The sequence below is a fragment of the Eleutherodactylus coqui genome, chromosome 3 (assembly GCF_035609145.1).
Source record: "Eleutherodactylus coqui strain aEleCoq1 chromosome 3, aEleCoq1.hap1, whole genome shotgun sequence".
Taxonomy (NCBI): domain Eukaryota; kingdom Metazoa; phylum Chordata; class Amphibia; order Anura; family Eleutherodactylidae; genus Eleutherodactylus; species Eleutherodactylus coqui.
Genome location: NC_089839.1, coordinates 69,079,306 through 69,223,484, shown reverse-complemented (window position 1 = coordinate 69,223,484; position 144,179 = coordinate 69,079,306). Strand labels below are relative to the sequence as shown.

The 144,179-nt window shown below is 43.8% G+C and overlaps 1 protein-coding gene across 1 annotated transcript; it reads left to right on the top strand.

The window, feature by feature from the left end:
- Positions 1-41,085: 41,085 nt before the first annotated feature.
- Positions 41,086-142,825, top strand: LOC136620754 (myosin-6-like). Its single transcript, XM_066595723.1, has 11 exons — positions 41,086-41,250; positions 96,692-96,816; positions 99,690-99,776; positions 121,744-122,277; positions 123,221-123,346; positions 126,321-126,512; positions 128,166-128,261; positions 134,223-134,270; positions 137,173-137,341; positions 141,231-141,348; positions 142,526-142,825. Exons 2-11 carry the CDS (start codon positions 96,796-96,798, stop codon positions 142,656-142,658), a joined length of 1,524 nt encoding a protein of 507 aa, XP_066451820.1. The 5' UTR covers positions 41,086-41,250; positions 96,692-96,795; the 3' UTR covers positions 142,659-142,825.
- Positions 142,826-144,179: the final 1,354 nt, after the last annotated feature.

The following is a 144,179-nucleotide window of genomic DNA, read 5'->3' as shown; positions in this document are numbered from 1 at the left end:
GTGTCAACCTCTCTAGGGCATATCAGTATTTACGGTTTTACAGCAGTGATGTAGCATTAAGCCTTTAAGCTTCATGCCAAGGACTCTATATGTACTCTTCATTCATATTTACATCACTAATTTTTTCCTTTAAAAACTGGAAGCTGGCCAACCCATGAGGAATACAATAAAGTTTGCCAAGTAAGGCAATGCTAAATGAATACTGGGAGTTGTTACAAAAATCTGCACCTGCTCTTCTAGGTCATGATTAATAGAACATATGTCAAGGCAAAGCGTAAGTTTGCCCGTACACAGTACGTCCAGGCTGCAAGTAGTGCATGCCTTCACACTGGCGAGAAAATCGTGTGGGATTTGTGTGTTGTGATACACACAATTCTCGCATAACTATGAACCCCATTCACATGAGCGATGCTTTTCTTCATGGCCCAACAGGAAACAAATTGCGGCATGTCCTATCTTTATGCGTGCTCTCGCTTCGCAGCGTCCATCATCTTCAAAGGGGCCAGCGGCAGCATCGCAACACGTGCTAGGTGCATGCGGTACAAGTTCTCAAATTGAAAACAATGAGATAAACTCCATGATCCTCCCTACATCCCCAAAGTGATGAGAGGCTATTTGACATACAAACGACTCACATCCGCGGGGAATTCAAATGGTGGGGAGCATTATAAGGGCCGTGATTCAAGGCACCATATTGCACTCGCCTGTGTGAAGTTAGCCTTATACAGCCATATTGAAGTGTTCTTCTCATCATAACTAAAGTTATAAAAGCTTTCAATTACTTTTAACTTGCCTCTGGTAGCAAATACAATCACCGACAAAAGCAAAATGCAGCAAGCAGTTGTAATCGCATTAAACTTTATATGTGTGAATGTAATGATGGGATATGTAACTAATTACAATATTAGAGGGAAAGGGTAAGTTTAATGAGGAAAACTGTATGATTTAAAGGAGGCTGTAGTACCCTGTTGAGCTGCCTCCAGCCTTAACCCCTTAGTGACCAAGCCTGTTTGTACCTTAGTGACGGAGCCAAATTTTGGAAATCTGACATGTGTCACTTAACATATCATAACTTCGTAAAGGCTTTGCATATCCAAGTGATTCTGACATTGTTTTTCACCACATATTGTACTTCATTTAGGTGGTAAAAATAGGCTGATAGCATTTGTGTATATTTATTAAAAGTGCCAATATTGGGAAAATTTTGAAAAAAATTGTCATTTTTTTCACATTTTCAACTGTAATATCTCAAATATGTGCAAACACACTGTACACATTTTTGCTTAGATATATATTTCCATCTGTTCACTTTATTCTGAATGCACGTTTGAAAAATGTTCGTTTTAAAAAAAAAACTATTTAGGTGACATACAAATTTAACATTAATTATCAACATTTTGAGGAGCACTTTGTTTTCCGGCACCAAGCCAAGATTGCAAAGGCTCATAGGTGTCAGAATTATAGATAACCCCACAAATGACCCTATTTTAAAAACTACACCCCTTAGTGTATTCACTGAGCGGGGTCAGGAGTATTTTGACCCCGCAGTTTCTTTTCAGGAATTAATGCAATTTAGAGTAGCGAAAAATAAAATTTCATATTTTTGCAAATACGGAATTTTAAACACAGGATGTTTTTCTATAGTGGACATGAAAATGAGGATTTACACCTCAAAATGCATATCCCTCTTTACCTTGTGTTCAGAAACATACCCATTGTGGCCCTAATCTTCTCTCCGTATGCACAACGGGGCCAAAACCGAAAGGAGCAGCCGGTGGCTTTCAGATCAGACATCCTGCTTGAAGGCGTTTTAGGCCCCATTGCTCACTTGTAGACCCCTTGAGCGGCCAAAATGCAGAGGACCCCCCACAAATGACCTCATTTTGGAAACTAGACCTCTTTCATTCCTAGAGGAGGCATGTTTTTACGTCCCCTAGGAATTAAGCTCAGCAGGCCAGGACGTAAAAAGGCAATATATATGCACCCCTAGAAGCTGTAAGTTACTGAAGCTGGCATCCAGCTGGTCCCATAAATGCTTGATCGTTGATAAATCTGCCGACCAGACAGGCCAAAGATTTGTGGCAACCTGGTGGAGGCATTTCTGTGACCCCCTTGTGTGTGCGGCTGAGCAGTATTCCGCTGAAAAATACCTGTTGGAAGGCACCATGAGAGGAACACACGTGGCTGCAGGATGTCCTGAACATATCGCTGAGCTGTTAGTGTCCCTCGTATCACTACCAGAGGTGACCGACTGTCATATGCGATGGCTGCCTAGATCATCATACCGACAATTGGGGCAGTGGTGGACAAAGAAACTGTTGGATCTGCTTGTGCTTGTTAAACAATCCTCTCTACTGGTGGTCCGCTAGACCAGTAATGGTGAACCTTTTAGAGACCTAGTGCCCAAAAGCAAAAATGTAACCCAAAACCCACTCATTTACTGCAAAGTGCCAACATGTCAGGGGGCGGGGCTTATCACAACATACTATTTTACCCCTTTCGTTCTAAAAAGGACAGAGCCGCTTCAGAATAGACAGAGTGCAGACTTTGACTGCTTTTTGGAAGTGGAAATACTGCAGAATGTCTGCATCCAAAAAGCAGTCAAAATCCGCACGCTGTCTATTTTGAAATAGCCCTGCCCATTTCTTCCATAAACCCCAGCGATAAGTGACCCCCCCCCAATGGCCCCAGCGATAATAGTGGACCCCCTCCCCCCCCCCAGTGGTCCCAGCGATAATAGTGACCCTCCCAGCGGCCCCAGCAATAATAGTGACACCCCCCAGCAGTCCCAGTGATAATAGTGACCCTCCCCAGCGGCCCCAGCGATAATAGTGACCCCCCCAGCGACCCCAGCAATAAAAGGGACACCCCAATAGCAATGATAGCACCACCCCCACACCCCCTGAAGCGGCCCCTAGTATCACAGTGACCCCCTCCCACAGTGGCCCCCAGTATCACAATGGCCCCTCACAGTGGCCCTCAGTATCACAGTGACGCCTCACAGCGGCCCCCATTAATATTAGTGACAGCCCACAGCAGCCCCCTGTAGCAATAGTGACACTCCACAGCAGCCCCCTGTAGCAATATTGACACCCCACAGCGGCCCCCTGTAGCAATAGTGACACCCCACAGTGGCCCCCAGTAGCAATAGTGACATCCCACAGCGGCCCTCCATCCCCCCCCCCCCCCGAGACCCACATACTTATCCCCTCCTCTGCTCAGTGCGCCCTCCAGCAGTGCTGATCGTAGGTGCACATTGACGTCAGTGTACTGCTGGACACCTCCTCCCCTGCTCTTGCGGAACCAAGTAGGAGACGTCGGAGGAAAGGGGAGGAGGATCCCAGCTGCACACTGACGTCACAGCATTCACTCAGCGCAGATAGCAGTGCTGCTGAGTGAATGCTGGCAGGGGAGCTGCGGCCCCTGCCGGTATTCACTATCGTAGTGAGCGGCCGACGGCGACGTGTGCCAGCATGGAGGGCTCTGCGTGCCACCTCTGTCACTCGTGCCGTTGGTTCGCCACCATTGGTTTAGACCATCCACAATGTGTTTGCCATGTATACGTGCCATCAAGTAACCAATGCTACCAACACCTCTGACCAGTTTGGTCAAAACAGCATAGATGGTGGGCAATTTGTTCAAACGACCATCCTGCTTTTCTCATTCCAATGATTTGCTGTTCTCAATGTCTATTAACTGGGCAAAATATATTGGAGTGCGTCTTAGAGGCATATCTAGTGGTCAACAATCTCTAAACAAGAGGCACACTAAACTAAAACAGTGTTACGGCACTCTGACCCCCCAAGCACCAGGTGGGGTGCCCTGAACTTTCTGCACCCCACTGTCCATGCCTACTTGCCTCGACCCTGGCTAACCCCAGGCGGACAACTGGACGGCGGTCCCTACTCTGGCTAGGGACCTGGCGACTGCACAAAAGAATCTAACTAACTGGGGGACAGAGTGTCGACAGAAAAGGCAGATGAAGTGACCAACAGAAAATACTGAGCAACAGGCAAGCTGGAATAGAAGCTGACGAGCAACCTAGGGACTGACTGAGACTAGCTGCAGACAGAACTGACTAGACGCTGACAGAACCAATAACTGGCAGTGAGCTCAGGTCACTGCCAGCCTTATAACTACAAGACTCCGCCTGGTGGCAGAGAGTGGGAGGAGCCAACTCCCCCACTGCTGCATAAGAAAGGTGGAGGAGTGCGGGCGGCACCCTACGGGCGGACACGCCCACGCCGCCGCACACCGGCCGCCCCACGTCGCCGGGAGAGCCCCGACCCTGGAGCTCCAGGACGCCGGAGCCGACGCCGGAGCGGCGCGCGCAGACCGCGGGACCCAGCGCCGCCCTGCATGGTAACAAACAGCCTCTGAGAGCCTTTTTTTAGAGCAACAGAGGAAGCACTCTTACAGCCTCTGGTGGTAACCAGTGTATATTCATAACACAAGTGATATATATATATATATATAATACATGCAAAAGCCCTCACTGACTGACTGAATCACTGACTCACTTACTCCCTGACTCGCCACTAATTCTCTAACTTCCCGGTGTCATGCAAACTTAAAATTTGGCACAACCATTCTTTAGGTAATAAATAGGAAAAGTAAAGGGGTTAAAACTTGATTTTTCAAGTCTAAACATGAAAGTAAGTGATCCCCTATTTTATGTACCTAATCTAATTCACTAAGTTCCGGGTGTCATACAAACTTGAAATTTGGCACAACCATTCTTAAATAAGAATAGTAAAGAGGTCACAACTTGAATATTCAATTCTAAGCGCCAAAGTAAGTGTCCCCATATGTAATGTAACTAAAAACACATCTGTACCACACAAAATTGAAATTTGGCACAACCATTCTTTAGCTTGTAAATAGGAAACGTAAAGGGGCCCAACTTCATTATTCAATTCTAAGCGCGGAAATAAGTGACCCCCTATGTAATGTGCCTAATTTAATTCTCTAACTTCCAGGTGTCGTACAAACTTCAAATTTGGCACGACCATTCCTTAGGTCCTAAATAGGAATAATTAAGGGGTTGCAACTTAATTATTGAATTCTAAGCCCAAAGGTAAGTGACCCCATATGTAATGTAACTAATAACACAAATCTGTATCACACAAACTTGAAATTTGGCACAACCATTGTTTATATCCTAAATAGAAAAAGTAAAGGGTTCGCAACATCAATACTCAATTCTATGCATAAAAAACTGCGATACATGAGATAGTTCTTTTCTCAGAAACCACAAAGCCTAGGGAAATGATTTGTATAAAGAGGAGAATCTACCTCACCTCCATGTGTTAATACTGAGGAGAATATACCTTACCTCTATGTGTATATACTGAGGACAATCTAACTGAGCTCTGTGTATATACTGCGGAGAATCTACCTCACCTCTATGTGTGTATATACTGTGGAGAATCTAACGCTTCTCTATGTGCATATACTGAAGAGAATCTATCTCACCTCTATATGTATATGCTGAGGAGAATCTATCTCACCTCTATGTTTATATACTGAGGAGAATCTGTCTCACCTCTGTGTGTATATACTGCGGAGAATCTATCTCACCTCTGTGTGTATATACTGCGGAGAATCTATCTCACCTCTGTGTGTATATACTGCGGAGAATCTATCTCACCTCTGTGTGTATACTGCGGAGAATCTATCTCACCTCTGTGTATATACTGCGGAGAATCTATCTCACCTCTGTGTGTATATACTTCGGAGAATCTATCTCACCTCTGTGTGTATATTCTGCAGAGAATCTATCTCACCTCTGTGTGTATATACTGAGGAGAATCTATCTCACATCTGTGTGTATATACTGCAGAGAATCTATCTCACCTCTGTGTATATACTGCAGAGAATCTATCTCACCTCTGTGTGTATATACTTCGGAGAATAAAAAGGTTTGTTACCTTTAAGCATAAAAAGTGAGGAGAGTAGGAGGGGTGGCACATTCCTAGAGGGACATCGGTACATGCAGTCTGAGGAGAATCTAATGCTCCTCTATGTGTATACATATTTTATTCATCGGTTCCTCTGAAGTAACCGTGACTTCATAAAATTTTCAGTGCGAACAACATGTAAACACCTGTATCTAATTAACTTGGGCGAAGCCGGCTATATCAACTAGTCATTTATATATCTGCAGGCTGAGTTTTGCAACAACTTAACATTTCTATCTGGGTGGATTGTTTTTTTATTAATGAGTATATGTCATGTAATTCAATAGTCTTTGGTGCCTTTCCTAGGTGCAGCTAGCGGATCCTCCTAGTTGCCCGTTGCAAGCTGCATAAAGCTCTGACAAACGTCTGCCTCCTTATTTCAGTATTCGGTACAAGACTTCGACATGGACAATACCTCCTGACGTCAATGGCTTGCCTCTTGCAAGTTGCTATGTACTGAATACAGAAATAATTAGCCTGCTACTAAAACAATCTCTTGCAACTATGATTATTTCGGTAGACTTTTATTTAAAACTAGCTTACCCGTCGCGCGTTGCTGCGAAGACAGACATACATAAATACATTTGTTTTTATATATCTAGATAACAACCAATCACAGCGCAGCTTTCATGTTACCTCAGTGGTACAATATATAACAACCAATCGCAGCGCAGCTTACATGTTACCTCAGCTTTATAATATACTAGCTTACCCGTCGCTCGTTGCTGCGAAGACAGACAGACATTCGTTTTTATATATCTAGATAACAACCAATCACAGCACAGCTTTCATGTTACCTCAGTGGTATAATATATAACAACCAATCACAGCGCAGCTTTCATGTTACCTCAGTGGTATAATATATAACAACCAATCGCAGCGCAACTTACATGTTACCTCAGCTTTATAATATATAACACCCAATCACAGCGCAGCTTTCATGTTACCTCAGCAGTATAATATATAACAACTAGAGATGAGCGAACGTACTCGTAATGAGTACTTACGCACCCGAGTACCGCCATTTTCGAGTACTTCAGTACTCGCGCGTAAAGATTCGGGGGGCGCCAGGGGGGCGGGGAGAGGCGCGGCGGTGCGGGGGGTAGCAGCGGGGAACAGGGGGGAGCCCTCTCTCTCTCCCTCTCCCCCCCACTCCCCGCCGCAACCCCCCGCGCCGCCACGGTGCCCCCCGAATTTTTTCGCCCGAGTACGGAAGTACTCGAAAATCGCGGTACTCGGGCGGAAAAGGGGCGGGGCCGAGCACGTTCGCTCATCTCTAATAACAACCAATCACAGTGCAGCTTTCATGTTATCCAGCAGTAAGAGAAATAACAACCAATCACAGCGCAACTTTGTTTCTGCCTCAGCAATATAAAAAATAGCAACCAATCAAAGCGCAGCTTTCATGTAGCCTCAGTAGTATAAGAAGTAGCAACCAATCACAGCACAGCTTTTATGTTGCCTCAGCAGTATAATATATAGCAACCAATCACAGCACAGCTTTCATGTTACCTCAGCAGTATAAGAACTAGCAACCAATCACAGCACAGCTTTTATTTTACCTCAGCATTCTCAATATCCAGCAATTGTCTTGCGAAACGTTCGGCAGATGCATCATTTTGTAGTTAAACACGCATCCCGTTGCTCGTAATGCCTTCTGCTTTTTTATATATATATAGATGACATCAGGAAGTGAAAGGAATTAGATTCCGTCCGTAAAATTTGGACGCTAATTCTTTTGTGCTTAGAATTGAATAATCGAGTTGGGACCCATTAGCTTTTCCTATTTATGACATAATCAATGCTCGTGCCAAATTTCAAGTTTCTATGACATCGGGAAGTGAGAAAATTGCATTCCGTACTTAAAATTTGCACGCTAATTCTTTTGCGCTTAGAATTGAATAATCGAGTTGGGACCCATTAGCTTTTCCTATTTATGACATAATCAATGCGCGTGCCAAATTTCATGTTTCTATGACATCGGGAAGTGAGAGAATTAGTGGCAATGATGGAAATCGAATGCTCTACGTGGGGGGGGGGGGCATAACTGTCGACGACGCTCGCACGCACGCCATTTATCATAGCATAAATGTACTATGCCTATAATCTTCCCAGGAGTGTACTCAACAACTTCGCAAAGTTTCATGGCGATCGGATGAATGGTGTAGTAGCGCATAAAGGACAAACAGACGGACAGACAGACACACACACAGACAGACATACATTCAATTTTATATATATAGATAGATGAGTCCACTCTCACCCTGATCAGCAATCCCATTAAGTTTCTGCAACCCCCCTTCCCCGACAAGACAGCATTTTGCTCTCACCTCCTGCAGTCAGGGGCGAATCAAGAAATCTGACATGACAAGGCAAACTTGGTACTATACAAGACAGACAAGAAATGCAGCACAGCAAAATTTACAGATTTACTGAGCCTACAGAATTAATAGACAACTCCTCTATACCTACTTAGCTATGGTTGAGGGTGACCTTGTGGTTCATACTAAATGTCTCTAGAGGTTTTAGACTTAGGGCGAGCACCCACTGGCGTTTGCGTTTTCCGCGGGAAAAAAACGCAGCGTTTTCGCCGCGTTTCCCGCGATTTTTCCATAAATTACCATTGACTTTCATGGGTGCATTAGGAGAAAAATAAGGACACATATGCAACTGACAGTTCCTATGTTAAAAACGCAAACGCAACGCAAAAAAAACGCCAGTGGACAGGAACACATGTTATCTCTATGCCTGTGCAGGAAAAACGCAAAACGCAAAACGCAGGTAAAAAAACGCCAGTGGGTGCTCGCCCTTAAAATGGAACCTGTCACCAAGATTATGCTACACTAACAGCAGGCATCATGAATCAGTGACAGATCTATCACGTTTTAGAGAAAATATAGTTTAAACACTGTGTTGTTGCCAGTGATCCATGCCCCTTCAAGGAGAAGTGTATAGCACCTGGCTTCTGGCTTCCGACGCCTAACTCAGTATAAGTAGAAAGTAGTCACGGCAGCAGGTTATGGTGCAGATTCACACATCCATAAGGATGCTTCTTTATTCCACGCATATCGCATAAGGTACGCAACGTTTCGACCCCTAACATGGGTCTTTGTCAAGCTGAGTATGATTGACATAAATATAAAGGGTGAAATTAGCTGCAGATTCACACCCAAATTCGCATCAAAATCCGCAGCAATGGTGTGGAATTTGCTGTCGTTTTTGATGCAGAAATGTGGATTTTGCAGCAGATTTTCTAAACATACCCTAAAAGAGCTCAAGAGATGAGAAATTGTGTGGCTCTGGAGCACAATGTACATTAGTAGGATCACTGTGAAGAATGTAAAGGAAAACTGTAATGCTGTCCGACTGGTCAGATCCATTATAATTATCATGACTTTCTTAACCCCTTAGTGACGAAGCCTGTTTGCGCCTTAGTGACGGAGCCAAATTTTGGAAATCTGACATGCGTCGTTCAACGTAGCATAACTCCGTAAAGGCTTTACATATCCAAGTGATTCTGACATTGTTTTTTCGCCACATGTTGTACTTCATTTTGGTTGTAAAAAGAGACCGATATAATTTGTGTATATTTATTAAATGCACCAAAATTGGGAAAATTTTGAAAAAATTATCATTTTTTCACATTTTCAACTGTAATATCTCAAATATGTCCAAACATACTGTACAAATTTTTGATAGGATATATATTTCCATCTGTTTACTTTATTCTGAATACACATTTGAAAAACGTTTGTGTTTTTTTAACCATTTAGATGACTTACAAATTTAACATTACTTTTCAGCATTTTGAGGAACACTTTGTTTTCCTGCACCAAGCCAAGTTTGCAAAGGCTCATGAGTGTCAGAATAATAAATACCTCTCCAAATGACCCCATTTTAAAAACTAAACCCCTTAATGTATCCACTGAGGGGTGTCATGAGTATTTTGACCCCACCGTTTTTTTTCAGGAATTAATTAAATTTAGAGGAGAAAAAATAAAATTTCATATTTTTGCAAATATGTAATTTTAAAGATATATTTTTTCCTATAGTGCCCATGAAAATGAGGATTTACACCCCAAAATGGATACCCCCATTTCTCCCGTGTTCAGAAACATACCCATTGTGGCCCTAATCTTATGTCTGGATGCACAACGGGGCCCAAAATGAAAGGAGTAGTTGGTGTCTTTCAGAACTGAAATTTTGCTTGAAGGCGTTTTAGGCCCCATGGCACTTTTGTAGAGCTCTTGAGCGGCCAAAACCATAGAGAACCCCCACAAATGACCCCATTTTGAAAACTAGACCCCTTAACGAATTTATCTAGGGGTGTACTACCTATTTTGACCCCACAGTTTTTGAATGAATTCTAGCAAAGCAAAAGGAAAAAATTGTGATTTTCGTTTGTTTGTCAATTTTGTCATTTTAAAAACTGCTTTTTTTGTACAGCACACACATGAATGAAGCCTTTTACCCCAAAATGGATACCCCTGTTTCTCCTGTGTTTAGAGACATACCCATTGTGGCCCTAATCTTATGTCTGGATGCACAACGGGGCCCAAAATGAAAGGAGTAGTCGGTGGTTTTCAGAACATAAATTTTCCTTGAAGGCGTTTTAGGCCCCATGGCACTTTTGTAGAGCTCTTGAGCAGCCAAAACCAAAGAGAACCCCCACAAGTGACCCCATTTTGAAAACTAGACCCCTTAACGAATTTATCTAGGGGTGCACTGACCATTTCGACCCCACAGTTTTTGAATGAATTCAAGCAAAGCAAAGGGGGATAAATGTGATTTTGCCAATTCAATCATTTTAAAAAATGCTTTTTTTGTACAGCACACACATGAATGAAGACTTGCACCCCAAAATGGATCCCCCTGTTTCTCCCGTGTTCAGAGACATACCCATTGTGGCCCTAATCTTTTGTCTGGATGCACAACAGGGCCCAAAATGTAAGGAGTAGTCGGTGGCTTTCAGAACTGAAATTTTCCTTGAAGGTGTTTTAGGCCCCATAGCACATTTGTAGACCTCTTGAGCGGCCAAAACCAAAGAGAACCCCCAGAAGTGACCCCATTTTGAAAAGTAGACCCCTTAACGAATTTTTTCTAGGGGTGTACTGTGTATTTTTACCCTACAGTTTTTGAATAAATCTAAGCAAGGCAGTAGGAAAAAAATTACAATTTTCATTTTTTTGGCAGTTGTATCAATTTAAAAACTGTTTTTTTTGTACAGCACACATAGGAATGAAGACTTTCACCCCAAAATGGATACGCTGTTTGTCCCGTGTTCAGAAATATACCCCTTGTGGCCCTAATCTACTTAAAGGACACATGGCTAGGCCTATAATGGAAGGAGCACCCGTTGGATTTCATGGTACAACGGAATAAATTCCAGGCCCCATCTCCCACTTGTAAAGCCATTTAGCGTCTAAAACGATAAAGAACCCCCTCAAATGACCTCATTTTAAAAACTAGACCCCTTAACGAATTCATCTAGGGCTGTGCTGCGTATTTTGACCCCACAGTATTTGAATGAATCTAAGCAAAGCAGAAGGAAAAAATTTCAATTTTCAATTGTTTGGCAATTTTGTCAATTTAAAAACAGGTTTTTTTGTACAGTGTACATAGGAATGAAGACGTTCACCCCAAAATGGATACCCCCGTTTGTCCCGTGTTCAAAAACATACCCATTGTGGCCCTAATCTACTTACAGGACACATGGCTAATGTGAGTGGAATTGTGTGATCCAATGCAATTGATCTGCGTAATACCGCGGATCAGACGCATGCGGAATCTGTAATTCCTATCCGGTCATGTGAGACTGACCTAAGGTAGATCACTACCTTTTTATCACATGACCGGGGACCGCTCAACGAGGCCACCCGTCACTGCTCCAGGCTCTCGGCGACTGTTGGTCACTGGGAGCAAGGAGATTTTAAATTTCCTGTGCTCCCCGACTCCTGCGCATGTGTCCGGTATTTTGCCGGCGGTTGCATGCGCAGAATCCGGGAAAGTTCACGGATGAGGATTGCGTCGGGGTGCAAATACGGAGGCCTCCGTTAAAGTTTCATCTCCCCTCACCGATCGCATCAGTGAGGGGAGATGAAGCTTCACCTTTTTTTTACTTTTACGTGATCGCCATTATCCATTGGATAACGGCGAACACGTGACCAGGAACCGCTCACCGTGGCTCTCCATGAAATCTCCAGGCTCTCGGCTAAGTTTTGTAGCCAGGAGCAGGGAGATTTTAAATTATGCTGGCAATCCACAGCTTTTGCGCATGCGTCCGCCACTTTGGCGACGGGCTCGTGCGCAGAAGCTGGGGTAAGGTCCGTGGATAAATCCGCGGGCCTTAGGTATGTCATTTCATCCTCCATCACGGATATGATCCGTGGGGGGTGATGAGACGTAAGATTTTTTTACTTTTTTTAAACTTTTTTAAACTTTTTTTTTTTACTTTTTACACTTTTTAAAAAAACTTTTTTACACTTTTTTTTAACTTTACATGATCGCTGTCATCCATTGGATGACAGTGATCATGTCCCTGGTGACATCCCTCTGCTCCGGGCTACACATGGCAGCGAGGAGCAGAGGGATTTTAAATTTCCCGGGGCTCGACCCCCTCTGTGCACGCGCCCGATGTCAATCATCGGGCGCACATGCGCAGAGGGGGACTTCGATCCATGAGGGGAGGTGAAACAGCCACTTTTTAAAAACTTTTTTTAACTTTTTCGCGATCGCTCACCGCGGTCCCCGGTAACACCTCCTGGCTCCCGCCTACCTTCAGGAGCCGGGAGCCAGGAGATTTTAAATTTGCCGGGGGCTCCCGGGCTTCTGCGCATGCGCGTGACGTCATCGTCTGGCGCATGCGCAGAAGACCGCCGGCGGGTCCGGGATGACCAGATTCATCGGGGGCAGCGATGAGAAGGCAGGTGAGCATTTTCAGCTGCCCTGATGGATCCGATCCATCAGGGCAGCTGAATCTTTACTTTTTTTCACTGTTTTATTTACTTTTTTGCGATCGGCGCTATCCATTGGATAGTGCCGATCGCAATGCCGGGGGGGACTGCCCGCATCCTGGGATGACAGCTCCATGCTGTTGGCTACCTGCGGGCACCGACAGCATGAAGCTGTCACGTCCTCAGGCAAGTGAGCATTAATCCAAAGAGGATGCATAAAACTACGTCCTCTAGGATTAAAGCCCACTTTCTGAGGACGTAGTTTCCCGATGGGGAAGTCGTTAAGGGGTTAAGGTAAAGCAAACAATGTCTCATAAAAAAAGCTTATATGAGTTAGACTAGGGCTATGTGGTGACATGAAGATCATATGTAATAACTAGCTGATATACCCGGCTTCGCCCGAGTTAATTTGGTACTGGTGTTTATTTGGTGTTCACACGGAAAATCTTATGAAGTCGTGGTTACTTTAGAGATACCGAGGAAAAAAATATGTTCACCATTTTGCATGGTTCTTTGCGTTACCCAGGAAACACCACGTGGAGGTAACCATGCGACGTATATAAAATAAAAAATACAATTAAAACGATTTGTAAAAAACAAATAAGAAAACAATTGAATTTTAAAAGCAAATAATTCCTCGTTAAAACTAAAGGTAGTTTTTTGAAAATGTCGCCCCAACAGCATGTGCCACCTCACACACGCTGCTCATAACACACAGCTCAGATAGATTCCTCTCAGTGTATAGGCAGATAGGAGAGAGATTTATCTCAGACTGTATGTGAAAATGCCACTATACAGAATGTCCACCTCACACACTCTCCTCATTTTTACCCTAAAAGATAACGCCCCTTTTTATTCAAATTTTCTACCCAGACTGAAGGTTGCAGCCCCTTGTCATATTTAAAGGCATACTCCATCCCAGCCATCCATGTCAACTTCCTTTTGTACTTTACAGCCTTTCAATACCTACAACAGTCAGTTTTATTCCTGTCAGTATATACTCTTATTTCTAAATGCGTTTTGTTGTGCTGAGAAGATAACTGTCTCATATATTGCGGGGTACAGATATGTTATTAGTTACATAACATAGGAATGGTCATGGCAAATTTCACATTTGTGCGGTAAAAATTTGTGTAATTATTTGTTGCAGCGGGAAGTGAGAGAATTAGATAACGTACTTAAAATTTGGACGCTATTTCTTTTGTGCTTAGAATTAAATAATCGAGTTGGGACCCATTAGCTTTTCCTATTTATGACATAATCAATGTTCGTACCAAATTTCAAGTTTCTATGACATCAGGAAGTGAGAGAATTAGATTACGTGCATAAAATTTGGACGCTAATTCTTTTGCGCCTAGAATTGAATAACCGAGTTGGGACCCATTAGCTTTTCCTATTTATGACATAATCAATGTTCGTGCCAAATTTCATGTTTCTACGACATTGGGAAGTTGGAGAATTAGTGGCGAGTGAGTCAGGCAGTGAGTCAGGCAGTGAGTTAGGCAGTGAGTCAGGCAGTGAGTCGGGCAGTGAGTCAGATAGTGAGTCAGGCAGTGAGTCAGACAGTGAGTGAGTCAGTGAGAGCTTTCGTCTTATATATATATAGATTGTCAATGGGGTTGCGTTGCTATTTCACAAAAAACTGCTTAAATCACAGGTATAAAACAATCACATGACAGCAAGTTGTTCAAATTTTTGGGTCTTGAGACTTTTCTGATACTTGATATCATGTGACCATGTTCACCATTTATCTCTTACCCATATTTTATATCATTTTATCTGTTATAAATTTTCCATCATTATAACATGGAGAATAAATTTACCAATTTATTTTTGATAATTGGTGAGCAGCCAAATAAGATTTGTGAAAAATATTGTTGGAGTCAAAACTATCTTTACTTATTCTTACCAATATTTCTCACAAAGTCTTTCATTCTGTGTTTTCCCACAGTTCCTCAATGTTCAAAATTTCTGCCTAATAAAAAAACATAGTTTCAAATTTCTTGCACTAAAATTTATTTTTTCTGTAAAAAGACTAAATCAATTTACAGCTGTATAGACTAAAAAATATAAATATCATGAGCCCTGAATATAAAATGAAAAAAAAAAAATCTTATCCAGAGGTCCAAATTAACTTTCTTATCATGGTCATTAAAGCATACCTAACTTCTCAGACAATTTATACTCATCTAACAGCCTGTGTATGCCTCACCAATCTAGGTGCTCTCCCTAAGGAGAAACTGTACTCTTCCCGACACTCATCAATCTTGTAATATATTTTCATATTAAAAAAAAAAGTTTGGGGGGGCGTGGCCAGCTTATGGAGGAGTGAGACGCACCGCTGCTCTGCTCCTGCACCCGACCCGATTTACCCTCAAAGCGGATGACCCAGACCCGCCTCTTATCAACCATGGCAAGGGGAAACAGGAAAGAAGCCCCACAGACCCCCCTGGATAGCTCCAGAAGAAATATTTTGGCTTACATGAGGAGAACTGCGGGAGCGGAGTCTCCCACGACTGCATCCAAGATGGCGCCCGGAGCACCCTCAGCGCGGCAATCCAGCCCTGAGAGGGACACAGACCGGCAGCGCAAAGAGAGAGCACAGGAAGGAGCGGACGACAGCGGCAGCCCAAAGGCAGACGCAAGATCCACCAGCTGTCATCCCAGTGAGGTGAGCAGAGAAGAGCTAGAGAGGGGAGACTTGGAAAAATAAGAATGGGTTCACGGATGCTCCAGTGGATCATGGCCTTATACCAAGACCCAATGGCTAGAATCAGAATAAATGGTACCCTATTGGACCCACTCAAAGTAAGCAACGGGACGAGACAGGGGTGTCCTCTTTCCCCCTTCTTATACATTTTAACCATGGAGACCCTGGCCAATGCCATCCGAAGCAATGACTCGATTAGAGGTATCAGGGTGGGCCCCTTGGAACATAAAATGGCATTATTTGCCGATGACTTATTACTATACTTATCCAACCCCCGAATCGGAATGCCCGTGCTCCTAAAAGAATTCGAAAGGTTTGGAAGGGTCAATAATCACAAAATCAATGCGCAGAAATCAGAGGCCCTAAACATCACCCTCCCGCAGGCCGAGGTCTCCCACCTGGAATCGGTGCTACCCTTCCGCTGGGTAAACTCCCACCTAAAGTACCTGGGAGTCAATATCCCGCCAGAGCTACAATTAACTTTTAAATTAAACTTAATCCCCTTTGCTGAGAAACTTGAGAGAGACCTCTGCAAATGGAGTCCCCTATATCTTTCATGGAATGGGTGAGTTAACGCTATCAAAATGGACGTACTGCCTTGATTTTTATATCTTTGTCAAACAATCCCGATCGGACTCCCAAGAACATTCCTGAAAAAAATCAGAGCCCTAATTTCCACCTTTATATGGACAGGACGCAAACCGCGGCTGCGATACTCGCTGCTAGAAAGGAGAAAAGAAAAGGGGGGCCTGGGACTCCCAGACTTTTCCCTATACCATAAGGCCAATATTGCAAACTGCATCCTAGACATTCTTAAAAGCAGAAGCACTAGGCTTTGGGTAGATATAGAACATTCAGGTGAAATAGACGGCCTATATGGAGCCCCCTGGATCCCGGCCAATCAGACCAAATTGATTCCCAACATCTCCCCCTTTGGGCTACAACTATTCAGGACACGGGCGAGTGTCGCCCCTCAACACGGTCTGGTCACAGTCCCAGGCCCCCTAACCCGGCTCATAGCAAACCCCCTATTTGAAGCCATGAAAAGTCAGAAGGGACTGCTGTCTATCCCAGCGGAGACAACCCTGAGAGTGAGAGACGTGGTTACGCCGACGGGCCTGAAACCCATGACTAAGATCTTAGATCAGTCTCCACCCCAACCAGGGTCTTGGCTTCAGTATCTGCAGCTGAGAGGCTTTGTGAGCACGCTGACCCCGAAAGAGAACCTGACGGCGCCCCTGACTGAGTTTGAACAACTTTGCGTATCAAGCTCGAGTCAGAGGCACATGATCTCCACGTTATATAAAATTCTGCTGTATCGGGAGACGGGGGAGGAGACCCCGAACTATAAGGAGGCATGGGAACGGGAACTGGGGGAAAACATCACGGAGGAGGATTGGTGTAAAATTTGAGATCTAACCCACAAGCTATCCACAGCTGGCAAAATACAAGACCTCAATTATAAAATAGTCTCAAGGTGGTATAGGACCCCCGACCAACTACAGAGGACCTTTCACCAGTCCTCCCCCGTGTGCTGGAGATGCAACGGGAGCCGAGGCACAATGACCCACATTTGGTGGGGATGTCGCCCAGTGGCCGACCTGTGGGACGAGGTAACTACCCTGTATAACCACATCAATCACCCAAGAGTGTTGATGACACCGAAACTTGCCTTGCTCTCATTGTTTCCGGGCAGGAAAAAAGCCGCAAAATCGAGTCTACTGAAGCATTTTGTCTTAGCAGTGAGAAGACTCATCCCAAGGTTTTGGCGCACCGCGATCGTCCCAACCAGGGGTATGTGGGTAGAAGAGCTCCATACTCTTATGAGATTTGATGAACTGGGAGCCGAGGACCCTAAATCCTGGGAAGCCTATTATAAGACATGGCAGCCATGGGTGGCATTCAGAGGGTCGGACGACGGTTAAACGATGGTTAGACCAAGGCTCACTGGACTAAACCAACACAAGCGCTGGTGCCCAGAAGAAGCTCTACCCAGAGGCTTGCACCTATACATATCTCTCCCCCCTCCCCCCCACTCTTCCCTATCTCCTTCCCCTGCCCTACTTGTCCATGTGTGAGTTTTAGTTAAGACAAAGTTACACAAAGAGGAAGGTGGAACTTCTTATACACCCCTAATCCAGTTCGAGATAAGTTCCCCTGTCCCAAACAGTTTGGGAAAACAGAGGAGTGAAGATGAGGACACGCGTAAAAAATACCCCGTTGGACAGCCACTACCAGACCAAGACGGCTGGCTCAGGCATACTCCTCATCACAGCAAGTAGAGTGGCAGCATCCCAGGCGTATTAGCAAAGTGAAAATTTATTCCTCCATATAACTGCTACGTTTCGACCCTCTTGGGGTCTTTGTCAAGCATCAGGCATACTCCTCATCCAGAACCTTCCCCTCATTCATTACTCATCATTCAGTTTCCATCTTCCCTTTTTCCATATTCACTTTATCTTCCTTCCTTTGCTCTGTTGCAGTTTTTTTGTAAAAGAATCTATAGTATTGATGCAAAGAATGAAGCAATATCTTTATTTGTTTGAGATGCAATTAATGATAAAATCTATTTGAACCTATTTTGGGTGGTGATTTTAGTCTTATAGTTAATCCTTCTTTGGACACATTGATAGAACGGTCTTCAGTCTCTCATTCAGCAATTCGGAAATTAAAGAGGGTTCTAGTGAATTTAAAACTCATTGATTTATGGTGGGTATTACACCCAAACTTCACACATTTTAGTTTTTTAATTCTTTAGCTCACAATCTATACAGTAGGATAGATCACCTGTTATACCTCTTAGATGGAAATGTAAGGTGTTTCATGGACACCTTTTTATCGGCCGACCATGCTACGGTTTATAATTTCTTGGAGACTGGGGGGTGAGATCAGATGTCCTACATGGCGTTTAAACAATAATTTGCTAAATGACATGGTATGCCCTATGGATATTAAGTGAGCCATTAGTAACTTAATGACTGACCACTAGTAAGATCCCACACCGGCTCCCCTGCAGTGGGAAACTTTAAAATCCACAGTTAGACGCATATTTATTTTCCTTGGTACCCAACTGAAAGAGAACATAATTAATAAGATGACTTCTTTTCTCCACACCTTAGGGAAGCTTATAATAAGGCACAGTCATCTGACACATTATGGGTGACAATATCCTCTGTGGAATAAATTGTGCGCCAGTTATTATAAATATATGGGAACCAGTGTGGGAGGTGGCTGGCCAGGGCACTTCACCCTTGCCTACCACAATCTCATATTATCTCTATCAATTCTCTCACTAAGACATTCCTACATTCTCTTCAGGAGATCCTACAGGAAGTTTGTTCCTACTATTCTAATCTCTATAACATTCCCAAATTCTTCTGTGGTTTTGTGACTTGAAACCACCCTTCAATATCAAAACTCTCATATCTCCTATGTCATGTCCGTGGTTAGAAAAGTGCTCGGCCACAGTTAATTCTCCTTTCTTGCTTTCAGTTTCTGTCCTGTTTCTCCAACATAAAGGTCCCAAACAAACAGGAAACAGGACAGAAACTGAAAGCAAAGTTTGTTTGCTGTTGCAGAATTCTTTTTAAGTGCGAACCAATCACATCCATATCTGTGCCTTGTCATAAGTATGTATGTTATAAGTGTGTATAAATATCCATGCCTCTTCAGATCCAATCCATTTAAGCCTGAAGAAGAACCCTGCGTTGGTTCGGAAGCTCGCTATTACATCATGTATTTTTGTTAGCCATTAAAAGGTATCATATCTACAAGATTACGTGGTTTCTCTTGCTGGGAACAATCACATTTTGCTCTACTGGCTTACACGGTACCAAACCTTTGTTTTCATTGTTTCTGTCTGGAATATGTCCTTACCCATATACAAGCTGGCGTCACGACAAATCACCATCTTGCCCTATCCGACTTCGCAGATAGCAGGTTGTGACAACTAACTATTTTTATTTCACTTTCAGTATTTTAGTTATCATTTTTACCACTGGCTGTAGCTTGGCCCAACAGACCACCATTTTTGCCATCTGCCAGGAGGAGCAGTAGAGCCACCGTGACTACCATCTAATTTCTGCCCTGCTGCTTCAATGTCTGGGTCACTGCACGTGTCGCTACAAAGTGTTCTTTGAGTTTACTACTGATTTACAACTTCTTCTGTGGATACTAATGAGTAGAGCTGAGCGATTATTAACATAATCGGGTTGGAATGAGTATTACAAGATCCTGCTAACAGAGATGGTTCCCACAGTAACCAAACTATTTAACGATATATACACTCAGAATATACAGGTTGACTTGATTTTAGACTTCAGGACCATACTCATTCTTAAACCCAATAAAGACCTCACACTAACATAGTACCATAGTATGTAAGGCCGAATGAAGACAATGTCCATCTAGTTCAGGCTGTTATCCTCCTATGTTGTTGATCCAGTGGAAGGCAAAAACCCCCAAGAGGCAGGAGCCAATTAGCCCTTTTGGGGGAAAAAATCCTTCCCGACTCCCTAATGGCAATTAATCCCTGGATCAACCTCTAATAGTTCCTACCTGCCCGGATTAACAATTAACCTAAGATTTATATCCTGTAATATCCAGTCCTATCGCCCAATTTCCCTATTAAATAGTGATTATAAATTTCTGACAATGGCACTGGCCAACTGCCTCCAAAGCCTACTCACCACTCTTATACATCCCTCCCAATGAGGATTCACAATACACAGACATTTCACCAAAAATATACGAATGGCCATCGCTGCAACGATAGATGCTGGTAAACCGCACGCCCCTCAGATGTTACTACTGGCCCTAGACGTGGAAAAGGTGTTTGACAAAGTATCTTGGCCTTTTTTAAATTCCACCCTACAATATAGGAAATTTGGAGCAAATTTTTGCAATTTCATACAGTATATCCAATCAGAAATAAACACCACTTTTATAGTAAATGGTCATATAACCCAACCTATAGATATCTTTAGGGGAACTAGACAGGGGTGCCCCCTCTCGCCCCTACTATTTAATCTTTCACTGGACCCCCTACTATATCATTTTCAGCCAGTGCCTTTAGTACAGACGACCCGAGCAAGTCACCCTGATATTTCGGTAGCAGCGTTCGCGGACGACGTACTTCTAATTATTAACAACCCATCTAAGTCTCTCTCACTGATCCTCCGGGACCTATGGGAACTGGGCTCTCTGGGGATATTTTCTTAGTCTGGAGAAATCGGAGGCTCTATTGCTGAACGGCCCATCGCGACCGAGTTGGACTCATAGATACCTCTTTTGATGGCGAGAGACCTCCATCTCATATCTTGGTGTACAGATACTCAAATCTTACCACAGAATATATGCACTTAATATCAAATTGTACATCGCAACCCTAGAACAGACTTTAGTAAAATGGCGCAAATTCCCACTGTCATACATAGGTAGAGTCCACTTAATAAAAATGGTAGAATTCCCCCGCCTACTATACCTACTCCATACATTCCCAGTCTCCCTCACCTTCAAAAATGAAAAAAAAAATCAACTACTTGATGCGCACATTTATTTGGAAGGGAGGGAGAAATAGAATACCGTTTGACATCTTGAGGCAGCCAAAACTCAACGGTGGACTTAACTTTCCCAATATAAGACTATACAAAGTAGCGACACTAACGCATATAATTATTGACTGGGTACAATATACTTCCCTATTTGTAGATACGGACATGGAACAGAAATTCCTCCATGGGATTGCACTTCCTAATTTTCTACATCTTACATATCAGAACATCCCGATAGACTGCAGAGATAACCCCCTATTGTTATCAACATGGCAGGTATGGCAAAAATTACGAAAACTGACCTCTTCACATCCAAACTCTTCTGCGTTCTTAACTTTACTAAATAATCCCAGTTTCCAAAGCAATGCACCTTGGAGAGAATTCCTACGATGGAGGGCATGAGGTATACCTAACATAGGCTGCTTATTACAAAAAAAAGCGCAAAAGCTGTTAACCCTTCCAGAATTACAAGACAAATACCCACAAATTAACGTAAATCTTTGTTCATACCTACAAGCCAAAAGTTACATTGAAAAAGTGCTCGCTAATGTTTGACCACGGGAGGGATTGTTGTCTGATAACATTTGTCTGACCCATCCCCCACACATGAGGAGACACACAACAAAAATATACAGTCTCCTCCATATGCCCATAGATCACACTACTTCTCCAACGGCCATTAATAAATGGACCACAGATATTCCGGATTTAACAACATCCCAGTTATTGAAGGCCTTGAAATATAGCTTGCGGGTTCTCCCCTCAAGCCAATACATAGAGATGACCTTACAGGTTTACCACAGGGCATACATCACCCCCCTCAGGGCATTTAAGATGGGAGTATTCACAATCAATAATTGCTTTAGCTACCGGGAGGCGGGGGTAGGTCTCCACCATTGTTTGTGGGACTGCCCGGTAGTTCAGACCTTTGGGATCAGAGTACATAGATTCATTTACCACACATCTAACATCAGCCTGTCCGTTTAACTCAACATGGGCAATTTTTGGACACATTAACCAGGACGAAATCAGATGTACATCAGGCAGTTGAAAACTATTACACATAGTGGCCATGGCAGGGGTTAAAGCAGTCCTGCAGACGTGTGTTGACGCACACCCCCACCCCCCCCTCCGTTATGGCTCTTTATGGAAAAACTATCTCCTCAGGCGCATGGATTGGGCAGAGGCAACATTAGCAAAAGAAGCACAGGTCCAAAATTTCTTTCAAACATGGGAAAGCTTCACTGAGATTTTGCCTTGACAGGTAAAAGAAGCTATTAAGGAGTCCTTTAAACTAACTTGGTGGTACTTGGAGAGAGTGATAGTGGGAGACCCACCATTAAACACCACATAGGAGTGTTCTGTGACATGGGTTGGGAGACCTTGGCACCACGTTATGGAAACAGGTCCTGGGACCTCCTCTATACCAAACATTTGAAAGACATCTAAGAATCATCTTGGTTATTGGTTTTTAGAGGCCTGGTTGAGGGCCTTTATTGTTACTCCCTTCCCCTTCCCCAGTGTTCCAACCCCCCCAGCAACACCACCCCAATAAAGTAAGAAACATCTCTTTTCCCTTCTTTCCATGCCCCCTTTTCCCAATAGCCTCTATGATGAATCTTACATGGGGAGAAGTTTAGTATGTATGTATCTAAACTGGATTAGATGAGCTATATGGAATAATTGTCAGGAAAATTCTCTTTTATTGAACATTCATACTCATGATGTCCTTGTAATACAACAAATATATTTCCAGGGACTTCCGCCCAGGACACAGAGGGAGCAGGACGTGTATACAGAGCTCCTGCAAGACACACTCCCAAAGATAACGGGACCCTCTGGAGATACAAGTAAAGCAGCTGCGGGGGACGGACATCTCCCCCGCTTGCTTGGCAGAAGTCCCCCACGCCGAAAAGGAGCCTAGAGGACCCCCGGCGGACCCCCTCGGCGCAAACCGCGGGAATCGGAGGGCGGAGGCGCCATAACAGGGGAAGCAAACCCCGCGACCAAACCCCACAGCCAGCAGGGGCCCTACCTTCCCTGGAGATCCCGGTAAGACCGGCTGGTCCGGACGCGCACCCGGGACACACGGAGGGCTCCAGAGCGCCGGGACCCGGGCCACACACAGAGCCGCGGCCCGAACTTCCGGTCGCGGGGCCGTGACTGACTCCGGTCGGGACTGCAGGAAGAGAGAGGACCGTGGGGCACCGCGGAGGGGAGCGGGAGACCCGCTGAGGGTGACAGATCCACCGGAGGGCTGCCGGAGCTCCCGGGCCGAACGGCGGCGGGAGCCGCGCCACGATCCCCCAGACGCGACAGGCCTTACCTGGGACTGCGGGAGGTGAGAATCCTGTGGGGGCGCCCAGACAACCCGAGGGACCCCCCGAACCGGCGATAGCCCCTGGGAGCCGACCGGGACATTGCGGCCTAGCAGCGCCATAAGCCGCGGCCTAAATTTTCGGCCGAGAGATCCGCGGCAAACCCCGCCCACGACAAGCCCCGCCCATAACAAACCCCACCCACCGCAACAGGCAGGGGAAAGAACGGAGAGGCACCCACAGAGGGAGGCGACATTTTAAAGCCACAAGGGCGCAACAGTGACAGAACAAGGCCACGAGAGGCCCAGAAACCTCGCACAAAAGGCCCCAAACAACGTAAAACTGTGTGAGACCACCATCCCACGAGCATCACCCCCAACTACAACAAAACAACAAAAACTAAGGCCACAGGAGAAAGAGGGGAAAAGAATACCCAGACAACGAAAACACAAACCGCAAACCGAACAAAAAATTCCAGACAAACAGAAATGAAAACATAGACTCCAGATGAAAAGCCACATCCACACCAAAAACAAACCGCAACAAAACTAGAACAGCCTGAGAAACAGAGAAAGATCTTTTAAAACAAACAACCCGCTTAACCACTTGATTTTGAAAAGTCAAAATATGGACAAATATCTAAACGAAAGAAACGCGGGCACCTCAACGCGAGCAACACGTCAGCCAGATACAGACAAAACAACCACAGGAGGGAAACAAAAGGGTAAACCCCCCAAAAACACCAAAGAAAAAGAGAGCAAGACCACGCACAAACCCGCATCCCCCTTGAAGAACACCCCACCGCGCACTACGGCCTCACCAAACTCCGATCAAGAGGCAATGGACGCCTCCTCCACGCAAAAGAACGAGCAATCAAGGAATAACGACGCGGACATGACACAGGCGACATTAGTGGCACAAGAGGTCTCAAAACTGCTTCTCCCCCTATTTGATAATAGACTGGAAACACTACATAAATCTATAAATTCAGCGCTGTCTCAAATTACGGACAACACCCAAAGATTGACAGAACTAGAAACAAAAACCCAGAACACGGAACAAATCATAGCAACCTTAGAAGCCTCAATACAAAGAAGCCAGTCAGAAACCGAAATGCTGCGGGAAAAAATCGATGACCTAGAGAACAGACATCGCCGCAATAACCTCCGTTTTGTGGGAATACCCGAGACAGTAACCAACAACCAGCTCCTAACCTACCTAACCACCGAGCTACCGCAGGCACTTCAACTGGACATGCCCAGAGACCCCCTAATAATAGAAAGAGCCCACAGAATCGGCCCACCAGGGGATGGACGTAACAACAGAAATAGACCCCGCCCAGTGATAGCTAAATACATGCACTGGGCAACAAAAGAAACAATCCTGCAAGCCTACAGACGACAAGGAGAACTAATAATACAAGGATCGAAAATCCTGCTATTCCAAGACTTCTCGGTGGCAGTATCACAAAAACGCAAACTATTTACCCCAATCTGCCAAGCTCTACACGAACGAAACACACGCTTCCAACTGCTCTACCCAGCAAAATTAAAGCTCCAAGACGGCAACAAATCCTTAATATTCAATACCCCAGAGGAAGCAAGAAGACACCTACAGATGGCAGAGAACGGAGAACAAGGCTGAAAAAGAATGGAAAAAGGAACTGTACTGTTGCTCTTTATTACAACCCTGTTCCAAATACAGTGGATGTGGCGCACGCCACGCAAAAAGAAAAGGCGAAATAGATGTTTAAAGTTTACATGTTCATTACTACTATCTTTCTCACATTTTTTATGTTGTTTTTTTCTTTTCTTCCGACCCAATTGACCACCAAAAAACGGACCACTAGGAGGATCAGGAGGCCCTGCGGGCACGGCACGATCAACACCCAGTTGCATCCGCGGCTCGCTGGGACCGAGGGATGCGACAAAAAAAAAGAGGCAAAAGCTACGGTAATTATAACCAAACCACACCAACCAACATGCCTAGAGACCTAGAAACAACAGAATACCAAACACCCACCACAATACAAACACTATCTTGGAACGTAGACGGACTTAACACACCCATTAAATGGAAAAAAGTACTGACACACCTAAAACGATACAAGCCAGACATAATATTCTTGCAGGAAACACACTGGAAGAAAGAGGGGAAGGGAGAACTGAGAGCACCATGGATAGACGCATGTTACACGGCCTCACACACATCAGCATCACGAGGGGTAGCGATTTTGACTAGGAAAAACATGCCACACACAATACTGCAAAATATAGCGGACCCAGAGGGAAGATACCTAATAGTGAGAATCAAAATGGAGGAACAGACGTACGCCTTGGTGAACATCTATGCCCCCAACACAGATCAACCAACATTCTACACCACACTAATAGAAAAACTACAACCATATCTAGGTGACAGAATAATTCTGGGAGGCGATTTTAACAGCATACAAGACGAAACACTAGACAGAACGGGACCATCTACCCAAGCATCCTCAATCACACATGCATTACTAACACTTAAAGAACAACTTAACGTATGCGACCCATGGCGACTCCTGAACCCCACCAGCAAAGAATTCACATGTTGCTCCAACGCCTACCACTCATTCTCACGCATAGACTTTTTCTTAATATCAAACAGCATTTTCGAGCACCACCACCAATCGGAAATCCACCCAATATCCCTTAGCGACCACGCACCGATAGTAATGAGATTACAATTGAGAACCCCGCAAAGGCTAACCAAAATATGGCGCTTCCCCTCATTCCTATGGGAATCAGAGGACTTTAGAGCATACCTGAAAATCCACTGGAACAACTATGCAGACGATAATAGTGCGCACATTGACAACATAAACCTATTCTGGCAGGCTTCAAAGGCAGTGATGAGGGGCCACATCATAAGCTACCTGTCCCATAGGAGAAAAAAATTTCAAATGGAATTTGAGGCATTACACCACTCCCTCCTAGAAGCACAAAAAGAACATACGAACGCCCACAACGACAACTCATACCAAACCCTTCTCACAGCAAAGCACTTACTAAACACGTTTGTACACACCCACGCACACTGGCAAAACCAACTAACAAAAAATAAATTTTACAGGTGGGGTAACAAAACGGGACGATTGCTAGCCAACTTGACCAAACAAAGACAACCACACAAACCAATACTGACCTTAAGACATATCAATGGGGATAATCTCACAACAAAACAAGAAGAGGTGGCCCAAATACTACACGAATATTTCAAAAATCTATATAGGGCGGAACCAACAAATGTACAAGACATAAACAACTTCTTAGAATCCGTGAACCTACCAAAACTAACAGAAGAGCAAAAATCCCTATTAGAAGCCGACATACAAGAGGAGGAGGTACGAGAGGTGATCACAATAGCACAAGGGGGAAAAACACCGGGCCCCGACGGATTTTCGACAGAATACTATAAAATATTGATAGCCGACATTGTGCCAGTCCTGACCCAACTCTATAACACAATATATACAAACAATACACAGACAGAAGACTTTGGAACGTCGAGAACGATATTGCTCCCCAAACCAGACAAGGACCCGACAGACCCAAGATCCTACAGACCAATAGCACTGCTAAACTGTGATTACAAATTTCTGTCCAAGATACTAGCCAACAGACTCCAGCTAATCCTCCCATCCCTATTAGACCCAGCACAAAAAGGTTTTACACAGGGGAGGAGTGCTCTAAAGCAGAGGTCCCCAACTCCAGTCCTCAGGGACCACCAACAGGTCATGTTTTCAGGATATCCTATAGTAAGAACACCTGAGGCAATGTCTGAGGTACTGACAATAATTACATCACCTGTGTAAAACTGAGGAAATCCTGAAAACATGACCTGTTGGCGGTCCTTGAGGACTGGAGTTGGGGACCTCTGCTCTAAAGAACATCAGAGCCGCCATAGCGGCGACGGTCGCAGCACAAAACCCCGAGGGCCAGACTACGATGTTATTGAGTCTGGACGCAGAAAAAGCCTTCGATAAGATGGCCTGGCCATTCTTAAATATAATACTGGAAAAAAGAGGCTTTGGACAGATCTTTGCGAATTACATAGACACGACGCAAACGAACGCCACTACGACCCTCACAGTCAACGGCCTTAACACCCCCAATATAGATCTATTTAGAGGAGCCAGACAAGGGTGCCCCCTCTCACCACTGTTATTTAATCTATCAATAGACCCATTACTCAGATATTTGACACAAACGACACTCTTTACAGGGGCGAATTGCGGGGGCACCAAGGTAAAAGTCGAAGCATTTGCAGACGACCTTTTATTGGTAATAAACAACCCAAGAGAAACACTAACACCTATATTACAAGACGTCGAGAAAATCGGTAAACTCTCAGGCTACACTTTAAACCTAGACAAGACAGAGGCCTTGCTTCTCAGAGGACCGGCTAAACCCCCGTGGACAACACAATACCCATTTAAGTGGGAAAAACACGCAATACAATACTTGGGAGTACAAATCACAAGAAACCCACTCAAGCTATATAACACAAACATAGAACCCCACATCAAAAAACTAGAAACTACCCTAAACACATGGAAAAATTTTACGATCTCTTTCTTGGGAAGGATAAGCCTAATAAAAATGATAGAATTTCCTCGCTTATTATATATCCTACACTCGGTACCTATATTTTTAAAACTAAAAGATATAAAAAGAATAAACTACCTATATAGGAACTTCATATGGGGGGGAAAAAGACCGCGTATTGCACTTAAAACGCTGCACAAATATAGAGAGAATGGAGGAACCAATCTACCAAATATCAGAGACTACAATCTAGCAGCCCAGGCGCGAATCATCCACGACTGGATTCACGATAAGTCATACTTCACAAACAGACCACTCGAACAGGAAATGGTCGGCGCAACACGACTCCAGAACATCCTTCATCACACATATGCGGAACTCACAGAAAAAACTAAAAAAAATCCTTTGATACTGGTGGCTTGGAAAACATGGAATAAATTGCGCAAAGATAGCCAAACATCGCCACACACATCACCGTATTTGTCACTAATGAGCAACCCCAACTTCCAGGACGGTAACCCCCACAACATATTTGTGGAATGGGAGGCCCAAGGCATACACACCATAGATAAACTATTACACACAAGAGAACGACGAGTCCTAACACACGACGAAATGAAACAAAAATACCCCGAACTCCGAATCCCACTATTCTCATACCTGCAAGTCAGACATTACATCACAGAACTCATACCACGACTACAAGAACCTGATTGGGTACAAACAGGCGACACATGGATGACCAGGAAAACGGGTCCGCGGGGCATGATCTCAAAGCTGTACAGGGCAATAAGAAATATGAGAGAGCAGGAGGATATTGATCCGGGGGTGGGCAAATGGGCCACAGACAACCCCGACTTCACACCGACACTGATAATGAAATCTTTAACCTCGGCACATAGGTACCTACCATCGGCTAGGTTCCTGGAGATGAGATTACAAATTGCCCACAGGTCATATCTAACTCCAAGCAGAGGATACCACATAGGAATCTATGATACCCCAAACTGCTTCAAATGTCAAACACCACACGCAAACCTATACCACAGTTTGTGGACATGCCCCTCAATACAGGATTTCTGGACACGAATAGGCGACTACACAAAAACACACCTGACAAATTTTTGCCCACAAGAGCCAACATGGGCAATACTTGGCTACTTAGACCCCGAAATCTATCACTGCTCAAGGGGTGTCAGAAAATTACTACACTTCATAGCAGCAGCAGGACTAAAGGCCATTTTACAGACATGGATACAACCAACAGGGCCCCCATTCAGACTGTTCCTGGACAAGCTAGCGTTTCTGTTTCAAATGGATTGGGCAGAAACATCGCTTTTTAAAGAAAAGAAGGTACAAGCCTTCTTCGAAACCTGGGGAAGTTTAATCCAACTATTACCACAAAGGGTAAAGGATAGATTGAGAAACTGCTTCCACTACACTTGCTGGTTCCAGGAACAGGTGGCAATAGGAGAAACGCCTATCTAGGGTGGACACACCTATCTAGGGTGAGACACAGACCGTGCCGTAGCCATGCGGGGCCTCCATAAATTTTGCAGATCCTCAACATACAGGTCAGTAGACCAAAAAACAAAAATCTGTGGTCAAAATGGGTCAAAGTTTTGATTTAATGTAGGTAATTTTGTTTGATTTAATGTTTTACTTTATGTTTTATAAAATTAACACAAAAAATGCAGGTTGATACAAGCTATACCTACACAAAAAACCCTGCAAAACTGTGATAACACTGAAGGTATGCTTTAACCTGTTTAATAAAGACAAAGTTAAAAAAAAATATATATATATTTCCAGTTTATTCTTGTAATGTGGAAAAGAGTTTAATAAAAACATTTAAATATAAAATAATCGGGTCGGGGGTGACTGACGCGGTTTTAAAAAACAATTTGGGAATCGAGACTCCCTATTTCGACTTCTATTAATATCTAATTTGGCCTCCAACAGTGGAGGTCGTGGCAGCAGCCCAGTGGTCAGTCCCAGGCTAAAATCCCCATCAAGGTCTGATTCAAACCCAGAATTTTGGCACCAAGCCAACACACTGATATTTTTTGGGCGATTTTTATGAAAATCTGTTTGGATTTACCCAATCTGATTTAGCAAAAATCGGGAAGATTTTACTGCCTAGCCGATCAAGACGAGTAACACGACTAATGAGCCCAGCAAAACTTGCTATAGTAACATGAGCTGCAATACCTCTTTTTAAAGCCATCTCAAATAACACCTTTCTGATAATACCTACAAAAAAAGAGAATTTCATCTTACCACATACAGATACTGAATACTTTTTCCGTAAAGCAAAAGTTTCAAATTCATCATAAAAATTTGCAGCACATATTGGAATAATTTATTTGATGTTTTAAGCTTGCTCTGTATGTTTTTGCTTTAGTAGAGTATTTTCACATCTTTGTGGTAAAATGGAACAATTTGTCTCAGACTAAACACAAAATCCCTTTAGACAATTGTACCAGGCAGCAAAACTGGTAATCTTACTCCATAACAAACAAGCACAGCCGAGATGTAACAGGTGAAATCTGGGCACATGTTTGTTTGTCCAGTGAAACGATCTTCAATTTCTTTTTCCATAAAATATGCAATATAGGAAATATTTTCTGCAGATTTTAAAAGCTACATGTTTGATATACTATTATATCACTGGTCATAATCTATATATATATATAAAATAGGATGTATGTATGTGTGTATGTGCTACCATAACTCATAAACGCCTGGAACGATTTCAACTTAGTACATATATGACTCATCCCATGGGGACAAATTTGGGGGGAGGGGGATAAGACAGCCCCACTATACCTGTGGGGGAGGGGGAATGCACTTGAGCAGATGGTTTTTATTTCACAGTCTTATCTAACACAGACGACCTCCTCCTCATCATACACTAATCTATTACACAGACGACCTCCTCCTTCTCAAATACTAATATATTACACAGACCTCCTGCTCCTTGGAAAATAATATCTTACACAGACAACCTCCTCCTCTGCTCCAACTACCACACAGCTTCCCACCAGCACTGAGCCACTATGTACCACACAGAAATGAGCCCAGCACCCACTCTTATGAAAGCGGTCCAAAAGGAAATCTGTGTTGCCCATAGCAACCAATCACAGCACAGCTTTCATTTTACCTCAGCAATATAACAAGTGAAAGCTGAGCAGTTGGCAACAGAAATTACAGGGGAAGTCGTGAGTTTTTGATTTTTAATTACGCCACTATTACACAGATCTTCTACTCCTCAGATAATAATAGCTTACACAGACAACTTCCTCCTCCTCAAATACTAATATTTCACAGACGACCTCCTCCTCATATACCAATATATTACACAGACGACCTCCTTCTCATGCCGGAAGATATTACACAGACGACCTCCTCCTCATGCAGGAAGATATTACACAGACAACCTCCTCCTCATGCAGGAAGATATTACACAGACGACCTCCTCCTCATGCAGGAAGATATTACACAGACGACCTCCTCCTCATGCAGGAAGATATTACACAGACGACCTCCTCCTCATGCAGGAAGATATTACACAGACGACCTCCTCCTCCTCATATACCAAAATATTACACAGACGACCTCCTCCTCATGGAGTAAGAAATTACACAGACGACCTCCTCCTATACCAATATATTACACAGACGACCTCCTTCTCATGCAGGAAGATATTACACAGACGACCTCCTCCTCATGCAGGAAGATATTACACAGACGACCTCCTCCTCATGCAGGAAGATATTACACAGACGACCTCCTCCTCATGCAGGAAGATATTACACAGACGACCTCCTCCTCATGCAGGAAGATATTACACAGATGACCTCCTCCTCCTCATATACCAAAATATTACACAGACGACCTCCTCCTCATGGAGTAAGAAATTACACAGACGACCTCCTCCTATACCAATATATTACACAGACGACGTCCTCCTCATGCAGTAAGATATTACAGAGATGACCTCCTCCTATACCAATATATTACACAGACGACCTCCTCCTCATGCAGTAAGATATTACAGAGATGACCTCCTCCTCATATACTAATATATTACCCAGATGATCTTCTCCTCATATACTAATATATTAAATCAGTACATATATATATATATATACACACACATACACACATTAAAATTCTTTTTGTGCCTAAAAATAAAATACACGGGCAACACCAGGTAATCAGCTAGTACAAGATAAATCTAGGCAGTGGTATAGGCTGAAATAATCTAGTGCACTGGCCTACGGTTGCTTGGGACCCTGCTTTACTTTAAGCAAAGCAGCAATGCATATGTCTTTCATTTTACAATATGGGCCCCTATAAAATTCTATGGAAGATGCGTGAAAAAAAGTCCAATACGTTGCGCAATTCTGTTAAAAAAAGAACATATCTGGAACTCATTAAGCTAAATAGCCATTAAAATATGAGCGTGCTCATCTGCTGTTCGAGGAGCAGAAAAGGGGAATCCCCTGACTGAATGGTTCCATCTTATGATGGAACTGAACAGCGCCAAACCGACCCCATTGATTATAATGAGGCCCATTTGGTTTACGCTCAGCTGTCAGGTGTTCTACCAGATGAAAAAACGCTGCATGCCGGACTATTTCTTCCAGTATTTTGTGACAGAACCTCCGACGGATGTGTGACGGAACCTCCGACGGATGTGTGACAGAACCTCCGACGGATGTGTGACGGAACCTCCGACGGATGTGTGACGGAACCTCCGACGGATATGGGATGGAACCTATGCCTTCTAAAGAATAAGAATAACAAAATAAACAGTTCTAACACAACCAATGCAGTTCTGGCATCCTGTATATTAGTTTTCACAGTCCATTGTAGCTTTCCTGTGTCTTCCACTTTAAAAAGACCATAAGCTTCATCATGTACACAAAAGGACCCAAAAATGCATATCAGAAGACCAATCAAAATATGCAATGTATAATTTCTGCCAGCCATTCGCCACAGGAGTCCCAGGTCTTTAGTGGGAAAAGAGATCTCCATCGATAAGCAGTAATAAACCGTTCTTTTCCAATAACCATAAACCCAAGTCCAAATACACACATCCATACACGAGCACATCGACCCCCCCCCCCCCCCCTTCTCCTGTCCCAACTTCTGGTGCGTTACTATCCAGGTGATTATCCCCACTTGGAACAAAAAATGGAGGAATACCCCCCCCCCCCCAAACAATACGAGCACTAATTTATTTGAAATGGACACTTTTTAGGGATTTTACTAGAGTTGAGCAAACGTACTCTGCCGTTACTCGAACGAGCATCAAACTGTGTTCATCCCCACCCCAGTTTTTGGCTCCTCCCCGCTGTGACGTGCCTGTTTTAGCCCCGCCATAGCACGCGTCAATGGCAAGTTTTTTGTCTGGCAGGCAGGGTAGAGAGAGAGCGAGAGAGAGGGAAAGAGAGACGAACCTAGAAAAAAAAAAAAAAAAACCTCGGCACCCGGCGTCCCACATACAAAAATGCTCGAGTCTCCCATTGTAGTCAATGGGGTTTGTTACTTGAGTAGAGCTCTCTAATTTTACGATAAGCTCGACTCGAATAACGCGGACTCGAGCATTTGGGTGCTCGCTCATCTCTAGATTTTACCCATGTGGTTTAACTGCCCTATTTCTTTTCCTTCAGCTATCCAAATTATTTTTGCTGCGTTTTTTTTTCGCGACATATAGGGCTATTTTTTAAATATCTTTTTCACTGACTTTTTTCTGTCTTTTAGTTTTATTGGGGGTAAAAAGCTACAAAAATCTATATTTTTTTAACATTTATAGTTATTTATTTTTTAATTTGTATATTTAGGCTAAAATAAAGTATGAGAACGGGTTTCTCATTTTGTTTTGGAAGTTTTGATGTATAATATGTATGGTTTTGGATCACAGGGCGCAGTCGGCGACTGTTTTGGTTGGAGTCGGCTTTGGGTTATCTTCTTTTTTATGTATATATTTTTATTTTTTTCAGTAATTTTGTTTTACTTATTTATGTAATTATATTTTTACCATCTATGTTCCCCATGATGTCATATAAAACCTCTGGGGGACATTCACATGTTTTTAGTTTTTTTTTTATTTGACACTTTTCCTCTGTAGCTGGGGCATCGATAGGAGCCCCAGTTACAGGCGAAAGCAACCCCTGTAGTGACATTAGTCACTGGCAGAGCTGATCAGGGTCTAGTACGATCCTGCAGCTCTGCTGTAACAGCTGATCCCGGGGGGGTCACATGACTGCAGGCTCGTGTAGTGGAAGTTATACTTCCACTTTCACTTTTTAGTACATAGCGCTCATAGAGCACTGTGTACTGGGGAAAGGAGAAGGCAGAAAAGGTTAAAAGCCCCTCCTCCTGCCTTCTCCTCTGGGTTATTAGCTGTGACTAACAGCTGATAACCCAACATGCTTCTGATTTTTAGTATCGGCTGGGTTTAAAGCCCAGGACCAAGCAACGTAAATTTACTGTCCTTGGTCCTTAATAGGTTAAGGCCAGCTTCACACAAGTGTAAGCATTATGCATGCATGAGTGCCGTGTATTTGCAGAATGAACAATGATTTTTTCGGGTGCATCAGAGTATATTTTGCAGTTTCTTCTGCACGCAAGGCATGTGCATTTGCGTATGCCAAAAAAGCATTGATGCTCCCAGCCATTAAAATGGTTAATTCGTCTAATGAGAGTAAGATGTTTTTTTTCTTTTCTCCTGCGCAATTGACTTCTAGTGGAACTTTTTGTGCAGGAAAATAGAGCATGTTGCAGGGTTTTTTTGCGCAACCGAAATGCGCAAGAAATATGTGCAATTGAAAGAACCCATTAACCCCTTCATGACATGGCCTATTTTGGGCTTAAGGACGCAACAATTTGCGAACTGTAGTTTTTATCGGTGCCACTTTTGGGTACATAGACTATATTGTAAATTTTTATTATTTTTTTTTATGATAGCAGGGAGAGAAAACGCATCAATTCTGCCATAGATTTTTTTATTTTTTTTTTACAACGTTAATCATGCAGCATAAATGAGACATTCAATTTTTTCTGCGTGTCAGTACGGTTACAACGATACCAAAATTCTTACATTTTCTTCAGGTTTTCCCACTTTTCTGCAATAAAAACCCTTTTTTTTGGAAATCTTTTTTCTATTCTAAATCGCTGCATTCAAAGTCTTGTAACTTTTTTATTTTTCGATGTACGGTGCTCTATGAGGGCTTACTTTTTGCGAGACGAGCTGTAGTTTTTACTGGTACCATTTTGGGGTACATACGGCTTTTTTGATCACTTTTAGTTAGGCAAAATGCTAAAAATTAGCATTTTGCCTCAGTTTTTAAGCGTTTTTTTTAGCGTTTTTTTTCCGTGCACAGTCAAAAGCATGTGCAACTTATTGTACATGTCGTTACGGATGCGACAATACCAAATATGTGGGGTTTTATTTTTTTACCTTTTTTTATGCTAATCTGAGAAAAAGCATAAAAAAATGGTTTTTTTACTCTTTTTTTTCATTTTTTTAAATTCATTTTTTTAGTCTTTGTTTTTTTTACACTGTTTGTGTCCCTCTGAGGGACTTACATCACTGTACCGACGATCGCTGTCATAAGGCATGGCAGAGCTACTGCTCTGCCATGCCTTATCGCTTGTACAGCGATTATAGGCATAGGCAATACAGGACGTCAGTGTCTGGCGTCCTGTTGCCATGGTGACAGGCCGGGCTCTCGCGATGACATCGCGAGTTCCGGCCGGAGACACAGAAGGAGCCGCGCTCCCTCTGTGAAGTCTCTCTCTGCCGCGATCTACTTAGATCCGCTGTTGCAGCAGGACGCCGGCTGTGACTGACAGACGGCTCCCGCTGCGGGATAGCGCGGGATTATATGTGCTCCCGCGCTATCTCCAGGACATAAGTTTACGCCCTGTTGCGGGAAGTACCAGGCTGCCAGGACGTAAACTTACGCCCTGCAGCGGGAAGGGGTTAAAATCAATGGGTTCTATTCACTGCGCATTGCGTGCTTAAGTATGTGCGCAAATACGCCCGTATGAAGCTGGTCTAAAGGTCCAGGTTTGATGTTTACATTCACTTTCCTATGAATATTCAAGTAACCCATCGGTCCCAGGAATAAGTTTGCCAACAGACTAGAGGGGTAAAGTTATATTACCTGCTGCTCTCCTCTCTCGCTAATCTGTTTCTTTCTGGGGCCCCTTTTCGTTCTTCCAACCTGGTGACAGGTTACTACACGATACACGGTGTATGCTGCACTTGGCTTAGCCAGCAGCACTGGCCAATTAGAATGACCGACTCTATAATACTGTAGACTACCAATGCATGACCATGGCTCAGTGTGGATCTGGTAGTCTAAAAATTGCTGTGAACATGTTGAAAGAATGAAGAGAGGCCCCATAAAGAAGATGAGTGGTGGCAAAATGAGGAGAAATGATCACAGCTGGTAATATGACCCTACCCTTCCAGTTTTGGAAGAATTTTGTCTTGGGATTGGAGGGCTACTTTAAGTATCACAGTGTTATGCTAAGATAACATTTGCCTCAGCACTGTTATTAAGTGCAGAGGTGTAGCTAAGTCAAAGGTATAGCTTGAGTTTCTGCACAGACGGGTGAAACTTCCTCCCTTCAACCCAGGTAATGAATGTTTACAACTGCAGAGGCACATCGTAATCATAGTGATTATACAGAGACAAATATTACCACTAAAGTTGAGCGAACATACTCTGCCGAGCTTGATGCTCGTTCGAGTATTAGCATACTCGATGGTGCTCGTTACTCGAACGAGCATCAAGCCGTGTTCAACCCCGCCCCAGTTTTTGGCTCCTCCCCACTTTGACGAGCCTGTTTTGGCCCCTCCCTGCCGCGACGCAGCACGCGTCATTGGGAAATTTTTTGTCTGGCAGGCAGGAGAGAGAGAGAGAAACAAACTTAGGAAAAAAAAAAAAGCTTGGCACCCGGCGTCCCACTTACAAAAATGCTTAAGTCTCCCATTGTACTCAATGGGGTTTGTTACTCAAGTAGAGCTCTCGAATTTTACGAAAAGCTCGACTCGCATAACGCAAACTGGAGCATTTGGGTGCTCACTCATCTCTAATTACCTCCATACAGTGACCATATAAAGGTAGATACCAGTTCTACACAGACCATATAAGTGATTACAGTACAGTAGAATCTAGGGACTCACAGATGACATCCTCTGTGATTAGAGTTGTTTACTTTTCCTGTCTTTTCCATCTAGAGCAGACCACCATGATGACTTCTCCAGCCACAACTTGTTTTTGCAAAATTTGCAACACACATCTTTGGCTCATCGCCTTTCCAACATCTTGCTGCTACCCCAAATTCTGTGCCTGTTGCAGACCCTTCTGCCCTTATTACTGTATCTTCTGTATAGCACAGTGTCCCCAAATACTATGATTCAGAAATAGTGGTGAAAGGGCCATGATTATCATTGAAAAAATAGTGCCACACAGACAGCAACCTTGATAACAATAGTATTAAGTAGATATTGCGCCTAAAAATAATAGTGCACCACATAATAAAACTGTTATCTTTTGTACCACACAGAGTAATGTTGAGCTTCTCAACAAAATAGTAGTGTTCCTCTGAGTTCCCCACATAGCATACTGCATAGTGCATGACCTGACAGGTTCACTTTCAGGGGTTAGATATTGGCTTATGGAGTAGCTAGCTATAGGTAGACGGTCATCTCATTGCTACTGCCCCGTTACCTGAACTGAAGTGTTAACTGATCTGTCTTCTTGTTGCTATGATGTGGACTGCTGAGGTCCTAGTAACCATAAAAAGGAGCGTCAGGTTTTGCATTTCCATTTTGTTGTTGTACTGTTTGGCCATGTTATATGCTAATCATATTTCTTTGTAGGTCATATGGAATCCAAACAGTTAACTGCCTGATATGTAATAATGTATATGACTGTTCCTGGGTCATGGGAGTGGATGCTCCGTGCAGTGCCACATTGGCTCCATCAAGGGCAGAGTCCAAGAGTATAATTGGACTTCTATAGTGGCATAGAGTACAGAAAAGTCAGTGAGCCTAACTGACTGGAGTATAAGGGTCATATGCAATTCACTGTGAAATTGGAGTTGGGGCCAGAAAATACACAGATAAGCCAAAGACCATGAGATCCCTTGGGTGGGGATCTGCTCTATTGGCCTCTCGGACTGTGTACTGTACACTTTTGTAGCACTTTGGCCTAAAGTGCACAATGGGCACACATTTAGACCTATCGATTATTGCTCAAAAGATGGCTTTTGATCAAATTTTGAGAGATCGTTGTTTCTAAATCGGCCTTTAGTCCAATTGAGTGCCCTGTTAAAAGAATAGAGAATATAACTGATAAGCTAAGTGTCCTGCAAAGAGACCATAACCATGACGCTGTATACTCTCAGTGAGAGTTTCTTGCTATTTACGACAGCCAAGTTAGGTGCTCTCTTTACACCACAGCACCTACAGTTATATCATGGGGGTTTGCATGGAGCTGGATTGAGATCCGATTCTGCTCCTTACATTTTGGGTGCCAGCTGTCTTTGACAGCTTGAATTTGCAGGCTCAACCGCAATTAGGGTGAACACTGGTCGTGGCAGTTAACCCTATAAATACGACTGTCAATTCTGACACGAGTTTAAAAAAAACAAGAAGTATTAAAAATTTAACACCCCCCCCTGCTACTTTTTACTATATTTAGCATTAAAAAACATGAAAACAAAAACGGTGTGTATGCCATAAAAATAAGAACCCGAAAGATGGCAAAATAGTTTTTTGCCATTTTACTCCACTCACACATTTTTGAAAGTTTTTCAGCACATTATATGGTACATTATATAGCACCATTGAAAACATACAACTTGTCCTGCAATAAACAAGCCCTCCGACAGCTATGTCGATGGATAAATAAAAGAGATGATTTATTGAAAGTGGGGAGGAAAAACTAAAATTGAAAAAAAAAGGACTGCATCATAAGGCTAACTTCATACTGGCGACTGCGATATGGGGCTGTGAATCACAGCCCAATACCGCGCTCACCACCATGTGAATTACCCATGGGTGCGAGGCATTTTTATATCAAAACAGCCTCGCATCACTTCGGGGATGGAGTGATCCTCCATCGCAGCTGCCGCGGAGGTTCCCTGTGTTTCCCCCATTGTTTTCAATGGGAGGCCTCGCATTGCATGCATCTAGCTGTTGCTGGACCCATTGAAAACAATGCGCACTGCGATGTGAGAGCGCACACAAGATAGAACATGCCGCGATTTGTTTCCTGCACCGCATCACGATGCAATGCGGGAAAACATCGCTCATGTGTATGACAGCATTCAAAAGAATGGGCTTCATATTTTTGTGATATTTGTGCGTCCCACAGCGCACAAATCTTGTGCGATTTTCTTACCCATGTGAAGGCAGCCTACGGGGTTAAAGAGACTGTGTGAATCAAAGCTTGTACCATTATTGTAATAACCAGAGCTGTCCCTTATAAAGACCTTGTAACCTACAGTCTTGTACCTGTTGTGACTGTAACCACTATGATTTATACATCCTCGGAATAAAATATTCCTGAACTACCACTGGTGTCCGCCTCAGTTACTGCGCCATGCTCGAGTGGCGCCACACAAATAGGTCATGGCCAAACATAAGTATTGACTCTTTTAAATAGCCTTTCAAGTTCTGGATGATCTGACATAGTTATGCAGTGAAATTGGAGTGTGGGATGGATCATTGTATAACTTGGCAGATTTGCCATTCAAGAGTCTGGGAAAACTGAGTGACATTCAATGTGAAAGCTACTTTCATGTCACCCAGCCTTCCAAAACACAGATAGATAACATGATGAGAGATAGAGAAAACGGAGTGGAGCCATCCCAATAGAGATAGGTGCGGTAGGAATGGGGTTATTCTTGTCCTCGTTAGATGTCTTAATAGTGGAACAGCAAGAGTAGGATATGTATTATGCCTGAGAAGTTCGAAAGCTTGCAATAACATCATGTATTTTTGTTAGCCATTAAAAGGTATCATATCTACAGGATTACTTGGTTTCTCTTGCTGGGAACAATTACAATTTAGTATATGCATGAAATGGCAGATTTAGCTAACCCAGAAAACGTACAACGCGTAGGTGGACGTATATGGCATGGAATGGTGTAGACCAAAAACTGGGAATAAGATGCGACCCTTTCATGAACAGGCACATACACAAATGTTGTCGGATAAATTTCTCTGGTTTTATTGATGAAACCCTTTTTTTTAAGCTGGTACTGAAGCAACACAATGTTTCTTCATCATTAGTGCGAGGACACATGTTATTGGAAGGTAGAGCAGGTGCTGGACGTGTAGTGTAAACTAAGATAATCTTCCACACGTCCAGCTCCGATGATATGTGTTTGTGCATGTTCATCAAAGGGTCATGTCTTTTCCCAGTTTTTTGGTCTACACCATTCCATACAGATAGACAAGAGGAAGCCCCAAAACTTTATTGGTATGCCTTGGATGTTCAATGCTCATTGTCAGGAACGCTATCTTTTCTCCTTAGGGAGAGCACCTAGAAGGTGAGTGAGAAGACTCATAAGGCCATTCATGCTCCTCTGGGTACTATGCAAATAAGGGAGATGGAACAATACCTTTGCAATGCCACCTATTGGAAGGCAGCATTCCTGCAAGTCAATGTTAGACTCTTTATACAAGCCTTGTAACAATGACTAGGAATTGAAAGCCAACACAGATTTTGTTTAAGTATGTTAGTTCTATACTATAAAGTAGACATGTAGCTTTGCTATGTAACAAGTTCTGTTGAGCTCCAAGGCCTGGCTGTTCTATGAACCTGTGAGTGGGAGAGATTCTTGAGTGGGGGTGGCCGTAGTAAAAGTGCAGTGTTGCTGGAAGTAGAGACTGCCAAATAAAAAAACCCTTCTCACTTCTGCTTTCCCAGCCCACCCCTCTCTCCTGCCTCCCTGCTTTTCCCCCAAACCACTCACTGCTAATACACATTGCAGAAATCTGATAGAATAAGTCAGAGAGACTGAGAATCAGTGAAACATAACTGCACACAGTATAGTGCCACTTGGCTTATCCTGCTCCTTCCCAAAGGCTATGACTTTGTACTCTTCTACAACATGGATGTAACACTGCTTGCGGGTAAGTTATACATACAGTTTACTTTTAATTGTAAATTTGATCACAATGCATGTTAGATCTTATTATCAGCATATAAGGAGAATGATGGAGTGACTTTTTGTCTAGCTTATGAAGTGCAGTCATTTATTAGAATGTACAGATGCAGCATAGTTTAACTTGATTGTGACAACTTTGCTATCATTATCTGAAGCCATTAAAAACTATTAATGTTGTCTTTACACAATAAAACCCATCTGACAAGGGAGGATAAACTGGCAGAGAAAGTTTTGTAACAAGTTAAAAGTCAAAATTCTGATACATTTGTATCCTGCTACACTTTGGTCCTTGGGAAGTAATGTCAGCATCCATTCTATATGGAGGACGTATGTTCATACAGCACATTTAGGGCCCTGTGGATACATTGATGTGTAGTACTAGGCATTATCCATAGAATACATACAACTCCATGAAGCTCTGTCCCCAAAATCTCAATTTAGGGACCAATTATGTACATTACAAAGATTTAACAAATTGGTTGCTGCAGCAAAAGGATCTGTTTCAAACCTGTATGTGTAATAGGTTTCTTTGGAATTGCATGGTCACAGTCCTTACAGTCTTCACTGGATATTGACATTGTATTATATTATACCCTTTGACTTAGATCCGGTGCATTGTTGGTCTCCATGGATGTGCAAACAAGTCCATTAATCTTGCTCACCTCAGGAATTCAGTAATAATAGTAAAGGCCTTTTTACATGGGATGAGAATCTCCTGATTCTCACTTGTCTGAGCGAATGAACTGGTGATGTCATCGCCTTCTTGTTCGCACTCGGGCAGCCTGTTTAGACTGCACGATTCTCGTCGAGTGTTTAAACTGCCCGATAAGTGAATGAACCAACGCTGATTCTTATGTCGGCTGAAACTGAGCGACGAATGAAAACCGCATGATCCTTATTCGTTGTTCAGTCATTAGCTCACATCTAAACTGAATTATTCGATTTTGCTCGTTTGAACAATTTTCTGAACGCTAATCGCACCTTAGGCCTCCTTCCCACGAACGGATTTACGCCGCGTAAATTCGCGGCAAAAATCCGCTGCGTGGCCCCCTGCTATTAGGTTCTATTGAACCTAATAGCACAATGCTCACGATGCGTAATTCCACCGCGGAATTACGCACCGCGATTTCTCCCGTCCTCACCCGCAGCATGCTCTATTTTCTGCGGGTGAGGACGGGCTGTACGCGCTGACGGCTTCCATTGCAGTCAATGGAAGCCGTCCGTTCACGCTATCTCCCGCTGTAACCAGCGGGAGATAGCGTGAAAAAACGCTTTCCCGCCCACCGCCGCGCGTCATATGACGCCATATGACGTGGCCGGCCGCGTCACGTGACACGGCCGGCCGTGCACGTGACACGGCCGGTGACACGGTGGCGGTGGGCGGTGACGCGGCGGCGGTGGGCGGGGAAGCGATTTCACACTATCTCCCGCAGGTAAGTATAGGGGCTCTGGGGGGCGCCGTGACGGGCTTCACTGCGTAATATTACGCGGCGGAGCCCGTCACGCTCGTGGGAAGGAGGCCTAAAAAGGGACCAAGAAGTGATCTTTATAGGATGTGTCCTTTATTGTTTGCTGATCAGATATTGTTACAGTAATACAATTTGTAACATCCTGTCAATAAACAATTGAATGTAAATTTCTTTTGCTGTTGTATTATAATTCTTTATCTGTCCAAACGCATCAAGATGTGAAATCTAATACTGTAATATAAATAGGAAATGATCCTGAATAACTGAATTGTGAGCTCTTTTGCATACTGCATTGTTGGTGTTATACATACTGAAAGCTGTTTAGTTTATTACATGTGAAGAACATACCCAATGAATAAGTGGTTGACATTCTACTGCAGGGACCTAGATAGGCTTTTTGTTACAAAGGGACAAACATTCAGTTCATTGCCCTGGAAATATATCTAAATACCTGGACCAAGACAGAGGGACCCACTTCCAACCCCCTTAGCACACAGCACCCAGTGCACATGTCATGCTAGCCTTCCCTGTCTACATTAGGGTGGCCCATAAAGATATGGCAAAACATAAAGTGGCAGCTATACAGCAAGACACCTTCCTAATTTGTTACATCTGCTAATAGTAATGTTAGGGTAAAGTTTTAGCTTTAAATTCCACCTACAAGATGGTGCTCAAAACTGATGTATATCATGAGAAATGGCGCTTATGCGCAAGATTTCCAATTACAGAAGCTACAGAATTACTATTAACAATTTGCTTTTGCAAAACAACCACTATACTTTAAAATATTAAAGGGGTTTTCCAGGGAAATACTATTGATGACCTATCCTCAGGATAGATCATCAATAGTTGATCGGCTGGGATCCATCGCTCGGGACTCCGATCGATCAGCTGAGCGGACACATGCTGTCAGCGCCACCAATAAACAGAAGTCGGACTGGAAGCCTCCGTGCTGACCTCTGTGCAGTGGCAAGCGATGGTAACTGCATGCACGGCTCCCATTAAAATCAACGCAAGCCATGCCTGCAGTTGCAAGCGCCGGCCACTACACGGAGGGCGGCTTCCGCTACGACCTCTGTGTATTTGCAGTGCTGACAGCATGCGCCTGCTCAGCTGATCGGTTGGGGTCCCGAGCAGCGGACCCCGGCCGATCAACTATTGATGACCTATCTTGATGATAGGTCATCAATAGTATTTCCCTGGAAAACCCCTTTAAGTATTGACAATGGCATTTGTCCTCACAACCTACACAGTTTTGCTGTTCCAACAAAAATGCCTCTGAACATATGATTTCCCTAAATCTCTCTACTTTGGTGTGCTGATGCCGTACTGAATGGAATAAGTCCTGAAATAACATGAATAAATATAACCTACAGGTCATGACATACAAAATGTAAATATGCATAATAAGAGATATACCTGAAAAGGAGCCAATTTTCGATGAAAGTCTGAAAATTCATGGTCTTTGAGCACAACCTTGTCGTAGACATAAGAACCTAAGACTCTGCCCAATAAAAGTTTGTTGAAAGGGAAATAAATTAGAGGGTGTCTTGCTTTGTAGTGGAAAGTTGAGTTTTTTGGCCACCCTAATCTACACTCCTGATCCACTAATCCTATATCTAGACCAAATGCATCTGTAGGCTGAACTCACAAGCGCTGTTTTTGTCATGTTTTTTGATGCACTTTTTTCTATTACAATTGTTGCCAAAATAGGAAGAGCGCTGTAGCAAAAATCAAAAGTGAATAAAGTGTTTGACACTTTTTCTGGTGAGATACCAAAGCAGCTTTCTGCCAATCTTTTACCTGTGTGTATGAATATGCCCTTGAAAACATAGAAATGCGCAAGTTAAAGTTAATGTCCTTAAATGTTTACAAAATCAAAGCACATTTCTCTGATAAATCCCTCTCTAAGTACATTTTACTTTCCTATAACCATTTTTATCCTGAAAATTCAATAGGGTAATAACTAGAGATGAGCGAACGCGTTCGTCCGAGCTTGATATTCGTGCGAATATTAGGGTGTTCGGGATGTTCGTTATTCGTAACGAACACCATGCGGTGTTCTGGTTACTTTCACTTCCTTCCCTGAGACGTTAGCGCGCTTTTCTGGCCAATTGAAAGACAGGGAAGGCATTACAACTTCCCCCTGCAACGTTTAAGCCCTATACCACCCCCCTGCTGTGAGTGGCTGGCGAGATCAGGTGTTCGCCTAATATAAAAGTCGGCCCCTCCCGCGGCTCGCCTCAGATGCGGTGTGAGTTAGATGAGGGACAGTGCTGTTTATACCGGAGCTGCTGTAGGGAAAGAATTGGTAGTTAGTGTAGGCTTCAAGACCCCCCAAAGGTCCTTATTAGGGCCACTGATAGCTGTGTGTTGGCTGCTGTTAGCAGTGGCATTTTTTTTTTCTCAAAATCGCCTCTGCAGACCGTTGCACCTGGCATTAGGGACAGAAGTGCTGCATAGGCAGGGAGAGTGTTAGGAGTGAGTGTAGCCTTCAAGAACCTCAACGGTCCTTTCTAGGGCCATATTTATCCGTGTGCAGTACTGTCCAGGCTGCTGTTAGCTGTGCTGCATTTTTTTTGGGCTTCTCAAAATCGCCTCTGCAGAGCATTCCACCCTCCATTGATACTGCAGGGAAAGAATTGTATAGGCAGGGCCACAACACAGTTATTATTCATAGAATATACGCAGTGCTGCCTTTTGGTGGAAAAACAAGTGAAAACAAATCTATTTGTCCAGCCTCTGTCCGTCCTTACGAGCGGTGGACATGTGTGAGCTGCGTGAAAAACATTGCTAAATCATACGCACCCAGCTACGCTTTACTGCTGGCTTCGCCATTTGCTTTCCTTAATTGGGAAAAAAAATACCTGCTCTGCCAGAGTTATAATAACTCTGCTACCCTCACGTTCTGTGACACATTAGCAGGGACACAGCACAGTTATTAAACTTCTCATGTTCATTGAATATACGCAGTGCTGCCTTTTGGTGGAAAAACAAGTGAAAACAAATCTATTTGTCCAGCCTCTGTCCGTCCTTACGGGCGGTGGACACGTGTGAGCTGCGTGAAAAACATTGCTAAATCATACGCACCCAGCTACGCTTTACTGCTGGCTTCGCCATTTGCTTTCCTTAATTGGGAAAAAAAATACCTGCTCTGCCAGAGTTATAATAACTCTGCTACCCTCACGTTCTGTGACACATTAGCAGGGACACAGCACAGTTATTAAACTTCTCATGTTCATTGAATATACGCAGTGCTGCCTTTTGGTGGAAAAACAAGTGAAAACAAATCTATTTGTCCAGCCTCTGTCCGTCCTTACGGGCGGTGGACACGTGTGAGCTGCGTGAAAAACATTGCTAAATCATACGCACCCAGCTACGCTTTACTGCTGGCTTCGCCATTTGCTTTCCTTAATTGGGAAAAAAAATACCTGCTCTGCCAGAGTTATAATAACTCTGCTACCCTCACGTTCTGTGACACATTAGCAGGGACACAGCACAGTTATTAAACTTCTCATGTTCATTGAATATACGCAGTGCTGCCTTTTGGTGGAAAAACAAGTGAAAACAAATCTATTTGTCCAGCCTCTGTCCGTCCTTACGGGCGGTGGACACGTGTGAGCTGCGTGAAAAACATTGCTAAATCATACGCACCCAGCTACGCTTTACTGCTGGCTTCGCCATTTGCTTTCCTTAATTGGGAAAAAAAATACCTGCTCTGCCAGAGTTATAATAACTCTGCTACCCTCACGTTCTGTGACACATTAGCAGGGACACAGCACAGTTATTAAACTTAGATTATTCATTCACTAGAGGCAGTGGGGCCTTTCGTTTTCCAAAAAGGGAAAAAATTATATTTGGCCTGCAGTCTTGCGCCAATTTATTTCCTGCCTGTGAAATCAAATCACTGGTAATACAGCATGCTGAGGGGTAGGGGTAGGCCTAGAGGACGTGGACGCGGCCGAGGACGCGGAGGGCCAAGTCAGGGTGTGGGCACAGGCCGAGCTCCTGATCCCGGTGTGTCGCAGCCGACTGCTGCGCGATTAGGAGAGAGGCACGTTTCTGGCGTCCCCACATTCATCGCCCAATTAATGGGTCCACGCGGGAGACGGTTATTAGAAAATGAGCAGTGTGAGCAGGTCCTGTCCTGGATGGCAGAAAGTGCTTCGAGCAACCTATCGTCAACACGCAGTTCTGCGCCGTCCACTGCTGCAAATCCGAATCCTCTGTCTGCTGCTCCTCCTTCCTCCCAGCCTCCTCACTCCACTACAATGACACCTGCTCAGGAGCGGGAACACTCCCAGGAACTGTTCTCGGGCCCCTGCTTAGATTGGGCAGCAGCGGTTCCTCTCCCACCAGAGGAGTTTATCGTCACTGATGCCCAACCATTCGAAAGTTCCCGGGGTCCGAGGGAAGAGGCTGGGGACTTCCGCCAACTGTCTCAACAACTTTCTGTGGGTGAGGAGGACGATGACGATCAGACACAGTTGTCTTGCAGTGAGGTAGTAGTAAGGGCAGTAAGTCCAAGGGAGCAGCGCACAGAGGATTCGGAGGAAGAGCAGCAGGACGATGAGGTGACTGACCCCACCTGGTGTGCAACGCTTACTCAGGAGGACAGGTCTTCAGAGGGGGAGTCAAGGGCATCAGCAGGGCAGGTTGCAAGAGGCAGTGCGGTGGCCAGGGCCAGGGGTAGAGGCAGGGCCAGACCGAATAATCCACCAAGTGTTTCCCAAAGCGCCCCCTCGCGCCATGCCACCCTGCAGAGGCCGAGGTGCTCTAAGGTCTGGCAGTTTTTCACAGAGACGCCTGACGACCGACGAACAGTGGTGTGCAACCTTTGTTGCGCAAAGCTCAGCCGGGGAGCCAACACCAACAGCCTCACCACCACCACCATGCGCAGACATATGATGGCCAAGCACCCCACAAGGTGGGACGAAGGCCGTTCACCGCCTCCGGTTTGCACCCCTGCCTCTCCCCCTGTGCCCCAACCTGCCACTGAGATGCAACCCCCCTCTCAGGACACAGGCACTACCGCCTCATGGCCTGCACCCACACCCTCATCTCCGCTGTCCTCGGCCCCATCCAGCAGTGTAGTTCAGCGCACCGTTCAGCCGTCGCTTGCGCAAGTGTTCGAGCGCAAGCGCAAGTACGCCGCCACGCACCCGCACGCTCAAACGTTAACCGTCCGCATAGCAAAATTCATCAGCCTTGAGATGCTGCCGTATAGGGTTGTGGAAACTGAGTCCTTCAAAAGTATCATGGAGGCGGCGGCCCCGCGCTACTCAGTTCCCAGTCGCCACTACTTTTCCCGATGTGCCGTCCCAGCCCTGCACGACCACGTCTCCCGCAACATTGTGCGCGCCCTCACCAACGCGGTTACTGCCACGGTCCACTTAACTACGGACACGTGGACAAGCACAGGCGGGCAGGGCCACTACATCTCCCTGACGGCACATTGGGTGAATTTAGTGGAGGCTGGGACAGAGTCAGAGCCTGGGACCGCTCACGTCCTACCCACCCTCAGAATTGCGGGCCCCAGCTCGGTGCTGGTATCTGCGGAGGTGTATGCTTCCTCCACTAAAGCACCCTCCTCCTCCTCCTCCTCCTCTGTCTCGCAATCAAGATGTGTTAGCAGCAGCATGTCGCCAGCAGTCGGTGTCGCGCGGTGTGGCAGCACAGCGGTGGGCAAGCGTCAGCAGGCCGTGCTGAAACTACTCAGCTTAGGCGATAAGAGGCACACGGCCCACGAACTGCTGCAGGGTCTGACAGAGCAGACCGACCGCTGGCTTGCGCCGCTGAGCCTCCAACCGGGCATGGTCGTGTGTGACAACGGGCGTAACCTGGTGGCGGCTCTGCAGCTTGGCAGCCTCACGCACGTGCCATGCCTGGCCCACGTCTTTAATTTGGTGGTTCAGCGCTTTCTGAAAAGCTACCCACGCTTGTCAGACCTGCTCGTAAAGGCGCGCCGGCTCTGCGCACATTTCCGCAAGTCCCACACGGACGCTGCCACCCTGCGCACCCTGCAACATCACTTTAAGCTGCCAGTGCACCGACTGCTGTGCGACATGCCCACACGGTGGAACTCTACGCTCCACATGTTGGCCAGGCTCTATGAACAACGTAGAGCTATAGTCGAATACCAACTCCAACATGGGCGGCGCAGTGGGAGTCAGCCTCCTCAATTCCTTTCAGAAGAGTGGGCCTGGTTGGCAGACATCTGCCATGTCCTTGGTAATTTTGAGGAGTCTACCCAGGTGGTGAGCGGCGATGCTACAATCATTAGCGTCACCATTCCTCTGCTATGCATCTTGAGAAATTCCCTGCAAACCATAAAGGCAGCTGCTTTGCGCTCGGAAACGGGGGCGGGGGAAGACAGTATGCCGCTGGATAGTCAGGGCACCCTCCTGTCTATTTCTCAGCGCGTACAGGAGGAGGAGGAGGAGCATGAGGAGGATGAGGAGGAGGGGGAAGAGACAGCTTGGGCCGCTGCTGACGGTACACCGGCTGATTGCCTGTCATCCTTTCAGCATGTATGGCCTGAGGAGGAGGAGGAGGAGGAGGAGGAGGAGGATCCTGAAAGTGATCTTCCTAGTGAAGACAGCCATGTGTTGCGTACAGGTACCCTGGCACACATGGCTGACTTCATGTTAGGATGCCTTTCTCGTGACCCTCGCGTTGCACGCATTCTGGCCACTACGGATTACTGGGTGTACACACTGCTCGATCCACGGTATAAGGAGAACCTGCCCACTCTGATTCCCGAAGAGGAAAGGGGTTCGAGAGTGTTGCTATACCACAGGACCCTTGCGGACAAGCTGATGGTAAAATTCCCAGCCGACAGCGCTAGTGGCAGAAGGCACAGTACCGAGGGCAAGGTAGCAGGGGATGTGCGTAGATCGAGCAGCATGTACATCCCAGGCAGTGCAACAGTCTTTAAGGGCCTGGCCAGCTTTATGGCTCCCCACCAAGACTGTGTCACCGCTCCCCAGTCACGGCTGAGTCGGCGGGAGCACTGTAAAAGGATGGTGAGGGAGTACGTAGCGGATCGCACGACCATCCTTGGTGACGCCTCTGCCCCCTACAACTACTGGGTGTCGAAGCTGGACATGTGGCCTGAACTAGCGCTGTATGCCCTGGAGGTGCTTGCTTGTCCTGCGGCTAGCGTGTTGTCGGAGAGGGTGTTTAGTGCGGCTGGGGGAATCATCACAGATAAGCGTAGCCGCTTGTCAACCGACAGTGCCGACAGGCTAACACTCATCAAGATGAACAAAGGCTGGATTTCCCCAGACTTCTGTTCTCCACCAGCGGACAGCAGCGATACGTAAGCAATACGTAGGCTGCACCCGCGGATGGAAGCTACGTTCTCTCTCACCATCCAAAATGGGGACATTTCTGCTTCATCAATCTGTGTCTAATATTCCTCCTCCTCCTCCTCCTGCTCCTCCTCCTGAAACCTCACGTAATCACGCTGAACGGGCAATTTTTCTTAGGGCCACAAGGCTCACTCAAATAATTTTTCAGAACAATTTTTATAAGTTTCAATGCGCTTAAAAGCATTGGAACTTTAACTTGAACCAATTTTTCGTTACACTGGGCTGCCTCCAGGCCTAGTTACCACTTAAGCCACATTAACCAAAGCGATTAATGGGTTTCACCTGCCCTCTTGGCTGGCCATGGCCAATTTTTGGGATGTACATTAGTACTGTTGATACAGCAATTTTTGTGGGCCCTCGCCTACAGTGTAATCAAATTAATTTTTAGCCCACCTGCATTACAGCTGACATTACCTCAGCTGTGTTGGGCAATGCAATGGGATATTTTTATGTACCGCCGGTGGGTTCCAGGGAGCCACCCATGCTGTAGGTGAACACTGAGTTTTTAATACATCTGTACACTTCTAAAGAACCCGTCTGACTGGGGCATGCAGTGTGGGCCGAAGCCCACCTGTATTACGCACGACATTACTACCTCAGCTGTGTTGGGCAATGCAATGGGATATTTCTATGTACCGCCGGTGGCTTCCTGGCACCCACCCAGGCAGTGGGTCCACAGGGAGTTTAACCTACATGTGTCCACTTGTAAAGAACCCCAGTCTGACTGGGGCATGCAGTGTGGGCCGAAGCCCACCTGCATTAAGCACGACATTACTACCTCAGCTGTGTTGGGCAATGCAATGGGATATTTTTGTGTACCGCCGGTGGGTTCCAGGGAGCCACCCATGCTGTAGGTGCACACTGAGTTTTTAATACATCTGTACACTTCTAAAGAACCCGTCTGACTGGGGCATGCAGTGTGGGCCGAAGCCCACCTGTATTACGCACGACATTACTACCTCAGCTGTGTTGGGCAATGCAATGGGATATTTCTATGTACCGCCGGTGGCTTCCTGGCACCCACCCAGGCAGTGGGTCCACAGGGAGTTAAACCTACATGTGTCCACTTGTAAAGAACCCCAGTCTGACTGGGGCATGCAGTGTGGGCCGAAGCCCACCTGCATTAACCCTTTCCAGTCCACTGTGTGACCTGTGAAGACATTAGGGTTTAAGGCTGTACAGCTCCGTTGTTGGTAGACGTCCGTCGGGGTTCTCTTACTGTATATTGCCAGCCTCTCTGCTGTCGGAGCCTATCCTACGTGTCAGCTCATGCAGTACTGGCTTTAGCCAGCATATAGCGCCGTTGTATAACAGCAGAAAAAGAGTAAGCCCCCTAGGAAAACCATATACAAATTGGATTGGAAAGGGTTAAGCACAACATTACTACCTCAGCTGTGTTGGGCAATGCAATGGGATATTTCTATGTACCGCCGGTGGCTTCCTGGCACCCACCCATGCTGTAGGTGCACACGGAGTTTTTACTACATCTGTACACTTATAAAGAACCCCAGTCAGACTGGGGCATGCAGTGTGGGCCGAAGCCCACCTGCATTAAGCACGACATTACTACCTCAGCTGTGTTGGGCAATGCAATGGGATATTTCTGTGTACCGCCGGTGGGTTCCAGGGAGCCACCCATGCTGTGGGTCGACAGGGACTTCACAATAGGGAGTTGTACCTGCCTGTGTCTATGAATTAAAAAGCCCGGTCTGACTGGGGCATGCAGACACCTTGACAGAATGAATAGTGTGTGGCACATAGGTTCCCCATTGCTATGCCCACGTGTGCAGCTCCTGATGGCGGTGGCACAGGATTCTATTTCTCATTGCTTCTGTACAGCATTGTGGGCTATCGCTCCGCCACTTTTAAAGAGGGTCGCTGCCTAGCCGTGCCAACCTCTGCAGTGTGTGCCTGCGGTCCCTCGTCATGGCAGACGCAATTCTAAATAGACATGAGCGTGGTGTGGCATGAGGGCAGCTGAAGGCTGCCCAGGGACACTTTGGTGTGCGCTGTGGGGGGGGAGGGGGGGCGGTTGGGCAGCATGTAACCCAGGAGAAGTGTCAGTGGAGTGTCATGCAGGCAGTGATTGTGCTTTGTTGGAGGTAGTGTGGTGCTTAGCAAAGGTATGCCATGCTAATGAGGGCTTTTCAGAAGTAAAAGTTATTGGGAGGGGGGGGGGCCCACTCTTGCCGGTATTGTGGCTTAATAGTGGGACCTGTGAACTTAGGATGCAGCCCAACATGTAGCCCCTCGCCTGCCCTATCCGTCACTGTGTCATTCCCATCACTTTCCTGAATTGCCCAGATTTTCACACATGAAAACCTTAGCGAGCATCGGCGAAATACAAAAATGTTCTGGTCGCCCATTGACTTCAATGGGGTTCGTTGTTCGAAACGAACCCTCGAGCATCACGGGAAGTTCATTCCGAATAACGAACACCCGAACATTTTGGTGTTCGCTCATCTCTAGTAATAACATCAAAGTCCAAAAGGAATCTGATACACAACCTACAAAATCTACCTGTCCTGATTTCTGTGTTGCACAAATATTCCAACTACAATCCAGTATGGCCAATTTTAATCCAAATCTGAAGACAACTTTTAATTAAAGTAGCTACAGTGGTTATTCACATAACAGGAGCTGAAAATATATGCTATGAACCACCTTGATTTTGTTGAATAGCCTGTGTACTATGCTGGGTTTTTGTATGGCTGTTGATGAGTTACTAAATGATTTAGATTGTTTTTCTGTATTCCATCAATGTTTATGGATGTCACGATTTTGGTCAGTGGAGACTGGGATCCTATAGTAGCTTCAAATCTGAGCAGGAAGAACATCTGCAAGGAGTTTGTATGTTGTCTGAGCATCACCTGTTTGGGTTTCTTCTACGTCCGCAGAATGGTGATGGTAAACAAATGATGGCACAAACGGATTAGGCCAGACTCACATGGGTGGACCGGATTGAGCATGTGGGAGCCCCACAGCAGATTCTGGCTGTAAGCCTGGCTGGCGACCCTGCGTACTTTATTTTGCTGTATTGCTAATGACTGCGATGGCTTGCCATTGATCATGCGCAGTACAGATTTTTAAAAATGTTTGTACTTCCCATGGTGTCACTTAGCGATGGCACGGGTACCTGTAGCCCATTCGCAATGTTAATTGCATATGGGCTGCGAGTCGGACAGCCTGCATTGACTTCAATGGAGGCCATCTGTGTGGAATCTGCAGAAAAATGAAGCATGCTGTGATGTTTCCTCCATTCGCGGAATACGCAATTCATATCCGTAAGTGTGAGTGAAAAAGCGAAAGTACATGCTTTTCAATGCCTGTGTTTTGCCTCGGATCATCCGCAGGGACACCGATTGCGGATTCCTTTATTGCAATCCACCTGTGTGAGCTCAGCCTTATAGTGATGATTGACAGCTAATGGAGCAGAGGGATGATGGTGAACAGAAATAAAACACTGACAATAACTGAGAGGCAAGAAGACCAAGCTGAGCAGACCTAAGCTGCAGTAGTAAGCAAGACAAAGACAGATATAAAAGGGAAAAGAAACAAACAATGAACCTCAAGGCTAAAAACTAAGGACTGGACCACAAAACAGAAACAAAACTACACTGACAAAAAGCATAGGTAGACTAGGAACAAGATACTAGAAGTACAGAAGGAATAATTAAATTTAAATGTACATAGCTTACACTATAACCAGCAACACATTGCAGAAGCCATTTAAAGAGGGGCTAACCAATCAGAAGTATCTCTCCAAATGAACCAGGGCGACAACAGGGTGGTCAACTGACCCACTCTATTGGATCTGCTGTGGTACACTTGCATGGCAGCTGCTCCACCAAAAATTTAGTAGACAGAAAATGGAGAACTAGTAGGAGCATTTCTGCTGATCATAATGTACTGCTATCTATAGTCACTTCTATGTAGCTTTCCCCTCAGATAGCCTGAACTCTGCATATGACCTGCACCCTTAGCTAGAGTGTGCACCACACATGGGCACATGTCTGAATCCTCGATCAAGCCAAAAACAGGTTCCTACATACAGTAGGCTCTTCATATCAGTGATGCAGCTCTGTGCTCCAGTGTTCACACTCTCTCCAACAGTGACATCTACCCCTCCACCTGCCATTCAGTGCAAATCTTCAGCAGCACTGCGGTTCCACACTGTTGACCATCATCATTGGTATTTTATAAAACAACCATGACCTGAAAGAAAGAGACCATATTAGCAATGCATACATTTTCTACAATTGTCCCAGGTACATGGTCTGGAGTTACATTCTGCAAAGGTGGGCTTTAGTCATACCGTACAGAATTCTGGGACCTATTCATGAAAATGAATCTATAAAAGAGATTGAGGTCAAGGCATAGGTACCATAGAGGAAGCCCATGCGGCTGCTCTGAGGATCCTGAAATGATGAAGCACAGATCAGGTTTACTGTATCACTTTTTCTAATGTGTATTGAAAACTTGTTTGGTAACCCCCTTCTTCACTGCTGCTGCAATATATAGAAACAAGTGGAAAATGATTCCAAGACTTGTGGAAAGGGAGATAGGGAGCAAAAAACAACAAGTTCTTCTGTCCCAAGTAGCTAAGTCTATGGTGGTATTATCCAGCACCAGAAGGGGGCCGCATTTAAATATTTGCTATGAGGCCCCCTCAACTCCATCTACTCCTCTGATGGAGGAAATGTTGCAATTGTCATGCTGCAATATAGCTAAAACTGAGTGAACATAAGTTCATGTTCAGATGGTGTTAATCCAGATATCTACATGACATGCATTCATGTGGACATAATAGTTTTGCATTAATGACATAGCCATTGATTTCTGTCTTTCTAGATTGCCTAACTGCAAAGTTAAATAGTAGAAGCTTTATTTGCCTTTCAGCTGAGAAATACAATATTTCTAAGATATTTCCTGAACTTAAAGGGATATTTTTGGTTATTATTACCATTAAGGATTTAGGACAGTAAATGGCCTGCAGCCAAGGAGGGCCACCATATAGAAACAATATCCTAGATGGGCAATTGATGAATGTAAGCACAAGGGTAATACAAGCCTGCAGCTAAACTGCTGTTTATAGGAGATAAATCTTTTCCTTTTCCAGAGTTTTGAACATTCCCTGGATATGTAACCAGAAACAATAAATACAGTTCAATAATAATTAGAGGACATCCTGACATTACGGAAGTCAATCAATTTCTGCAGTTTTGGCCATGTGTTCATCTAAGCTGATAATACTTGCAAAGTGTAATGCTCTTTAGGTTAGGTTCATGCATAAGGTCCTATGATGGCTTCATATGACCTTCAAATTGTATGAAGATGCAATGTGGTCCGCATACAAGTGTACGACGCGTTATGATTTTAAACAGAGGCATATTGAGATTTTTTTTCTGTCAAATGCCATATGAGTTCAACAGAAACAAGTTTGTAGCATGTCCCATTGTACTGCATACGTACGAGGATGCCATCCCTTGGAAGCATTAATTATAGAGGAGAATATCACTGTACAATGCCAGCCTTAGGTTAGATGGCACTCTGTGTCGAATGTTGTTTTGCGCCACGTTGCCATAAGAAAAAACAATAAATTGCATTGATAGCCGGTTTGCCTGTATTTTGCTTGTGCAGAAAGCAGCATACCGACATCAAAACAGCTCAGGGAATAAATACAGCACCAGAATAAAGCTGAGTACATAAATACAGCAGCAGAGCCAAGCTGAGTAGATAAATACAGCACCAGAACAAAGCTCATAACATAAACACAGCACCAGATCAAAGCTCATAATATCAATATAGCACCAGAACCAAGCTGAGTACATAGATACAACACTAGAGACAATCTTAGTGCATAGATGCAGCATTAGAACCAAACTCAGTACATACATACAGCATCAGAATCATGCTCATAACATAAATACAGTAGCAGAAGTAAGCCATTGTGTTGTGTGGATGCTTATGAGTTGACAGCACATCAGAGGGGAAAAGACACAGCCAACAGAAGGATGCTTTGTGTAGCTCCACAAGATGCTGCCACATGGTGGAAGAAGATCATCTAGCCGCTCAGACCTAAAGGAGGGTTGATTGCCCCCGGCCTACATCTGCCTGGTGTCGCCCCTAAAGCTGGTGGCTGGAGCCTGTTGGACCGCAGGGGTTGCATTTAGCTAAGGATGGCCATGTCTCTGTACATACTATATCTTACCTGCAGGAGGCCAGCAGTTCTATACCAGGGATCCATACAGGTTGTGTGGACATGATCCTCTTATGCAACACACTCCATCCACATCAGCCCCTCCCTCCTCTCTTCACCTATGTATGGCTCCCATGCACTGTTCAACTTCCTAAGACGCCTTCAACCCCCCAATACTGCAAAGAAACACCTTAGCCACCCACACAAATCCCCTAGCCATTTGCTTACCCTTGCTACTCTGCTACTCCTAGCTGCAGGGGACATATCCCCCAACCCAGGCCCACTCCGTTCTGTTCTCTACCAAAATGCCCCCCCTGCCCCATTCAAATGCGCCCTATGGAACTCCCAATCTGCGTGTAACAAACTCCCAACTATCCATGACCTTTTCACCAGTAAACGCTTGAACTTGCTCGCCCTCATGGAAACCTGGATACAGCAGTCCGATTCTACCTCCCCCGCTGCATTGTCCTATGATGGCCTACAGTTCTCCCACACCCCCAGATCGGATGACAGACGCGGTGGAGGAGTAGGCATCATCCTCTCCCCAAACTGTACCTTCCAGGTCATTCCCTCAGCTCCCTCGCTTACCTTCTACTCCTTCGAAGTCCACACCCTGCGACTCTTCCGCCCACTGCCTCTGCGTGTCGCAGTTATTTACCGCCCCCCAGGTCCTGCCCGCCTGTTCCTAGACCACTTTGCTGCCTGGCTCCCCCACTTCCTATCCTGTGAAATCCCAACCCTCATCCTTGGTGATTTCAACATTCCTACTAACAACTCTAGCTCCTCATCTGCCTCCCGGCTTTTAACACTTACCTCCTCCCTTGGCCTATCACTAATCTCTGACTCCCACTCATAGAGATGGTAACACTCTCGACTTAGTTTTCCTCCGTCTCTGCTCTGCTTCTCACTTTACTAACTCCCCCCTTCCACTCTCAGATCACAACCTTCTCTCTTTCTCCATCAGGCACCCTAGCATCTCTCCTGACCCTCCTATCTATCGCACCTCTAGGAACCTCCAGGCTATCCGCACTAAACAGTTTCCGAAACTGTTCAGTCCTCCCTATCGCCTATCTCTCGCCTCCCCTGCCCTAACCTGGCAGCCGAATATTACCACACCACCCTCAGCCGTGCCTTGGATGAAGTGGCACCGCCTGTGACGCGAGCCGTCAAACACAGACCACGGCAACCCTGGCTCACGTCCCAAATGCGCTTCATCCGGCGGTGCTCTAGGTGCGCCGAGCGGCTGTGGAGAAAGTCAAAGCTGCCGGCAGACTTCCTCCACTTCAAATTCATGCTTAAAACGTATAACCTAGCCCTTCACCATGCCAAACAAGTTTATTTCACCTCCCTGGTCTCCTCACTATCCCACAACCCTAAACAACTCTTTGAGACCTTTCACTCCCTCCTCAGCCCCAAGGAACAGGCCCCTGCGACAGACCTGACTGCCGGAGAACTAGCTGCCTATTTCAAAGAAAAGATCGACCACATTCGAAAAGAAATCTCTGAAAGCGGCATGGTTAGCCCTGATCCCAGTTTCATCAGCACTGCATCCAGCACCTACTCACTATCTACGCTAGAACCAACGACAGAGGAAGAAGTCTCCAGGCTCCTTTCCGCTGCCCGCCCCACCACCTGCGCTAGCGACCCTCTCCCCTCTCACCTCCTCTGCTCCCTTTCCCCAGCTCTCATTACTCACCTTACCACAATCTGCAACCTCTCCCTAACCTCTGGCACTTTTCCCTCCTCATTCAAACACTCCATTATATCCCCTCTGCTTAAAAACCCAACCCTTGACCCGACTAATGCTGCCAACTACCGACCCGTCTCAAACCTCCCCTTTATCTCCAAATTACTGGAACGCCTGGTCTACTCCCGCCTTACTCGCTTTCTCTCTGACAACTCGCTCCTCGACCCCCTCCAGTCTGGTTTCCGCTCTCTACACTCGACCGAAACTGCCCTTACAAAAGTAACAAATGACCTGATGACTGCAAAGTCGAGAGGTGATTACTCCCTACTAATCCTCCTTGACTTGTCTGCTACTTTTGACACTGTCGACCATAATCTCCTTCTCACTATGCTCCGCTCTATTGGTCTAAAGGATACTGCTCTCTCCTGGTTCTCTTCCTACCTCTCTGACCGCTCTTTCAGTGTTTCCTTTGGTGGTTCTATCTCTGCTCCACTTCCTCTCGCTGTCGGGGTACCCCAGGGCTCGGTCCTTGGTCTCCTTCTTTTCTCTATCTATACTGCCCCAATTGGACAAACCATCCACAGATTTGGCCTCCAATACCATCTCTACGCTGACGACACCCAACTATACACCTCCTCTCGTGAGATCTCTGGACCATTCCTCCAAAATATCACCGACTGTCTGTCCGCTGTCTCTAACACTATGTCCTCCCTTTTTCTCAAACTAAACCTCTCTAAAACTGACCTCCTTGTCTTTCCACCTTCTAACCGACCTCCCCTCAACATCTCCATTCCAGTGTCTGGCACCATTATAACCCCCAGACAGTATGCCCGATGCCTTGGGGTAACACTGGACTCTGACCTCTCCTTTGCCCCCCATATCCAATCTCTGGCCCAAACATGCCACATGTACCTCAGAAATATTGCTAAAATACGTCCGTTCCTAACCACGGACACGCTAAAGACGCTAGTGGTTGCGCTCATCCACTCCCGGCTTGACTACTGCAACTCGCTACTCATTGGCCTCCCCCGCACTAGACTCGCTCCGCTCCAATCCATATTAAATGCAGCAGCTAGACTCATTTTTCTATACAGTCGTTATTCAGACGCCTCTGCATTATGCCAGTCGCTGCATTGGCTGCCCATCCACTGCAGAACTAAATTTAAACTGCTATACCTCACTCACAAAGCTCTGCATGGCGCTGCGCCACCATACATCGCCTCCCTACTGTCAGTATACCACCCAGCGCGCTTACTCCGATCAGATAACACCCTCAGACTAAACACCCCTGTAATACGAACCTCTCATGCTCGCCTACAGGACTTCACTAGAGCAGCACCCATCCACTGGAATGCTCTACCCCAAGGCATCCGGACAATTCCCGATGCACGAAATTTCAGACGTGCCTTAAAAACGCACCTCTTCAGGGAAGCATACCAAATCCCCTGACCTAGTCCCTCGCCCCTCCCTATGGTGCTCCACCCTGTTTGCCTTCTGATAAATGATCTGTACATGAAATTTCCTATTGCCTGTGTTCCCCAACCCCTGCACCTCCTGTACCACCCTCAACCCATTTGTGTCTAACCCAATGTATCTCACATTGTAATTGTTGCAATTGTTGTATTGTTTTGCATTTATCCATGCCTGAAAGCGCTGCGGAATAAGTTGGCGCTATACAAATAAAGATTATTATTATTATTATGTGCATGAGCCCTAAGGCTAATACTCCGAGGTGCGTATGCTCTTTCCCAATTCAGAGTGGAAATTACTAAATAACATTGGATTTAGCCTTTTAATGACTTTCCTAGCATATTTTTGGGGGGCTGTATTCTGAAGAATTTTGCAGCCATAGGAAGGAGATGCAGGAGGGGCAGATCTGGTAATTTACTACTTCTGTTTTGTCAGCTGTTTTTCATATGACACTAATGGCCTATTTACACGTGCGGATAAACTGCCGTTAGCGAGCGCCGATTGACAATATAGGGAGGGGATTTGTACAAATGATTGTTTATACGATCATTTGTTTCGCATCTCTCATTCGCTGTACATTATGGTCAGTAGCACATCCTACAAACAATAACAAAAAACAATAATTTTTATGGCCCCATGAAATATGTAAACGATGACAATCAAGTTTTTTTATCGTTCGATCACTAGGAGTGTTTACAATCATCGAGAACAAACTTTCAAACGTGTGATATTGCCACATTCTTTGTTACGTTCAACGATAACAAGATGATCAAGAGCCCAGTGTGTGAAGAGAGTTACTGAGTCAACACTCATGACGACTTTAGCTCCAGTACAGGCTGTTTTTTCCTATATCTCATGTATGGGAGCGTATGTGGAGATCTTTGGCTTATAGCAAAACTCAGAATGGGCTCCACACTCAACTGAGAGTTCTGACAAATGTACTTTATTAAAACATTATGAAAGTTAATGCAAACCATTTCTTTAGCTTCAATATTCTGCGATAAATAATTTCAGAATATATCTCTATATTTTCTTTTTGTTTTTTTGCCAGCAGTCTACCATCAGGGCTGCTGGTACTCGTTATCTGCTCTTTATTCTGATTAATTTATTTCATTCCGTGAGATAGCCTTATAGGCAGGACTATTGTGCATGTAACTATCAGGAATATATGAGAGGATTACTTAGTTATCTATCCTCTGATGTTACTTTAGCTAGCCAAGTACAGGGAACAGAGCCTGGTTGCTCTGCATTTATTAGCCAGCTCAGTATCACTCTCTAGCGCTATCAGATAGTTATAGAGTAGTTCCTTTCTATCTAGAGTGGGAATATTAGCTAGCTTAATATCACTCCCTATTTCTATTGAGAACAGTTACGGATTAGCTCCTTCATATAAAGAGTGAGTTCTTTTAGATATCTAGGGTTCTATTTGAGTCAATGCTTCTTCTTCTTTTTCTTCTTGGTGAGTTCTGTTATATCTATACCTCCATTGAGAGAATTTTATGGGTTCAGGATGAACTGAAACCTTCATGGAAACGTGTAGAACCTACTGCACCTTATTCAATCTATATTGTATCAAACCTACTGAACTGTGTCTTCTATAACGTATCTTGGTCTATTATACTCTCATAGCAGAACTGAACCGATTAAATCTGTTTGTAAATATAGTAGATATCCTAGTTCACTATACTCTCATATCTGAACTGAAGTCATTGTGATCTGCAGCATCTTACTCTACTCTAGATTTAGACCCCACCTTGTGGCTCATTTCCCCATGGGTTTCTGAATCCTAGGACTCTGTAGAGTTTAAAAGGCTATACACTATTTCTGAGCTAGAGGATTATCTAGAGGTTCTATTTACCCCATCTGGCGTTGCCATTTGGGACGTATCTCTTGACCAACTTCCAATCCTGTCTGTTACAGCAGCGTCAAACTAGAAATATTTATATGCTTGTCTGTTTATACATGTTCTCCCTATAGATTATGTGTTAATCTGCAAGTCTGTCTTGAAAGCCTGTGTTTTAATAGGTATATTAATAACATTTAGTTTTTAATTGGTCTATTCTATGAAAGGCATTATATATCTCTATAGGAGAGCCCAATCTTTTTTTTTACTCACATGCTTCCAATTGCACACGCAAATGGATTTATGCACCTAGTTTTGAACTCAGTGGGAGGTGTATGTAGTGAGTTTCCCTAATCACCGCTGCAGATAGGCATGATGACATTGTCTCTGCAAGGGAAGCACTTTAGTGTTGAGACCATCCAACCAAGGGCCATATAACAGTTAAAGGGGTTATCTCACGAAAGCAAGTGGGGTTAAGCACTGCTGTATGGCCATATTAATGCACTTTGTAATATACATCGTGCATTAAATATGAGCCATACAGAAGTTATTCACTTACCCACTCCGTTGCTGGCGTCCCCGTCTCCATGGCTCCGTCTAATTTCAGCGTCTAATCGCCCGATTAGACGCGCTTGCGCAGAAGGGTCTTCTCCCTTCTGGTCGGTCCGGGCATGAGCGGCATTCTGGCTCCGCCCCCTTCTACGCGTCATCGCGTAGCTCCGCCCCATCACATGTGCCGATTCCAACCAATCAAGAGGCTGGAATCGGCAATGGAACGCAAGACATCCACGGTGCACCATGGGAGAAGACCCGCGGTGCACCATGGGAGAAAACCGCAGTGCATCCCTGGGAAAGGACCGGCGGCCATCTTTGGAAGATGTTTTATAAGTTGCTGAAACGCTAGAACGGTGAGTAGAAACCATTGTTAAAAGCCATTTACACTTGTGCATAGTAATGTTTGCTTTAGAAGGGGGACTGGGCAAAAAAAATTTTTCACTTTTGCCTCAAGACAACCCCTTTAAGCTACCTTTACACAGGCCCTGTCATTAGTTATCATATAAAGAAAAATAGAAGTGGAGAGGAGCTGCTACCGTTAAAAAAATTTCAAGTAAAAAAAGCATAGAGCTCACAGGTTTGTGCTGAACGCGTTTCGGCTATAGTAGCCTTTGTCAACAGCTGGTGAGGTGAGCCCATATTTCTTTTTTGGCTTATTCACCTGTCGTTACTTGCCTGAGTAATTGCTCAAAAAAGTGATTACAGGTGACAGTCATCCTGTGTAAATACGGGCAAGTGAATGAGAATCGCTCACTTGTGGGAGTCGCTTGGTTTTTAGCTCACCCATATAAACAGGCAGTCATTCATCTATGAACAATTGCCTATTTGCTCTGAATGGAGCCAAGCAGTTGCAAGACATCACCAGTGTGTCCCACTGCAATTGACCAAGCAATTTTTATTGCTCTTGTGTAAAAGTGCAGGAATGATCATTGGGACGACTATCGGGCACTTAGGCATAAAAGTACCCTTACGTGCAGGGGCATAACTATAGAGGATGCAGGGGATGCAGTTGCACCCGGGCCCAGGAGCCTTAGGGGGCCCATAAGGCCTCTCTTCTCCATATAGGGAGCCCAGTACTATGAATAAAGCATTATAGGTGGGAGCCCTGTTTCAGGTTTTGCTTTGGGGGCCAGGAGCTTCAAGTTGCGCCTCTGCTTACGTGCCCTACATCAATAGTAAATATGGCAGTTTCAACTACGAGGCATACTGATCTGTGAAGATATGAATAAAATATCACACAAACTGATCATAAGCTAGGATACTAACAAACCTATTTTATCACATTACTTTAGCCTTAAAACTAAAGAATCAAAAACTAAGACTTACGCAGACTATGTTATTATTGATAAACTAGTGAAAGCATGGGTTCAGTATTTGTCTAGGAAAAGAGTTTTCTAGTCTGATATTTAGAAAAACAAAAAGTTATGGCCCTGTCTAGAAATTTCCCTCCCAAATATTCTATATCATAGTCTTGTTTTATGTTTGTATAACACAATCTAGGCCTCAGGAATGTATAAGTAGCGAGCTTGTGGTCCCAAAACAATGCTTTTATTGAGTTTGATATACCATTTTTTTCCCTGCCTCTTCAACCCTTCATCCTTAAGAAAACATAAGTGAAACTACAAGTTGTTCCAGATGTTATAAATGTTGAGAAATGTTTTTGTACTAATCTCATTGTTTAGATTGTTTAAGTTTCCTTAGTAGCCATAATGAATGGTTTATTCTAAAAGTAAAATCCACCCCATCACTGACTGATTCATATTCATAGGTGCCCTGATCTTAATCCAGAATACTAGCCTAGTGTGAAGGAGCTCTAGCCTTTGTAAGTAGGGATTGTACAGGTCCTCCTTCAAAACTTCTTAGATCTCTGAAAGTTACAATGAGCACAGTGGGAGATGTTGATTTATAAATCCTTCTCTTTTATGCTCACACTGCTATTGCATGCAGCACTATATTGTCCTCAAACCATAGGTGGTCTATGTACATTCCTGGAAAACACAAATTGCATGAAAGCAAAGACCCCAATTTGTAAAAAGGAAGTCAACAAATTTATTTAGAATAGGATCTACAATTTTTGGATCCTGAGGTAGTCGATCTGTTGGGGAATCATGAACATATGATGTGCAAAGGACGATTCAGTAAATTTTTTGCATGCTTTTTTCAGATGCTTCTATAATAGGCTTTGCAGCTACAGTTAGGTAGTTATTGCACTTGGTATACAGACTTTCCTTCCTCATACAGGACAATGGCACTGGTGGGACTCAAAAGTCACGAGTCAACTGCTATTCCACTGGAAATACTGGCATGCTGAAAAGCAAACTTGTGAAGAGGTAGTATTTCCACAGCAGGAAAAAAGTCTGGTAGCTCAACATCAAGCTCTAGTGGTTGGCCATCACTGGTCAATTCATTAGGGGGAATATTCATAATAGAGTTTATGCCAGTTTCTGGTGTAAAAAAAGTCACACATTTTTGTGCAAGTGGGAATTTGTCCAAAACTTTGTGTTTTGTTTTTTTTTGTTATCTTCGCCACCGTCTGCCACAATTTAAAAGGCAGCATGTCTGGGTTGCGAGGGGTCGTAGCCGACCAAGACTGACACATTTTTGTATAATTTACAGCAGAAACTGGCCTAAATTATTCCAGAAATGAACGCCAGATCGGATTTACATTTTTACATAGGAGCATGGAGGAGCCAATATACCCCTAAGGCTCCCAGCACACTAGTGTATTTGGGGCCATTTGCCCTCTTTGTTAATCCACAGACATAGCCTCATAGCCCCATAACAGGGCTATGAGGATATGCATGCTAACTTTTTTTTTTTTACCGGACCACATGAAAAACTCATGCCATGTTTTATTCTTTCCTGTATCACAGACAGGAAATACGTACATCATGCTAATGCACAGTGCTGCCTGTCCAATGCAAGTTGCACCCAAGGCTCACAAGTGCAACTCATACACAGGTGTGTTGAACGTCTAATATATGAAGAGGTCCTTTATATATTAGGTGCATCATGCACTGCCAGAAATATGAAGACTGTTTTTTGAGATGCTAGTCTTAATAAATTTCCTCCTATGTTTCCTTTTGGAATGAAAAATGATAATGTGAGGGCATGAAGCAAAAGGTCACCGAAGAGCGACCATAACCATCCTTGGGCAACCCCAGAGAGAAAACTCACAATAGTGAAAAGGGTGTTCGAGTCCTGCAGGAAACAGGTGAAGTCTGACCCAAATGGAGACAGACAAATGGTCTGTATCAAAAGGACAGGCATCTCGAAATAACTTCAATGATTTCAATGATGTAGCGCCCCACATGTGAGGCTATCGTTTTCATACCTGCAATCATTTAAAGTTGAATAAAGCAATTTCATTCAAAACTTCATTCACTTCTATGCTGTTCATTTGGCACGGTGCACCACAAACACCTCTGTGGAGTCCAGGGAGCTGCTACCTTTGATGCCAAATTATCCCCAAGTGTCACGATAGATAGATATGAGATAGATAGATAGATAGATAGATAGATAGATAGATAGATAGATGAGAGATAGAGAGATAGATGAGAGATAGATAGATATGAGATAGATGGATAGATATGAGATAGATAGAGAGATAGATAGATATGAGATAGATAGAGAGATAGAGAGATATGAGATAGATAGAGAGATAGAGAGATAGATGAGAGATAGATAGATAGATAGATGAGATAGATAGATATGAGATAGATAGATAGATAGATGAGCTGTAGACAAAATGCAATGTGAAATTTTGATTCAAGATTGTTTGCAAAGTAGTTTAATTTTCCATTTTGCCCATCACACTCGACAACAGCACCTGACCGTGAGATGATCCATCGCTGACCAAATGGGGAGAGGAAGCCTACCTCCAACGCCTCTTTAGTATCTTCTGATCCCTTCCAATTGAGGAGAGTAGCATCTTCAGCCTGTTGGGCTTACCTTGGGCAAATAAGCCTGGCATTTCCATTAAAGCGCTGCCAGTGGGGTCCCTCCAGTCTCTAACTCATTCTTCCATTACCCAATAGTTTGGCAGGTGACATCATGTAGGGGGGGTGGCTGTAGGCAGTCCAGCCCATTCGATGCTTAGGAAAATACTAGGTGGCCTTCTGTGATGATGTGCAGCACTGTACAGCTCTTGACTGGAAATCTGGTGGCAGATTCAATATGGAGGACACCCTCTGATAGGAGTTAAGCAGAAGGCAAGCTATTTAAATTTGGTCTCCTCTTTTTTTCTATCTCCCTTTCACCAGCTTTGCCAGAAACAGGAGAAATTGAAAAAGACGCTCCATGTAATGGGCCTGTAAGTGTACTTGTTAAGGCCTAGTGCCCACGGCCGTGACGGGCTCCGCAAGCGGAATTCCGCAGCGGAGTCCGTCACGGCGCCCCCCCCAGAGACCCCATACTCGCCTCCAGATCTGCTGCCCGATGTCCCAGATCCCGTGCCGGCGTGCATGCACCGAAATCTGCCCATGGGGACTAGGCCTTAGTCTGTGCAGCAGTATTTTTCCTCTTTGGGTGATGCTTAGAGTAATAAGAATTACTACAATAAATCTAAGACACTACACAAATTGTGTCCAAACAAGTGCACCATTTGTGCTAAAAGACTGCCTTAGGCCACCTGCACACGAACGGATTTGCATTGCGGAATCCGCAGTCGGCGTTCGCACCATGGATCAGCAGCAAATACCATTTGTAACATGCAATGGGAAATAATTTTTTCCTGCACACTAGTGGAAATCAATTGTAATTTCTGCTCGCGGAGGAAAAATCGCAGCATGTTCTGTTTTTGCACGGATTATGCATGGATAGCTTCCATTGAAGTCAATAGAAGCTGTCCGACCAGCAATTGATATTGTGAAAAGGTTGCTAGGTGACAACGCGGGAAAAGCAGGGATTTAAAAAAAAAAACAAAAAACTGCACTGCGTATGTCCCACAGCAAGCCATGCGGACCATCGACACTACAGGTAAAGAGACTTCAGGACAGGTATGCACGGACGCCGGCTGGGCACAGGATTGGATTCCACTGCGGGCTCCCGCATGCGGAATTTAAACCCGTTTGCTTGCAGGCAGCCTGACATGAGTTCTTAAATCTTTGCAAAAAAATTTACACATAATATAGTCAGAAATATTCCCTCCCTGAAAGAGGAAATAAAGGACTTAATGAGGCAAGAAATCTGCTTTGCTTTGGTAAACTTCATGGCCTTCGCCTTTCCTCTTTCTACTGTGGTCACAAGGAGAAAAGAGTGAAACCCTCATCATAGTTTTGTGAACAAGAAATCACCAGAAACACTATTTGGGCTTTTAGATGTATTGGGGTAATGAAAAAAAAAAAGATTGTGAAGTTGCAAATCCGTATCAAAATAGAGCTCGTCGCGGTATTTTTTTTTTGTGCGCACAAAATGCTCACGTGGCGCTGTCAGTGAGTTTGTGTACCTCGGAAGCATTCAGCACACAGATGGAAGGGCGCTTCCAGACATCCTACGGAGAATAGGCGATGAGGTCCTTGGATAAACTCTGTCAGAGGCAGACCATAACACCCAGGACTAAGATTCGATTTTATCAGACCTGCATAATGCCAACATTATTTGTATGGCTCGGAGACCTGGGCCTTGCTGTCACAAACCACTGAGCGTCTGGAGTCCTTTCACATGGATGGTGATGCCAACACTAGATTCTCTGTGTCCGTTAGTCTGACTTCATCAGAAACAGCGAAATACTTGCTTGCACGGGGCTTGAGTCAATCACAGAAACAATAACAAGAAGACGACTTGCACTTTTTGGTCATGTTGCACGCTTGTCAGAAGCTGTTCCGGACCACGATGCTCTAACCACAGCAATTGCTAGGAAAATCGAGAGACGACCCCCTGCCGGATGACGGAGGACTCCTGGTCGTTCACGGTGCTCGTGGGTGCAACAGATAGGCAACGGTACCTCCTCCGACATCTGCACTGAATGCAACAATGCTCTCAGTCATGGTCATTCTAGATCGGCGTTACGGACCCTCGTCGTCCAAGCGAGATAACTAACTAACTAACTGATATGATTAAATGATACAATTATTGGGAAGTTTACAATCAATTAGAAGTTTATATAGTACTAGCTTACCTGTCGCGCGTTGCTGCGAAGACAGACAGACATACATTCATTCATTTTTATATATCTAGATAACAACCAATCACAGCGCAGCTTTCATGTTACCTCAGTGGTATAATATATAACAACCAATCACAGCGCAGCTTTCATGTTACCTTAGCAGTATAAAATATAACAACCAATCACAGCGCAGCTTTCATGTTACCTCAGCAGTAAGAGAAATAACAACCAATCACAGCGCAACTTTTATTCTGCCTCAGCAATATAAAAAATAGCAACCAATCACAGCGCAGCTTTCATGTTACCTCTGCGGTATTATATATAGCAACCAATCACAGCGCAGCTTTCATGTTACCTCAGTGGTATAATATATAACAACGAATCACAGCACAGCTTTCATGCAACCTCAGTAGTATAAGAAGTAGCCACCAATCACAGCACAGCTTTCATGTTACCTCAGCAGTATAAGAAATAGCAACCAATCACAGCACAGCTTTCATTTTACCTCAGCATTCTCAATATTCAGCAATTGTCTTGCGAAACGTTCGGCGGATGCCTCATTTTCTGGTTGAACACGCATCCCGTTGCTCGTAATGCCTTTTGCTTTCGTGCTTGAGATGGAAATCAAACGATCTTTGTCTGGGGGGCATAACTCTCGACGATGCTCGCACGCGCGCCACCTATCGTAGGATAGTTGTACTATGCCTATAATCTTCCCAGGAGTGTACTCAGCAACTTCCCAAAGTCTCGTGGAAATTGGATGAATGGTGTAGTAATGCATAAAGAACAGACAGACAGACATACATTCATTTATATATATCAGGAAGTGAGAGAATTAGATTCCGTACATAAAATTTGGATGCTAATTGTTTTGCGCATAGAATTGAATAATCGAGTTGGGACCTATGAACTTTTCCTATTTATGGCATAATCAATGCCCGTGCCAAATTTCAAGTTTCTATGTGAGAAAATTACATTCCGTATGTAAAATTTGGACGCTAATTCTTTTGTGCATAGAATTGAATAATGGAGTTGGGACCCATTAGCTTTTCCAATTTATGACATATTCAATGCCCGTGCCAAATTTCAAGTTTCTATGTGAGAAAATTACATTCCGTACGTAAAATTTGGACGCTAATTCTTTTGCGCATAGAATTGAATAATGGAGTTGGGACCCATTAGCTTTTCCTATTTATGACATATTCAATGCCCGTGCCAAATTTCAAGTTTCTATGTGAGAAAATTACATTCCGTACGTAAAATTTGGACGCTAATTCTTTTGCGCATAGAATAGAATAATCGAGTTGGGACCCATTAACTTTTCCTATTTATGACATATTCAATGCCCGTGCCAAATTTCAAGTTTCTATGTGAGAAAATTAGATTCCGTACGTAAAATTTGGACGCTAATTCTTTGGTGCATAGAATTGAATAATCGAGTTGGGACCCATTAGCTTTTCCTATTTATGACATATTCAATGCCCGTGCCAAATTTCAAGTTTCTATGTGAGAAAATTAGATTCCGTACGTAAAATTTAGACGCTAATTCTTTGGTGCATAGAATTGAATAATCGAGTTGGGACCCATTAACTTTTCCTATTTATGACATAATCAATGCTAGTGCCAAATTTCAAGTTTCTATGACATTGGGAAGCGAGAAAATTAGATTCCGTACGTAAAATTTGGACGCTAATTCTTTGGCACTTACAATTGAATAATCGAGTTGGGACCCATTACCTTTTCCTATGTAAGACATAATCAATGCTCGTGCCAAATTTCATGTTTCTACAACATCGGGAAGTGAGAGAATTAGTGGCAATGATGGAAATTGAACGATCTATGTGGGGGGGTCGTAACAGTCAATGACGCACGCACACGCGCCATTTATCGTAGCATAAATGTACTATGCCTATAATCTTCCCAGGAGTGTACTCAACAACTTCCCAAAGTTTCATGGCGATCGGATGAATGGTATAGTAGCGCATAAAGGACAAACAGACAGACACACAGACAGACACACAGACACACACGCATACATTCAATTTTATATATATAGACTAGCTTACCCGTCGCGCGTTGCTGCGAAGACAGACATACATACATACATTCTTTTTTATATATCTAGATAACAACCAATCACAGCGCAGCGTTTAAGTTACCTCAGCGGTATAATATATAACAACCAATCACAGCACAGCAGCTTTCATGTTACCTCAGCAGTATAATATATAGCAACCAATCACAGCACAGCTTTCATTTTAGCTCAGCAGTATAAAAAATTGCAACCAATCACAGCACAGCTTTCATTTTACCTCAGCATTCTCAATATCCAGCAATTGTCTTGCGAAACGTTCGGCGGATGCATCATTTTGTAGTTTAACATGCATCCCGTTGCTCGTAATGCCTTTTGCTTTTGTGCTTGAGATGGAAATCAAACGATCTTTGTCTGGGGGGCATAACTGTCGACGATGCTCGCACGCGCGCCACCTATCATAGGATAGATGTACTATGCCAGTAATCTTCCCAGGAGTGTACTCAACAACTTCCCACAGTTTCATGGCGATTAGATGAATGGTGTAGTAGCGCAAAAAGGACAGACAGACAGACATACATTCCTTTTTATATATAGAGATGACATCAGGAAGTGAGAGAATTAGATTCCGTACGTAAAATTTGGATGCTAATTCTTTGGCGCTTAGAATTGAATAATCACGTTGGGACCAATTAACTTTTCCTATTTATGACATAATCAATGCTCGTGCCAAATTTTAAGTTTCTATGACATTGGGAAGTGAGAAAATTAGATTCCGTATGTAAAATTTGGACACTAATTCTTTTGCACTTAGAATTGAATAATCGAGTTGGGACCCATTAACTTTTCCTATTTATCACATAATCAATGCTCATGCCAAATTTCATGTTTCTACGACATTGGAAAGTGAGAGAATTAGATTCCGTACTTAAAATTTGGACGCTAATTCTTTGGCGCTTAGAATTGAATAATCGAGTAGGGACCCATTAGCTTTTCCTATTTATGACATAATCAATGCTCGTGCCAAATTTCATGTTTCTACGACATCGGGAAGTGAGAGTATTAGTGGCAATGATGGAAATCGAACGATCTACGTGGGGGGGTCATAACTGTTGACGACGCACGCACGCGCCCCATTTATTGTAGCATAAATGTACTATGCCTATAATCTTTACAGGAGTGTACTCAACAACTTCTCAAAGTTTCATGGCGATCGGATGAATGGTGTAGTAGCGCATAAAGGACAAACAGACAGACACACAGACATTCAATTTTATATATATAGACTAGCTTACCCGTCGCGCGTTGCTGCGAAGACAGACAGACATACATTCATTTATATATATCAGGAAGTGAGAGAATTAGATTCCGTACATAAAATTTGGATGCTAATTGTTTTGCGCATAGAATTGAATAATCGAGTTGGGACCCATTAACTTTTCCTATTTATGACATATTCAATGCCGTGGCAAATTTCAAGTTTCTATGTGAGAAAATTACATTCCGTACGTAAAATTTGGACGCTAATTCTTTGGTGCATAGAATTGAATAATCGAGTTGGGACCCATTAGCTTTTCCTATTTATGACATAATCAATGCTCCTGCTAAATTTCAAGTTTCTATGACATTGGGAAGCGAGAAAATTAGATTCCGTACGTAAAATTTGGACGCTAATTCTTTGGCGCTTACAATTGAATAATCGAGTTGGGACCCATTACCTTTTCCTATTTATGACATAATCAATGCTCGTGCCAAATTTCATGTTTCTACAACATCGGGAAGTGAGAGAATTAGTGGCAATGATGGAAATTGAACGATCTACGTGGGGGGGGTCGTAACTGTCAATGACGCACGCACGCGCACCATTTATCATAGGATAAATGTACTATGCCTATAATCTTCCCAGGAGTGTACTCAACAACTTCCCAAAGTTTCATGGCGATCGGATGAATGGTGTAGTAGCGCATAAAGGACAAACAGACAGACACACAGACAGACACACACGCATACATTCAATTTTATATATATAGACTAGCTTACCCGTCGCGCGTTGCTGCGAAGACAGACATGCATACATACATTCTTTTTTATATATCTAGATAACAACCAATCACAGCGCAGCGTTTAAGTTACCTCAGCGGTATAATATATAACAACCAATCACAGCACAGCAGCTTTCATGTTACCTCAGCAGTATAATATATAGCAACCAATCACAGCACAGCTTTCATTTTAGCTCAGCAGTATAAGAAATTGCAACCAATCACAGCACAGCTTTCATTTTACCTCAGCATTCTCAATATCCAGCAATTGTCTTGCGAAACGTTCGGCGGATGCATCATTTTGTAGTTTAACATGCATCCCGTTGCTCGTAATGCCTTTTGCTTTTGTGCTTGAGATGGAAATCAAACGATCTTTGTCTGGGGGGCATAACTGTCGACGATGCTCGCACGCGCGCCACCTATCATAGGATAGATGTACTATGCCAGTAATCTTCCCAGGAGTGTACTCAACAACTTCCCACAGTTTCATGGCGATTAGATGAATGGTGTAGTAGCGCAAAAAGGACAGACAGACATTCCTTTTTATATATAGAGATTACATCAGGAAGTGAGAGAATTAGATTCCGTACGTAAAATTTGGACGCTAATTCTTTTGCGCTTAGAATTGAATAATCGAGTTGGGACCCATTAACTTTTCCTATTTATCACATAATCAATGCTCATGCCAAATTTCATGTTTCTACGACATCGGGAAGTGAGAGTATTAGTGGCAATGATGGAAATCGAACGATTTACGTGGGGGGGGTCATAACTGTCGACGACGCACGCACGCGCGCCATTTATTGTAGCATAAATGTACTATGCCTATAATCTTTACAGGAGTGTACTCAACAACTTCCCAAAGTTTCATGGCGATCGGATGAATGGTGTAGTAGCGCATAAAGGACAAACAGACAGACACACAGACAGACAGACATACATTCAATTTTATATATATAGACTAGCTTACCCGTCGCGCGTTGCTGCGAAGACAGACAGACATACATTCATTCGTTTTTATATATCTAGATAACAACCAATCACAGCGCAGCTTTCATGTTACCTTAGCAGTATAAAATATAACAACCAATCACAGCGCAGCTTTCATGTCACCTCAGCAGTAAGAGAAATAACAACCAATCACAGTGCAACTTTTATTCTGCCTCAGCAATATAAAAAATAGCAACCAATCACAGCGCAGCTTTCATGTTACCTCTGCGGTTTTATATATAGCAACCAATCACAGCGCAGCTTTCATGTTACCTTGGTGGTATAATATATACCAACGAATCGCAGCACAGCTTTCATGCAACCTCAGTAGTATAAGAAGTAGCCACCAATCACAGCACAGCTTTCATGTTACCTCAGCAGTATAAGAAATAGCAACCAATCACAGCACAGCTTTCATTTTACCTCAGCGGTATAATATATAGCAACCAATCACAGCACAGCTTTCATGTTACCTCAGCATTCCCAATATCCAGCAATTGTCTTGTGAAACGTTCGGCGGATGCATCATTTTCTGGTTGAACACGCATCCCGTTGCTCGTAATGCCTTTTGCTTTTGTGCTTGAGATGGAAATCAAACGATCTTTGTCTGGGGGGCATAACTCTCGACGATGCTCGCACGCGCGCCACCTATCGTAGGATAGTTGTACTATTCCTATAATCTTCCCAGGAGTGTACTCAACAACTTCCCAAAGTCTCATGGCAATTGGATGAATGGTGTAGTAATGCATAAAGGACAGACAGACAGTCATACATTCATTTATATATATCAGGAAGTGAGAGAATTAGATTCCGTACTTAAAATTTGGATGGTAATTGTTTTGCGCTTAGAATTGAATAATCGACTTGGGACCCATTAACTTTTCCTATTTATGGCATATTCAATGCCCGTGCCAAATTTCAAGTTTCTATGTGAGAAAATTACATTCCGTACGTAAAATTTGGACGCTAATTCTTTGGCGCATAGAATTGAATAATCAAGTTGGGACCCATTAGCGTTTCCTATTTATGACATATTCAATGCCCGTGCCAAATTTCAAGTTTCTATGTGCGAAAATTACATTCCGTACGTAAAATTTGGACGCTAATTCTTTTGCACATAGAATTGAATAATCGAGTTGGGACCCATTAGCTTTTCCTATTTTTGACATAATCAATGCTCGTGCCAAATTTCAAGTTTCTATGACATTGGGAAGTGAGAAAATTAGATTCCATACGTAAAATTTGGACGCTAATTCTTTGGCGCTTACAATTGAATAATCGAGTTGGGACCCATTAACTTTTCCTATTTATGACATAATCAATGCTTGTGCCAAATTTCAAGTTTCCATGACATTGGGAAGCGAGAAAATTAGATTCTGTACGTAAAATTTGGACGCTAATTCTTTGGCGCTTAGAATTGAATAATCGAGTTGGGACCCATTACCTTTTCCTATTTATGACATAATCAATGCTCGTGCCAAATTTCATGTTTCTGCAACATCGGGAAGAATTAGTGACAATGATGGAAATCGAACGATCTACGTGGGGGGCGTAACTGTCGACGACGCACGCACGCGCGCCATTTATCATAGAATATTTGTACTATGCCTATAATCTTCCCAGGAGTGTACTCAACAACTTCCCAAAGTTTCATGGCGATCGGATGAATGGTGTAGTAGCGCATAAAGGACAAACAGACAGACACACAGACAGACAGACATACATTCAATTTTATATATATAGACTAGCTTACCCGTCGCGCGTTGCTGCGAAGACAGACAGACATACATTCGTTTTTATATATCTAGATAACAACCAATCACAGCGCAGCTTTTTTAGGTTACCTCAGTGGTATAATATATAACAACCAATCACAGCGCAGCTTTCATGTTACCTCAGCTTTATAATTTATAACACCCAATCACAGGACAGCTTATATGTTACCTCAGCAGTATAAAATATAACAACCAATCACAGTGCAGCTTTCATGTTACGTCAGCGGTATAATATATAACAACCAATCACAGCGCAGCTTTCATGTTACGTCAGCAGTAAGAGAAATAACAACCAATCACAGCGCAACTTTTATTCTGCCTCAGCAATATAAAAAATAGCAACGAATCACAGCGCAGCATTCATTTTACCTCAGCGGTATAATATATAGCAACCAATCACAGCACAGCTTTCATTTTACCTCAGCATTCTCAATATCCAGGAATTGTCTTGTGATACGTTCGGCGGATGCATCATTTTGTAGTTGAACACGCATCCCGTTGCTCGTAATGCCTTTTGCTTTTGTGCTTGAGATGGAAATCAGACGATCTTTGTCTGGGGGGGCATAACTGTCGACGACGCTCGCACACGCGCCACCTATCATAGGATAGATGTACTATGCCAGTAACCTTCCCAGGAGTGTACTCAGCAACTTCCCATTAACTTTTCCTATTTATGACATAATCAATGCTCGTGCCAAATTTCAAGTTTCTATTACATCGGGAAGCGAGAAAATTCGATTCCGTACGTAAAATTCGGACGCCAATTGTTTTGCGCTTAAAATTGAATAATCGAGTTGGGACCCATTAACTTTTCCTATGTATGACATAATCAATGCTCGTGTCAAATTTCGAGTTTCTATTACATTGGGAAGCGAGAGAATTCGATTCCGTACGTAAAATTTGGACGCTAATTCTTTTGCGCATAGAATTGAATAATCGAGTTGGGACCAATTAGCTTTTCCTATTTATGACATATTCAATGCTCGTGCCAAATTTCGAGTTTCTATGACATTGGGAAGCGAGAAAATTAGATTCCGTACGTAAAATTTGGATGCTAATTCTTTGGCGCATAGAATTGAATAATCGAGTTGGGACCCATTAGCGTTTCCTATTTATGACATATTCAATGCTCCTGCCAAATTTCAAGTTTCTATGTGAGAAAATTACATTCCGTACGTAAAATTTGGACGCTAATTCTTTGGCGCATAGAATTGAATAATCGAGTTGGGACCCATTAGCTTTTCCTATTTATGACATAAATAGGAAATGTGCCAAATTTCATGTTTCTACGACATCGGGAAGTGAGAGAATTAGTGGCAATGATGGAAATCGAACGATCTACGTGGGGGGGTCGTAACTGTCGACGACGCACGCATGCGCGCCATTTATCGTAGCATAAATGTACTATGCCTATAATCTTCCCAGGAGTGTACTCAACAACTTCCCAAAGTTTCATGGCGATCGGATGAATGGTGTAGTAGCGCATAAAGGACAAACAGACAGACACACAGACAGACACACAGACAGACATACATTGAATTTTATATATATAGATAAGTGATTTATTGTTCTTTGATACAGGTATAGCAGAAATCAAGGTGTGGCAGACGTATTTCACATTTATGTAACACATCCAAGGTATAACTTTAGAAATGATTTTCCTTTTAAATGACATTGGTTTCTATGTAGCCATTTATTTCCTGTAGATTGGGAAGGGTATGGTTTCTCCTTAGGGAGAGTGCCTAATGAGAAGACTTATAAGCCATGTATGCTCCTCTGGGAAATTTATGCAAATAGGAAGATGCAGGAATCCTACCTTTTGGCACTATATAGGGGCATTGTTCCAAGTCAATGTCTGACCGTTTAACAAGTCTTATAACAATGACTGGGAATATAAGCCAAAGCCAAAGTCAGACAGACTGACTGTTTGGATTAATGCCCAGTCATTGTTAAACCAGTTTCACATCTGCATTGGAACCTCTTGCTGGAGGTTCCGTCACAGATACAGCTAAAAAAAAGCATGCAGCACTTTTTCTTCCGTTCAAAAGCCGGGCGCCTGAGCGGAAACTGAGTTGACCCCTTATAGTTAATGGTGTTCATTTGGCACTGTTCGGTTCTGTCCTGAGATGGAGCATTGCAGCCATGGGGTTTCCCATTTCCTGCTTCCCAAACAAAGCTGGAAAGCAGAATCTTGGGCACAGGTGTGAAACCACCCCTACTAAGCTTGTTAAAAAGTCTGACATTGACTTGCAGGAATGCTGCCTTCTAATTGGTGGCACTGCAGAGGCATTGTTCCATCTTACCATTTGCATAAATTTCCCAGAGGAGCATGCATGACCTTATACGTCTCCTCTCCAGGTGCTCTCCCTAAGGAGAAGCAATACTCTTCCCAATGTACATCATAGGCCTCCCACCCAGCCAAGCCAACAACCTACTGGACACAGTCTTTGCATGGTTTATCTTCCCTTATGGAGAAGACTCTGGCTAAGGTTCATATTCCCAGTTATTGTTACAAGGCCTGTTAAAAGGTCAGATATTGACTTTCAGGAATGCTGCATTCCAATTTCCTGTAATGTCATCCTGTTCCCATCACTGGCTATTGTTAGCACATTTCTTGGAATGTTTATTGCTCAGTGTTAATAAGCACAGTTAATGGTGTATTAGTAAAGAACTATTTACGTCATTTCTTTATTGTACTATAGTAAAGTAATGCACAGCATGGGCCCTGTTACTTGTATAGTACAAGTTATTTACCACTACTGTCATAAGTGGTCCATTGACATATATCACTGCCCTCTAGTAATCCAACAAAAACATCAATGAACAAAGCATAAATTGTGAACTTGTGATAATTTGTAACAGTTCACATAATAAAACATCAGTATAATAAGACACAGTGATTGCTACAAGTACTACAATTAATAGGAACATTTCAGGCAACAACAATGCATTGTGTTATACGCCTCAGGCCGGATTCACAGTGGCATATTTCCACACATTTTTGCGCATTAAATTTTTTCTGTGCTCGCAATATGCAGAAAATAGTTGTTTTTATGCTAACAACTCGCCATGGCGACTATTTTGAGTGATGATTCAGGCGATACTTGTTCCTTTTAAAGATTCTCAATTATAAATTGTCCAGGGGTTAAACCCAGAAGGTGAGGCTGTAAGGGGTTAAACCACCAATATCTATGTTTAACTATAACTGAATTATATGTATGTACCTGTAAGGACCTTTCAGGAGGTCACATGTCTCAATCTAATACTGCTTTGATGCAGGGAGCTGCCAAGACCCTGAGAGCTCTGAGTGAGTGGCACAGTAACCTTGAAGAGAGTAGGAGGGAAAGAGAGACTTATGTAAGGTGGGTGCTAGCAATGTTCAATGACAGATTCCTCCAGTGTGTTCACTCTGTTTTCCTTTTCCGTCTGAGGAGAAACAAGCTGCAGCCACTGGTAGGTACCAAAACAAGGCCAAATCCGGTTTACATGCGTCCTGGGGCAACAGAGTCAGAGTGGGTCATCTTATTAATTTATAGGCCCCACTTTGCCCCTTTTATTAATTTATAGGCCCTGCTGTGCTGCCTGAATCATTTATAGGCCCTACCATGCCCTCTTAGTAATTTATAGGCCCCTCTGTGCCCCCTGAGCAATTAGTAAGGCCCCAAAGTACCTGGCCAATTGAATTAATTTAAACTCACCTCCATCATGCTCCCACATCATCCTCTATTTCCTGCCTTGGGCTCTTCTGGTCAGGATCTTGCATAACGATTTAGGCAGCACGATGATTTCATTGCGCCATCTGCATGACAGAGAAGGCACTTGGCAGCAGAACCTTAAGTACTTGGCTTCCTGTATAGTGGCCTGAGGGGTCCTCCTGGATGGCCACACAGTCAAAAGTCCTGTAACACCTGGCTATGTGCTGATTCTGAGACATGGAAGGTGTCGTACATCTGAAAGACCCTGTCTTTCTTCTTTTCTTCACAAGCTTAAGCTAACTGCTTGGCAACAGCTGGCTGACGATTGGCTGCATGTCATTCTTTCCCTGATTGGTAGAGGGGGAAGGATCAGAGCCAAGAGCAAGAAAGTGAGCAGGGTGAGACAGGATGTTCGGAGGAGTTTAGAGAGAAAGTGCTGGAGAGAATACAAGAAGTGAAGGAGGAGTTAGGGGGAGTAGTGAGGAGGTTGTCGGAGAAGGAGGACATGAGAGGAGGTGCACCGCAGTGTGGAGAGGTTTAACGTTGTCTAGAGTCAGAAGCAAGCCTTTACAAGCAACCAAATCAAGTGCAGTGTGGAGGAGAGAGATTGGGACCCATCTACACAATAGTGAGTTGCACGAGCCCCTGTTAAAAGTAAAACCAGGGAAAGTGAAAAAGGACTGACTCTAAAATAATTTCATTAACTGCATAATAATCTTCAAGGAATCAACCCTCAGATAACTAGGACTGTGGGAATTCGTACTGAGTAACCTTTAAATGAAACAAGAGAGAGAGCGTTAAAGTTTAAACTCTATTGTACAAAACTGGAATTAGGAGCAATGTTATTGTCTATGCAAAGCAATACCTCTGCCATTACTGATGTACTGTACCTGTTGTTTCTGAATGTTACTAAAAGCTGAAGTAAAATGAGTACCTCCAGTTTGCAAATCAAAGCTACCGGGACTCGTGTCAATTCTTTCTCCATTAACCCTTTGAGTCCATTAATGAAGAGGTACTAGCCTTACGTGACAAACCACAATTGATAATTGCTAACTGAAGTAATCCTATTGCTACTATGTGCGACCAAGCCGGACCCTCTGCTGTCACTGCAGGGAGAGATCACAGAGCCACCCGTGACATCCATCTTATTTACCCATGGTCTTCCCCACATTGGCACACCTCTGCTCAGACGCTGCACCTGCCAATTACCCCTTGTCCAGAGCAGACTCTTTACTGTAATTATTTCAAGGGTAATAGTTTGTTGTTAAAGGGGTTTTCTAGGCAAAATACTATTGATGATCTATCGTCAGGTTACGCCGGCACTTAGAACCTGGCCAATCAGCTGATCAGGCACCAGCTGTTAGCGCTGCAATACACAAGGATCGGAGTGGGGGCAGCTGCTCCAACCGCTGTATAGTGGCTGGCACTTGCAATTGCAAGCACAGCTCTCATTGATTTCAATAACAGCTGCGCTTGCAGTCAGGAGTAGCAGCTATTATACAGGGGTTGGAGCTGTGGCTTTCGCTGCAGCCCCTGTGTATTGTGGCTCTGACAGCAGGCGTCTGATCAGCTGATAGGTTGGAGTCCCGAGTGGCACACCTTAGCCAATCACCTATTGATGACCTCGCCTGACAATAGTATTTTACCTGGAAAACCAACTAAGGTTTTCTGAATCACAAAGGTTAATTCCTACTGTAATAAGAATGGTCGAAAATTGTGAACATCGTTTATGAATGTTTGAAGACTAGCTTGTTGTTGCAAAATGTGTTACAATTATTTCAGTAATGAACTGTCATTTCTACTGAACTGGATAAAGCTTTTCTATAAATGGCGCCATACTCTGCACCTGTTACAAAGCTATGAGTACCAGACAACAATCTGAAGAACCAAGACAAAGGATGAAATCAGTGATAAGTCTAAGCTCAGGCAACTAACAGTGAAGTCAGAAATTTTAACAAATGAATTAAAGGGGTTGTCCAAGTCTTAAAATTTTTTTTTTAACAGTTGGGCATGTGATCGCTGCAGTGGTCATCAGACTTCCAGTCTGTGGTGACAGCAGAATTTTCACCAGCCCTTCTGTGCTATTTCCCGGGCAAAGAAAATAGATAAGTACTACTTCTTTTTATTATTTTAGAACTTGCCCGGTTGTTGAAATTTTTTGTTATACTCGGACAAACTCTTTAAATGTGAAGATGCACTTAAATCATGGCTGCAACAAATATAAAAACATATGCCTCAGAATTCATACACATTTAATATCTGAATAAAATTGTACAACTTTTGTTTATACTAACTGGATAAAAATGCAAGGTTCTTACTCATATTTTGATCAAAACATGGGAGCCCATCTGCCATGTTTGGAAGAACCTTATTGGATGGGTTCCTAAATCTAAAATACACCTCTATTTGTTCCAAAGACCTCCAAATGAACTCAAAGAAAGCAATCTAAGCTCAGGGTCAGAGTCATGCACAAGAGACTAGCAATAGAAGGTACATCAATACACACACAGAATTGTGTCAGGCCTTTTATGTCAAAATGTTTTATTGGACTTTTTGTACAGTACAGACAAAATAATTGCCTTGAATTCCAAAATTGCATCGCTATTGTGCAACCAATATCAATATAGCTTAGCATCAAATAACAGTATCCTGTGTAATGAAAACATTCTAAAAAAATAAGAAAATAAAGCATAATAAAATGCAATGATGTATTCACAAAAGACTAAGCCTGTTATTATATTCATAACCAGCGTAGTTCTAGCAGCTCTTAGATAACTAATCTTAGAAACATTTGTAAACTGTTCCACCTCCAGGAAACGATTCCTGGGGACAAACCCCAAAGAGATTGGGGTTGGTTGCAGGAAAACTGAAAGAAAGAGAAAAAAAAGGGGGGGGAGGGAGAGGTAGTGGGAAGATAGGAGCGAAAAGGTAAGAAATAGTGGACAGAAGAAGGGGAAAAGTATGAGGACGGAAAAAAATGTAAGATACGCCTGGAACCCGTATCGGCAGATTAGTTCTTACCTATTCATGAGTAGGTACAACCCCATTTGCCAGCCACTGTTCAAACCTTGCTGACTTACAAAACTCCAGCCATGTCTCCCAAGTGGCATGATAAATCAAGAATTTATTATCATCCCTAGCCCGAAACTCCTCCATACGGCCAATTTCATCCATCACCAGCACCCAATTCAAACATGTTGGGGAGGCCTGGAACCTCCAGAGCCGAGGGATTACTATTCCCATGGCTAGGATGAAGAACCTTAGGATAGTCCTCTTATTGATTCCAATGAAGCCCATCAGTACCAACAATATAGCAATTTCTGAAGAGAATGACAGCGAACCCCAATTCAAGGCATTATATAGGTCCTCAATCTCCTTCCAAAGTCCAGAGATTTGTGGACATGACCACCATATGTGGGTAAATGTGCCTCTCCCTCTTAAGCATCCCCAGCACAAGTCACATGTGCCTTGATGGAACCTTGCCAGTCGTGCTGGGGTGCAATACAATTCAGCTCTTGGTGGGAACCTTTAGCCAACATCTTGTGAGTCAGGAGCAAGCTACTAGCCCACTCATCATCTGACAAGGAGCGTTCAAGTTCTTTTTCCCATGCTCTCTGGATTCCACCTCCCGAGTCCCTATCACCCCGCCACCAAGATAGAATTGACAGCAGATCGATTGATTGATTGACACCGGGTTGTGGAGACCACTCACTTAACAGTAGACTAGAGTTTTGCTCCATATGTAATGGGGATGTTGGGGGTGAGTGGGATGGGGGGGTGGCTAGGAGAAAAATGGCTTTGGAGTTAGAGTCTTTTTACACAGGACGACTATGTGCTTTCACACAGGAACAATAATCTTTCAGTGAATAAAGACAGAGTACACCGGAGATTGCTTCCAACCACCCAACTCCATTCAAAGTAAACAGGCAGCCATTCATAAATGATCGACTGCCTGTTTACACGGGCCAATTATTGTTTCATTTTCATGAGTGCATGAATTGAAGTATGAGCAATAAGCGAACAAATATTATCCGTCGTTCCATCGCTGGTAGTGTTTACGCTGACTGATCATTCAGTTTTGCACGATCCAACAATAAAGTGAAGATAGTCATTCCGTGTAAAAGAAACCCTTAGTGGGGTTGAGACCCATCCTGATTTCCAAAGAACCTGACAAGTCCTCTTTAGAGGGTCACGTAACATCTACTAGGAGTAATACGACAATTACTAGGCTGCTGGCTGAGAATGTAATTGTTATGTAACTATAAATATGCAGAGTCTTGTATTTTTTTCTCTGGCAAAAACCTAATTTTTGTGTCTATGGAAGTGATGTTTCTGGCTCACAATGATGAGCACAAGACTCGCTCCTGATTTCCCAACTAATAATAGGAGCTGCAGCAAGAATGATATTTACCATGGAAACGCCAGATGCAGCTGATTATGAAAACAATGATCTGTAAGTGTAGAAGTACAAGACCAGAATGTGCGAGGTCCCCAGATGAAACTGCTAAGGCCAGAGGCGCCATCATTTCCTTTTAATGTGAATCTATTGGAATCATTTACGCTGACTGTAAAGAAATGAATCCTCTAGTGTGTATATGTGTGCAGCTCCATATGCCGTGGTCTCTGAGTATTCCTTAACTGCTTTAACTTAAATTTACTTCATGGCTTTCATAATGCAATGTTAAAAAATGAATGGCTATTTGGAAAATACTTAAAGGCAACAAGTAACATTTAAATGCCCCGATTGGTGTTCCGGGGTCCTGAATGCCTCCCTTCCTCACAATGAGATCACCGTTTGGTCGTCATGACCTCCAGGGCTGCCATGAATTTCTGTTTATTAAGACAATACCGGGAGAAATACCATAAACTGCAATACAAGAATTGCAGTAGATTGTATAAGCGATCAAATGATTGCAAGTTCAAGTCCCCTAAAGGGATTAAAAATAAAAGTTAATATAAGTGGGAAAAAAACCTGTAAAAAACAAAGGATAAAAAAAACATATTTGGTTTTGTAAAAGTGCAATCTATTAAAGTAACACATTAGTTACCTTGCACAGTGAACATTGTCAGAAACAAAATATACAATGCAAGAATTATGCTTTAATGTTTAACACATCTCCAAGAAAGAAATCTAATAAAAAACAATCAAAAAGTCATATGCACTCCAAAATAGAGCCAGCAGAAACTATAGAATGTCTTGCAAAAAATAAGCCCTCACACAGCTATATCAACGGGAAAATAAAAAAGTTATAGCGGTCAGATAATGTTGGCAGAAAATATTTTGTTTTTTAAAGATATTTTATTCTTTAAAAGTAGTAGAGCAAAATAAAACTACATAAATTTGGTATTGTTGTGATTGTACTGACCCACTGAATAAAGTTATCACGTCATATTTGTTGCAGGGTGTACGCCACAAAAACATGTGCAACCCCGACCCCCCCTCAAGATGGCAGAATTGCTATTCCCCCCCCCCCCCCATTTCATTCCACTTACAATTTTTTACAGTACTTTTATATGCTACATTAAATAGTAACATTGAAAAACAGCTTATCCTGCAAAAAACAAGCCCTCAGATCAGGGGTGTCACTAAAGGTACATGGGCCAGGTGCATAGTTCAGCTTGGGGATCCCCCGCAACTTCACTTCATAGCCACATCTCGTCCATTATTTTTAGCAGCATCTCTGGCCGTTTAAGTGATTCTTCGATGCTACAGAAGCCTCCAGACTTATGTTTTGTTTTCCCCATAAAAAGTAAAAAATATACTGTATATACACATTGAAGACAACAAATGATAACTTTCGTACCATGTTAGGTTCAGATACAGCAGCCTAGCTCTAGTGTACCTCCAATAGTGAACGTAGCATATAATGGTCAGATACTAGTTCTACAAAGTGATACCGATAACAGGGAGTCAGCGTCAGTCATCACAAGTGACCTAATAGTTGATTAGTATCATTCACTTTTGCTTTTCCCCTCTACCTGGCCCAGACTGCCATGATGACTTTTTCCAGCCACCACTCATCAATGCAGAATTTGTAACACAGACATCTGTGGCTCCATGCTTTCCCACCACACACCACCTTTACTTTTCACAAACCTCCATCCTGCTGCCCACTTTACTAATGCCCTAGTCACAGAAGAATCACTTTACTAATGCCAACCAGCTTTAACGTCTAATAAGTAATCTCTCACAAACTGCTCCCCATGCCACCTTCTCACACAGACTGCTCACTTCATGCCCTTCTCTACACAGATCTCTGAAACCCTTCTGATTCTGCCCGCTCCCATCACACAGAATGCTCCTTTATATCTCTCTCTGCCTCACTGTCAGACATGATGCCCCTTTATTTTTCCCTCTGCCATACTGTCACGCATGATTCCCCTTATACTTCTTACTCTGCCCCACTGTCACAAATGATGCCTCCTTATTTCTCTTTATGCCCCACTGTCACACATGATGCCCCTTATAGTTTTTCCTCTACCCATTGTCACACATGATTCCCGTTATAGTTTTCCCTCTGCCCCACTGTCACACGTGGTGCCCCTTTATTTCTCCCTCAGCCCCACTGGCACACATGATGATTCACTGACTACCTGACTGCACTGTTTAACACTTCTGCTAGGTCCTCCAAGTTGAAGGTCCTGAATAGTGGAAACAACATTGGAGGGGAGGAGACTGAGCAGGGAAGTTCTGACTATCAATCATCGTGCAGAAGGAACTACGCAGCGTTCACGTCTGAAGCACCATGTAGAGGACCCAGGCGTAACGTTAAACAGTGCAGTCAAGCAGACATTGCATGGTGAGCGGAGTCTCTGGGGTTTCAATTGCGACCCCTATAGTTATGCCAGTGCCTCACACAACTACACTGATGGAAAAATAAAAGTTGTGATTTTTTTGAAAGTGGGGAGGAAAAACACAAAATGAAAAAAAAGCTGCATCATTGAAGGCTTCTACCCACTAGCGATATTTTTTCTTGTGATGCGAGAGCGATGATTATGAAAACAATGATTTTCAATGGTTTAATACTCATTTGCGACTTTTTTTCTTACGTTTCGCAGCGCAAAGAAAAAATCTGCGATATCGCTCAGTTTTCAATAGGGCCAGCGGCAGCAGCGTCGACCCCATTGAAAACATAGGAAGTAATTTCTGCCACAGCTATGACAGCTATTAGAGGGTATTCCTTCATCCCTGTGGGGATGAAGGAATCCTCTCTCACAGTGTGGCAAAAGTCTGTGATGCTATCCCATTGCTTTCAATGGGGCTGGCACTGCTGCAGCCCAATGAAAGCAGTGGATTGCAGACAACAGCAATGGTTTTCGGGGAAGGGCTTGAAATATAAGCCCTTCCCTGAAAATCATCCCTAGCTTTATAATTTTTTTTTTTACTCACCTAGAAGAGCCGTCAGGCTCTTCTGTCTGACACGGCAGTCTTCTTTTGTGTTCTGGAGGCCGAGGATTGAAAAATTCCCGTCCCCAGAAAGCGCTGGTTTCATTGGCTAAGTGCTCAGCCAATGACAGGCAGCGCTCAGCCATTGAATGACAGCTGAGCGCTGCCTGTAATTAGTAACAGCACTCAGGCAATCACAGGAAGCGCTCAGCCATTCATGAATGAATGGCTGACCGCTGCCTGTGATTGGCTGAGCGCTCAGCCAATGAGACAAGCGTTTTCTGGGGGCAGGGATTTATCAATCCCCGGCCTCCAGGACATAGAAGTAGACTGCCATGCCAGACAGAAGAGCTAGACTGGCATAGCACCTGCGCCTCAGCAAACAGGTGGACCGCATGACATCTCCAGTTGGAGGAGCTTTCCAATAGTTGGTAGGCAGAGAGCCCAGACCACAGGCAGATACAGGTAACAATGGATTCTGCATAATCAGTGCACATTTCAGAGTGTTTTCAGTTGGTAGTAGAAAATTTAGGTGACATGCTTCCGTTAAGTCGAGTAATCCTCCTTAGCAAAAGTATCACTGTACCTTATTGACTAATGTATGGGCAAAGTTAAATTATGTTTGTAATATGTATTGAATGATCATGAGCTGCAAGTTGCCAAGCTGCCCAAATTGTATTTGATTGTGTCATTTGAAATACAGGTTGTAACAATGAAAATACCATGAAACATTTGTACAGTGCCGGCTTCAAAGACTTCTCTATAGAACTGTCTTAGATGGTAAAAGGAGAAGCTCTACTGTGCTGGCAACTTTGGATGTTGCTGATCATGTAGCTAGTTTTTCTAGGGAAATGACGATGAAAATCAGATTCTTAATGAAAAACTAATAAAACACAAGTCTTTCTTTTTGTTTTACTTTACACGTTCTAACATTGTATCTACTGAGGGAAGAGAGGCTGAACTCCAAATCAAACATCACCGTTTAGTTTTAGAAAGGAAATGAATGCTGTCAACTCTCTGTCATAAAAATGTGAGGTCTGCAGTATGCAATTCTACCATTTTTATCAGTCATCTACAGCAGAAAATGATGTCGTTTACATCAGTTATCCACCAGAAAGAGTAAAAAAATTAAAAAAAATATAAAAAATAAACAATATATATAAATATATAATAATGGAGTATTTCAGGCAGCCAGGATGGGTGCAGCAGAGGAAGAGAGATTTACCTCACGTGATCTAGACTCTATGCTTCCCTTAATACATCCCAGAATTGTGTTTGCCTTTTTGGCTGCTGCATCACATTGTTGACTCATGTTCAGTCTTTGATCTATTAGTATACCCAAGTCCTTTTCACACGTGCTGCTGCTTAGCTCAATTTCTCCCATATGTATGTGCTTTTTTAATTTTTCTTGCCCAGATGTAGGACTTTGCATTTCTCCTTGTTAAATACAATTCTGTTAGTTGCAGCTCACTGTTCCAGCTTTTCTAGATCTTTTTGAATACTCTCTCTTCCCTAGTGTTAGCTAATCCTCATAGCTTTGTGTCATCAGCAAATTTGATCAGTTTACCATCAATTCCCTTCTCCAGATCATTTATAAAAATGTTGAATAACACTGGGCCTAGGAAATCTTACATCTAAACCTGCCAGATGGAAATATTTGGTTTCCCTTATTATGAGTATATATAATATATATATATTCAACCAAATGAGTTTTTACTGTGTTCTTGTCCTGTATAAAGTGGGGGATATATTGTGGATAAGTAGAAAAACAGGTGCTAATGAGCATAGATCCAAGGGTTCTGTTTGTGAAGGAATTAAGCTTTAACTTTTCAGATCTCTATAGCAGGCACAACAGTCAGGGAAGGTTTCTGTTGTAGCAAGGGCCCAAAGTAACATTCACCCTTCACAATATTGTAAATTAAAGTATACATGAATGATATATTTGTTTCAGTTAAAGAATGAGTGTTTAAAAAATTAAATACCATTTGTAACTTATGTAAGATTTGGGCTTTATTAACACCACAAATGGGGCATATAGTTGGGGTATAATTTTATTTTGTTTCTTCCTAAAAAAGTATATGCAAAAAATATTGCATATGCCTACCATTAGTTTTCAATGTAAAAAAATGTATAGATTTACAGCTTGTAGCATTAATGGTTGTAATTGTAAAAAAAAGCTATAAGGTACAATCATATTACATAGTAACATAGTATGATTGGCCGATAAAAGAAATATATCCATTCAATTCAGCCTATTACTCCCCAATGTTGATACAGAGGAAGGCAATTTCCCCTGTTTAAGGGAAAAAAATTCCTTTCTGATTCCAATCTGGCAATCAGAATAATCCCCAGACCACCGACCCTTCTAAAGGTATTAATGATTATAAATTATAATATTATATCACTCTAGAAAGGCGTCCAGGCCCCTCTTGAACTCTTTTATCGAATTTGCCATCACCTCGTCCTCAGGCAGAGAGTTCCATAGTCTCACTACTCTTACAGTAAAGAACCCACTTTTATGACTGTGTAGAAACTTTCTTTCCTCTAGATGCAGAGGATGCCCCCTTGTTACAATCATAGTCCTGGGTGTAACTAGATGGGAGAGACCTCTGTATTGCCCCCTGATGCGTTCATTTATACATAGGTATTAGGTCACCCCTCAGACATCTTTTTTCTAAACTAAATAAACCCAATTTTGATAATCTCTCTGGGTATTGTAGTCTGACAATTCCATTTATTACTTTAGTTGCCTGTCTTTGTATCCACTCACGCTCAAAACTGTACACAATATTCCATGTGTGGTCTGACCAGTGACTTGTAAAAAGGAAGAACAATGTTCTAGTCATGTGCCCCTGGACCTCTTCTGATGTCCCCCATGATCTAATTTGCCTTGGTATCTGCTGTCTGACATTGGTTTTTCCAGTTGAGCTTATCCCTAACTAAGCCCCCAAGTCTTTTTCCATGTCAGTGTTCCCCCATGTGGTTTCCCATTTAGTGTGTAATGGTGACATGTATTTCCTCTGCCCATGTTCAAAACCTTACATTTATTAGTGTTAAGCCTCATTTGCCACTTTTCTGCCCAAGCCCACATATTTATGTATTAGTACAGTTTGCTCAGTGCACAATGCACAAAACTTGCATAGTTGACGATTAGACTGCGTTCTAATGTATTGCATGCTAGCTATCCATTTTTTTCTTTTAATGGGGTCCATCATGGTTCCCGTATTTTTAATGGTAAGACTAAGTCTAGCAATGCAGACTATGCTATTACTCGAATCAATATTTTTTATTGAATCCTCCAACAAAGAACATAACACAGATATGAGCAGAGCCTAAAAATACAGTCCAGGTATTGGATACATGCCTTTATTAACAACAAGGAGCTAACAATTTAAAGAAGCCAAATTTCTGGCTCCTCTTTGGATTTTCACACATTTTGTGACCTTGTTACCGAATTCGAAGGCGTAAACTTTCTTTAAACTAAGCATATATTGTAATTGCTGTTTATACAGCTGTAAAGTGGCTTTGGTATGATACAATGAGTGTAGAGGTAACCCACCACAATCTGTGGTTAGTGTCCGAACAAGGTATCTTGTTACACCTTAGGAATTAATGTATAGTATTCCAGGCTTATACTTCAGTCAGTCTCCTGGCTTACAACCATCCTTGTAGTTTTCCAAATGCAAGTCTGAGTGATTGTAAAATAATTCTCTTTTAATGTGAGCTGGTAAACTAAGGGAGTTTACTTATCAGATCTATTGCAGGGTCTGAAACCACAGGCCTTGACAGATCGCTCATGTTAGGCCATTTTTATTCATTCATCATGCACTGTCTGGGCAGAGCTTTACACTTCAGACATGGGTGCTTTGTGTCCCAGATTCCACATTGTAAGCAACCTTTCACTAAAAGCACTGAACACATTTGGACGTACTTCTGAAGAATAATGCTCAAAAATGTGCTGCAACCTTCTAAAGCCGCAGTCTACACTGCAACCCAACATAAACACTTAGGAATAAGAATCTTGTTTTCTAAACTTTATAGTTAAAAATGACAGCCTATTGCTATTGGCTATAGCTTTTGGGCATCAATTTATAAATAATCCCCGAACTTCTAAATAAAGTATCGTGGAATACTGTGAAAATATTTTAATTTCCGATACTTTTACTTGCACTGATGAAAGCTCACAAGTCTGGAATAGCCGTATACAAGTTGGAAAAAGCATCTCTATAATTATGAAGTATGCCAGTGCTGAACTGGACTGTTCTGCATACACGGTTAGCCACCAGAAAAATAATGGCCACAATCCAGAAGTGATGGCTAGACCCGTTGGTAATTGGGATTTATGATAAACACGATGATGTACAAATATGGGTGAATTAGAGGTTAACACTTTCTGACAGTGAGGGTGATCAATGAGTGGAACAGGTTGCCACAGGAGGTGTTGAGTTCTCCTTCATGGGAAGTCTTCAAACAGAGGCTGGACAGACATCTGTCTTGGATGATCTAGTGAATGTTGCACTGAGCAGGGGAGTGGACCCGATGACCCTGGAGGTCCCTTTCAACTCTATCATTCTATGATTCTAATATTCCTGGTGACTTAGGATGGTGAAGTGGTTAGAACAGTAAAGGGTTAAAGTGTACATATGCAGCACCTAAGCGGAATGCAGCAAAGTGGGGGAAGACTGCGAGGATCTCAAGATGGCGGTCACAGGTGGCTCTGCAATCTCTTCCGACTATGGCGGCAGAGATTCCACTCAGCAGTCGCACACTGACACAGAATGCCAAGTAATTTTACGGTATGCAATAAACGGGGTTCGTCACGGTGACGCAAACACTCCGATCTGGGACTAATGTGGTCAGTGGTGGGAAAATAATTTGACACCAATCCTGGATTGGATGGTATAATTAAACTGGGAGTGTACAGTTTACTTTCAGTAACTTGATTTAAACAGAGTTGTAAACAGCAGAGCAATACTCCTTACAATAGAACTGAAGCAGATGAATAGCATACACGTAGATATATACTTTTCTTCAAGTAATTCCAGACTCCTTCTCTCACCTTCGAGTATTTCTTGAAAATGCATTTTTGATAGAGGCTCTGCTAATTACTTAGATATTAGCTGTATCTTTACTTAATAAGTGTAATACAAGGTTGAAATCTCTATAACCAGATGGTGGCAACTACTTAGCAATACTCATTTACAAATCAGGGGCTTAACTAGTGCCAACTAGTAATCAAAGGCCCATATAGTAGTTATAAAGGCCCATATAGTTGTTATAAAGGCCTATATAGTAGAACTCCAATTAGTGTCCCTTTAGTTGCTGAAACCACTGATAGTTTTTATATAGTAGTCAGAGCCCCAAGTCAGTTCTAATATAGTATAATTAATTAACATATATGCTAGTTAGGGCTTAGTCAGACGGGCGTTTTTAGCCGCGATTTGCGCATGCGCATGCGTCCGGCGATTTTTAAAAACCATTGCTTTGCAATGGTATCGGACACATGAGCGCTTTTTATGCGCTCGTCCGATAAATTATAGAACAAAAAATCGCAGATCGCACCTATCTGCGATCTGCGATTCCTGTTCTCTTCTGTATATGCGCTCAATGGGGCCGGCGGCAGCAGCGCCGACCCCATTGAGAACATATAGAAGACAAATCATTCTTCTCTGCCACAGCTGTAACAGCTGTGGCAGAGAAGAACGATGTTTGCCCATTGAATTCAATGGAGCGGCAATACAGCCGCTCCATTGAAAGCAATGGGCTGCCGCCGTGCGCGGGGTAAATTGTCGGGAAGGGGTTAAATATATAAGCCCTTCCCTGCAATTCATCCTAAAATGTGTTAAAATAAAAAAAAATTGTATACTCACCTTTCCGCTGCAGCCGGAGTCCAGCCGCGGCCGCTGTCAGTTCTCCTGAACTGCTTCTCGGCACTATTCAGCCGGCGGGGCTTTAAAATCCCCGCCTGCTGAATGATCTGCCTCTGATTGGTCACAGCCCTGACCAATCAGAGGCTGAAAACACACACACCCATTCATGAATTCATGAATGGGTGAGTGACTGCTGCCTTAGGGGCAGGTCTGACTCACATCCATTCATGAATTCATGAATGGGTGTGAGTGAGGCATGCCTCTGATTGGCTCAGCGCTGAGCCAATCAGGGGGCAGGTCTGACTCACACCCCCTTCACACCCACTGCAGGACGGCCGCGCGGAGCTTCGGCTGCCGGCAGAAGGTGAGTATACAATTGTTTTTTATTTTAACACATTTTAGGATGAATTGCAGGTAAGGGCTTATATATTTAAGCCCTTACCGACAATTCATCCCGGGCTCGCCCGCAGCGCATTGCTTTCAATGGAGACGGCTGTATTGCCGTCTCCATTGAATGCACTGCGCTGGACAGCTCCGGCCCGTTTCTAATGAAACACGGCTAGGAGCAGTTTTACGGGCGATTTGCGGGCGACTTGCGCGCACCGGTCACGCGATTTGCGGATGCGCATCCGTCATGCGATCCACAAATCGCGCGAAAAAACGCCCGTCTGACTGAGCCCTAAGTCATCAACCGAACCCTATCCTTCCCAACTCCCTTATACATATGCAAGCTGGGCTCAGTATACAGGTGTTCTCAGTGGTGAGAGGAGTGTAAGTGTCCTTCTACGTGGGATGACTGTCAGGTTCTTCAGTGCCCGACAGCCGTACCAATGATTATAACTCCTGCACTTTCACACAGTGCTTGATAAAGGAGCAGATAGCTCGAAAATGTTTTGCACTCCATCACCCTCTTTTTGCACTTATCTTTGTTGTTTTTCACTTTTGTTTTCTTGTTTGTATGATTTTTTTATTTTGTGTTGTTCCTTCCTTGTGACAAATTCGGAATGGGATTTTGCTTGGACTACTGATACTGGTTGTTCATGTCATCTGACTACAGGGGGGTGTATTTTTGGATTGTTACTAACCCCCCCTCCTTCAAAATAAGTGATCTTCCTATGGTGTACTACATTCTAAATTTGCGTTTCAGTGCTTTGGGTTAGACCTCTGAGCACAGGGGATTTCTTCACTTATTCTAGTTTCTTTGATATTTGTCAGAGACTTTCACTGCATCTCAGGATCCTCCCTGCATCAGCCTGGCCTTTCAGATGTGCTCTGGCCAGAGTGTCCCCAACTTCATCCTTGTTGTGTTACCTTCTTGGACCTAAGGCGTGGTGGCCAACCCTTCTACAGGTTGAGCTGCACATGCCAGGTGAGTTCATCTTTCATGTAATAAACTTTTTTTTAATGCATTTTGTTCTTTTTTGCATTCTACCACCATTTTTCGAGGTGTTGTCTCTAAACACTTTGTACTTTCACACAGGAGTGACGATTATTTTTAAGAGAGGAAAAAACCAAGCTATGCCAACAAGTGAGGGATTCTTGCTCCCCTGCCCTGTTGGGTACTGTGTTTGCGTGGCACAATGCTCTTTTGTGCGAATACTCAGGCGACTATCATCCTGTGTAAAAGTACCCTAAGCTACCCCCTGACTTCTGATGTCAGCTTAAGGTCCTCTTAAACGGACCAATTTTTGGGCTTGAACGTTCCTGTGAACGCTCGTGCACCCAACAATTGGGCTATGGAAAGGGACCAAATCAGCCGATTAACAAATGAAAGTTTGTTCGTTGGCTCCTCGTTTAGTTTCAGTGAGCATAAAAATACTTACTGTTTGATGGTACATCTCTCTGCTGGAAAAGGGAGATGCACAGATGGCCTATGGGGACAAACAACTGTAGTAGCGATTATTCATTCCCATAGGCCAATTCCTTGGCTGAGAAATCAGCCTACGTAAAAGGACCACTGCCTCCGCAATAGGATCGGACATATTGAAATCCAAGTGCTAGTCTTACTCTTCCCTGACATCTAACCTCAGGGAAGAATTGAGAAGCCTTCATACACATTAGATAGTTGGTTGGTCTTGCCACAATCAATAAGTTCAGCTGACATCAATCTAATGTATATGGCCAATTTTAGATACTAGTTTGAGTTCATAATCAAACTCTGCCATGTTACCATTATATACCTTGTGCTGTGCTACTCCCCATGCATATTTAACAATAAACTAATAGCTGCCTATTAGCATTATGTTTGTCAAAGGGGTGTGTGAAAGCATTGAATTATATTTTATGCAGTAGTTTTGTGTGCTTAACATTTGTACCGTGTGCATAGCAAGAAGTACGTGCACAAAAGGCGCGCATTGTTTCACTAACAAGATATCAGACTTTGAGCATACAGCTTTGTCATAATTAACCTTTGTAATCACACATTCTGTAGACTTTGAATTGTTTACTTTGTGGGGGATGCCACACTATATAACCTCTTGCTTTGTTACAATAAAACAGAAGACTTGGAAAAGTCACTTGATTATTTCATATTGTATTCTTCTCTGATGCATCGAACAATATTTAGCCATACCTAATTGATAAGACTACAATACCTTGAGCATCACCTAAATTAAAGGCCCTTTTACACGCACCGATTATCGCTCAAAATTCGTTCAAACAGGCAAAAGTGAGCAATAATCATTACCTGTAAATGTGTGGCCGTCGTGCACTATTTGTTCGCTTGTCCTTTATCACTAAGTTTCAGCCTGCATAAGACTGGTCGTTTGTTTGTTTGCTTTTCGCTTCATTTAAATGGCATTTGTTCAGTTGTTTGAAGACTGAACAACTTGAGGGGAGGGGTGATTGTTTGCCTTGCAAAACACAATGCCTACTTGTTTACTCATGCCAGCAGAAGACAATAGCTTTTCTAAACACTAATTAAAAACCTGCTGAGCAGAAATTCCTTGTATAAACATACACCCACCTGTGCAAACATCATATGCAGAGTTTACTTTAGCTAATGAGGGAAATGGAGAGGATTTCAAACAATTATCTGTAGATTTAAATGCTCAGCATTTCTATGCAAAATAGTCGTTAATTTATTCAGTTGTTCATTCGTTCATACGATAATCGTTGTGTGTAAATGTGGGCTGAAGTGATTCCTTCAACAGCTGTGTCCCCACACAGTCTGGTACTGGCAGCATTGATTGTACAGTGTCAGACTGAGTAGTGACATAACCCCAACTGGTAACACCCAGATGTGAATTTATTCATAAGTTTCCAGGAGGACTTAGAGAGGTACACCCCAGCAGTGAGTCAGGTGCTCTTCAATTAGTTAAATTAAGAGATGTAAATACATGATTATATTTGATAACAACTATGAGATCGATAATTTTGTAATTTACCTTATTTGACTACTTATGTACTCTAGGAAGTGACAGGAAAAACACTACCTTTCATTTTGTAAGATGATGTGGTTTGTAGTTGTGCTGTGTATCTTACAGGGTGTGATAACTGTCACAAGACCAACTTATCAGTCTATCAAGATATTCTATTTCATGCGCCTAAGCATTGGTTGAATGACCGGTGCAGATGGAGGAGGTTTGTAACAGAAACATTTAATTCCATTGCAGAGAAGTGTGGTCTGACCTATTAACCCATTCCTGGTTTGAACAGAATAAAGGCCTGCTATAAGCAGTGGTAACTGGCTTGAAGCACAATACTTTTTTACTTTTTCCATTATGATAGACCTGACTAAGAATAGGAATTACAAAAGCAGTTAAGTAGAGATATGTTACTGCTTCAGGATATATGTAAGTGGCCAGTCCATACAGGTTTTAGGGTAGAGTGTTTGACCCAGACTCCGCTTGAGGACGGTGCAGACAATAACATGGACAGAGAACCAGAACAGGTGTTTACTCACTCAGGCAACAGGTATGGCGATTACAGTTTCAATGAGGGCAACAGGCTTAGCAAATACATATCTTTACAGAGGGAAATAACTTGACAGTTACACTACTGTATAGAGGAACACTACTTGACTGGTATATGTCTTTACAAAGGCAATAGCTTGGTGGTTTGTAACAACACAGTGTCTAACACACTACTTCAACTGGAGCAGAGTTGTAACAGCAATAATAATTAGTTTAAGTGTCTTTTGTAGATCATCTAGAGAACACTCGCATGATCCCTACTAGATGTGACTCGCTCTCTCTATTTATTTACACAGAAGTTGGTCTCCCACAAGTTGCAATTTCCAGGGCAGAACAGTGTGCCCGATTCTCCTAAGTTTCAGAACCATTCTCACAGCTCACTGTAGCCTAACTAGGGTGATGCAGCACTTATCCATGTGCTGCTCGTCTCTGCAGTGGTGCGCCTTAGTGACAAACACTACTCTAACCACTGGCATGAGCTGCTGTAAGCATCCTCCTTAAATAAATTGCCCCTACTCGTGGGGCGTACGTCACAATCTTAGTGCATCTGCACATGTGACCAAATACCCAGCCAGGATGCTCGCCAGATGCCTTACAGTTACAGTGTACAATTATCATAATTATTGCATTGTACATTTATACAGTTTTAACCAACAGCTTCAATTGCACTTCCTGTTCCTGTTATGGACAGGATCGGGCATAATAACAAGGAGCAGGAAGTGCAACAGAAGCATGGCGCTCCCATTGATTTCAATGGGAGTGAAGCTGGCACTCCCACTTTTTCCCCTGTTCATTGATGACGACGTCTGACCCCGCTGCCCTGCACTGATGATAATCAGCTGATGCACGGGGATCCAGAGCGGCGGATTACCATCTATCAACTCAAAAGGCCAGAATACCCCTTTCACTGCAGTGTACTACAGTGTTGTACTTTAAATAAGTCCTTGTAGAGTAGAAAGGGGAGACAATGTTTAGCTAAATTCTTCTTGTCTTGACCAGTGATTCATCCGTGTGAAGAGAAGCAATACGATTGCTGATCGGGAAATTTCTATTTGATATATGAAGTTAAGAACATATCCAACAAAACCATATAAGTTAGCTTGATGCAAGACATCGTTGAACAGGTAACTTAAAAAATACTTATTTGTTACTGGGAAAACCGAAATGTATTGGATATGGATTTGCATCACTTGCTAAAAAATGCTAGTTTTTTGCAAATATCATCATTGAGCTCAATAGCTCAGATATATTACGCAGTTTATGCCGGGTTTTATCATAAATTCCCCAAAAGTTCCAGGTAATGATATGCAACATTTTAGTGACAAAATTTGTAACTTTTCTTATTGCTTGCCAAACTTGGCAAAGAATTTGAAATGTGAGCAAGGTCTCCAAAAGAGACATAGTTTATTATGTTGAATTAGAGGAAAATTGTGCAAATGTCACTGTTCATAGCAGACTTGGGCATCATTTCCTAGCTATTAGACTTAAATATGTGCAAAATTTGAGAGGCATTCACTTTTTAATGAATTTGGTGTTAATTACTCCAGCGGCCTCCTTTACTTAGACTGGTGCACAAAGTGCCTTAGGAAAGACCAATTGTAATATACTCAGCTATTAAACCCTTTTTAGGCCATTTTCATGGTGCTGAAAAGTCACAAGTTTGTGACTAGGTAAATTCTCAGATTCAAACGTTATGGAGAGAATATACCAACCCTTTTATGACAGTTTTCTGGCATTAAATAAAAAATGCCTTTTGTGCTCTATTCTTCACTTTACTCAAAGTGGGCGATGATTAACAAAAGGGGTGTGACCTCACAGGCTCGTCAGATTTACTAAGATTTACATCAGAAGTTGGCGTAAATTATAATTTAAATCTATGTCAGCTCATAGCTGGCATAGATTCCAGTTTGTCGCAGGGCCTGGCCAGACATGTGCCAAGTTTATAAAGAGGCGTGAACCTCTTAGCAAACTTGGCACACTTCACCCTGTCTTTACCTAGTGCAGCACATAAAGTGTCAGTCTAAGTAAATTACCCCGTTTGTTTAAACTATTCATGTTTTACTAGTGCCCTGGATGTATTTAGTTGGACTCAGTGATGTATCGGACTATACACATGACTAGGGCAGCCAATCATGAGCCACAGTATGGACAATACATCACAGCAACTGTCTGCCTCCGTCACGTGTCCAGTATGAAATAAATAAGACTTGGCAACAGTCACATGACATCAGCCCCAGGTATTGCAGTTTATAACAATATAGATGGAACATAAAATGTTCCTGTATAGAAACCAGACACATAATGAAGTTATACGCCACATATTTAAAATGTACTGTATTTTCTGTACTAAACTAAAGACTAAAAGACATACCTTTTACAAGAGAATGCCTGGCTTAAAAGTATCTATGTCTTTTCATCCAATGACTGCTTCCATTTTAAGGCTTTATGCCAGTTTTCTGGCATAGAAAAGTTGCAAAATTTTGTGCAAAGTGTCGTAAAATAATGTCTTATATTTTAATTTCTTATAGTAATATACCATCAAGTGGACCGTTATTGCAATCACTGTATGTCAGATCACTGATCGTTATTGCAATCTCTGCATTGTGCGTGTTCAGATTGTGGAGGGAGAGCATGTTGCTCTGAGAGTAGCAGCAGTTTGTGGCGCTGTAAAGGGTCTGGTGCCGTCAAAGATTTCTGACGTGCTTGTCATGTGATAGCCAGGATTGGGGTCATGTGCTCCAGTTCCTCACGATAGTTTGGCCCATATCCCCCTGAGAAGGTATTACAAAATGTGCGTCAGGGAGCTTGGAGACAGATATTAGTCCACCATATGGGTATGGACTAATTATATTATGTTGCCTTATTGATCCCATAGAATGGCTCGTTATACCACCTGTGATTGCATTTGCACTTTCTATTTATTATGGGAGGTGCTATACAAATATTTATAATGTTGTGACTATAAACTTGTACTATGGGATCATTAAAGGGGTTGTCCTGCGAAAGCAAGTGGGGGTATACACTTCTGTATGGCCATATTAATGCACTTTGTAATGTACATTGTGCATTAATTATGAGCCATACAGAAGTTATTCACTTACCTGCTCCGTTGCTGGCGTCCTCGTCTCCATGGTGCCGTCTAATTTCAGCGTTTAATCTCCCGATTAGACGCGCTTGCGCAGTCCGGTCTTCTCCCTTCTGAATGGGGCCGCTCGTGCCGGAGAGCTGCTCCTCGTAGCTCCGCCCCGTCACGTGTGCCGATTCCAGCCAATCAGAAGGCTGGAATCGGCAATGGAACGCACAGAGCCCACGGTGCACCATGGGAGAAGACCTGCGGTCCACCGTGGGTGAAGATCCCGGCGGCCATCTTCGCAAGGTAAGTAAGAAGTCACTGGAGCGCGGGGATTCGGGTAAGTACTATCCGTTTTTTTTTTAAACCCCTGCATCAGGTTTGTCTCGCGCCGAACGGGGGGGCTATTGAAAAAAAAAAAACCCGTTTCGGCGCGGGACAACCCCTTTAAGTTTATACAGATAATTTAGGATTCTGCATGTAATGAGTATAGATGTCGGTTTGGTATGGATCTGCCTGTGGCTGTTTATATTCGGACATCACTAAATGGATATATTAATTGAATTTGCACTTGCACTTATATTAATAATCCACATATGGCAATATACTGGTATTATGAATTATTGGCTCACTATGGTGTGCTTGGGTAGTATATGTGTATAATTTATTTGAACATGTGAATGCAGCATTAAAAAAACGAGGTATTAATAAAGATATATAAATTGTAAATGAGAGGCTACAATCCCATTATGTGCCTGGCTTCTAGTTATATAGGAGCTGCTGCGAACCTTCTTAGTTAGGAGTGGGAGGTGTAAAACGAATGCACCTAGCCATGTTACGTAATTTAATGCCTTTGAGTCTGCTGGTAATAACTGCTCCTGTATAGAAGTCTGTGAATATATAGTTGCATTCATTTATGTTTTTAAGAGAGTAGGTGTCCTTCCCTCCCAGAAGAATCATATACGAAAAGGGAGTGGGTCCTCAGAAGAAAACATCACTACAAGGAAAATAAAGGTAAGACTTTCTTTTTCAGTACAATACATTTGGAACGTCTTTTTTTTACATTTTGTGTAAATTAAGAATAAAATACAAGTTTTCCCCCATCGTTCTGCACTCAGTACTCCATAATGACAAGGTGAAAACAGATGTTAGAAATCTTTGTAGATTTTTAAAAAATAAAAACCTAACATTTTGCATTGACATAAGTATTCACACCCTGTACTCACTACTTAGTTGAAGCACCTTTAGCAGCGATTACAGACTCCAGTCTTCTTAGGTCTGATGCCACAAGGTCTGCACACCTAGACTTGGAGGTATTCAGCTATTTTTCTCTGGAGATCCTCTCAAGATCTCTCATGTTGGATGGGGGCTGTCTGTGGACAGCCACTTGCAGATCTTTCCAGAGATGTTCGATTGGGTTCAAGTCCAGGCTCTGGCTGTACCACTAAAGGACATTCACAGATTTGTCCCTAAGCCCCTCTTGTGTTATCTTGGCTGTGTGCTTAGGGTCATTATCTTGTTGGAAGGTGAACCTTCTGCCCAGTCTGAGGGCTTTATTGAAGCCTTTTGTTCCTTCGGTGATAACTAGAGATGAGCGAACGTGTTCTTCCGAGCTTGATATTCGTGCGAATATTAGGGTGTTCGGGATGTTCGTTATTCGTAACGAACACCATGCGGTGTTCTGGTTATTTTCACTTCCTTCCCTGAGACGTTAGCGCGCTTTTCTGGCCAATTGAAAGACAGGGAAGGCATTACAACTTCCCCCTGTGACGTTCAAGCCCTATACCACCCCCCTGCTGTGAGTGGCTGGGGAGATCAGGTGTCACCCGAACATAAAAGTCGGCCCCTCCCGCGGTTCGCCTCAGATGCGGTGTGAGTTAGATGAGGGACAGTGCTGTTTATACCGGAGCTGCTGTAGGGAAAGAATTGGTAGTTAGTGTAGGCTTCAAGACCCCCCAAAGGTCCTTATTAGGGCCACTGATAACTGTGTGTTGGCTGCTGTTAGCAGTGGCAATTTTTTTTTTCTCAAAATCGCCTCTGCAGACCGTTGCACCCGGCATTAGGGACAGAAGTGCTGCATAGGCAGGGAGAGTGTTAGGAGTGAGTGTAGCCTTCAAGAACCTCAACGGTCCTTTCTAGGGCCATATTTATCCGTGTGCAGTACTGTCCAGGCTGCTGTTAGCTGTGCTGCATTTTTTTTTGCTTCTCAAAATCGCCTCTGCAGACCATTGCACCCTCCATTGATACTGCAGGGAAAGAATTGTATAGGCAGGGCGACAACACAGTTGTTATTCATTGAATATACGCAGTGCTGCCTTTTGGTGCCAAAAAACGGAAAATAATTAAATTTGTCCTGCCTCTGTCCGGCCTAACGCCGGTGGACACGTGTGAGCTGCGTCTGCAACCTGTAAAAATCAGACGCACCCAGCTACGCTTTACTGCTGGCTTCGCCATTTGCTTTCCTTAATTGGGAAAAAAATACCTGCTCTGCCAGAGTTATAATAACTCTGCTACCCTCACGTTCTGTGACACATAAGCAGGGACACAGCACAGTTATTAAACTTCTCATGTTCATTGAATATACGCAGTGCTGCCTTTTGGTGGAAAAAAACTGAAAACAAATCTATTTGTCCAGCCTCTGTCCGTCCTAAGGGCTGTGGACACGTGTGAGCTGCGTGAACAACATTGCTAAATCAGACGCACCCAGCTACGCTTTACTGCTGGCTTCGCCATTTGCTTTCCTTAATTGGGAAAAAAATACCTGCTCTGCCAGAGTTATAATAACTCTGCTACCCTCACGTTCTGTGACACATAAGCAGGGACACAGCACAGTTATTAAACTTCTCATGTTCATTGAATATACGCAGTGCTGCCTTTTGGTGGAAAAAAACTGAAAACAAATCTATTTGTCCAGCCTCTGTCCGTCCTAAGGGCTGTGGACACGTGTGAGCTGCGTGAACAACATTGCTAAATCAGACGCACCCAGCTACGCTTTACTGCTGGCTTCGCCATTTGCTTTCCTTAATTGGGAAAAAAATACCTGCTCTGCCAGAGTTATAATAACTCTGCTACCCTCACGTTCTGTGACACATAAGCAGGGACACAGCACAGTTATTAAACTTCTCATGTTCATTGAATATACGCAGTGCTGCCTTTTGGTGGAAAAAAACTGAAAACAAATCTATTTGTCCAGCCTCTGTCCGTCCTAAGGGCTGTGGACACGTGTGAGCTGCGTGAACAACATTGCTAAATCAGACGCACCCAGCTACGCTTTACTGCTGGCTTCGCCATTTGCTTTCCTTAATTGGGAAAAAAATACCTGCTCTGCCAGAGTTATAATAACTCTGCTACCCTCACGTTCTGTGACACATAAGCAGGGACACAGCACAGTTATTAAACTTAGATAATTCATTCACTAGAGGCAGTGGGGCCTTTCGTTTTCCAAAAAGGGCAAAAATTATATTTGGCCTGCAGTCTTGCGCCAATTTATTTCCTGCCTGTGAAATCAAATCACTGGTAATACAGCATGCTGAGGGGTAGGGGTAGGCCTAGAGGACGTGGACGCGGCCGAGGACGCGGAGGGCCAAGTCAGGGTGTGGGCACAGCCCGAGCTCCTGATCCCGGTGTGTCGCAGCCGACTGCTGCGCGATTAGGAGAGAGGCACGTTTCTGGCGTCCCCACATTCATCGCCCAATTAATGGGTCCACGCGGGAGACGGTTATTAGAAAATGAGCAGTGTGAGCAGGTCCTGTCCTGGATTGCAGAAAGTGCTTCGAGCAACCTATCGTCTACCCGCAGTTCTGCGCCGTCCACTGCTGCCAATCCGAATCCTCTGTCTGCTGCTCCTCCTTCCTCCCAGCCTCCTCACTCCACTACAATAACACCTGCTCAGGAGCGGGAACACTCCCAGGAACTGTTCTCGGGCCCCTGCTTAGATTGGGCAGCAGCGGTTCCTCTCCCACCAGAGGAGTTTATCGTCACTGATGCCCAACCATTCGAAAGTTCCCGGGGTCCGGGGGAAGAGGCTGGGGACTTCCGCCAACTGTCTCAACAACTTTCTGTGGGTGAGGAGGACGATGACGATCAGACACAGTTGTCTTGCAGTGAGGTAGTAGTAAGGGCAGTAAGTCCGAGGGAGCAGCGCACAGAGGATTCGGAGGAAGAGCAGCAGGACGATGAGGTGACTGACCCCACCTGGTGTGCAACGCTTACTCAGGAGGACAGGTCTTCAGAGGGGGAGTCAAGGGCATCAGCAGGGCAGGTTGCAAGAGGCAGTGCGGTGGCCAGGGGTAGAGGCAGGGCCAGACCGAATAATCCACCAAGTGTTTCCCAAAGCGCACCCTCGCGCCATGCCACCCTGCAGAGGCCGAGGTGCTCTAAGGTCTGGCAGTTTTCCACAGAGACGCCTGACGACCGACGAACAGTGGTGTGCAACCTTTGTCGCGCAAAGCTCAGCCGGGGAGCCAACACCAACAGCCTCACCACCACCACCATGCGCAGACATATGATGGCCAAGCACCCCGCAAGGTGGGACGAAGGCCGTTCAACGCCTCCGGTTTGCACCCCTGCCTCTCCCCCTGTGCCCCAACCTGCCACTGAGATGCAACCCCCCTCTCAGGACACAGGCACTACCGTCTCCTGGCCTGCACCCACACCCTCACCTCCGCTGTCCTCGGCCCCATCCAGCAGTGTAGTTCAGCGCACCGTCCAGCCGTCGCTTGCGCAACTGTTGGAGCGCAAGCGCAAGTACGCCGCCACGCACCCGCACGCTCAAACGTTAACCGTCCGCATAGCAAAATTCATCAGCCTTGAGATGCTGCCGTATAGGGTTGTGGAAACGGAGTCCTTCAAAAGTATCATGGAGGCGGCGGCCCCGCGCTACTCAGTTCCCAGTCGCCACTACTTTTCCCGATGTGCCGTCCCAGCCCTGCACGACCACGTCTCCCGCAACATTGTACGCGCCCTCACCAACGCGGTTACTGCCACGGTCCACTTAACTACGGACACGTGGACAAGCACAGGCGGGCAGGGCCACTACATCTCCCTGACGGCACATTGGGTGAATTTAGTGGAGGCTGGGACAGAGTCAGAGCCTGGGACCGCTCACGTCCTACCCACCCCCAGAATTGCGGGCCCCAGCTCGGTGGTGGTATCTGCGGAGGTGTATGCTTCCTCCACTAAAGCACCCTCCTCCTCCTCCTCCTCCTCCTCTGTCTCGCAATCAAGATGTGTTAGCAGCAGCATGTCGCCAGCAGTCGGTGTCGCGCGGTGTGGCAGCACAGCGGTGGGCAAGCGTCAGCAGGCCGTGCTGAAACTACTCAGCTTAGGCGATAAGAGGCACACGGCCCACGAACTGCTGCAGGGTCTGACACAGCAGACCGACCGCTGGCTTGCGCCGCTGAGCCTCCAACCGGGCATGGTCGTGTGTGACAACGGCCGTAACCTGGTGGCGGCTCTGCAGCTCGGCAGCCTCACGCACGTGCCATGCCTGGCTCACATCTTTAATTTGGTGGTTCAGCGGTTTCTGAAAAGCTACCCACGCTTGTCAGACCTGCTCGTAAAGGCGCGCCGGCTCTGCGCACATTTCCGCAAGTCCCACACGGACGCTGCCACCCTGCGCACCCTGCAACATCACTTTAAGCTGCCAGTGCACCGACTGCTGTGCGACGTGCCCACACGGTGGAACTCTACGCTCCACATGTTGGCCAGGCTCTATGAACAACGTAGAGCTATAGTCAAATACCAACTCCAACATGGGCGGCGCAGTGGGAGTCAGCCTCCTCAATTCCTTTCAGAAGAGTGGGCCTGGTTGGCAGACATCTGCCATGTCCTTGGTAATTTTGAGGAGTCTACCCAGGTGGTGAGCGGCGATGCTACAATCATTAGCGTCACCATTCCTCTGCTATGCATCTTGAGAAATTCCCTGCAAACCATAAAGGCAGCTGCTTTGCGCTCGGAAACGGGGGCGGGGGAAGACAGTATGCCGCTGGATAGTCAGGGCACCCTCCTGTCTATTTCTCAGCGCGTACAGGAGGAGGAGGAGGAGCATGAGGAGGATGAGGAGGAGGGGGAAGAGACAGCTTGGGCCGCTGCTGACGGTACACCGGCTGATTGCCTGTCATCCTTTCAGCGTGTATGGCCTGAGGAGGAGGAGGAGAAGGAGGAGGAGGAGGAGGATCCTGAAAGTGATCTTCCTAGTGAAGACAGCCATGTGTTGCGTACAGGTACCCTGGCACGCATGGCTGACTTCATGTTAGGATGCCTTTCTCGTGACCCTCGCGTTGCACGCATTCTGGCCACGACGGATTACTGGGTGTACACACTGCTCGATCCACGGTATAAGGAGAACCTGCCCACTCTGATTCCCGAAGAGGAAAGGGGTTCGAGAGTGTTGCTATACCACAGGACCCTTGCGGACAAGCTGATGGTAAAATTCCCAGCCGACAGCGCTAGTGGCAGAAGGCGCAGTACCGAGGGCAAGGTAGCAGGGGATGTGCGTAGATCGAGCAGCATGTACATCCCAGGCAGTGCAACAGTCTTTAAGGGCCTGGCCAGCTTTATGGCTCCCCACCAAGACTGTGTCACCGCTCCCCAGTCACGGCTGAGTCGGCGGGAGCACTGTAAAAGGATGGTGAGGGAGTACGTAGCGGATCGCACGACCATCCTCGGTGACGCCTCTGCCCCCTACAACTACTGGGTGTCGAAGCTGGACACGTGGCCTGAACTAGCGCTGTATGCCCTGGAGGTGCTTGCTTGTCCTGCGGCTAGCGTCTTGTCGGAGAGGGTGTTTAGTGCGGCTGGGGGAATCATCACAGATAAGCGTAGCCGCTTGTCAACCGACAGTGCCGACAGGCTAACACTCATCAAGATGAACAAAGGCTGGATTTCCCCAGACTTCTGTTCTCCACCAGCGGACAGCAGCGATACGTAAGCAATACGTAGGCTGCACCCGCGGATGGAAGCTACGTTCTCTCTCACCATCCAAAACGGGGACATTTCTGCTTCATCAATCTGTGTCTAATATTCCTCCTCCTCCTCCTCCTGCTCCTCCTCCTGAAACCTCACGTAATCACGCTGAACGGGCAATTTTTCTTAGGGCCACAAGGCTCACTCAAATAATTTTTCAGAACAATTTTTATAAGTTTCAATGCGCTTAAAAGCGTTGGAACTTTAACTTGAACCAATTTTTCGTTACACTGGGCTGCCTCCAGGCCTAGTTACCACTTAAGCCACATTAACCAAAGCGATTCACCTGCCATCTTGGTTGGGCATGGCCAATTTTTACTGAGGTACATTAGTACTGTTGGTACACCAATTTTTTGGGGCCCTCACCTACAGTGTAATCATAGTAATTTCTATGTTCTTCGCCTGCACTCATGGTACAGAAAGGTGTGTGGGGTTGGCCTACAGTTTAGCTACATAAATGTAACTTGTGCCTTGGCTATACTAAGGCTACTGAAATGGAACGAAGACTGCGCTCCCGCTATACTGCTGCTTCAGAATTGTTAATGGGGCCTGTCCTGAGTGCTACTATTGCTTACATGGAACGAAGACTGCGCTCCCGCTATACTGCTGCTTCAGAATTGTTAATGGGGCCTGTCCTGAGTGCTACTATTGCTTACATGGAACGAAGACTGCGCTCCCGCTATACTGCTGCTTCAGAATTGTTAATGGGGCCTGTCCTGATTGCTACTATTGCTTACATGGAACGAAGACTGCGCTCCCGCTATACTGCTGCTTCAGAATTGTTACTGGGGCCTGTCTTGAGTGCTACTATTGCTGACATGGAACGGACACGTGGAGAGGACACGTAGTGCCTCAAAAACATCCCCCTCCTCCTCCAACAGGGAAAACATTCTTGGCAAATGCCTTTGCATTGGTTCGTCTGGTGGCAGTCCAAGAATTTCACCTTTACCGACACAACAAGAGAGCCCCCACACCATCCCCCCGCCACGGCCCACTTAATCCTGGCCACATTCCGAAAACCAACAAAATACAACCGTGCTACTAGGTCCGCAGTCACCACCACATTACCACCAACGCGGTTACTGTTAAGGTGCATATAACCACGGACACGTGGAGAGGACACGTAGTGCCTCAAAAACATCCCCCTCCTCCTCCAACAGGGAAAACATTCTTGGCAAATGCCTTTGCATTGGTTCGTCTGGTGGCAGTCCAAGAATTTCACCTTTACTGACACAACAAGAGAGCCCCCACACCATCCCCCCGCCACGGCCCATTTAATCCTGGCCACATTCCGAAAACCAACAAAATACAACCGTGCTACTAGGTCCGCAGTCACCACCACATTACCACCAACGCGGTTACTGTTAAGGTGCATATTACCAGTCTGACTGGGGCATGCAGACACCTTGACAGAATGAATAGTGTGTGGCACATAGCTTCCCCATTGCTATGCCCACGTGTGCAGCTCCTGATGGCGGTGGCACAGGATTCTATTTCTCATTGCTTCTGTACAGCATTGTGGGCTATCGCCCCGCCCCTATTAAAGAGGGTCGCTGCCTAGCCGTGCCAACCCTCTGCAGTGTGTGCCTGCGGTTCCTCCTCATGGCAGACGCACTTCTAAATAGACATGAGTGTGGCGTGGCATGAGGGCAGCTGAAGGCTGCGCAGGGACACTTTGGTGTGCGCTGTGGGGGGGAGGGGGGGCGGTTGGGCAGCATGTAACCCAGGAGAAGTGGCAGTGGAGTGTCATCCAGGCAGTGATTGTGCTTTGTTGTAGCTAGTGTGGTGCTTAGCAAAGGTATGCCATGCTAATGAGGGCTTTTCAGAAGTAAAAGTTGTTGGGAGGGGGGGGGGGGGGCCCACTCTTGCCGGTATTGTGGCTTAATAGTGGGACCTGTGAACTTGAGATGCAGCCCAACATGTAGCCCCTCGCCTGCCCTATCCGTTGCTGTGTCGTTCCCATCACTTTGTTGAATTGCCCAGATTTTCACACATGAAAACCTTAGCGAGCATCGGCGAAATACAAAAATGCTCTGGTCGCCCATTGACTTCAATGGGGTTCGTTGTTCGAAACGAACCCTCGAGCATCGCGGGAAGTTCGTTCCGAATAACGAACACCCGAACATTTTGGTGTTCGCTCATCTCTAGTGATAACCTAAGATAATATAGCTGATCACCTAAGGAACAAAAGGCTTCAATAAAGACTTATGAAACACCCTGTGAACCCTCCATGTAGCTGGCAAATTAAGTTCATAAGCCAGAGGATTCACTACCCACGTGAAGACAAAGAGCCCCACGAAACGTGGTGCCAATTTTAAAGACGGAAGCTTTAATTTGAGATTTTTAGAAGACAGGTATACCTTCTGTACCATCCTGTAAGGTTCAGACACTGACAGACTCTTCCCACTATGCAACTGCATATGAGCCCCCGTTGCTTCCAGGTTTTTCTGTACTTCTTTCCATACTCACTGCAGCGTATCTGTGGCAACATCAACTGCAGGACAGGCAGATGGAGTAGGAATAGCCGTAAGGAAGAGAGGATGCTGCCCATATACATAAAAGAATGGAGACACCCCAGTAGAACAAGTGCAATTGTTTAGCGCAAACTCTGCCAACGGCAATAATTCTGCCCACCGATGAGCTTTTTCACTGGCAAATAACCGTAAATATTGCACTAAATCCTGGTTCTTCCACTCAGTCTGACCATTAGTTTGTGGGTGGGAGGCTGACAAGAAGGAAAGCGACGTTTCCAGGTTTTTGCAGAAGGCTCGCCGAAACTGCGCAACAAACTGAACCTCGTGATCCAATACAATGTTCTCGGGAACCCCATGTAGACAAATGATTTCTTTCACAAAAATCTTGGAAAATTCTATTGCCGAAGGTAGCTTTTTTAACACCACAAAATGTGCCATTTTTGAGAATCGGTCTACAACCACTAAAATAGTGCTGTACTTCTGAGATTCTGGTAGACCGGTGATAAAATCTACTGATAACTGCGATCACAGACAAGAAGATACCGGTAACGATCTGAGAGGCCCTTCTGGACGACGACGACGACGACTTTTACTGCGTACACAGACAGAGCATCCCTTAACAAAGTCGCGAATCTCCTGAGACATGCTTGGCCACCAGAAGTGTCTAGAACAAAGATCCAGAGTACCCTGAACCCCCGGATGGCCTGCGAAAACCGATGAGTGAGATTCTTCAATGAGGGAGCGTCCTGCTGACCGTTCTGTAGTTGAGGGACGAGGTCGGTTTCTATAGCTGCTACCACCACCCCAGGTGCCAAGATATTCTCGGGAGTCATAGTCTCACTTTCCGGTGCCCCAAAACTCCGGGACAGGGTGTCCACCTTCACGTTCTTCTCTCCTGGGATATATTTCACGACAAAATTAAACCTGGCAAAAAATAACGCCCACCTGGCCTGCCGAACAGTGAGTCTTTTAGCATTGGCGAGATATACCAAGCTCTTGTGATCAGTGTATACGGTAATGGGGTGTCTAGCCACCACAAGATGGTGTCGCCACTCTTCTAAAGCCCACTTGATTGCCAATAACTCACGGTTCCCCACGTCGTAATTACATTCCGCCGAATTAAACTTCCGTGAGAAGAACGCACATGGACTTTACCCGGATCTCCTGCTGACCTCCTGAGACAAAACCATCCCTGCCCCCACCTCGGACGCCTCGACTTCAATAAAAAACGGTTGCCGCGCATCCGGCTGTACTAACACCAGGGTAGTGGAAACGCCCTTTTTAGATTACTAAAAGCCTTTAGGGCCTCTGGTGACCATCTTACCAAGTCGCCCCCCTTTTTGGTAAGATCAGTCAGGGGTTGGGCAATAACTGAGTAGTTTTTAATGAATTTGTGGTAAAAATTTGCGAAACCCAAAAATCGCTGGACAGCTTTTAGGTTGTCTGGTCTGACCCATTGGGAGATTGCAGCCACTTTATCAGATTCCATTTGAATCTCCGTGGGTGAAATCACATAACCCAGGAAAGACACTTGTTTAGTACCAAATATGCATTTTTTCAACTTGACAAAAAGTTGGTATTCACGCAAGCGGGTAAGAACCAACCTCAGGTGCTGCACATAGGAATCTCAGTCCGGTGAGTAGACCAGAATGTCATCCAGATATATGACCATAAATACCTAACTGTTTGTGAGGGGGGAAAAAATAAAAAAAATTAAAAAATTTGTGACCGGTTGCGCATAAGTGTCAGCGGGTAAAAGGTTGCTTGAGAGCGGCAGCGTGTGAGTGGTTGCACAGAGGCAGCAGCATGTGAGTGGTTGCACAGAGGCAGCAGCGTGTGAGGGGTTGCAGCAGCGGGTGAGGGGTTGCAGCAGCAGGTGAGCGGTTGCAGCAGCAGGTGAGCGGTTGCAGCAGTGGGTGAGCGGTTGCAGCAGTGGGTGAGCGGTTGCAGCAGTGGGTGAGCGGTTGCAGCAGTGGGTGAGTGGTTGCAGCAGCGGGTCAGCGGTTGCAGCAGCGGGCCAGCGGTTGCAGCAGCAAGTCAGCGGTTGCAGCAGCGGGTCAGCGGCTGCAGCAGTGGGTCAGCGGCTGCAGCAGCGGGTCAGCGGTTGAGCGGTTGCAGCAGCGTGTCAGCGGTTGTAGCAGCGTGTGAGCGGAGTGTGAACAAGTCTATCTTCACTACTTCCACAAGTAAATTGTAGATCCCCATTAGGATGAGCTCCATGTCTGGCAATGTCATCCAGTGTGCTACTTGTGCAATGTATGCGGTCCTTGATCAGCCGATCGAGGGTGCATACTGTTGCGCAAGATGCATGCACGTCGCACATTTAGAAGCCAAAATTCTGGATCTAAATCAGCAACTGGCAACACTGAGAGCCATTGACATCATGGAAAGGAGTTTGGTGCTCACTGAGCAGACACTCGCTGGGGTAGAGGCGGGGGCGGACGGTAGTATGGAAGTGCAGGGGGAGCAGGCAGTCAGCTGGGTGTCAGATAGAAGGAGGCGTAGAGGGAATAGATCCAGGGAGGCTGGTCCTGAACTGGCACAACCCAACATGTCTGCAACGTTGGCAGATGAGGGCGATGCCATTACAGAGCCAGCACAGCTGCAGCACGACATGCCCTCTGAACGCCAGGGGGATGACTGCTCCAGTGAGACGGGAACGGGGAGTGCAGGGCAGGCTAGACAGGTTCTAGTGGTGGGGGACTCAATTATTAGGGGGACAGAGAGGGCAATCTGCCATAAAGACTGGGATCGTCAAACGGTGTGTTGTCTTCCTGGCGCTTGAGTTTGACACATCGCGGATTGGATTGACAGATTACTGGGAGGGGCTGGTGAGGATCCAGCAGTCATGGTGCACGCTGGCACCAATGAACAAGTTAGAGGTCAATGGAGGGCCCTCAAAAATGATTTCAGGGACCTAGGGTCCAAGCTCAGGGCGAGGACCTCCAAGGTAGTTTTTTCGGAAATACTACCTGTACCTAAAGCCATGCTAGAAAGGCAGCAGGATCTTAGGGAGGTAAACAAGTGGCTTCGGAGTTGGTGTAAGAAGGAGAGATTTGGGTTCCTGGAGAACTGGGCTGACTTTGCTGTCGGCTACAGGCTCTACCGTAGGGACGGGCTGCATCTTAATGGGGAGGGTGCAGCTGTGCTGGGGGATAAGATGGCTAGAAGGCTGGAGGAGTGTTTAAACTAGGGACTGGGGGGAGGGTAAAATGAGAAATAGTGGGGTAGCCAGTGTAACTAGCGATCTGGGTCCAAGCAAAGGGAATGGGGGTCGAGCAGGGGGTCGGGTTAGTACAGTGAGAATTGACAGATCAGCCATAAGTACGAATAGCAACAAAACGAATTTAAAAAACAAAAAAAATGATATAAATTGTATGACCACAAATGCAAGAAGTCTGATTGGTAAAGTGGGTGAGCTTGAAGCGAGAATGACTGATGAAAACTATGATATAGTCGGAATTACGAAAACATGGCTTGATGATAAGTGCGATTGGGCGGTGAATTTGTAGGGGTACAATCTCTTCAGAAGAGACCGAAGGAACCAGAAAGGGGGAGGAGTATGTCTGTACGTCAAATCGAACTTGAAGTCGAGGCTACGGGAGGATATAGGGGTAGGAGACGAACAGGTGGAATCTCTGTGGGTAGAAATACAGGGAGGAAACAATAACAAAATCTTGATAGGGGTCTTCTATAGACCACCAAAAGCAACAGAAGAAACTGAAAACTTACTACTAAGGCAGATAGAAGAGGTGTCAAAGCGCAACGAAGTAATTATCATGGGGGACTTTATTTATCCAGATATAACATGGGAGAAGGAAACCTGCAAATCTCACAGGGGTGATAAGTTCTTGAGAGTAATTAAAGACAATTACCTGAACCAACTTGTGCAGGAACCAACAAGAGGGAGGGCCATTCTGGACCTAGTACTAACCAACAAACCGGAACGTATAAAGGGGGTGCAGGTTGAGGGGCACTTGGGGAACAGTGACCACAATATAATCAACTTCCAGCTGTCAATCAATAGGAAGCCTTATCAAGGAGCGACAAAGAAACTAAACTTTAGTAAAGCAAAATTTGATGAGCTCAGAACTACTATCGGTAACATTAATTGGGACAACATCCTCAAAAATAACGGTACAGAGGACAAATGGGAAAAGTTTAAAAGGATCCTAATCACCTCATGTGAGCAGTTCATTTCCTTTAAAAATAAAAGAAACTCAACTAAAAGGAAACCAATGTGGCTCGACAAGACGGTAAAAGGGGCAATAAACGAAAAAAAGAAAGCATTCAAACTACTAAAGCAAGAAGGCGGCGAAGAAGCGCTAAAATCATACAGGGAAAAAAACAAAATATGCAAAGATACGATCAAAACTGCCAAGGAGGAAGCAGAAAGATGGATCACCAAAGAGAGCAAAAACAACCCGAAGCTATTTTTCAACTATATCAACAGCAAAAGGATTTGCAGGGAGAGGGCTGGCCCTTTAAAAAACAATGCAGGAGAAATCATTGATGATGACGAAGGGAAAGCAAATCTACTAAACAGTTTCTTCTCAAGTGTATTCACAAACGAAAAGGAAATGCCACACGAGATGCAGGGGAATAAAACGAACCCCTCACAAAATATCTCATACCTAACGCAGGAGGAGGTGCGGAAGCGTCTAAAGAAAACTAAAATTGATAAATCACTGGGCCCAGATGGATTACACCCAAGGATACTAAGGGAACTAAGTGACGAGATAGCTAGGCCGCTATACCTAATATTTCTGGACACTATCAAGACCGGTGTAGTACCATTGGATTGGCGCATTGCCAACGTGGTTCCAATTTACAAAAAAGGGAGCAAAAGTGAGCCTGGTAACTACAGGCCAGTAAGTCTCACTTCAGTAACGGGAAAATTTTTCGAGGGGATTCTGAGAGACGCCATCGATGAGTACCTTAAGGAGAATAAGAGAATAACTCCTCACCAGCATGGATTCATGAAGGGTCGCTCATGTCAGACAAATCTGATCAGTTTCTACGATGAAGTAAGCTCTAAGCTGGACCAGGGAGAATCTATTGATCTTGTATATCTGGACTTCTCTAAAGCCTTTGACACCGTGCCACATAATAGGCTAATATACAAAATGAGGCAGCTCGGACTGGGCGAAAACGTTTGTAAGTGGGTAAAAAATTGGCTCAATGATAGAAAGCAGAGGGTGGTAATAAATGGTTCGTACTCTGATTGGACCACAGTCGCTAGCAGGGTGCCACAGGGTTCAGTATTAGGCCCTACTCTGAGAGAGCACTCACAGTGAACTGCAGAATGTTATTCCTCCATTGGACAACACCTGCAGACAGAGGGGTAGAGTCAATGCTAGTGAAGTGTATGGGGGACTTTACTGCTGAGAATTCAGTCATCAGAGGTCTGACAAAATGTAAATTAATCAAATTGGCAGCAGCGCCCGAATCAATAAAGGCTTGCCCGGATCGACTAAAATTCCGGAAGCCAACTTGACAAGGCACCAACAACTTAGGGAGTACCTGTGATCCTAGGCGATCCTCCCGACAATCAGCTCAGATCTGCAGTTTTCCGCCGGTCCAGACTGCTGTCGCAGATGTCTCTGAGGACAGGTTGCTACACGATGTCTGGCTTTCCCACAGTAGAAGCAAAGATGGTGAGTCATCCGGAACCGTTACCGTTCCTCGGGCCTTAGCTGGTCCACTTCCATAGGCTCGGCACCAGGAGTTGGCTTGGAAGAAGTGGAAGCGGATCTGGAAGATTCCCTAGTTTTACAGGCCTGACGTTCCTCTGTTCTAGATCTCAGCCTCCTGTAAGCTTTTACTGCCAATTCCATTGCCTCATTGAGTGTTACGGGAGCGGGATGAGAAATAAGTAGATCCTTGACATCATCAGAAAGACCCAACAAAAACACATCTTTGAGGGCACTATCGTTCCAAGAGGTTTCACCAGCATACTGTCTAAACCTAAAGCAATAGTCCTCTACCCACTGCTGCCCCTGACGTAGAGACATGAGCTGTGACACCGCCAACCCCGCCTGACCCGGCTCATCAAAAATACCTCCTAGTTCCTGAAAAAATGAATCCACTGACTGCAGGCAAGCCGAACTCTCTGGTAAAGAGTAGGCCCATGTCTGGGGGGGACCCCGCAGTAGGGACATAATCAATCCCACTTTCTGGGACTCTGAGCCGGAGGAACCGGGCCGCATCCAAAAATACAGTCTACATGCCTGCTGAAAAACAAAAAACGTGCTTCTCTCTCTTGAAAATACCTTGGGGAGAGGACACTTGGGCACAGGGATAGACGGGGCGGCAGAAACCTGTACCAACGCTCGCTGCTCCTGGGCCACCATGCGACCGAACAGGTCTTGGAACACGCCCACTAGATCCTGCAACTGACTAGCAAGGACATTCATAGTCTCCATTGGGGAGTCACAGAAAACCCACAGGGCAATTTTAAGGGCAAGTTATTATGTTACGGTATCCTACCCACCGATACGCCAGCCCGGATTGCCCATGAACTTACCCGAAACCCCCTGTCCCTGCCTACTTGCCTCCACTCCTGGCTAACCCCAGGAGAGCAACTGGGCGGCGGTCCCTGCTCTCACTAGGGACTGAGAGGGGGAGATACTCACTCCCACAGCACCAACAGTGGAAAGATTATGATTTCAGTTTTCTCTATGTTAATTTTTAGAATGTAGGAAGAGAAGAAATATAATATAGCTGATAGATGCTTTAGGATAGCAAAGAGGTAATATCTGGGTCAGAGAGGTAGATTTAGGTGTCATCAGTATAAACGTGGTACTGAAAACCAAGGGATTCTATGAACAGTCCTAGACCAAAGGTGTGGATGAAGAGGAGTAGGGATCCCAGGACAAAGCCTCAAGGGGCACCCACACGGAAAGGGGGAAGCAAGAAACTGGTGTATGAGGAGGACTCTAAAAGTTCTGTCAACGAGTTATGAGGAGATCCAGAAGAAAGTCAAGTCTGTGAGGCCAAAGGAGGAGAGTGTTTTTAACAGTAGGGAGTGATTGACTGTGTGAAAGGCAGAGGGCAGGTCTAGAAGGAGAAGCAGAGTATTGTTTTGTGGGCTTTGCTGTTTACAGATGATTAGTGACTTTCTTTAAGGCAGTTTCCATAGGATGTTGAGTATTGTTATTTCATACATTTAAAGGGGTTGTACCAGAATCAACTTTAATCACTTATCCAAAAGATAAGCCAGTGTTTCCCAACTCCAGTCCTCAATGCACCCCAACAGGTCATGTGTTCAGAATTTCCTCAGTATTGCACAGGTGCTATAATTATAACCAATGTCTCAGACATTGCCACAGGTGTTCTTACTATAGGATACCCTGAAAACATAACCCCGTGCCTTGAAGACTGGAGTTGGGGAACCGTAGGAGAAGAGATAAAACTCTGAAGGGTGGTGGTCTCAGCGGTGAGATCCCCACTAATCCCACCTGCAGTGACATCAGATTGAATGCATGCATGACCGCCTCTCCATTCATTTCAGGAGAGCTGATAGAAATAGCCAGATGTTTGTACTTAGTGATCTCCAGCAGTTCCATTAAAAATAAATGATATGGCACTGTGCATGCGTGACCACTGTTCCATTCAATCTTCGCCTCATTGCGAGGGTGCAGCGAGCACACAGTGAAAAGGAAAGGGTTCATTGGACCCCTTTTCATTGGATCGTGGGGGGCTATGCATAGGTGACAAAAGTTGATTCTGGTATAACCCCTTTGAAGTATGTTCAAAGGATATGCCATAAATGTCTGATACATCTCTAAGACTCACACTTCTCGCCAGAATAGAGGTCCCGTGTCCCCATCCCAGTTCACCTCTGCAGCTACTAGCTGCCAGGATTAAGAAAACAGCCACAATGGCAGTTCTTCACTGTTTCCGAAACTCCCATAGAAGTAAATGGATGTTAAACAAACGGGATAGCACAGCAAGCTATGCCGTTTCCACAACTTGGGAGTTATGGAAGCAATGCTACACTGATTCCATAATACCCATTTAGTTCTATGGGAGTTGTAGAACCATTGTAGAACAACAGGTCCAGCTGTTTCTGTAATTCCTATCAACCGGAAGCATTGGCAATAGGACGACTTTTACCATCTCAGCCAAACTGAGATGGGAATATTCCTTTAGGGTAAGTTTACAGGCAGCAGAAAATAGTGCTAATTGTGAAGTGGTTTTGATTCGGATATGACGGGGACATTGGTGCGGATTTTCCACTGCCGAAAACCGGCACCTTTGTCCGCTATGTGTGAACCTACCCTTAATGATTAAATTATTGTTGTCTATAGGTAACACTAGGGGGAACTCACAGCTTCCAATGAAATGATATATTTGAGGCTAATTTTCCCTAATGGGCAGCTGCTAGCAGCTTTCTTTTTAAAGAGGACCTGCCTGCTTTGCCAGGAGTGTGCCAGAAGTCTCCCAAAAATTCTGGAGGGCAGACATTTCCTGTTATTTAAATGATATTTAGCATAAATATTCAGATATTATAAATAATTATGTAGCCATAATTCTAGTGGATTCCCAATAGTCCTTTATAATAATCAATTGTGGTTCTGCGGATATGATTTTGTGTTGTAAAATGTGAAAACCTGAGAATGGAACAAAATGTACTGAAATGTAGTGTTAATAATTTGGTGATGCTTACAGCGACTGTCAGAGTTGATTGTAATCTCAGCTTGCCCTCTTTATTTCTGACTGCAGGAGTTATATTGAGATCGGTGTGATTGTACCATCTACTGTGTAGACAGAATATTAGTTAAAAAGAAACAAAGAAAATATTCCCTTAATTGTTAGTTATTAACGCTGTAATGGTAAATGTAAGTAAGCAGCAGCAAATAAAGGCACAAACTGGGCAACTTCCCCATTAGTCAGAGGTTTATATGACTATCTGGATGTTGCTATGATCTCCACATTTAAGTGCAGAGGTATTTTCGTAATGAAAAATCATATCCTGTGAAAAAGCCTCATTGGTAGTGCAGCATCCCGTAGAGTGACCCCGGACACATGGCATGCGCTGAGGAGCTGGGAGGGCAAGATGCTGGCTTGTCACATCGGCACTCACCTTGCTCCCTCCCGGAGGGATGCAAACAGTGAAGGCCAGGGCAGCGCTGGGCCGCTTCCAAACACCCCCAGCATGGGGATACCCAATAAACATTAGAACAGGTGAAGGGGTGTCACGGGTGACGCCACTGTTTCGGTACCCACTGATATGAACATAGGCGGGGAAATAATTGAGCCACAGACAAGGTTATAGTACCTCAAGGCGCCAAGGAACGGTCAGGGCCTGGAATAACTTTACTGAATAATAACTTCAAACGATACAAGGCAAACATCAGCAGTATTCCAAGTGCAGGCAAAATGAAATATATATATATATATATATATATATATAGACAGACTTGATGATGAGTACCTCCACACAGTGATCCCAGCCTTCAGGACGCCTACGTGTGACAACTGCAGATGGGTAGCTTGACCCAGCTGTCCCAGACTTCAGGACGCTTAGGTATGAACAGTTGAGGAAAAAGAAAGGGTACCTGTGCACTGGGCCTTGAGAGAGTCTCGCTCACTGGCTGCTCACTCTCTCCCTTGGGGGCTCACTCCATTTTCATTACAGCAACCAGCACTCCGGGAAACCTCTCTTACTCTTCCATGCTCCACTACATGAGGGCTGAAAGTGCCCCCATGTAGCTGGACCTCTTCACTCCGACTCCAGAAGACATTGACTCCTTTCCCGCTCTCAAGCACTCACATTTATCCCCTCTCTCACACCACGTGACAGGACAGAAATTGTTACATTTACAGGCAGTCAGCTCATACTTTGCAGACATTAACCCATCACATGCTGCAGCTGTGCAATACACATAACAGAATGACAAGACAGTTTTGCACAAAGCATCTACATAAGACAGACATGTATGATATTACAGAGGAGGCCAGGAAATCATGTACTGGGCCACTACAGTTGTGATGAGCGATTAGTGGAATAATGGGTTTGTGTTTCATTATAGGGATGATTTCATGAAAATCATAGTGAATTGGGACAGTTGATTCTGGCTCCCATTATAGTCAATAGGAGTAAAAATTGAATTCACTAATTTGCCCTTCAGATGGTCCCAAATGCAGTCAAACATCCTGCATTTTGCATGAGAATATAGTCATACATGTGGGAAACACTGTGTTCCTCCCAAAAATTGGTAAAAATAGTGTTCAGTGGTGTGCGAGACAATCATAGCACAGGAATGTCAATGAAAACATAAGAAGGCCCACATAGGGTCTCCTAGATTTTAAAAATTACCTCGAGGAAGACAGCAGGTGTGCTGCTCATTTTAAAAGCAATGTCATAAATTTCACAAGGAGAATTTCTGCCACGTGAACACAACACTCAAGCACGGACCTTCTCCAAGGAACAGCTGTATAGCTATCAAAAATTTTGCTATGTGAGACAGCAGGTGTCCTGCTTGTTTTAAAAGCAATGTTATATAGTTTGTAAAGGACACATTCTACCAGGTAAACAGAACAGCCAAGTATGGACCTTCTCCAAGCAAAAGCTGTAGAGCTACATACAACTGTTTTTTATGGTTTAGAAAATTTTCATTTTTGGAAAAGGAGGAGGGCGAAACTTAGCAAAAGTAGAAGAAGGAGCAGCAGTACCACCACCACCACCAGCAATAGTACCTTGAGGGCAGAGTGTGCTCTTCGAGGAAATATGAGAGCTGACATATTTTTCATTTTTTGGGGAAAGTAGAAGAAATATGGCAGAAGCAAGAGAAGGAGAGTAGCCTCACCACCACTGCTGACATGTTTCCAAGCTCTTGCTTTCTTCATGTTTCCTTTTTATTCATTTATTTTTGCTTACTTTTTAGTATCGTTTTATGTACCTTATCAGCTAACTTTGTAGTATGCATAAAACCACTGCTAAATAGACCTGCAAAAAATTTGTGGTGACAAGACTGGTGACTTTGAATGATGTCTGAGGCCACTGACACGCACTGTGTGTATTTGCTGTTTCCCTGTGCGTTTTTCTTTTTGTTTTACGTTAACACAAAAAGCACAGCCAACTAAATAAGCCACAATTCCAGGGAGGCATAATATTTGAGAACAGAAGGCCCCAGTGTATAGCTTGTGTCTTTATGAGCTGTACCTGTTTGGTGCAGCATGACTAAATTCTCCAAACCCCACTGCTAGCTGAGTGGCTAGACTGGTGACTGGTGACTTTGAATGATGTCTGAGCCACAAACAGAGAACTGAAATATTTCCATGCCAAATCATATTTTGTCTGTCTGCTTTCCAGCTATACACATTGACAGCAGTAGAAATATACCCTCACCCAATGTACAGACCAGATTTTGTATAGACATATAAACGTGCTGTATGTTCTCTGCTGGTAAACAAGCTTTCAGCAATATATCCTTAGCAGAATATCTGTCCCTAACAACAGACCATGTGTTATACAGGCATATAAATGTGATGCAGCTTCTCTGTCCTGTGCTCATCTGTAAAATGACCGGTGGTTACACTGTGCCTATGTTATATATGGCTAGGTCATGTAATGCAGGCGTCCAATGATACTGCTGCCCATATGCAAGATGGAGGACACACTTGATGACATCAGCAAGGCACACAGGCTGCTGATTGGCTCCATGCTGACCTCTCTAGCAGGGATTATGAGAAATTTTATTTTTTCATGATTTTCACCAAAAATTATGCACACCCCTACCAGCCGATAGAATGATCCGCCAGAGGGAGGTTTAAAAATACAAAGTACATGTGGTCGAGGTTCTTTGGTTGTGTTGTGTCTTGGAAACCATGGTGATATCATCCAGAAAAGGGTATCTTCTTCTATGAGGAAACTGGTCACTGAGCTTCCTTGGTTTACATTTCCTGTTCTGTAGTGATTAATTTTTAGTTTATGGGATAGGATCAATGTCATCTCATTATCATCACAGGCAGGAATACTGTCTCATACATGTGAATCGGGTGCATCTGCCCATGGTTGATCTATCTTAGCCACTTAATCTTGCTCACACATTCCACTTAGGCCGCCAACTGAGCATAGATCATATGCCAACACAAGCCATACACCCCAAACTCTCACCGTCACCATCCCTGGAGAAAGGACCTGCATACACACACACCCACACTGCTTTCCAAGAAAGTGTTAATACCAACAAAGTCTCCGGGTCACAGCCACAAGTTCTTACAATAAAAATAGGATATACCGTTTTTCCACAAAAATAAGCCCTACCCCTATTTTCAGGGGAAAAGCTTGAAATATAAGCCTTCCCCCAAAAATAAGCCGTAGCAAATTGAAAAAAAAATCAAAAACCTCAATGCTCACATAGCCGGCAGTGTCTGAGTCTCTCACGCTGGCCTCTGGGGCTGCAGCAGGCTTCTGTGAACTCTCCTTCTGGTGACAGGGCTTTAAATACCCCACCTCCAGCAAGCGAGTGCTGTGATTGAATCGATTGTCAGCCAATCAGAGCCGGCGCTCAATCATTCACAGCCATTCAGTGAATGACATCACTAAATGGCTGTGATTGGCTCATCGAGCGCCGACTCTGAGTGGCTGAGCCAGGGCGCTCATGAGCCAATCACAGCACTCGCTTGCTGGAGGTGGGGTATTGAAAGCCCCGTCACCAGAAGGAGAGTTCTGTGTGAACACTGAGGACACTGCAGCCTGCCGCATCAGCAGTGCCAGGGACCCAGACACTATGGACCAGGTGAGTATAAGACTCTACCCCCCCCCCCCCTTCCGAAAATAACACACTGTGCCTCTTTTGGGGCAAAAATAAATATAACACAGTGTCTTATTTTAGGGAAAACATGGTATTTAAAATGACATACAATAAATGCAAAACAATTATGAAAATAAGATAAGAATATACAGAAACTTAGAACTTAAAGGAATTCTAAAGCCTTTGCATTCCAGAGGGTGGATGGAAAATGGCGCACATTCCAGCTGCTATCTATGAACGACTACCTGTTTGCTGTGAATGACGTCGGGCAGCCCTGAACGATCTCCGGCCCGCTCTATCTCCATTCACTCAGTGATGATCGTCCCTGTGTTCAACATAATCATGTAAAGAAAGTAAAATACTAAAGACAGAATCAAAAAATAAAAAGATTTTCCAAAGAGTACGTGTCGGTGCCAGGTTCAGTTAGAAAAATGAGACTGTACATAATCACTGAGAAGGAAAAATCAATAGGCATCTGACATATTCCTGGCACTACTATAAAGCATTTAGAAGGAACAGGTCAGTGATTTTGAGCAGTCCTTGTAATCTTCTAAACCTCTTTTCTTACATTATATAATCCTCTTTGTGTTCTAGATGCTGCTAATGCTGTCATTTTGAATGCACTTTGTTATTAAGCATAGTACTAATAGTTTTCTATGATTCTGTATGATCTCTGACGGATCACAGTTCATTTGTCATAGGATTTCATGACCTACTCAGTTTTGCAGAACATTTTAAAAAGATTCGTCATCTTGAAATTGCCCTTCTGTCCTGCAGCTACAGACGTCTTTCCCTCCAATTCACCTCAGTCTCATCTCCAACTCTAAGCAGCTGGATAGAAAACTCAAGGATCATGCATCAAACTCAGATCTTTCTAGAGAAATACGAGGAGAAAAGATTAATTTACCACAAGTGGAAAAAGCATTAGAGAAAACCCCCAAACCTGCTAAGACATTCCTTGACAAGTCCAAATATTCCAAGGATTTTGGATGCACCGCTAGTAATCAAGTAAATGTGCCTACATTTCCTTATGACGGTCAAAAGGAAAGTAGACTGGAAAAGCAAACTTGGCTGGAGGTACCAGTTGCGAAGACCTCAGACCGCTTATCTCCTGAGACGAAGCTTCCAGAATGTCAGTCATGCAAAAGTGAGAAGAAAATCAGAAGTGATTACGACAAGATCCTTATGCAGGCAAAGAGGGAAAAAGAAGCCCTTCAGCTGAAGGTTAGTGAGTTAGAGGCTGAGCTGAGAAAACTAGAAGAAGTCAATAAGAAGTCCAAAGAAGAACATGAATGTACATCTGTCAGTTTGGTAAGTTGGATTAAGTTACTAACAAAGTCTACTTGATCTTTTTGTGGAGCATAATTTTAAAACATTGCTCAGACATTCAAGACTCATTGATTAAATAAATAAAATAAATCTAGTTATTTGTATAGCGCCTTGAGCCGGCTACCTGAACCTCGCGGAAATTGTACTTGCAACCTTCAGGTCGTGAGGGAGAGCTTAGGACTGCATTTCTGCTACCTTAGCACTCTGCGCCACACAAGGTCTTGACAGTCTTTCCTTTTTAAGAGAGATTTTACTCATTGAGTAGTATTGCTCAATAGACTCTTAAAGGGGTTGCATCGTGAAGATCAAGTCATTGCCATTCCCGTTTCTAAATACCCCTGACAATCATTTGTTGCCAGAGGTAGATGCGGACAGCAATCTATTACAGCTGCAGGGTAAATGTAGAATGGTATGGCAGCTATTCAAATGAATAGCTGTTGATGAAATACATGGACAAGTCAGTTTCCATAGAGTAGGAGTCGCTGACAGCAGCTTTCTATTCAGGCTCATAGAGAGAGAGGTCCCAAGCGGAGATCCCACCCCTAAGCCCTGTTAGAATCCGCTTACATTCTGCCGGGATATTTTATAGCTCATTCATGTGCTGCAGAAGCAATGGGTCAAATTGTATGGTTTAAATTGAAAAGATGGCTTGAATTGCAATTAAATTAATCAGGGTGCAGATCCGCTGGCCAATCCACAGCAGTATTCTCAGTTGATTCACAGGCCAATGCCAGCCATTTATAGTGAGTGGTGGGGATCAGCCACTTTACACAGCGCTGGGAGACAGACCTTGGAAGAGCCTGTTCTGGGTGAGTATGAAAAATAAAATAGCGATGATCCTCTTTAAAGGAAGGTAGCAATGGATGACATAAAGCAGAAAGTCTATGCATTCCTTGTAATCTGTAACATGATTCTTTGGATGCAGGAAGCGCCATATAAAGGAAGCCTATTCTTGGAAAGTTGTGAGAATAATTACAAGAATAAAGTTACTATAAATTGTGAAACCTATCGAAAGCTTGAGAAGAGCAACAGAGAGAAACAGGAGAAGATTGTGAGTAAATTCAACGAGATTATACAGTTTGTATCTCTTAGAGTGAACAGTTCTTTGTCCCTCTTTGTCAGTGTTTCCCAACCTTTTCAGCCTTTGGGCACCCATGGGAAAAAAGATGTTACCATGGGGCACCCCTACCAAAAGTCACGTAGTTTATAACAACGTATGATTTTACCTCCGATATTCCGAACACCCCCGTGACCTTTAGTGAGTGCAGCACTGCTGGCCACTTCGGAATCACCTGTCAGTGGGACTGCACTAACTAGAGGCCGCCAGGTGCCCGGTTAAGGAGGCACCAAGAGCGCAATGATATTGGAGGTTTGAGGGAGTGTGGTATCACTCATAATGAGGGTGCTGCTTGGAAAAACCAATTGTCAGTTGAGTGATTTCCCAAGCTTGCAGCCAGGGCAGACCGGTTGGGAATCACTGCCCTATGTTCTATACATGGTTGAGCAGGGGCACAGCTGTGGCAGGGTTCTGGTCGGGCATATACCCTCAGTGCCAGGGGTGCCTACAATGCTCACTGCCTTGGCTAGGGTATTTAAATCAGGACTAGGACAATAAACTGCTTTTACCCCTGATAATTCTGCAGACCTTGTTCATTTTGCAGTAAGAACCATGCTAGATGTGACAATCTTAATACCCCCAGCCGGTATAAGGAGGGGTGTCTGATAGTGATTAGAGGTGACAGAGAAGTCTTTCCAGAAGTATCTAACTCTTCAGGCAGTATAAATTCCTGTCTTCTTTCTTCATTAAATTCAGTTTATTCGTTGTGCTCATTTTTCCTGCATTCAACACCTAATTGTTTTCACATCTGCGTCGGAGGTTCCATTTTCCTACTCCATTATGGGAGCAGGAATCCCCTGTTCCATCATATGTTGGAACCGGACAGGACCGAATGAACACCATTGATTATAATGGGGTTTGTTTGGTTTCCACTCACCTGTTCGGCATTTTACTGGACGAAAAAGTACTGCATGAAGGACTTTTTCCTTCAGTATTTTGTGCCAGATCTGCGATGGAACCTCCAAATGAGATTTCAGTGTAGATCTGAAAAAAGACATGATGTTATGGCTTTTATCTAATTCGTTATATTTGTAATTTTAGCACTAGATGCAGTTTTGGCATATTTGCGCTTTCTTGAAATATTAGGATTCTTTCACTTCGTAGGAATAGAATGCACATAAAATGAGAGTTATAACAGGATTAGAGAAAAACCTAACTTGTTGCAGATTAACTTTATCTCACAAGCTCAGGGCTGTAGTAAGGCTCTGTAACAGAGTGAACATAACCTTCTATGAATCCATAATGTACCTTGTTGGACCTCCTAAATAGATGTAACTTTGGCCCCTTTGCAAAACTTATTTAAAAAGTTGTCCGGTTACTTTTTCAAATCTAAATATGATGTGGTAAAATAACAAATCAAGCAGTACTTACCGGTATGATCCAACGATCCAGGGCTACAGCCCCGCTGTTGTCCCTGTCTCTGTTGACAGCGGAAATCAGGTGACCGCTACCTGCCAATCAGAGCCCGCATCATCACCGTTTGGATGGCACCCAGGATGTGATGCCAAGAGAAAGGGTAGTGACACAGCAGCCTCTGATTAGCAAGCAGTAGTCACCTGACTTCTGTTGTCAACAGAGATCTGGAGAACAGCGGGCTGCACTGTTGGATCGCCAGTAAGTACTGCTTGATATGTTATCTTACCACATCAGCAAGTCATAATTAAATTTCAGAATAATTCATAATACTATCTTTCTCTTATACAGTACAAAAGTTTTAGATAGGTGTGGAAAGGGTTGCAAAGCAAGAATTCTTTTCAAAATTAGGAGTCTGACTGGCTCCAAATTTATTCTGCAGCAGCAGAACAACCCCAAACATCCAGCCAATGTCATTAAGAACTATCCTCAGTGTAAAGAAGAACATGGAGTCCTGCAAGTGATGATACGGTCCCCACACAGCCCTGATCTCAACATCATCCAGTGTGTCTGTGATTACATGAAGAGACAGAAGGATTTGAGCAAGCTACATCCACAGGAAGATCTGTGTTTAGTTCTGCAAGATGTTTGGAACAACCACCCAAATATTAATTTTGCTCATTTAGTTTGCATTTTGTAAATGGACAAAAATTAACTATTATCACTTCTATTTTTGAAAGTATTCTTACCTTGCAGCATTTTTGCCACACCTGCCAAAAACTTTTACACAGTACTGTATGTTAAAGGAACTTTTTGCACCCCCTCAAACTTCATTGCCTATGCACATGTGACTAAATCCTCCTCACCCACTATACTTATGTCCTCAGAAGTATGGAGTTTTCATAAATACCATGGACCCATGTGATCTCCATGTGCCACTGTAAGACCGGCTTCACACGGCCGAGAAAAATGTGTGAGATTTGTGCTTTGCAAGATGCCCAAATCTCGCACAAATATGAACCCCATTCTTTTGACTGGGGTCACACACGAGCGTTTTTTCTTTCCTGCATGGCAACGTGATGCGATGCTATGCAGAATACAAATCACAACATGTTCTATCTGGCTGTGTGATCTGACATCGTGGCCCCATTGAAAACAATGGCAGCAGCGCCAGCCGCAATGAAAGCAATGGGAGATAGTCTGCGATCCTTTGTTGCAGCTGTGACAGCCACGCCAGAGGATCCCTGCATTCCCGAAGTAGGGATTTCACATTCATAGCGAGTGCGATATGGAGCCAGGATTCATGGCCCTATATCGTGCTTGCCCGTGTGAAGTTAGCCTAAAGGACCATGCATGTAGCTTTGCCGTATGCTAAAACCCTGAGAAGGGGTCACTTTTCTCAATACAAGGTAAATCTTGAATGCAGAGTTTCTAATTATGCTTTTTTTTTCCTCATAGCAAAATTATTTCTCTTTTCATCCTACCTTGTCTGACATCTTATTCCTATTATCTACAGGCATCTGTCATATTTTCGTGGTTCTTGTTTCTGCTATAGGACTGTTTGCTAACAGAAATTGAAGAACTAAATACAAAGCTCAATACAAAAGAAAATGCTGAAAGAGACCAGGAACAGTTATTTAAAAGCAAGCAAACCAAATTGGTTTGTGATATGGAAGACTTGAGATTGCAGCTCGAGAAGGCCAAGGAGCGTGAAAAGCTGAAAGTCTGCTGTCTGGAGGGAGAGAAGGTACAGTGCACATGACACATTATTTCGGAGCCCCAGAATTCTTTGTTTTTGTATAGTGGCAATCACAATAGCTAGGTATCACTTGAGACCTAAACAGGGAACGAGACTTTATATGTAGAAGCAATCTATTATTTCATCTCATTCCTAATTTCTGGCTGTCTGATCAGATTTGTGAGATGATTTATCTGTAAATGAAATAACTGCAGCTCTTATGAGCCAGGAGACTGGGATTACCAGGATGACCTTATCTTCTGGAATCAAAGTCATGTATACAGTACTCCACGACAACAGAAAATTGCAGGTTTTACCTTTTTCTTTTCATCACAGAATAGACACCAGTAACAATTTGTATCTTTGTAAAATTACATTCCCATATTTAGGCAATATTTCTTGTAACCCTTTCCAATCCACTGTCTGACCTCTGAAGACATTATGATTTAAGGCTGTACAGCTCTGATGTTGGAAGACGCCCGTCGGGGTTCTCTTACTGTATATTGCCGACCTCTCTGCTGTCGGAGCCTATCCAACGTGTCACCTCATGCAGTACTGGCTTTAGCCAGCATATAGCGCCGTTGTATAACAGCAGAAAAAGAGTAAGCCCCCTAGGACAACCAGAATACAAATTGGATTGGAAAGGGTTAAAGAGTACTTTGAATAATCCAATAAGAGAAAGTTTTACTAACTAAAAGACTGATTGTATGAATAAATCCATAGTAAGTTAGGCCCCGATCACAGCTGAGTTTGGGCTCCGTTAGCGATTTCTGTTACTCTGTTCTGTTTTTGGAACTGAATTTATACGACTCGCTTTTTTTCCCATTGGTATCAATAATAGAAAAAAAACGGAGATGTTTCCATTTGAATCCGCTCTGATTACATTTCTTTTACAGGAACAATAGCGCAGCAGACTGCACTTTTTGGTTCTGCAATAGAATAGAAGTCAAATGGAGTGGTTTTAAGTAGAAATATTTTCCGTTTTTTGCAATCATTGATTTCGATGGGAGAAAAAATAGATCCGTTTAAATTCAGTTCGACTTCAGTTTCTCTGTTCCAAAATCAGAACGGTTGTGATTGGTTCATCGCACGCTGGCTCTGATTGGCTAAGTGCCACGGCACTCAGCCAATCAGAGGCAGCGCTTCCAGGAGGCGGGGATTTTCACATCCCTGACCAGGAAGAGGTGCCTGAAGACAAGTGCTGGGGACCGGGAAGAAGACATGGCAGAGCTGACAGCACTTTTTAGGTGATATATTTGTTTTTTTTATGCAGCTTATTTTAGGGCTTTTACAGTAGGATTTCCTAGTGTAAAAGTTGCATCACACCACACGAAAACCACATTTTCATGCAATGCAACAGAGAGAAAGGCTCAATAGGGAAACATGGGCTACAAAACACCACAAGTTGTGGGCATCTCTAGCAACCTGCAATTTTTTTTGTCTTACAATGTCGCAGGCTATAAAACATCACTAATGTGAAGGAACCCATAGGAAAGCATGGGCTTCACATACAAGTGATTTGTAGCACCGCAAGAAAATCATGCGATTTTGTCGACCATGTGAAAAGGCCTTACTGTTCACAATGTAACATAACATATTTTTTGTTCTCTATATACCCCAGAGTGCCATATTGTTTTTCTATGACTTACTATTACTCTACAGGCTGATATCCTCATGCAACTGGAGAAAACAAAGATGGAGCTGGAAAGGCTGAAGAAAAGGCGTTCACCAATAATAACTGAATTACCTAAGGAAAAGGTATGTTACAGGATGCATATATTAGTCTTTCTTTTACACTAAATTTTATAATCATAAATCATCACTGTGTTTATGTTTCTGACAGTAAGGGCCCATTCACACTGCTGCATTTTATGTCCGTATTACGCCCGTATTTTTCACGGACAGCATACAACACCATGGTTTTGCATTGGTGTATTCAGATGTGCATTTTTTACAGCATGCCATATAACAGACCTAAATTGCTCATTAAAGTCTATGGGATTGCCTAAAACTCAGCAAAAATGCAGCTGTTTTTTATGCATGTTGACAGGAGACAGTAGGAAAAAAAGTGACATCAAATGGGCCTTTTAGCATTTTATTTGCACATGGGAAAAACACAGTGAACACTGATCCAATACAGACTTAAAAAAATACACATATGCATTAAAAACACATGCAACATGGACAGACACACGCATTGAAATTAGTGCATCTTTCACGGACCAAAATTGCATACACTCATGTGTATGGGCCCTAAGAGATTCAGCAGTATATAGAAATATTTCCCAGTGTTTGCAAGCCACTTACCATATACTTAAATAAATTATATCAATTAAAGTACCTCCAAGGCAATGATCACACACTGTGCTGCACCTATAAAAACAACATGAGCTACATGTGAGTACCCCTTAAAGACATAGTGTGTAATCTTGGAGGACACTAGGGGTCTACAGCTCCCAGAGTATCAGAGCAGCAGGTGTTGACCCACCATACCACAAATCTATTTGGCTTGGGGCTACTCCTGAGGGTAGTACCTGGGGTCCCACAGTTGAGATCTGGTCTTCACTACAGGGACCACAGGCAGATGCCCTATAAGTAGTCTTGGTGTTGAGCCAACTGATGGATATTGGTCAGAGCAACCATAGCGCAGTACCGAAGGAGCAATCGGGGACATGATCAAGGAACAAAGCTGAGGTCAGTGCAAGCTGAGTTCTTCTGTTACGATATACTTAGCCAAGGGTCAGGACAGGCAACAGACAAGTATAGTGTAATCCAGAAACAAGTTAGGGTCAGGAATGGAGAAGACGAGGAAGGGTGAAATAGGTAGGGGTTGGATCAGGGGTCAGTCAAAATCAGAACGCACCTTTGCATACTGGACAGAACCAAATGCTAAGGCACCCTCCAGATGGGAAGAGGGTACTTTAAATAGTCAGCTGGCATGTTCAGATTGGCCAGTGATGGAAAAGCTGGGTGTACACGCTTGCCCTTTAAGAGGTAGGCCAGCACACATGCACATCCTTCAGGGGCAGTGACAGATGCCCTAGCCTATAGCCACTGGATAGAAAAGGTCGGAGAAGCTGGCAGCTGCAATCACCAACCAGGCTAGTACCCCCCACTTATGCCCCCTCTTTTTTTGTCTGAACTGCTCATGAAATTTCTTTAGGAGGGTTTGGGCATTGATAAACTCAGCTGGTTCCCAAATCTTCTCGTCAAAGGGACAAAATGCACCATTTTAGAAAAACAACCTACAGCCACCTAATTTATGCAACATGTTAAGGAACAAGGAAGGTCATATGTGTTTCCATGCAGACTCTAGTGAATGCAATGGCAACAACAATCCTGTGGGTCACTGGCAGGCAGCCATTAATGACAAGAAATGAAGTCTGCCGTCTTTTTAACTCTGGGATGACCAGCCTATCTGGAGTCATTACCTCAGGACAGTATGTGATGGTGCCTGGTAGAAGGAAGGTCTTTCCCAGTGGAATTTCCTTCAGGCATGAAGGGGTCACAGTGACAATATGGGCTGGATCAATTGTATGCTGTGGCTCAGGGCAGAGGTCAGTGGAGTCAAAGAAATAAGAGATGGCGTCTGCACATGTTCCTGTTGCGGGCCAGATGTGCAAACAAAAAACCAATTGTGCAAAGTAAAGAGACCATCAAGCTTGATGGGCATTCAGATGCTGGGTGATCTCAAGATAGGTCCAATTTTTATGATTTCTGTAGATTGAAACTGGGTGATTGGTCTCTTCAAGCAGATGCTTCCACTTCTTGAGAGCCAACTTGATAGCCTGTAGTTCTCTGTCACCAATTACTTAATTCTTCGCAACAGGAAAAAACATTTTAGAAAAGAAAACGCAGGTTTAGTTCTTACCCATGGGGTTCATTTGGTTGAGGATGGCTGTAGTCCCAATGGAGGTTGCATTAACCTCAAGATGGAAAGGCTTTCAGACATTAGGCTGATGAAGAACAGGAGTTGTGGAAAAAAACATATTTAAGTTTTAAAAAGGGGAAATTCTGTTTCCAATGGCCACTCTCTGTGATTCATTCCTTTCTTAGTAAGTGCAGAGATTGGTGCAGTGAGGATGAAAAAGTGAGTGATGAACTGTTGGTTATGGTTTACGAATCCTAGGAAATGATGGATTGCCATCAATCAGACCCTGTGGTCAAGACCAGTAAACAGTTTGTCGGGTTATAGGGAGAGAAAAAACGTAAACCCTTTTGATCTACTTTACATCTGTGAGGTATATATAGAGGAATGGTAAACTTACTTCACTGGAGGGATCTGGAATCTACCATCTCCCCCCAATCCAGGTTAGCTTGTAATGGACAGAGATATGCAGGTTGGCCCTCTACCTGTATACCTATACTATATGTATGTCTGAGTGTTTTCTTTGTTGGATACCTGCCAAATAAAGAAAGAAATAGAAGAAAGATTCCTGTGACCTGCATATCTCTGTCCATTACAAGCTAACCTGAGAGGGGGGGAGATGATAGGTTTCAGATCCTCCTAGTGAAGTAAGTTTACCTTACCTCACAGATGTAGCGCAAAAGGGTTAAAGTTTTTTCTCGCCCTACACTGTTCAATCCTGAGGTAGATCACCCCGGACGTGTCCCTTTGCTGCTCTCCCTATATCCATTGGAATTAAACACCTGAGAGGATCCTATTGAAGGCTGAAGCAGACCTTTGGTGTGGAGTCCTGTCTGGCAGCAGGCTCCATACCAGGTGACTCCACTATTATTCATACTATTTACATATATTTTTTGGTTATATCTCCATTCCTGGAGCGTGGTCACTTCATTACTGATAGTTTGTCAGGGTCCATTTGGAGACCCGTATCAGAGATGATGCACCCCAGAAAAGTCAGGCTAGTTTGTTTGAAAAGACACTTCTCCAACTACATAGTAACATAGTATGTAAGGCTGAATGAAGACAGTGTCCATCTAGTCCAGCCTGTCTATCCTCCTGTGTTGATCCAGAGGAAGGCAAAAAACCCCAAGGGCAGAAGCCAATTAGCCCTTTTGTGGAAAAAATTCCTTCCCGACTCCCTAATGGCAATCAGACTATTCCCTGGATCAACCCCTAATAATTCCTACCTGCCTGTATACCCGGATTGACAATTAACCTAAGATTTATATCCTATAATGTCCTTCCTCTCCAGAAAGACATCAAGTCCCCTTTTAAACTCCTCTATGGATTTTGCCATCACCACTTCCTCCAGCAGAGAGTTCCACAGTCTAACTGCTCTTACAGTAAAGAATCCCCTTCTATGTTGGTGATGAAACCTACTTTCCTCTAATCGTAGCGGATGTCCTCTTGTTACCGTCATAGTCCTGGGTGTAAACAGATTATGGGAGAGATCCTTGTATTGTCCCCTCATGTATTTATACATAGTTATTTGATCACCTCTTAGCCGTCTTTTTTCCAGGGTGAATAATCCCAATTTGGATAGCCTATCTGGGTATTCCAGTCCCGTCATTCCATGTATTAGTTTAGTTGCCCTTCTTTGAATCCCCTCAAGCACTGTGACATCTTTCCTGAGCACCGGTGTCCAGAATTGTACACAGTATTCCATGTGGAGCCTGACTAGTGCCTTATATAATGGAAGGATAATGTTCTCATCCTTCGCCCCTATACCTCTTTTAATGCACCCCAAGACTTTATTTGCCTTTGCAGCAGCTGACTGGCATTGGTTACTCCAGTTTAGTCTACTATCCACTAATACCCCCAGATCCTTTTCCATATCACTTTTTCCTAGCGCTACTCCATTAATCAAATATTGGTGACATCCGTTTCTCCTGCCCATGTGCATAGTCTTACATTTTTCAACATTGAACTTCATTTGCCATTTTCCTGCCCAAGCCCCCAGCTTATCCAGGTCCGTTTGTAGCCGCACATTGTCCTCTGTTGCATTTATTATATTGTATAATTTTGTGTCATCTGCAAATATTGATATTTTGCTGTGCAGTCCCTCTATCTGGTCATTGATAAATATGTTGAACAGAGTGGGGCCTAATACTGAACCCTGTGGCACCCCGCTAGCGACTGTGGTCCAATCAGAGTACGAACAATCTATGTACCCTGAGATGTAATACTGTCCGTTGGGCAATCAGGTCTAGGGGGAAAGGATATCATCCGTGTAGATTACGAAATAATTGTACAGCAGGTCTTAAAATACATCATTTACAAACTCCTGAAAGACTGTTTGTGCATTAGAGTCTGAAGGGCATAACTAGGTACTCGCAGTACCCATCACGAGTGTTGAAGGCAGTTTTCCATTCATCATCCTCACAGATGTGGATCAGATTGTTCGCATTCTGCAAGTCAAGTATTGTGAAGATCTTGACTGTCAAGGTTCTGTCAAACAGCCCAGTAATTAAAGACAAGGGGCATTTATATTTTTACAGTAACTGCACTCAAAGCACAATAGTGAATACAAGGACAAAGACATCCATCATTCGTTTTTACAAAGAAAAATCTCGCTCCCGTAAGAGAAGAGGAATTTTACATGAAGTCTTGTTTCAGGTTCTCCTTGATATGAGCCAACATAGGCTCTGTCTCTGGAAGGGAACAATGGACATACACGGCCCCTAGTAAAAGCGGTGACAGGAAGATAATCAATGGGACAATCGTATGGTCCGTGTGGTATTAGTGTCTCTGTCACTCTTTTGCTGAAGACCTCAACATAAAAAGCATATGGAACTGGTAGAACAGATAACTCTTGTGCTGCTAGGGTCTTCTGGACTGGAGAAACATAAGCCAAGCTGTGCGACTGATACTATGAACACCAATGAAAAATCTGTCCTAAACCCCATTTGATTACTAGAGAATGGAGCTGAAGTTAGGGTTGCCCTAGTAGCACTTGAACCCTTTCCAATCCAATTTCTATCCTGGTTTTCCTAGGTGGCTTACTCTTTTTCTGCTGTTATACAACGGCGCTATATGCTGGCTAAAGCCAGTACTGCATGAGGTGATACATGAGATAGGCTCCAACAGCAGAGAGGCTGGCAATATACAGTAAGAGAACCCTGACGGACGTCTTCTAACATCGGAGCTGTACAGCCTTAAATCATAATGTCTTCACAGGTCAGACAGTGGATTGGAAAGGGTTAAGAGAACATAGAAAGAGATCTTCTTAGAATGCATGACTCTTACTTGCAGAGATATAGGAGTGCTAATGTACTGAGCCACATTAGGGAAAGGTTTCCCATTAACTGAAGCAATGGTAATGGCCTCATAAGAAGTACAGTTGGGATATTGTACCAGTTTATGACTGCCTGGTGAAGAATGTTTCCTGCAGATCTGGAATCAAGGTAAGTTTATTCAGTAATACGAATGTTACTGCAGGATATGGTAACAGGAAGATAAATCTTTGGAGAGGAATCTCTTATACTTAGGGCAGCCTCTCCAAATGGCTGTAGGTACTGGAGTTTCCCTATTTTGCAGAACAGACTCAGACATAGAGTCCCTCACCACCACAGTAAAATTGCAGGTAAACAGAACACGAAACTGATTGGTTTAGGATTTTATAAGCTGCCAGACAATTATAGGTGGACAGGAAAGGGATAGCGAGAAGGGACAGAACGAGGCCAGAGCTTGGACACAGAAGAAGCTATTATGTCAACATTGACCAGAGTTTCTATGGAATGTTTCCATTACTTTGTTGAATCAAAACTATAAGGCATCAAATCTATAAAATGTTAAAATTGTTATTCTTGCAGGACTGTTACTTACTGGAGATTGAGAAGCTGAAAGCCTATTCTGAGAAGGTACTTGTTATACCAGATCCTTTTAAGACAAAGTGGTTGCCATTAAAAGGGTTGCCAAACTTCTGTCGATATTTCTTATTAAGACATATGACACATCAGAGAGGATGGTCTATTTCCTTACATGGTTCCCCATTTTTTTTGTTTTGTTGAGACAATCTGATTAAGTATAATTGCTGTTAAATTTAGCAAACAGAACTATAAATTGTCATTGGTGATTAGTCACAGTTTAATATACAGATTACATTTTTCTTCATTCACACAGATCAGCTACAATCGTTTGTAATATGAACAATAAATGGGCCTTTACATCATGTCTGAATGAGCGCTATTTAAACTGAATGATAAGTGAACGAGCCAACCATGATTTTTATGCCTGCATAAAACGAACGACGATGAGAAGTGGACAACTATAGCTCATCGTTGACTGCGTTTGCACTGAATGATTTTCATTCCGTCTAAAAGGGTCTTTAGCCTCCCCCACGTCCAAGAACTATTTTACGGCGTCGCCGCAGAGTCCAGAATCCATTAAAGTATGCAATGCATTATAGTCATAGATAGTAACACAGTAACATAGTTCGTAAGGCCGAATGAAGACAATGTCCATCTAGTCCAGCCTGTTTATCCTCCTGTGTTGTTGATCCAGAGGAAGGCAAAAAACCCCAAGAGCAGAAGCCAATTAGCCCTTTTGGGGGAAAAATTCCTTCCCGACTCCCTAATGGCAATCAGACTGTTCCCTGGATCAACCCCTAATAGTTCTTACCTGCCTGTATACCCGGATTAACAATTAACCTAAGATTTATAGCCTATAATATCCTTCCTCTCCAGAAAGACATCAAGTCCCCTTTTAAACTCCTCTATGGATTTTGCCATCACCACTTCTTCCGGCAGAGAGTTCCACAGTCTAACTGCTCTTACAGTAAAGAACCCTTTTCTATGTTGGTGATGAAACCTGCTTTCCTCTAAACGTAGCGCATGCCCTCTTGTTACCGTCGTAGTCCTGGGTATAAACAGATCCTGGGAGAGATCCTTGTATTGTCCCCTCATGTACTTATACATGGTTATTTGATCACCCCTTAGCCTTCTTTTTTCCAGGGTAAATAATCCCAATTTGGATAGCCTCTCTGGGTATTCCAGTCCCGTCATTCCATGTATTAATTTAGTCGGTCTTCTTTGAACCCCCTACAGTACTGGATGTAGCCTTTGTTTCCCGCATATAATACAAGCGTAACTTGCCATAGTTTCTTTTACGCATTTGACGTTCTCTTCCTTTTGCGCTCCTTGTTCTGTTCCAACCAACCGTCCGTGCAACTCAGGGATATTTATTATTTCCTGTACTTGTCTTATTTCACGAGAGTCAGACCATCCTTAGCGTGCCACCTATCCTGAGCTCTTGAAGGGAACATTGCACAGTGCTGATAACATAACAAATCCCACCCCAGGAATGCCCTCCACTTAACTTTTCACATCTTATTAAAAGTAGAGTTATTGATTGTTGTAGTTGACAGTGTAAAAATTCCTTTCAATAACTATAATACGAGAAGTTGATAAAAGAACCATTTAATCAAAAATTAAAATGAATGCACAGATAAATACATGGTAATCATAGAATGGTAGAGTTAGAAGGGACCTCCAGGGTCATCTGGTCCAACCCCCTGCTCAGTGCAGGATTAAGGCCACCTTCACACAGTCACGTTGCTACAAATCGCATGTATGTGAAGCCCATGCTTTCTTATGGGTTCCTTCACACATGCGATGTTCTATAGCATGCAACAACTCGACACAAAAACCTTGCGGGTCCCGCGATATGACCGCGACTCGTGAGGTTTTGTAGCCCATGTTTCCCTATGGAGTCTTCCACTTTTTTGCATCACACCCCACGAAAACGCGATTTTTGTGTGTTGCGATGCAACTTTGAGAGTAGGAAATCCTACTGTCAAACCTAAACTAAGCCCTGGCTGCAGGGAAAAAAAACACATACATCACCTTAGAAGCGCTGTCTGACGGTCCCCGGCACTGTTTCTATTCATCTCTTCTTGCTGGGGATTGAAAAATCCCAGCCTCCTCGAAGTGCTGGCTGTGATTGGCTGACGACAAAAAAAAAAAATGAAAAAGAAGACTACGGGGACCGAGAAGAAGCTGCGTCAGAATTCCTGGACAGCGCTTCTAGGTGATGTATACTTCCCCCCCTTTTTTTCCCTGCAGCTACAGCATATTTTGGGGTAGGGCTTATATTTCAAGACACCCCCGCCTACCCCCCCCCCTCAAAAAAAAAAATCCTCGCATATGGTGCTACAAAGTCGAGCAGCTTTGTAGCGCTAAAAAATCACGGTATCATTGCAAGAAATCGCAGACATATCGCACTGGCCAGCGATGCAAAATCACTGTGATTTTCTCACTGCGATGCCGTGTTGCCCGTGTAAAGGAGGCCTAAAGGTTGGCGCACTCCCCGTCAGGGATTAAAACCCTGGTCTCTCATGTGACAGGCAGGGATACTTACCACTTTACTAACAAAGAAGCTAAAGGGTGGCTTCACATGTGCGCTTGGGGTTCTGCTTTCCTGCTCCATTCAGGTAGCAAGAAAGGGGAATCCCCATGGTCAAACGGCTCAGTCTCTGGATGGAGCTGAATGGCGCTGGACAGACTCCATTGACTATAATGGTCTTTGTCTATTTTTGCCCAGCTGCTCCACTTTTGGACGAAAGAAAAAGTAAGCTTACAGGGTTTTTTTATCTGGTATTTTCAGCCAGATCAGTGATGGAACTTCTGGCTGGAGGTTCCTACGCGGATGTGTAACTGGCCTAACTTCACAAAGGTATTTGGTACATTATGTTATATATGTGGATTATTTTCTTAATACTAATGTGCCTTTGCAACTGTTACTCCTTGAATTATTTTTTTTCAGGTGAAGGCAGAAAACATGTCTCTGTCAGACACCATTAGAATATTGCAGCAGGAGCTGGAGAAGAGGTCCATATCGTCCTGTTTTAGCCCCCCAGTGTACACATCTGGAGCTGAGGTTCTGCTGATCTCTCATCGGAATGTACCAGAGTATACTCACACAGGAGCAACAGGTTACTTAATGGGAAGCGTGAATATTTAGGGCAAACCTACATTAAAAACCGAACAACTGACCGGACATATCCCTTTCAGTAAATGTATCCCTGGGCAATACGATTCCCTTTGTCAGTTATGTCCCTACATATTGGTACCAGGTTGAGCACGAAGAGAATTACATAGTACCTACACTGGATTGGAAGGCAAGAAAAAATGTAGTGTTCTCGACAGTTGAACCCCTACTAAGTAATAGCATATCTTTTGCATTATATTAAAACATATACAGCATTTGTGAGAAAACCCCAGTGATATTAGTGATGCCTGCAACAAATGTAGTAAAATAGAATAGTATGTTTTTAACACTAATACATTTCTGTACCTGTGCCAGGTCGGACCTGATGACTATTTATTGTTGTAAGGCAAGATTCTGTTCTTACACATCGATAACTGTGCTACAGTTGTCATCTGTGATATTTTTCAGCCCCACAACATGCCAGTTTTTCACTTTTTTGAAATGGTGAAATGTTGTAGAATCTAGATATTGGAGGCAGTCGTGCATAGCTAACTACTGAAATGTCTCAGCAGATTAATTTTTCTTGCATTTGATCTTTCCTTTTAACAAGCACAATGAAAGGTCAGATAAGCTCCATTAGTTGAGCATGGTCTTTTGTAGTTGCTGTTACACTGTCTATAAATAGTGATTGGCCAAGATAACACTCTCAAATGTGTTTCTAATTAAGGAGCCACAAGGTGAGGGTTCTTCCATTAGTCATGTGGGACTGCACATTAATTTCTACAAGGCATTAATATACAACTCCAAACGCACCCATAAGCCGACTGAAGCCCCAATTATACTCAAAATTCGTTCAACGGATAGGCTGATTGACAGTTTGAGTGATCATTTTGCATTAGCTCCTAATGGGCATTAACGCCCATTAGTAGCTTATTAGCTTAATTTGCATGTAAATGAACCTCCCTGTGCCTTATGCAGATAACAGCAGGTGGTCTGTTCTCTGCATACAGCTCTTTTGTTCTGCTGTGGGACTGCAGCTGGATACAATGATATCAGCGCTCCCCTGGAGAAACACAGCGTGCGGTCCCTGCTATCAGCTCTGCCGCCGAACGGTGGATTTTAAGCTCAACTAAAAATAATCGTTCGGCCAAAAACCAATGATGGTAGTATTTATATGCAACGATTATCGCTCAAAAGACATCATTTGAGGGAATTTTGAGCGATAATCGTTGTGTGTAAATGGGGCTTAAGGGTTCTTTTACACGTCAAGATAAATTGGAACGAGTATGCAACCAGCCATGAAGAACCAATTGTCTATCGTTCGCTTGGGATGCATTTACATCGGACAATAATTGGGTAGTTTTGATCATTCATTGGATCATAACGAGCTTCTAGTCAACCCTTCTGCCACTACTTTCTATGCAGCAAATCATTACAAAAGGGATTTGCAGCAGACAAATGATGATTTGTGGGTTTGCATTATAAATAACGACACATCAGCGATTGTTTGCTCCCTGCATGAGTTTACATTCAACAATTAACATGCAAATCCCTTGATCTAACGATTATTTGCACAATAATTGTACCATGTAAAAGGGCTCTAAAGTGAGTCTTTCTGATTTTCTTTATCCTGTGCACCTTGCAAACATTCAGTCCTGTTTATGCTACCACGCTACACATCTGATGCCATGACACTACTGTGAGTAGACCCACATACAGGAGTGTGATGGCTCTGAACATAGTGTCAAGGCGTCTTACATAGAGACAATATAATTTGTTAAACCAAACAAGAATATACAATTATTTGCATTATCTAAGACAGGCAAAGTGCTGGTGGCGATTGCAGGAAGCTCTTATCTCATCACAAGAGAACACTGAACACTCACTAAAAATTAAAAAATATATATATTCCAGCAGTTTCTCCCATTATAACCTTCCTTCCTTCGATTCTATTTTATTTCATATTGCAATTACAACTGAGAAGTATATACAGAAAATTTCTCTATGTGTCCTGGGAGATCAACCATTTCCCTCTTCCTTCTGCAATGTCCACAGTAGGAGATCAGCTTACCCTAGTTCTGGAAAGGGGTTTTCTGGTTCTAGGATATTGATGAGCTATAACCAATATAGGTCATCAATAGTTGATCCTTGCCAATCAGCTGTTTGAAGAGGCCACAGCATTCAGGCAAGCATTGCTGCATCTTCACTGTATACCAAGCACAGTGCCATACAATTAAAAAATTAAATCTTGTTATTTGTACAGCGCCAACTTATTCCACAGTGCTTTTTTAGGTAATTTATTTATTACCCCCCACCAAGCTGGGTACTCATTTTACTGACCTCAGAAGGATGGAAAGCTGTGTCAACCTTGAGCAAGCTACCTGAACCATGCAGGGATTGAACTCGCAACCTTCAGGTCGAGAGTGAGAGCTTAGGACTGCATTTCTGCTGCCTTAAAACTCTGCTCTGCTTCGTATAGCAGCTCAATCCAATTCACTTGCATGAATGTGACGTCCTGGACTGTGAAGAAGCCGCAATGCTCCAGAGAGCCGAAGGCGCTTCGAACAGCTGATTGGCGGGTTTGTGTTGACAAACCTCCACTGATTGGATATTGATAACCTCTCTTGAGGATAGGTCATTAATAATATAGTCCAGAAAAAACCCTTTAAGTCCATCCCTAGCTAAGCCCTGCTTTTTAGGGGACACAAATCAGAAGGAATGAACCCCTGTGTTATCGGCAGGATTTCTACAAGACTGTATGTTTAAGGATCATGCAGAAAATCCTGTAGACTCCCACACTATATAAAAAACGTAATGTCCGGTTTACTTTCACCGTTATTTTCTCAGTTTTATTTCTGTAATGACCCTGAGGAACCTTTGGGATGTAATCAGCAGTTCCTTGGAATATTAAGGAGAGCAACAATACTAAAAAGACCCCGACAGGCTACATGTTAATACTGAACCCTGATTGGGCATATGTTATTACCGTCAGTATTACCATAAAAGATATTACAGAAATCTCATAGAATTGTATAAATTCAGGGATGATATGGGGTGAGGAGGAAAAACTTGATTAAGGAAGATCTGGTACCCGGATAGGTTGGCCCATGTAAGTAGTATATCACTGGGCCAAGTCTGTTCTGCTTTTAGCCAAAACACCTCAAAAATATTGTGCCTTTGACTAATAGGACCATATTCATAGTTATGAGTCAACTCTGTTCATTTGAAGTGTTCCCCACAACCCTTTTTCACAGCGAATTGCCAGGCTACTAAGTCCCAAAGGCCAAAAATGTAAATCCATGTGTTTAAAGTGCTTTTCTGGGTATAAACTATGATGACCTAGCCTCAGTATTTGGGTGAGCGCCGCTGTCACTACAGTCCATACCAGGCACAGTACTGTATATTGTATAGCCGTCTTGCCTGGTATTGCAGTCTAATCCCATTCATATCTCAGGTCATGTGACTGATGAACATGATGTCACAGTCCTGGTAGAGGCCAAAGTGCTCGCTCAAGCTCGATGGCCTCTTCTATGAGCTGATCAGTGGGGATTTCGAGTAGCGCATCCCAATGATCAACTTGATAACCTAGATTATTCCTGGAAAACCCCTTTAAGATAATCTAGATCACATAATAAACGGCTACACTCTTAGTAACCTAGAAATTCTTCCAAGACTGTCTTAAAGGTCAACGGCCAAGATGGGTTGACCTTTCCATTGATAAGCTTCTCTGAGTGTCATTGGTAATGTTAAAACTGGTGTCTTCCCTCTGCCTCAATACATGGTGTACATTTTAAATATTTGTTTGATTTATTGGCAATTTAAAGGACACAGTGATCAATAATACCATTATCTCCATAGGGCTTATTTAATGACTGTATTTTTACAATTTTTAGATTACAAGTTCCAGGAGCTCTGTAGTTGTGGAAGAAATCTACAGCATGCAAGTTCAGCATCTAATAAAAGTTCTGCAGTGGAAGATGATGTAACGGAGAAGGAAATCTATAGACAGATGTAAGGAATGGGTTACATTTTCTCTTGATGACAGAGTACATGATGCATACTGCAATAATACAAAAGACCAGGATCAGCTTTACCCTTCCTATGTTTCATATGAGTGTGGTAGTGTGGGTATGTTGGTGCACAAAATGGTATAAAATGGTGTGGTGGCTTCACAAGGACGTATGTGGATTTGCGCACGACTTAGCGCAATGTATTTGCCTATGAACGAGTTCTTTTTGCACACATATCAGCATATTCTACTGTATTTTTTTGTGCTCGCAGGGCATGGCTTTTTGTGCACATGACACAATCACACCCTGATTTAAATGGCTATTTTAGCCTAATGAGGTCCAAATGTGTTCTTTTCCCCATGGTATAGCGCAACGTATTGTAGCATATTACGTACGCATTTGCACATCCCCCAAAAATGTCTACGGGTACCTTTGGTGTATAAATGCACACAAAAGTAAAGCATGCTGCGTTTTTCCGCACATATGAAGAGGCAATCTGAGTGAAGCCAAATACCACCAACTGAATCCGCCATTATATATGTTATGAACTTCTTCGTTTCTATTATACTCTTGCCCAACGTTTGTGTGAAAGGCTGCAAATAGTGAATTCAAGTATTTTATGCAAAAAAATTGTAGGTAACTCGGTAAGATAGAACAAGTAAAAAAAACACAGAAGTGATACATGATACACAGTATAATGGTCTGGAGCCAGGACAGGCCCTAGGTGTGTATGAAGCCCCTTGGGTGCCTCTTACCTATACCACTTTTGACTAAAGATTGAACCAAAGAAGCATCAGATAATACATCTTCAACTTTGTTATTGAATTTACAAAAATGAGAGTATACGTATAGAGGCTAGACTAGGCTCTTCATCAGGTCTTCAGCTTTAGTGTAGAGCATGTTTATCAGATTTCAATGGATCTTCAAATTGCAGTTGTTCCTGGCAACTGTCCAGCTTAGACTGGTGCTGACAACAGCCCTGATGAGACCTATATAGTGGCCTACGTCGTTCAACACCTCCTTCTTTGTGGTGGGCCACTGTACATGAAGGTGTAGCACACTGCTTTCCCATGCAGTTATATACAATGGTGGGCTTATGAATGTGAGCTTGATGGAGGCCAAAAGGACAATCTTATTCTATTGCTCAAAGAACTGATGCGTTTATTTAATTCTGGCAGGAAACGAGAAAGGAACCTGTTACTTGATGTCATGGTCATCATGTATGAGAGAAGATGGTTTGTGGAAGAAGCTGTGCCACACGTCAGAAGAGCCTTGAGGAAATGTGGAGGCCAATCGCTCGAAGCAGATTAGATATGGAATATCTGCAATATTTCGCAGTATGACAGTATCGTAACCAATGTATTGCGTTAGTAATAAAAGGTTACTGAGGCAGAGCACATGGTGTTACCAAACACAAATGACCATTTATATTGTAATTAATATATTGACCAGACATTCTATAAACCCTCACATTGGAACTCTGCTATGTATTGTATTGTCATAGATTCATTATCTGCAGTTTGTTGAAATTGCGTAAAAAAAATAGGCGACAACAATTGAACCAGCCATGGTCATCAAGCCTCCTCAGACTCCTAAATGGCAAATCTGCCTACGTCTCCTGTTCTACTCAATCGCAATCAAGCTGGTCTTCTGCTGTTATATCCCAGCTGTGGTTAGGAACAAAGAGTTGTGGATTCGGACACATTGGTTGAAGCATCAGCATAGTATTTGGGTGCAATTTTCTTGACTGTCCATTGCAGAACCATTCTTGACATTGTCCTTTAACCGATTCTGTTGATACTTTGCTGATATCTACAGGATCCCGATCCCTTGTATACTCTTGACACTTGCATGAGAAAACTCCACATTGTTATGTTTTGGGTTTTTTTTAAACATGGACACAGCTAGTCTAACACCAATGACCATGCTTGGTTTGAAGTCACTCAGATCATTCGATTTTTCCATTGCAGTAGTAATAATAAACAGCTTGCATGATAATATAGGATCAGCTCCTAACTAAACGTATTGTGAAATAGTCCTTCAGGGCGTGGGGCTGGCGCAGACACTCTGGACTAGACAGTTGATAAACTTACTTCAGTTTATTTCAGAAGACAAACAGAAAAAGTCCATTTCAACGTAAGAAATGAAAAAGGTGCACAACGCAGGGTGCTCAGGTCCACACAGCAAGATGTTGCCCTCTCCTCAGCTGGTCAGGCACTGACTCCCTGGAGCTGCAGTCTTTTATGCTCCAGTAACAGGGTCGGTGTCTACAGCTGAGCTTCCTAGGAATCAGGGTGAAGTTGTGGACTGGACCGCCACCCTGTCCAGACTAAGAGCCTGGGAGGGAGATATACTCCATCCACAACTTCACCCTTTAATTGCCTACAGTAAATACAATTGCAAGGGGGGAAAAAGTGAACTCTTTAGAATCGCCTACATTTCTGTATTGATTACTAATAAAATATGGTCTGATTGTGTAGCTTTATAATTTTGACTTTGCTAACAAAACAGTTACAATGTTCATACTTTTTATTGAGTGCATTAACTAATTATCCATGATACAGGGAGAATAAGTAAGTGAAGTTCCTGAGTATAATAATCTGTAAAGCAGCAATCACCCCCACCAAACTTTTTCTGTTGCTGCAAAGAAGATTGCACAAATGTTTAAAAGAACTTTTTGAACCATTCACAGCCCCCATCTTCAGGTCATCTACAGCATCTCAATTGGGTTAAGGTCAGTACTCTGACTCGGCCATTCCAAAACACAAATCTTATTTTCTACTCATTCTGTAGTTGATTTACTTTTGAGCCTTGTTTTATTCTTTTGTTGTA

Excerpts from the sequence above, each read along its gene's own strand:
- LOC136620754 (XM_066595723.1), top strand. The coding sequence starts at position 96,796 with ATGCAAGACATCGTTGAACAG. Across the intron at positions 128,262-134,222 it reads CTGAATTACCTAAGGAAAAG|GACTGTTACTTACTGGAGAT; the intron begins GTATGTTACAGG and ends TTATTCTTGCAG. Across the intron at positions 141,349-142,525 it reads AAGGAAATCTATAGACAGAT|GAAACGAGAAAGGAACCTGT; the intron begins GTAAGGAATGGG and ends TAATTCTGGCAG.